Here is a 108,067-nt window from a genome sequence, read left to right as displayed (position 1 = left end):
CATGTGCCTCCTCCTCCTCCTCCTCTCTCCTACCAGGCACCCACGTGGAGTCAGTGCCCTCATCATCCCCTCCCTCTTCATCGCTGTAGCAAACCTGGCAGTATGCTGTAGCTTGTGGAACATGACTGCCAGATTGCTGTCCTTCTTGAGCATCCCCTCTCTTTGCATTCACGCTACTGCCTTCCTCTAGCTGAGTGTCATCATCAGAGGCTACAAAACACTGGGCATCCTCCTGGAGCATGTACCCAACACTGTGCTCAAAGAGTTCAGGAGACTCCTCAGGAGGACGTGGTGGGTCTAGGGAAGGAGTCACTGATGATGACATTGAGAGGAGGGAAGACGATGCGTTGGCAGCTGCTTTGCTAGTACCCTGAGACTGGGTGAGAGAGGATGAGGAGGATGAAGAGGGCTTGGTCATCCACTCTACCAAGTCGTTGGCATGTTGCGGCTCAACATGTCCAGCTGCCGAAAAGAAGGACAAGCGTGTCCCATGGCCACGTGCTGATGACAATGCACCGCGTCCACGACCAGCACTGTTGTCTCTAGACACAGAGCCTGCTTGCCCTCTTTTATCGGCTCGCGCCTGTCTGCCTCTCCTTGCTGGCCTTCCAGACATGGTAATGGCCTGAAGGGAGTTGGGTAAAAAAGCAGTTGGGTAGTGTATATTGTGCTAGAGGCACACAACACCCACTAACTCCTGCAGATGCCTTTATTATAGAACACCAGAGATAAAGGGGTATATACAGATGTATACTGTGCTGTGCTGGAGGCACACACAACTTCCAATAACTCCTGCAGATGGCAAGTGGGCTCAAATAGAGAAGAGCTATGTAGGTGGATATAGCGGTATGTACTGGGTACAGAGCACGCAGACAGCACGCACTAGCTCCTAACTACTGACTGCAAGCTCTATTATAAAAGATAGATCACTAGCTATATAGGTGAGGTGAATATAGCGGTGTATACTGCGGTCAGGGCACGCAGACAACAACCACTACACAACAGCAAGATCGAAAATTGTCCAAAAACGATCGGTGTGTACTGTGTTGAAGGTACACAGAACACCCACTAACTCCTGCAGATGCCTTTATTATAGAACACCAGAGATAAAGGGGTATATACAGATGTATACTGTGCTGTGCTGGAGGCACACACAACTTCCAATAACTCCTGCAGATGGCAAGTGGGCTCAAATAGAGAAGAGCTATGTAGGTGGATATAGCGGTATGTACTGGGTACAGAGCACGCAGACAGCACGCACTAGCTCTTAACACTACTGACTGCAAGCTCTATTATAAAAGATAGATCACAAGCTATATAGGTGAGGTGAATATAGCGGTGTATACTGCGGTCAGGGCACGCAGACAACAACCACTACACAACAGCAAGATCGAAAATTGTCCGAAAACGATCGGTGTGTACTGTGTTGAAGGTACACAGAACACCCACTAACTCCTGCAGATGCCTTTATTATAGAACACCAGAGATAAAGAGGTATATACAGATGTATACTGTGCTGTGCTGGAGGCACACACAACTTCCAATAACTCCTGCAGATGGCAAGTGGGCTCAAATAGAGAAGAGCTATGTAGGTGGATATAGCGGTATGTACTGGGTACAGAGCACGCAGACAGCACGCACTAGCTCCTAACACTACTGACTGCAAGCTCTATTATAAAAGATAGATCACTAGCTATATAGGTGAGGTGAATATAGCGGTGTATACTGCAGTCAGGGCACGCAGACAACAACCACTACACAACAGCAAGATCGAAAATCGTCCGAAAACGATCGGTGTGTACTGTGTTGAAGGTACACAGAACACCCACTAACTCCTGCAGATGCCTTTATTATAGAACACCAGAGATAAAGGGGTATATACAGATGTATACTGTGCTTTGCTGGAGGCACACACAACTTCCAATAACTCCTGCAGATGGCAAGTGGGCTCAAATAGAGAAGAGCTATGTAGGTGGATATAGCGGTATGTACTGGGTACAGAGCCCGCAGACAGCACGCACTAGCTCCTAACACTACTGACTGCAAGCTCTATTATAAAAGATAGATCACTAGCTATATAGGTGAGGTGAATATAGCGGTGTATACTGCGGTCAGGGCACGCAGACAACAACCACTACACAACAGCAAGATCGAAAATCGTCCGAAAACGATCGGTGTGTACTGTGTTGAAGGTACACAGAACACCCACTAACTCCTGCAGATGCCTTTATTATAGAACACCAGAGATAAAGGGGTATATACAGATGTATACTGTGCTGTGCTGGAGGCACACACAACTTCCAATAACTCCTGTAGATGGCAAGTGGGCTCAAATAGAGAAGAGCTATGTAGGTGGATATAGCGGTATGTACTGGGTACAGAGCACGCAGACAGCACGCACTAGCTCCTAACACTACTGACTGCAAGCTCTATTATAAAAGATAGATCACTAGCTATATAGGTGAGGTGAATATAGCGGTGTATACTGCGGTCAGGGCACGCAGACAACAACCACTACACAACAGCAAGATCGAAAATCGTCCAAAAACGATCGGTGTGTACTGTGTTGAAGGTACACAGAACACCCACTGCTTCAGACGCCAACACACTACACAAGGCCGCCGCGCTGGCGGCCTTATATAGTGTGGGGCATGCACTACACAGCCTGAGCTATGATTGGCCACAGGCATCCTGCCTGTGGCCAATCATGGCTCTCCTCGCTGCTGTCGCTGCGATTGGCCAAGCATGCGGGGTCACAGTGCATGCTTGGCCAATCATGAGCCAGCAATGCACTGCGCCATCGCAGTGCATTGTGGGCCGTGAGCGCCACACGAATTTGGCGCGAACGGACCAAAACGTTCGGACCTCGCCGAACGGGCGAACAGCCGATGTTCGAGTCGAACGTATGTTCGTCTCAAACACTAAGCTCATCCCTACTTGTGTATATGCAACTTGTGTTAAAGCGGAGTTCCACCCAAAAATTGAACTTCTGCTTTATGTGCAGGTGACCCCGACATGCCACATTTGCCATGCCATTTTTTTGGGGGTGGGGGGAGCAGATATTCTCTTTTTAGAGGTATCCAGCTCCCACTTCCTCCCGGGGCTCCACGGCACCAGAAGGAAAATGACCTCTCCCCCTTCCCTTGCTGCAATCTTCTGGGACACGTCACAGGTCCCAGAAGATTGTCTGGCCAATCACAGCACGCGGATTGGATCGCGTATGTGCAGTGCGTGCCTGGCTATGAAGCCACAGCCAGATGCCCACCACAGTAAGAATGCCGGGGCCGGGGAGAGGATGGGGAGAAGAGCGGGGCTTCGTACGCCCGCATTGCTGAACCGTGGGACAGGTGATTGTCCAATTATTAAAAGTCAGCAGCTACACTTTTTATGGAGGCTGCCTTAACAACATTAAATTCAGACGTTTCTGGGATCATTTAGAATTAATTGACAGGTTAATTTCCTCTACAGTTGATCAAGTGGTTTGTTGCAGGGGACAGCCCTTCAATTAAGGAGGCTGCCCCTTGCTGAAATGCCTCCCTAATATTAAAAATGAGTCCCCCACTTAGCTCCAGCCTGAATGTTTGTAAACATAAATTGAGGTCAGGGGCTGGTGAGCGGAGGAAGGAGGGTGAGGGCCAAAGCATGGTTGGCTGAGAATGAATCTTGAGGTCTGACCCCTCCATCTACCCCCATCTACCCCCCTCATACCTGACCAATACATTTACCTCCTCATAGACCTGACCCATCCACCTACTTCCTCATGCCTGACCTGTCTACTAGGGTTGTACCAATACCACTTTTTTTTAAGGCTGAATGCAAGTACCGATACTTTTTTTTAAGTACGCGCCGATACCAATACTTTTTTAATGTCATGCGACAGTGGCACTAATATGCAGCACTGGTGGGCACTGATAGGTGGCACTGATGAGGGGTGAACTGTGTCAGTAGTTGTTTTGTTTTTTTTCGCACTGCTTTATTTTGTTTATTTTTTTTGGTGGGGGGGGGGGGCGTTTCCGTTATTCTTGATTAAATTTTTTATTATTTTTACAATTTAACCTTTAAATATTTATTTATTGCAATTCTTTGTTTTTATTTATTTATTGTTTATCAGTCCCATGGGGGGTGGCTTTGGTGAGATATAGACCCCTGACATCTCCCTTTTGAGACAGGGAAAGGGACTGAGCACACCGATTCCCCAGTCCCTTTCTCTGCATCCTCAAATGCCAACGGATCCTGTGCATTCGTAAACTGAAGCATCGTAAATACAGTTTACGATGCTCAGTTATGAATAGACAGTCAGTGATCACTGACTCTGTGCATTCATAAAAGGAGGTAGCCGTAAAGGACATATTTACCGGATTCTTCCTCTGCTCTCCATCATGTCAGATCTGGGACGAGGGTGGGACCGGTGGAGAGCTGGAGGAGCACACAGAGGACCTGGGGAGCTGGAGGAGGACCCAGAGGAGGACACCGGGAGCTAGAGGAGGACACAGGGGACAGTTGGGGATGATTAGTGTGGTAAGGGGGCAGGTACAAGCACCAATCTCCATGTACAGCTTTCAATAAAGCAGCTGACAGCCGCTGGAAGGAGAAGAGGAGAAGCGGCTGTCAGAAAGACGCTACCCATCAGAATATGTAACGGAAGTGATGTTCTGCCACGGAAGGAGATCTCGCATTCATGTTTTCGTAGCCAGAAGCTGCAGTGGCTGGTGGCAAAAAAGTCCCAGGACAAAAGCAAAAAAAAAAAAAAAAAATATATAAATATATATATATATATATATATATATATATATATATATATATATATATATATATATATATATATATATATATATATATATATATATATATATATATATATATATATATATATATATATATATATATAATATCGGGATTTTGATCGGGATGTGCTCATATCAGGACGAGGGTCCAATTTTTGGGATTGTCCTGGGAAAATCAGGACTGTTGGCAAGTATGCATTTTTAACACAACTAAATGCACATTAAGACAACACTAATCTACGGTTTCGTACATATGAACGTTCAACTTGCAAACTTTCAAAGATGTGAACGTGTCCAACCCAGCGGTTTGAGAAAAAAAAAAAAAAAGGATGGATCACCGTACTAGCATAAACAATATTGATTCAGTGATTCGTGCGGTTTTCCCATCAGTTTCCATGCACGTATAGTGTGAACGATCCCTTAGTGTGTGGTAACGAGTGCTAAGGCCTGGTTCACACATATGCATTTGTTTGTGCATTTTCAGTTTTGCAGAAACACGCTACAGTTCATTTAACATGGTTTCCTATGGATGTAGTTCACATCTGCATTTTATGGAAAGGGCAAGGTTTTTTTTCTGTTTTTTGGTTCCATAGAGTTCAATGGTTTGAAGGATAGATTCACGTCTATGCTTATTGCTTTTGAGCATTTCTTCAGTGCGTTTTGCTGTGCTTTCTGCGTTTTTGTAACCGCATTTTGTGTCTTTTTTTTACATTCATATAGCTAGTTACTAAGGAACAGGTTGGAAAGCTGGCCGCCGCGTTCTTAGCAATGTATGAGTCTTCAACTGTCAGTGGGCTTCCCCGATGACAGCTAAAAAAATATTTTTTTTAATTTTGGCTAAATAAATTAACGAAAAAACACCACATGCCAAAATGTTTGAAAAAAAAAATGGCGTAGGCCACCCACCCAAATCCATACCAGATCCTTATCTGAGCATGGAGCCTGGCAAGTTAGGAAAAGGAGGGGGTCGAGCAAGCACCCCCCCCCCCCCCCCGAACCATACCATGCTGCACGCCCTCAACCTTGCCCCCATGTTGATTGGGACAAAGGCCTCTTCTCGACAACTCTGGCCGGTAGTTGTCCGGGTCTGTGGGTGGGAGGGCTTATTATAATCTGAAAGCCCCCTTTAACAAGGGCCCCCACCATGTGAATGGGTATCGGGTGCATTGTACCCCTACCCATTCACCAAAAACGCTGGTTTTTGACAAGTCCTTTTTTTTTTAAATTGCTCCGTTTTCTAAGCCCCCCTCCGCTCACAGACACTGGCAACCACCGGCCATTGTTGTCGGGAAGAAACCCCCCCCCCCCCCCATGTTGAGGGCATGCGGTCTGGTACGGTTCTGGGGGGGGGGGGTGACGCTCACTTGTCCACTACCTTTTCTGACCTTACGGGCTGCTTGCTCGAATAAGGGTCTGGTATGGATATTGGGGGGGGGGCACATCTTTTTTTTTTTTTTGGCATGGGGTGTCCCCTCCAAATCCATACCAGATCGAAGGGCCTGGTATGGACTGGGGGGGACTCACACTTTTTTTTTCGGGAATTTGTTTAGCTGGTAATTTCGTTTTTTTTACACTCAGCTGTCAGCGGGGAAGCCCACTAACAGCTGATTACTCTGCTAAAGACCCACTCCAACCATCTATATACAGTGAATGTAATGTAAAGTTGTGGTAAAATCACAGTACTTGCATTTTGGGTCCTTTGAAGTCTATTACATGCAAAACGCTGCATTTAGCAGGAGAAAAGGTCTCTGACACTTTCAAAAAATGCAGAGGCACAAAAGCGCATTGATGTGAGCGTGTTCCATAGGAACCCATGTTTAAAAAAAATTCCCTGCATTTCTGCAAAATGCATCAAAAAACACATTAGTGCGAATTGAGCCTAAAGATGTGTAGCAAAAAATGCAAAATACACCTGCAATATGCAAACTGCAACCTGCAGAAGTGTGAATGAGCCTTAAGCATTGCATGTGGTGTGAATCCAGCCTAAACCGATGTGAGCTGCACGCTGGGGTACTGTTTCCAGCACTCGTATATAATGTCGTCATTGTCCTGCGACATGTCTGTGGTGGAGGTGGGAGGGCGATGAGACAACCAGGCAGAGCGAGAACAAAATGAAAGCAATTTGAGAAAGGAGAGAAGCACTAAGGAAACGAAACTGAGGTGGGGGCAGGGAACTTGTAATGTATAGGCGTAGCCAAGAGCTTCCAACCCCCAGCTTGTAAACACTTGTCCACACCAAGCTGTGCAGAAGTGCTTGTAATCCTAGAGACTGCAATCTGATTAGAGCCCCTAGTCCAATATTTAGACATATATGCTGCATATAAGAAGCACTAGTACACATCAGGTTGTCACAATTTAGTGTTGTTCTCAGGAAACAGTCAGGATTGACAAGAAGGAATCTCCCTTCCACAGTCTGTTGTCTCCTATGTGACCGGTTATTCCTCATTATCTGGCAGTCTAGTGTCACCGGGGAACATGGCGAAGTGGCCGATGTATGCATGTGGCACCCTGTCTTTAATTCTGCTCCTTCTCAGCATTGTGCTACTGGTGGCCCACACCTTCATGGACATAGTAGAAACTGAGGTCAAGAAGGTGAGTGCTTTTTGTCTATTGTGTGATTGTGTAAAGCTGACATTACAATGTTTGCACAATATCCCCAAAGTTTACCGCACACGTTTAGGGTTGCTATCTCATCTCTTTAAACCCCAACACATATTAAGTACACAGGTTCTGTGGCTATTAAGCTCACCCAGTACCGTATCTGCATTAAATTAGCCTCGGAACCTGTGTAATTCATGTGTTCGGGTTTAAAGGGATGAGGTGGCCACCCTACACACGTTACAATCTGAATGTACAATGTAGGTCTACAAATCGCTATGTAGCACAAGGGTCTGTCTGATTGGAAACATCATATTCCATAGTTTTGATACATTTCTTGTCTGATCAATCTCTTCAAACAACAATAAATGATCTATAGATCAGGGTTTCTCCAGTCCTCAAGGCACCCCAACAGGTCATGTTTTCAGGCTTTCCATTCTCTTGCACAGGTGACTTGATCAGTTTCACTGCCTTTAGTAATTACCACAGCCGTTTCATCTGAAGGGAATCTTGAAAACATGACCCGATGGGGCACCTTGAGGACTGGAGTTGCATAGTTGCTACACTTTTTTTGGCAGTAGGTGGGGTAGTGTTATAGTTAGGGGGTGGGGTATGCGGTTATAGGTGTGGCATAGAAAAAGGTGAAAATGTGGCTCGGTTTACGTAAAATAGTGGGTGTGGCTTACATGGGGTGTGGCTAGAGTCTGAGACGAATGCCGGGGGGGGGGGAGAGGGAAAGGAGGGACAGCAGCCCCCCGATCCTACACCACAATAGCAATATGTGTTTTCCAGAGTTTAACAATCAGCAGATAAAGATGCTTGAATCATCCCAGCACCATGATTGTTATGGTGCCAGCATGATTGAAGCGCATTATTTCTATTATTACATTGTAATATGAAATTAAATCATTCAACTCACCATAATCAGTGGGAGCCATGAGCGCGTCACTAGCCACGTTGCCTGCCACCAGATTCCATCAGGTGTCCCAAGCAGGGTCTGTCCTTACATCAGGTGCCCCATCAGAGCAGCCTTCCTCACATCTGTGTCCATCAGGGGAGCCCCTCCTTACATCTGGTGCCCCTCTGACATCCAGACTGCCGCCCCAACATGATACTGCACGGACTGGCCCCGACATATGATCTCCTGTCCTCCAAGCCGTTGTTGCCGCGCTGACTTTGGCGCCGCAGCATCTGAGCTCCATTGAAGACCAGCTTCTGGTCTTCTTTAAAAAGCGGCGTCGGGGGCCAAAAAATGGAACAAACCGAATTTCCCGGGACAAAAAAACACCGATCTATAGTCAAAAAACATATTCGAGCCATATGCCACACCTGGGGAAGTGGATTTTGATTGATAATTAAGATACAATTGTAATTTCCGATAATAATTTTATTAATCACATCTCTATTTCCACCATACAATCTTGTAATATGATCTGTTGAAATATGATTGTATACAGGAATGGTGTATCTTGGTTTTACTGATCACTGCAAAACAATTTAATAATTTTCCACCCCGCCCGATCGACTCAGTTTTGATCAAATGCAGCCTAAAGCAATCATAAAAGGAAATTATGGCTACTCGCTCAGGTTTTTCATTCAATCACTTTGACTGGATCACACATTGATCAGATAATAAAACCAAGGCAAGTGTGGCCACCACACAGCAGATTGTAACATGCATTATGACCTTTTTAGGTTTACAAGCAACTATATAGTATCGGGGCCTGTCTGATTTGGAAAGAAACTTAAAGAGGAGCTCCAGGCCCGCCCCCCCAAAAAAAAAAGTTAGCAGCTACAAATACTGTAGCTTCTGACTTTTAATATAGGGCACTTACCTGTCCAGGGATCCAGCGTTGTCCTCATCCGAGCCGATTCTTCAATCAGCTTTGGGTGCAGGTGCCAGCAACTTAAGTAAATTAAGCCAGCAGTGAAGCATTGCTGCTTGACATGCAGCCTACTGTGCATGCGCGAGCCACACTGCACTTTGTGAATGGTCCTGCAGTCTTCTGGGATCTGTGATGTATCCCAGGGGACTGGGGGGAGGGGGGGACCGGACAAACTTCTGGCTCAGATCGATGCGGCACATCTGACTGGAAGTGGGATTCGGTACCTGTCAAAACCAGAACCCCCCCCCACAAAAGTATCAAACGGCAGTGGAGGGGGGGTGTATGCAAATAAGCGGAACTTTCTCTTTTGGGTGATGTTGCACTTAAATTTTATTTAGGTAGGCGTTCATATTACATAGCTTTGATAAGCCTTTATTAGCTTGTACAATTAGATTGCCAGCTTAAAGGTGCCCATAGATAATAGGCTCCTGATCTGGTCTCACTTGGCAAGAATGGGCAACAATTCTATGACCATTGGAAATGCATGGTAACACTAAATTATCACAAACTAGAAAAACCTTGCATAATCGCTTTTACTTTGTTCTGCGGCTCCATTCACACCTGAGCTTATTGATTTACTGGCATTTTTCAGGCGTTTTCATTTAACCTTTTTTACAGCATTTTTAGAAGTGTATTACAAGCGTTTTGCAGCTTCAGGCATTTTTGTTTAGCCCTAGAAAGCACTAGAGGGAGGCGAGGGAGAAGAAATTAGGGGCAGAGAGCTGCTATTTGAGTGTTGTTTACAAGCATTTTTCTGCTCAAGTCAGGCATTTCTATTGAATTCTATGGGGCCAAAAAATGCTTGTAATTTGCCATGTACTCTTTTGAGCTTCAGGCGTTTTGCTTCAGGCGGCACAATGCTCATATTTGAACAGGGGCCATTGAAATGAATGGGATTTGGCTTGTTGGGCATTTTGAAGCTTCAGAGCTGAGCATTTTACAAGCTGAAAAACGCTCAGGTGTGAACAGGGCCTGCTTTTGCATGCGCATCCACCCATTTTCTGATGTCTATGAACAGCTTTAAACCACATTCACACTAGCTGCCTGACTTTGGTTTATTTAACCTCTTAAAGACCCCCCACCGCACATATACTGCGTGATCAGAAACAGCATTCTCTGTGTTGACGCAGTTAGAACACACCCAGGAAACACAGTTAACCCTTTGAACGTCCCCTAGTGTTAACCCCTTCCAGTGTCATTTATACATTGATCTGTGTGTGTGTGTGTGTGTATATATATATATAATATATAATTTTATAGATTTTTTTTTTTTTTTTTGCACTGATCACTGTAATATTGTCACTGTTCGCGAAAAAATGTCACTTTGATTCAAATTTGTCTGCCGCAATGTCGCAGTCCTGCTAAAAATCGCAGATCACTGCCATTACCAGTAAAAACAATAAAAATATCCATAAATCTATCCCCTATTTTGTAGACGCTATAACTTTTGCACAAACCAGTCAATATAATCTTATTGAGATTTTTTTTTTTTTTTTTTTTTTTTTTTTTTATATGTAGAAGAATACATATCGACCTAAATTGATGAATACATTTGTTTTTAGCGCAAAAAATAAAAACCGCAGAGGTGATCAAATACCAACAAAAGAAAGCTCTATTCGTGGAAAAAAAGGCCATCGACTTTGTTTGGATATAGCATTACATGACCGCGCAATTGTTAGTTAAAGTGGCGCAGTGCTGTATCGCAAATAAATGGCCTGGTCATAAAGGGCGTAAATCCTTCCGGGGCTGAAGGGGTTGTAAAGTCAGAAGTTTTTTTTTTATCTTAGCAACCCCCCTCCCCCCCAATACTTACCTGAGCCTCATCTTTGTCCAGCGATAATCATGTCCACGAGTGTCTGGACCATCCAAGACTCTCCCTTCTGATTGGTTGAGACACAGCAATGGTGCCATTGGCTCCTGCTGCTGTCAAAGTCAACCAATCAGGAGAGAGGCGGGGCGGGCCAGGCCAAGGCTCCGTGTCTGAATGGACACAGGTAGCTGTGACTTGTCTCAGGTGCCCCCATAGCTAGCTGCTGTCTGTGGGGGCACATGACAGGAGGGAGGGGAAAAAGAGTTCTATTTCCTCTAAATGTAGCTAAATTGAATGCACCTAAACATGGGTATATGTACAATGTAAATTATAACATTTAGAGCTCATGTACACAGGTGCATTGTTTTATGCAGGATGATGCTGGCAGCAAGATCATGCATTTTTTTTTTTTTTTTTAATATATATTTTTGGTAACATTTGCATGTGTACAGGGACCCTTTTGTCTGCCACTGCTGCTTGGGGCCGAAGTGTAAATATCAACAATGTGTAGCCAGTGGTGCCAGCGCACTGATTACACAAAATTGATGTTTATATCTCCCCCTGGCTGGTGACACATGACTGACTCATTCAGGGGAAGAATGAAAATATAAATGGTGTGTAATCAGTAGTTGGCAGACCACTGGCTGCACATTGTTTTAATATTTATATGTGGGCCTGAGAAACAGCAGCCAGTAGGGTGCATGCAAAAATACAGTCCATACGTGGGACCATCGATGCAGATTTTTCTAGCTACGGTTTACACAGTGCGCATAGGCACATAGCATACAATACTGCTACATTCAGATCTTTATAAATTACAAATCTACTCAGCAAATTGTGCGCCCATGTGCATAAGCCCTAAAATCATATATATTTAGAAATGTCCTATGAATGCATATAAACACACGTATGCTTTTGCCAATGTGAATGAGGCCTTAGAGCAGTGATGGCAAACCTTTCTGAGACTAAGTGCCCAAACTGCGACACAAAACCAACTTATTTATTTCAAAGTGCCAACATGGAATTAAACTTACCAGCAGCTCTGCAGAGGATGGGACTGATTATTCCTCTGAGCCCTAAGGGACCAAAAACTTAAGATTCTGCCCAGAAAAAAATCTATTGTGCTTTTTTCGGGTTGTGGGTGTGTTGCAGGGCGGGTTATGTCTGTGTTGCAACCCGCCCTTAGACACAGGCAAAACTTGCTATTCAACACACCAAACCCACGCCTCTGTGCCTGCACCGCCAATGCAAGTAACTGCCTGGCTGTCACCCCCCCCCCCCCCCCCCCCCATCCTGCCGGCATTGGCTCCATAAGCTGTGTGCCCACAGAGAGGGCTCTGCGTGCCATAGGTTCGCCATCCCTGCCTAGAGTGTGGAAAGTTAGGTGTTTCTTTTATTCAACCAGCAGGCGCCGCCAGCTGTTGGCATAGCCAAATGGTTCTTGCTTCAGATTGGATGCAGCTGCCCTTTAGGCAATACTTTTCCAATGGGTTCCTTCAACAAGTCAATTGAGCAACCGACTTTTGTCCAATACAGCAGTGCCGACAGGGCTATGCACTGCTTGAATTTTTGCCAAATCAGTAGAAATCGGCCAAATCCCGAGCAGCATATGGCCAGCTTGAGGTAGCCAAATTCAAACCATTTATTTATTTTCATTTTGGATAAAGTAGGGGATGTTTTTAACCCCTGCCAGCTTTTTTGCCTTCTAAGTCCGTTGCAAAGTGTTTTTTATTTTATTTATTTATTTATTTTTCCCTCCTCTTCCTGTCCTAAGGGATCACTAGTTGTCACCAGTGCTAGTTTCCCCATTGCCAGATTTCACCTTTTATTTCTGTTCTGGTGACAACCCAAAAATTGTAATTTTATTTCTCTCTCAGGTGATGTTGGTAAACGGGACAAATAGAGAGGGTGAATTGGAAACAAAAAGCAATAAAAACCTAACCAGGGTTCTAATCTTTCTACAATCTATCCAACACCTTCACTCCCCACTCACCATTGTCACTTGTAAACACAGAAGCTTTCTGTGTTTACAAGGACAGCTTTCTTCACTGTGGCTCTCAGAGATCCCTACCTGCCCTACCTTGCACTCACGGCAGGGATAAGGGGGACGCAGATGCTGTGTGGGATTGGGCATCACATAGTAAGCTGCACTGTGATCACTCATCTGTGCCAAGGTACAATGATCTCCCTGAGAGAGAGAGAGAGGTGGAGGTACTAGGGAGAGGTAGGTGAGATATGAGGAAGCTGTTAGGGGGGGGGGGGGGGGGGTGAGATGATGGCTGCGGAGGGAGATGTGTGTAGAGGTGGGGGATGGGGGAGAGTGGTGCAGAGATCAAAGCTGAGGAGAGGTGGAAGTGAGATGTGGACAGCCTGTGAAAGAGCTGAACCCTGCACCCTGTATCTAGCACACCCCTGAACCCTGCACTTTGTATATAGAGCATCCCTGAACTCTACACTCTGTACATATCACACTCGTGATATTTATTGCCCCTTCTAAGATCCTCCCACTGTTAGTACAATTTGTCCACACCCACCGTTCAATGCAGTTCGGCAGGGGAAGGGGTGTGGTTGAGTTCCGGCACCTATTCTCTGAGGTGGGGGGGGAGCCTTGGCTAGATAGCTAGCTATCTGTCTAGGCCCTTTGAGGACAACCATAATGCTGATGCGGCCTGCAATGAAATTTGTTTGACACCCCTGTTATAGATGGTTGACACAGTTTGTTCGGTATAGATAAAATGCATAACCATTAGACAGGGCCTTAACTACTTTCACTTAGCAGAGTGGGGAAAGGTTAGAATTTGTGGTTCTTGTGCTGGTGGATTTCAACTCGTGTTTTTTTGTTTTTGTTTTTTTTTTTTTACATCTATTAATGTTATAATTTAATTTAGAACAATTTTAAAGAAGTTCTCATTCTTCCCTGTTTTGCTTATATTTCTGTCTGGGTTCCCTTTTGAAAAGAAAATGTCCAAAATAAAAATAAAAGGAGCTTTGACTGCCTCGAAACATAGTTGCTCCTAAACTGCTCTAAAAGCCTATGTGTGCATTCAGGGGCTTAGGCAAAAAAACAGCAAAAGCCCCAAAATGTCAATTTTTGGAACAGCAGTGTGCATGAGGCTAAAACGTTAGTGTCACGTACCTTGTAACAGAGCCTGACGTGTAGGATTCCTCTCTTATAGCCCTGACTCAGGGGCCACTGGAGTTGACAGTGGCTGCGAGAGCACAGTGAGGTAGATGTGCCTGCCAGATTCTTGTTGACGGTAGAGAAGTGCAGCTGATAAGTCACCAGGCTGGGTGGTGAGCAGCAGGTGCGGATGCACAGGGGATGCAGGACAGCGTCAACAGGTACTGGATGAAGCAAGACTGGAGCAGAGTCAGACAAGCTGGGTCAATCGCAGATAATCAGATATGCCATAAGCGGTAAGCAGAGATTGGTCAGTAGACAGGCACAGGTTGGCAGCAGGATATCAGGCAGAATAGCTGCTATAGCAAGGTTAAGGCAAGCCGGGGTCAGGACTGGCGATAAGCAAGCGTAGTCAAGGAAGCCGGGTCAAACACAGGTAATCAGATGCAGATACAGGATCAGACTCAGGTAAAGCTGCAAATCAGACAGCAGTGCATTCGTGCAGCTGCTGTCTTTATATAGGCCATTTGGTGCCAGCGTTAATGACTAACGTGCGTATGCGTTCGCCTGTTAGCACTAATGTTCCTGTGAATAGGCTTTAGCCTATGACTGCCACCTGCAAATGCATGTCTGTGCATGCCACATCCCTGACATTGCCCCCTCCCGACAGGCAGCCTCCAGACGCCCAGGTGGCTTTCCTTCTCTGGGAGGTCATGGAAGAAAGCGCAAATTGGCCCTTTTGTATGGACATTACATTCCGGTTCCCAAGAATTCTCCTCTGGACCATAAACATTCCATTTAATTAAATACTGCAATTGATTCCTCCTTCTCCTGCAGTCTACAATAGTCTCCACCTCATACTCCTCATCTCCATCAACCAGCAATGGTTCAGGTGGGCCAGCCCCTCCTATCAGGAAAGGGATCTGGTACTACAGGTTTTAGCAGTGATACATGGAATACAGGGTGAATTTTAAACGAGTCAGGTAAAGATAAAGTTTATACGATACCTTGTTTAGTTTTCTTCTCACAGGAAATGGTCCTAAGAACAAGTGCACCGCAAGTCTTTGGGTCCTGACCAGACCCCTTGGAATGGTTATAGGAGGAGTGCTTTTAGTTTTCCTATAAAGAGGAGTGTATTTCACCCATGGTTGAGAAGTGGGATCTTTCATTCTATGAATAGTGTAGGATCCACTGAAAATGAGGTACTTTGCCGCAGTTGTGGGCTTAAGCACTATATGGCCAAATGATGCAAACAAATCTCCATATTTGCCTATTATGTTCAGGTGCTTTAAATGGCCTTGTAGCATATAAATGACATTTTTGTATGTGTGCGCTATAATCTTTTGTTCTGTTTGTATGGTCTTATGGCAGAACCATATTTAATGTGATGCATAGTTGAGGTGTGCCCCCTAAGTCCTTTGTTGGTCCAGGCAAAGATCATGAGCAAGCAGTAGGCAAGAGTGGTCAATACGTGTGGGAAGGAAAAAAATAAATCATACAGTAAGTACAATATAGCTCTTTTGCACAATAGATTAGGGTTATCATTTCAGAAGGACTGGAAGCCCTGGCAAGGATTCTGCAAGCACCATTGGAAAAACTTCAGGCGATACTGTGTGCACCATTGGAAATTCTAGCAAAGATTGTGCCATAAAAAAAGGATTGGCAGGGATATTGAGAGCAGCATTTGAAGCACTGGCAAGTATTCTACGACTAAGAGTTCTGTAGGGCTACTTTTACACTGTAGCTGCTTCACGTTAGCGGTAAAGCGCCGCTAGTGTTAGCGTCGCTTTACCGACGTCCGAAGAAAGGGTTAAAAGCGCCCGTGTTGCGGCACTGCCAAAAGTGCTTTGCAAACGCTTCGGCAGCGCTGCCTATTCATTTCAATGGGCAGGGCTTTTTGGGAGCGGTGTATACACCTCTCCCAAACCACTCCGAAGATGCTGCTTGCTTGCCCCAGTGTGAAAAGTCGCACTGAAATGAATGGGGGGGTGGGCTTTTTTCAGGTGTTAGAGGCTATTTCTAGAGCTAAAATGCCTGAAAACCGCCTCAGTGTGAAAGCAGCCTGAGGCGTGGTAGGGATTCCTAAAGTAGAGGTTTTGCAGGTCCTGGAAGTTGTTCTGGTGAAGTATTGTAACATAGCATTTATAGTCTACCATAACATATTATAATAGTTTTTTTGGGGGGCAGAGCTTTCATTTTGGTTGTAAGTTTGGACAAATCTTTTTATATCCATGGTTTTTATTGGAAATTAAAGAAAATTAGAAAACCATGCAGCATGTCATATATTATTTTTTTATTTTTTTTTCCCCCAGTGCAACCTATATGTAATTTGTGCACCCCCTATATTTACTACAAAATATGATAAGCCAAGTTTTCTGCTTAAAATGATATCACATTAGTGCGACTTTTATATATTGTAGTGAAATGATAAAGGTGAAAATAAAAGTATGCACTTTACTTTAAGAAAGCTGTATTCTCGTACTATACGAATATAACAGTGATTTACTGCTGCAGAGAGGCTGGTACAGCTCTGTCCCAGCCTCCATACAAGAAAGAATTGCTGTGACGTCACTCGTGACATCATTACTCATTCAATGCAAACATAATGTGGAAGCATTGTGTTTCAATAATCTGCTGTAATTATTCCTTTAATGTTGTGTAGCAAGAGCCGATCTCTTCATCCCCTGGGCTTAAAGCATAGTTTTACTGCTGTGTCGAGAATCCATCTTTTCTGGGCTGGAAAAATATCAGCAGGACAGCTGAGGAAGACTTTTATTTTATTTTATATTTTTTTTTAGTTTCCCCAGAGTTGGGCTTTAACCGCTTCAGCCCGGAAGATTTTACCCCCTTCCTGACCAGAGCACTTTTTGCAATTCGGCGCTGGGTCACTTTAACTGACAATTGCATGGTCGTGCGATGTTACACCAAAACAAAATCGCAATAAGCGTATATTGATTGGTTTACAGAAAAGTTAGTGTCTACAAAATAGGGGATACATTTATGGCATTTTTATTTATATATATATATATATATATATATATATATATATATATAATTATAATAGACATTGGCGGGGAAGGGGTTAAATACTAGGGGGCGATCAAGGGGTTAAGTGTGTCATAGGGAGTGATTCTAACTGGGGGGGGGTGGGCTGCCACTGACATGACAGTGATCTCTGCTCCTGATGGCAGGGAGCAGTAGATCCCTGTCATGTCACTAGGCAGAACAGGGAAATGCCGTGTTTACATAGGCATCTCCCCATTCTGCCTCTCTGATGCGATCGTGGGACACTGGTGGTCATCAAGTCCGTGGGTGCAGTCACGATGTACGCAGCGGGCCTGCACCCACTAGCCTTGCCAATTAAAGGAGACTTACAGTTACACCCCTTTGCCCACTGCTGACATTGTGCCGACGTATATCAGCGTGCATCGGTAAGCAAGTGGTTAATGACTTTAACAGAGTCCTGGAAAACAAAAACGGAGGTCCTGATCTTTTTCCACTACCTTCAAAACTAAGAAATAAAGATTTTGTACTACTCATTATTGAATTCAGTGAGTCACGTTTATATTTGAATTTGATTAGCTTAGATCTCAGTGATGTACTGATGACATTCATGCAATTAAATTTTTTTTTTTTCAGCAGACATTGAACAGGAATAGCTGTTATTTTGGTGTATATACAAATCTGCAAGTGAATACACAGATCAAATAAAATGTGAAACAACAACTCAAAAATCTCCCTTTCATTCTCTATCTGTATATTTACTGTACATTCATAATATGTGCTTTATTTTTTTTTTTATTTTTTTTTTTTTTTTTTATTTCGAGAAAACCTTTTGAGGTTGTATTTAAGTCTTTATTCCAACCATTCACTAATCCTCCCTGCTTCTAATTGTCAGATTAGAGTCTTGCTGGGGCCGGATGTGGCCCTTTGCTTGCTTTTATCTGGCTCTTGGGGCATTATTCTCTCCACTGTCAGCAACAGTGGGGCATAGTTCCTGCCACTGACCGACATTGGGCTACTATTCCTCCCGCTGACACCAGTGAAGGGTTACTATTCCTCCCAAAGACATCAATAACAGGGCACTATTCCTCCCATTGATATCAATGATGGGGCATTATTACTCCCCTTAATCCCAATAATGGCTTTATTACTCCCCATTAATCCCAATCATGGGCCATTGTTTTGTTTCTCTGACACCAGGAAATTTTCTACCCTCACTGGCCAAAGTGCGCCCCCCCTAAAGTTTTAAGGACTGTAAACTGGCCCTTTGTTTAGAGTTTGGAGACCCCCACTCTATAGGATTCAGCTCCCTGTCTTCTATTCCCTGCTACCCTCTGACACCTCCTGGTTTTCTTTGAAATTTGGTAAGCGTTAAATGATATTGAGCTAAATTCTTCTTTAACAAAAGATGTCAGTCAAAGGAAATACTGACCGAGTCATCAATAGTGTTTCATTTTTATCCAATCCAAAGTACTACATTCACAATTTTTTTTTACAGTTTTTATGTCAATCTCTTCTTTCAGGCCACAGTACTGAAAAATGGAACAGATGCATATAGTGCGTGGGCTGATCCTCCTCCTCCCATCTACATGAAGTTCTACTTTTTTAATGTTACTAACCCACTGGAGGTCTTGGATGGGGAGAAGCCTGTTGTAGATGAAATTGGACCTTATGTTTACCGGTATGAAATTCAGATATATACACCTATTGTTATTGTCTACAAAAATGGAATGCATTGTGTTTAAGTCAGGGCTCGACAAAACCCGGGCGCCAGGTCGCATTGGCGACTAGAAATAGCGACCTCGCGCCTGGGGCAGCACAGCTGGGGGTATCCTGTCTCTGTGGACCCCCCCCCCCCAGCGTGATCGCGTCGGGCCGTTCCACCGGCGGCCGAAAATTTAGGCCGCGGCTTTGAGGCCTTCTGCGGTCCTATGATTCCTTATGGAATCTGGTGCCCTCTTGTGGTTGCCGTTGGTATGACAAACCAGCAATGCTAATGACTGTTTTATATTACCTGCCTCTTCTTCCCTTTATTTAGAACCCCCTAAACATTATATATATTTTTTATTCTAACACCCTAGAGAATAAAATGGTGGTTGTTGCAATACTGTCTGTCACACCATATTTGTGCAGCGGACTTACAAGCGCACTTTTGTTGGGAAAAATAATTTAGTTAATAAAAAAATAAGACAACAGTAAAGTTAGCCCAATTATTTTTTATATTGTGAAAGATAATGTTACGCCGAGTAAATTGATACCCAACATGTCACGCTTCAAAATTGCACCCGCTCATGGAATGGCGACAAACTTTTACCCTATAAAATCTCCATAGGCGACGTTTAAAAAAATTCTACAGGTTGCACGTTTTGAGTTACAGAGGAGGTCTGGGGCTAGAATTATTGCTCTCGCTCTACCGATCACGGCGCTACCTCCTATGTGTGGTTCGAACACCGATTTTATATGCGGGCAGGACAGGGCGCGTTTAAAAATTATTATTATTATTTTTTCTGCTTATTTTAACTTTTTTTTTTTTTTTTCCACTGTTCTTTTAAAAAAAATGTTGTGTCACTTTTATTCTTATTACAAGGAATGTAAAAATCCCTTGTAATAGAAAAAGCATGACAGGTCCTCTTAAATATGAGATCTGGGGTCAGAGAGACCTCGGATCTCATATTTACACTAAAATGCAATTGAAAAAAAAATAGTCATTTGAAAAAAAAAAAATGTCCCTCTATGGGCAATGACTTGGAGAAGGGGGGGGGGGGGGGTGTCGACGGCGCTGCTATCTTCCTCCTCACTCGTCTCCATGTCAGGCCAGGGACAGGTCCGGATCGCCGTCACGGACCTGGCTCCTAACTTTTTAAGCTGGCTCCTAGATTCTAAGCAAATTTGTCAACCCCTGGTTTAAGCCTATATTATACATAAATACTGTCTTGAAGCAGATTGTTTTTAAGACAACTTTGTCACTAGTGTCGTATCTTGCACACACATTGCTGACCTGAACATGGTTTTTAATGCAAGGTCCTGCAGATGAAGGTGTAAGCATGGTGCAACACAGACACAAAAAACAAATGCAAAATTTTTATTGAATTATTAGAAGTGAGTTTTATTTCTAAAACCGGTAATTAAAAAAATTAACTATTCTCCATATATAAACAAAAGATAAATATGCCCATAAAATAGGTGCGAGACCTGTTGTAGACATAGAAAGGCAGTGGGTCTAAATGCAAAAAATGAAGAATTTTCTAACAACTTACTTATGTTTAGAGTCGAACAACCCCCAGTTCGGTTTGCGGCAGAACATGCGAACAGACCAAAGATTTGTGTGAACCCTCTTAAAGTCTATGGGACTCGAACGTGAAAATCAAAAGTGCGAATTTTAAAGGCGAATATGCAAGTTATTGTCCTAAAAAGTGTTTGGAGACCTGGGTCCTGCCCCAGGGGACATGCATCAATGCAAAAAAAAAGTTTTAAAAATGTCAGTTTTTTTCGGGAGCAGTGATTTTAATAATGCTTAAAGAGAAAAAATAAAAGTAAAATATTCCTTTAAATATCGTACCTGGGGGGTGTCTATAGTATGCCTGTAAAGTGGCACGTTTTTCCCCTGTTTTAGAACAGTCCCTGCACAAAATGACTTTTCTAAAGGGGGGGGGGGGGGAGGGGGGAAGTCATTTTAAAACTGCTTGCGGCTGTAGTGTAATGTTTGCCATGTTGGATTTTGAAAATGTGTTGTTGTAGAAACAAAGATTGGTGATCAAGCATCAGTGGAGACACCTTTTTCCCATATTAACTCTTACAGGAGAGAATTTCCCTTCCTAAGGGTAGATTTCCTCTCACTTCCTGTTGTCTCCCTCCGTTTGTTTGTTGGATGTTTGAAAGTAGGGGACTGCCTGTATTTACTATACGGCCTGCCCTATATATTCTGCAGAAAATTGGGCCTTAGGTGTTTGTGGTATCAGAACACTGTAAGCCCTCACAGTTACTCTTGGTGGGTGCTGGAACGGGCCCTGCTTTGAAGTATATCAAGAATTGTAATTACGTGCCACTGTTAAACAGGGGCAGAAAAATTGGGCCTTTGGTGGTGCCAGAACACTGTAAGCCCTCACAGTTACTCTTGGTGGGCATACGAACAGGCCCTGCTGTGAAATATATCAAGAATTGTAATTACATGCCTTAGGCACTGGCGGTGGTGCCACAACACTGCAACCCCTCACAGATACTCTAGTTGAATGCAAGAACAAGCCCTGCTGCGAAATATTACAGCAAAAATTATAATTATAAGCCCCTGTTAAACAGGGGCAGAAAAAGGCACTGGTGGTGGTGCCCTGAAACAAAAATGTTCTTGGCTATCAACATGAACATTGAGGAGAATTAGGATAGTCACTCAGCATAGGCAGCCTTCAAGAGATCTCACATTCATAGAAAAATTTAATCGGTTACATCAGCATCAGGTGGTTGGTAGCTGGTGATCCAAGACTGATTCATTTTTATGAAGGTGAGCCGATCAACTAAGTCTGGGGACAGGTGCACTCTGTGATCAGTTACAAAGCCTCCAGTAGCACTGAATGTGCGTTCAGAAAGGATGCAGGACAGGCCAGTAGCTTCATTGCATAGTGTGCAAGCTCTGGCCAGTGATTCATGCTCAACACCCAGTAACCCATTGGATTTTCGGTTGGAAAGGTTTTCAAGTCTGATCTTGCTCCTAGGAATTCCTTCACCATGTAAATCGGAGGCTGGCGATGGTTGCTGGAACCGTACAGACCTTGGGGCTGTGGACTAAAGAATTGTCTGAATGCATCGGTCAGACGGCCACCTTCTCCACCGCTCCTTCTTTGACTGACTGAAGCCTCGGAAACATGTTGTCCAGGAGGACCAGGACATTGTAACCTCCCAGGTTCTGGAAACGCATTGCACAAGCCTTTCTGCAAGGCCTCCGGAAGATGTTTCATCCTCTGCTCCCTCTGCAAAGGCTGGATAAGTTCTGCAACCTTACCCTGTAAGGTGGATCAAGAAGGGTTGCCAGCCTGTAACGATCCCTCTCCTTGATACCATGAATCCGAGGGTCCTTTCGCAGGCTTTGCAGGATCAGGGAGGCCATGCAGCGAAGGCTTGCTGAGGCATTCGATCTGGAGTCCTCTGGGTCACTAAGGGTGACATGATCCACAGCCACCTCCTCCCAGCCACTTACAAGTCCATGGGTTTCCGGGGACTGAAAACGATCCCTTGAAGACTGCTGCTGATGCTGAGTGCCAGGCTCCTCCTCTTCCTCCTGAGGTAAGGAAGTCGTTCTGCCTCAAGTGCCCTGTCCATTATTCCACAAAGTGTGCGCTCCAACAGGAAGACAAGAGGGACAGTATCACTGATGCATGCACTGTCACAGCTCACCATCCTCGTGGCCTCCTCAAATGGTGACGGTGCATGCATCCTTGATCAGTAACCACTGGCGTGGCAAAAAAAAAAAAGCCAAGCTCTTCCGATCCTGTCCTGGTGCCAAACTCGCACAGGTACTCATTGTTGGCCCTCTGCTGCATGTGCAGCCGCTACAGCATTGCTAATGTTGAGTTCAACCTGGTGGGCATGTCACAAATGAGGCAGTTCTTGGGCAGGTTGCATTTCTTTTGAAGGTCAGCCAGCCGAGCACTGGCATTATATGACTGGCGGAAATGCTGATAGATTTTCCTGGCCTGCCTCAGGAAATCCTGTAAGCCTGGGTACCTGCACAAGAGCTGCTGCACCATCAAATTAAGGGCGTGAGCCATACAGGGAACGTGGGTCAAGTGTCCCTGTCGGAGGGCGGAGAGGAGGTTAGTGCCATTGTTGCAAACCACCATTACTGGCTGGCGTGGCGTCAACCACCTCTGCCCCAGTGCGGCTCCTGTCCCCTAAGCAGACCAACTCAAGCACCACATGGCATCTTTTTGCCTGAGTGCTTGCATAGCCCCTTGAATGCCTCTAGAACACCGTTGGTTCAGAGGAGAAATCTGCAGCGGAAGAGGAAGAAGAGGGGTGAAGGAGAGAAATTTGGCAGAATCACCACTACTAGCATTTTGGAGCCGTGGTTGGGGAACAAGCTCCAACAATGCTGCACCCTGTCCTGCATCTTTCCCAGCTGCCAGCAGACTTACCCAGTGCGCAGTGAACGAGGTCAAGACATTGCCTTCCACATGCCAGTAGAGAGTCGGAATGGCCTTCCATGAAAAGAAATGGCATTTCGGAACCTGTTACTGAGGTACTGCACATTCCACAAATTCACGAAAGGGGGCAGAGTCTACTAGCTGAAAAGGCAGCAGTTGGAGTGCTAGCAATTTAGCCAAGCTAGCATTCAGCCACTGAGCATTTGGATGGCTGGGACCAAATTTCTTTTGAAGGTTTAGCAACTGGGATAGGGAAATTTGCCTGCTACAATCGGATGTTGGTGTAGCGATAGCAGATTGCCCGCAAGTACTTGGCACACCTAATTCTACACCTTCATTCCTCTCAGTGCAGGTTTCTGAGAGGACTGAAGGTATAGTGGGGTTTGAGATCCCAGCTGATGAGGAGCAAGGGGAGGTCCATCTTGTTCTTTCGTGTGGGTCTTTTAAGTACTGTTGCCAACGGACTGCATGGGAGGTCCTCATATGTCTGCTCAAGCATCTGGTGCCCAAGCGGCTGCTGTTTTGGCCACGCTTGAAACTCTTCAGATATATGTTGCAAACGGCAACGGTGCGATCTGCTGCACATGTATCAAAAAAAAAGCCCACACCAACTAACTTTTTTTCAAAATACGTGGGGCGTCAGCAGCGCCCTGCACATGCAGAGCTCTGCGGTGTGATGCAGTCAGGTGGCTGCCCTTAAGCTGGCCCCTGGAGGGCATCCTGCCTTGTTGGAGATGTGCCTCCTCCTCCTCTCTTCTATAAGGCACCCACGTAGAGTCAGTGACCTCATCATCCCCTCCCTGCTCATCATTGGCGCAAACTTGGCAGTATGCTGCAGCTGGGGGAACATAACTGCCAGTTTCTTGTCCTTCTTGGGCACCCCCCTCTCTCTGGGCTCATGTTACTGCCTTCCCCAACCTGGGTACCATCATCGGAGCCTTCAAAACGCTGCATGTACCCAACACTGTGGTCGAACAGTTTGGGGGACTCCTCTGTGCATGATGGTGGGGCTAAGGAATGACTGATGACATTGAGCCAATGGAATAGGCCACATTGGCAGACAAACTGTTCTGAGCTTGGGTGACTGAGGAGGGCTTGGTTATCCACTCTACCAACTCTTCTGCATGTTGTGGATCAACACGGCCAGCTGCCAACAAAAAAAGACCAGCGTGCCCCACGGCCACATGCTGAGGATGCACCATGTCCACTACCAGCAAGGTTGGCTGTAGACGCAGAGCCTGCTTGCCCTCTTTTAGTGGCCTGTGAATGTCTGCCTCTCCTTGGTGGCCTTCCAGACATGCTGTAAAAATTAGCAAAACACCATCTGAAGTTTACTAGAAAAAGTACACGAGGAACGGCCTGCAGTCAGTTATAGGCTAGGCTAGGCTATATATATATATATATTTTGATCAGAGACCCAGCAGCCTAAGACCATAACCAGGTCCTTGCCTTTACCATAAACTAAACTTTAGGTGAGGAATACCCACCTTAGCTTGCCCTCTTTTAGTGGCCTGTGAATGTCTGCCTCTCCTTGGTGGCCTTCCAGACATGCTGTAAAAATTAGCAAAACACCATCTGAAGTTTACTAGAAAAAGTACACGAGGAACGGCCTGCAGTCAGTTATAGGCTAGGCTAGGCTATATATATATATATATATATTTTGATCAGAGACCCAGCAGCCTAAGACCATAACCAGGTCCTTGCCTTTACCATAAACTAAACTTTAGGTGAGGAATACCCACCTTATCTTGCCTTTTTTATTCATTTAAATTAACCTCTACTAACATTCAGTCTGGAGATTTCAGACACCGATCAGACCTTCCTCTTTTCTCGGTCTCTGAAGTTTCATAAGCCTTCAGCCACAGAACCATAAGTGTGCAGCCAGCTCTGTGGGAGAGAGCTGGTTGCTCTCTCCCACAGAGGGAGAGGAGCATTGGCTTTGCTCGTGCCATTACCAGAACGATTGAAGACTTGTTGTCTCAGCATTGCTAAGACAAATGACAATGCACAGAAGGCAGACTTGGGTTCTCTTAACAAAAACGGCACTGAAATGTTTTTTACAAATGTCCACTTACTTTCCAAAGTTTAGTATGGAAAGTTGAGTAAAAACAAAAGTTATGTTTAAAATGTTTGTGGTGTTTTTTTTTTTTTTTTAAAGGGTTCTATGGTTACAGCATACACTTTCATTTTATAAAATCAGCATTGTAATAGAAATCCAAACAATTCATCTTCTCAGCTTGCAATCTAGCATTAATCACCACTGATTGGATATCTCCTACACATTAAAGCGGACCTCCACCCTAAAGTGGAAGGTCCGCTCATTGGAAACCCCCCCCCCCTTCCGGTGCCACAATTGGCACCTTTCAGGGGGATGGGGGGTGCAGATGCCTGTATAATCCAGGTATCTGCACCCACTTCTGGGACACCCCCCCCCCCCCCGTTATGTTCTGGGAAACACACACTTCCCAGGACACAGCGGGGACCAGTGGAGACGCGGAGCGCGACACGCGCATGCGCAGTAGGGAACCGGGCAGTGAAGCCACAATGCTTCACTTCCCGATTCCCTGACAGAGGATGGCGGTGGGGGCAGCTGAGAGACAAGCGATTACTCGTCATCTGCTACCGACTTCGCTGGACCCTGGGACAGATAAGTGTCCATTTATTAAAAGTCAGCAGCTGCAGTATTTGTAGCTGCTGACTTTATATATATATATATATATATATATATATTATTATTTTCCCCAATCGTCTTTCAGGACAGCCACCTTAGAGAGAGACACCGGCTCCTCCCCTCTGAGGAAACACCGCCTTCATTTTCATGATTTAAGCCTCCTCCTCCCTTCGTTCCTCAGTTATGGTGTTTCCTCCGGCGGGGAGACATCGCCAAGGAACCTGAAGGCTGAATTCGGTTGGTGAATCTGAAAGCTATCCGAGCGGAGCCCCGGCCTCGTTCGGCTATCTGACCATTTATCGGTCGGTCCGGGACAGTACTATCAGCGGGGAGCTGAAGTGTTCGTACTGTCCATATACCCTAAACTTCGCTTGGGGAAGCAGGAAGTTTATGGGGTCGTCTGTTCGTTCACCCGTGGGTGTTTCAACGGAACAAACAGTCCAGTCGGCTGGGGAAGCTGAATGCTCGACTGACCTTTACACGCACTCCAATCTTCGCTTGGGGAAAGCAGGAAGTCTTTGGAGAGGTTCATCCCTGCGTTTCGCCCAGTGGGGTACTGAACGAAGGCGTCCAGGGCCCCCCTGTGTATGCAGCCGGCTGGGAGCTGGAAGCCGGACCGGTAGGCGGGCGACGTCAGTTCCGGTGGGGGCGGACCCCTTCGTTCAATCCGCGTCTTCCGGTTCCGGACGCGGCACGTGAAGGGGAACCTAGCGTTCGGCTGGTGCAGCCTCTCTTTCTACAGTCTGCACAGGTAGCTGTTGGAGGCACGTTCGTACCACGCTTCCTCAACGGGAGAATGTCCGAAGCAGAGGCTTCAAGAACTCCTGGAGATAACAGCACCAGCCACTCAAAGGTAATAGCCCTGGAGAGGGGTTCCCTTACCTTATAACCAGTAGCTCCACTGGTGTGTTTTCCCCCTAGGTGGTCGGGGGGAAGGGCAGTGCATCTGGGATCCAGGTGGAGATTGATCCTAGGAGGGGGCACTCCCGGTGGTTCTCTTAAGTAGTGCTGGTGTTTCTTTTCTTTTCTTTTTAAAGTTTATGCTGCTCTCTCTCTTTTGCTTCAGGTATCTCAGAAAGACTTAAGCAGGTCCCCCCTTGGCTCTTGGAGGAAGTGTCCTTCATGTAGAGCCTCTTTGGGGAATTCCTGGTTCAAGGCACTTTGTAAGGAGTGTTTTAAAGGCCTGGATAGCTCAGTCCGTAGCTCTGTTTGGGTGCCATTAGAGAGCAGGCAGCAGAACAGGGTGCAGATCTGGCGGCTTCTGTAAAGGTTTCAATGCCCTCAGCTCCAGAGCACTCTTTTCACCAGCACAGCAGAGTGTTCCACCTAACCCAATGGTTGTTCCTCCCACAGGATAGGGAGAATCCAGAGGGTTCCAGAGGGAAGTTGAGGAAGAAGTGGACAGTGCCGTCTCAGACTCCCAAAGGGAGACTGAGGGTGAGGACTTGGATGGGGAACCCAAAAGAACCTCACGGTATAAACTTCCCCTGGATGAGATGGAAAGGCTCTTGAGAGCTGTCCAAATCACTTAGGAGGCACTGTCACCCCACGATCAGATGTACTAGGGCCTAGGGGGAGCGGGTGTTCCCGGGTCATGACGTCTTGATTGATGCCATCAAGGATGGCAGGATCCCGAAGGAAAACTTTTCTTTTCTGGTGCATTAAAGCAAAGGTTTCCTTGGGCGGAAGAGGAGGCTCTCATCTGGAATAAAATCCCCCGGGTTAGATGCGGCCTTTTCTCAGATGTCCAGGCATACTGACCTGTCCTTGGGGACATGGGGGCACTTTTAGACCCTATGGTTTGAAGATGCCTGGGTTTTACCATAAGGAAATCTCTAAGCCTACCATAGCAGCCACAGTGGTGGCTCGTAGTACAAAGTATTGGCTTATCCAGATGAAGCAATGACGGCAGAGGAGTCTTTTCTATCCTCCTTTTCCCGTGCTGCTTTAGGCATTGGCATACTCTGCGGATGCTTCGGCTTAATTCATTCGATGGTATGCAAGGTCCTCGGCTCTGACCAACTCAGCCTGGAGGGCCTTAAGGCTGTAGACATGGCAGAGGGACAGGGCGTCCAAATCAAAGCTCGGTGGAATCCCTCTTTAGAGGAGACCTGCTGTTTGGGCCAGGTCTTGAAGCAGTGCTATCGCATGGCTTATAAGAAAGAGGCCTTTCCCCTTAAGAAAAAAATAGGGGGAGCAGTTAAAAAGGGTCCTTCTTCCCCCAGTGGGAGATGATCACCTCCAATCAGTTTGTGTTGGGGATCATCAAAAGAGGTTACCGTGTGGAGTTTTCAGAGCTTCCCCCTTTGAGACTCCTTGTCACTGAGCTGACAAAAGGTGCCTTTCTTTCCTCTGCAGGAGTTAGAGGAATAGGAAGTGGTAATAAAGGTCCCAGCAGATTAAATAGGCAAGGCTTCTAATCTCTCATTTGGGGTTCGCAAGCCTGTGGAAAAGTTCAGGCTCATCCTGAGCCTGAATCGTCTGGGTGTCTTGGTCACCTACAGAAGTTTTTGGTTGGTTTTAATCACGGGGTGAGGGCACCTCTTCCACCAAAACTGTTTCAGGGCATCGATAGTAAAGGATGCATACCTGCATATTTCCAACGCAGAAAGCCACCAGCGTTTCCTCATGCTGGCAGGGATAACCTCGGTAGGGGTGCTACACCTTCAGTTTAAAGCACTCCCCTTTGGGCTATCCCCTTCTCCCTAGTATCTTCACCAAAGGGGGTCACCTTCCTGCGATGGTAGAGGTCCTGTCCTTCCTGCGTCTCAGGGTAGTCTCTGTGATCGTGTATCTTAACGATCTTCTCCTGTTTGTCCCTTCTCTGGCGCAGTTGAACGGGGATCCACAGCTTATAAGGGACCTATTAGGGAGCCTGGGTTGGCCTCTGAACCTACGGAAACTCATCTTAAACTTCTTCCCAAGGGGGTCACCTTCCTGAGTAAAGAGGGTCAGGTTGAGCTTACTGACATCCACGCTCCTAGCTGTTCAGTGGACGGGGTTACGTTACTGTCGTCTGCAAGCTATTCATCTTGAAGGTTTGGGGCCACAGTAGAGGGCCTTAGGACTCTTTGTTTTCGGTTCTAACTCAGGTAAAGAAGCCAGGAGCGGTGGCGTGTGACAATGCGCGCCGTCTCCCAAAGGCGCAGTCTGCGGTTGGATTGCGTATGTCTGAGTTCTAGTCCACCCTGTGTCAAATCACGAGGGTCTCTGTTGCTAGCTTTAGCACGGTAGCTCATGACTGATCACCGAATGGCAAAGGTCACAGCTGACAGTCCCGTGCTGGCAAGGTAGCAGTGAGTAACCGACTTAGAGCATTGAGATAATACTACATAGCCTGTATTTTAAAGTCCCTTTGGTGGGATAGGGGAGCATGTTTGTCACAAGGCCTAGAGTGGATTTGGCCAATATCCAAGAAGGAGGGAGTCAAAGAGACCCTCAAAATTGGAGGGAGTTGAGAGCAGTAGATCTGGTTCTCAGGACCCCGTAGAGAGTGCTCTGGGGACATTAGGTAGCAGTCATGGAGACAATCCCTTGGCAGTGGCTTACGTCAATAAAACGGGGGCTTCTGGAGCAGAGCCTTAAGGGCCTTAGCGAAAAGCCACCCTCAGATGGGCCAAATGTTAAATTCCTGTCCTTCCAGTGATCCGGTGGAAAGGAGAGCAAATTCAGGTATTAGATGCCTCAGCAGGAGAACGCGGGGAGAGAGCAACCAGGTTCTCAAACAGGACGTTTTCGAAATGATCACCCGGGGGAGGGGGATGCCCTCGATAGACTTCTTTTGCCCCAAGGGAAAACGCGAAAGAAGCCATCTCCTGTTCTATGAGCAGGGGAGATGGGATGTCGGAAGCAGACGCACTAAGCACAGACTTAGGATTTCTCTAGGTGCTATGCTTTCCCCCTTCCCGTCCTGATTCCCGTCTTGATTCCTGCAGAGTTGAGGAAGTTCTGGTGACTCTTTCTAATCGCACCTCATTGGCCCAGGAGGCCGTGGGTCTCCATTCTTAAGGGCCTGTCGGTGGAACTCCCCTGGGTTTTTTCCCAGTGTCCAATCTGCTGTCCCCAGGTGGAACCTTGCAGCTTGGCTACTGAGGAAGTTCCGAATGGCAAAGGGGTCTCAGACTGTTAGTAGCCACTCTTTTGAATGGCAGGTAAATGGAAGCTCGGACCATTTTTTTGAGGGTATAGAGGCGGTTCAATAGCTGGTGCTCAGAGAACTCCTTCAAGGAGCACAGCTCGGGGGCCGTTCTAGAGGTCCGGCAGTCAGGGGCAGATAAAAGGTTAGCCCCGAAACATTGGAGAGTCAGGTATCCGTTTCAAGCGTGTTTCTGAATAGACTTCTAATGTCAGACCTTGGGATAGTAAGGTTCTTCAGAGCCTTAAGTAGGTGAAGACCAAGCCTTTGGTCGCCCCCTTCCCAGTCGGGATCTTGCTTTAGTTTTACAGGTTCTCACAAGGGAACCTTTTGAGCCGTTAGAACCTTGCTCGTTAAGATTGATCACTCCCAAAACTGTATTTTTGGTGGCAATCACTACAGCAGGGAGAGTAAGTGACTCGAAACCCTTTCTATTAGGGCACCTTTTTTACCTAAGGTAGCCTCTAGTTTCCATAAGAATACAGGAGATTGTGCTACCTACTTTCTGTTCAAATCCAGTAGGAGAACAGGAACACATGTTTCACAGATTAAGATGCTAAAAGATGTGTTCTTCATTATTTGGATTGCACAAGGTCAGTTCAAGAAATCTGATGCATTTTTTGTGTTGTTTTCTGGGGCTAGGAAGGGTTCCAAAGCCTCTAAACGTACGATAGCTAGATGGTTAAGTTAGCCATTGGACAGGCGTACGTGACAGGGAGGTTAGGTCCTCCAGTTGGGGTTAGAGCACACTCAGCCGGGGCAGTGGCAACTTCTCAGGCAGAGTGGGCTGGGGCATCTCCTGCACAGATCTGTAGTGCTGCAACGTAGTCCAGTGTTTCTACGGTTGTGAAACATTATAGACTGGATCTTCTGTCAGCCAAAGAACAAGCCTTTGGCCGTATAGTACTGCAGGCAGTGGTCCCACCCTAAGGTAATGTACTCGCTTATCCTCTCTAAGGTGGCTGTCCTGAAAGACGATTGGGGAAAAATGGAATTACGTACCGGTAATGTCCTTTTCCAGGAGTCTTTCAGGACAGCACCGGTTCCCACCCAAATTGTTTGCAGATCATCGGGAACTCATTACATGAGGCCGTCAGGTAAGACTTAAAAAGTTTATTTGTTTGACGTGTTCTTGTGTCTCCCCAGTTTGGCCGGAGGTACTCTGGAAGAACTGAGGAACGAAGGGAGGAGGAGGCTTAAATCATGAAAATGAAGGCGGTGTTTCCTCAGAGGGGAGGAGCCGGTGTCTCTCTCTAAGGTGGCTGTCCTGAAAGACTCCTGGAAAAGGACATTACCGGTACGTAATTCCATTTTTTTTTTTTTTAAAGGTGCAGTTCCTCTTTTAAGTATTATAGACTTCCTTATTTTGTTTGGACTCTCTTTATATATCAATTAATTATTGTAGATTCATTGTATTGTTGTTGTTTTTCATTCATTATTAACTATTTGATTGTGTGATACTACATCGATGCTCTGAGCACCAGCATTTGTGGTTCCTAATCCATACCAGGCCCTTTCTGGTCTGGTACAGTTTTAAAGCCCCCCCAAAATCCATACCAGACCCTTATCTGAGCATGCAGCCTTGCAGGCCAGGAAAGATGGGAGGGGCATGAGCATGCTCTGCCCTGAAGCTCAAAGGTCCGCACCCAGCAAAGGCTACCGCCGTTTTGACAGCTCCGCTGCCTCCCACCGTTCTATAAACTAAGGGGGCGAGCCCACCCCTTCGTACCTGCTTCCACTTCCAGGTGACTTTGCCACGGCAAAGTCCCCCTGAAGTTGGCCCCCCCCCCGCCCTTTCCTCGCCACGGGGCCATTCACAAAGTGCAGCATGCTTTACGCATGTGCAGTATGGAGGTGGCTGTGAAGCCGCAAGGCTTCACTGCTGGTATCGCTTACAAGAAATGGCGGTGGCAGCACCAAAATTGGCTGGGGTAAAGACACCACTGGATTTCAGGACAGGTAAGTGTCCTATTATTAAATGTCAGCAGCTACAGTATGTTACTGCTGACTTCTCATGTTTTCTGAAGGAGCCTGAAGCTCAGCTTTAATGTTTTTAGAAACCTTGTTTCTAGGTAAAGTCCTTAAAGTGGTAGTTAAAAAAAAAAGAAAAAAAAAAAAACCTTGCAAGGGAAAGTTGTACTGTGCTAGTATGCATAATATACTGGCACATTATGTGAAATTTGCCTTAAAGCGAAGTCCGCGGCATGCTGTTATTACTGACAGGTCTTCCTTCTGGGTTGGTGGGCTCCAGTCCTTTTTGCTGGGATGACCCGTGATGACGTCGCTATGCTGTTCACAGCACAAGACTCAGCATGGGTATGCCATCACCGGCAACTTCGTAAGTAAATAGCTCCTAAAATGTGCATGTTTGGGAGATATTTATTGTATGTGTGTGTGTGTATGTGTGTGTGTGTGTGTGTGTGTGTGTGTGTGTGTGTGTGTGTGTGTGTGTATATATATATATATATATATATATATATATATATATATATATATATATATATATTTAGGTAAGCCTTATTATAGGCTTATCTATAGGTCAAAATCAACCAAGGGAGTTTACTCCCACTTGTATGTTCATAGAGACATCTTCATTTTCTGCATGCAGACTCTGCTTCCTGTTTGTACCTGCTGGGACTGTTCTTCCATGTCTGATTTCTTGCAGATTCTCCGGTGCCCATGGTAGCCAGAGACCATGTCATACATCCCAACTATGTAGGCAAGGGAAACACTCCCAGTTGCATAGACTATAAAAAGTCTAAAAAATGTGCAAAACAAATGACCCACAAGTGCTTTCTTCACTGCTGCTGGTTTTTTTCTAGCGATAATGTGTTTTGGAAACAAGGATATGCCTTTTTTCAGGATGAATGGGCCAGTTTAACATGTTAGATAAAATTTTGTGCTGGTTAGTTCAATAACAGATTGTTGCCTTAGCATCAGGTATAGCTTGTTAATAATCTTAAACTCAACGCCTAGTACTGAGGTATTGTGTAACTTTACAGTAAGTATAGTACATTAAATTTTAGATGTACAATTGCAGAAGCTTCATCTGGTGAAACGGCATCCCTGGACACCAAATCCCAAAGGTTTCTGAGACCAGCTTGGGGCATATTAAGGCTTTCAATTAATAATTTTTCTTGCGCGTGTTATTTAATCTGGTTATTGAAATTGCTCATGGCGCATATTCTCTTTTAAGCATCCTTTTCTAAAAAAAAAAAAAAAAAAAAAAAAAAATGTAGGGGAGTTTGTAAAATTTAAAAATACAGGTTTTACATGTATAGTTCCTCCTATTTACAAGCTCTTAGCGGGTCTGTATATGTAATGTATACCTAGGTAGATATTAAAATGCTCTAGGTTGCTGGTACAGCAAGTGAGAATTGCCCAGTGGCTTACCTAAAGCTAGCCATACATAAATGTTTCTCTCATTCAGCCCACAGGCTGAACAAGGGAAATAAAATGGATTTCTTCATCCATGTAGTTTTATGAATCTCCCCTTTGAACTATTGTATTCAGATAGCTGGAACCCAAAGCAGGGACTTCATAATAATAATATAGGATGTAGTCTCTGTTTTGCTGAAAACTTCACACCTCGCGTCTTCAAGTTTTTTCATTCAAACTTTGTCCTGCTGGGTGGTGCCGACAGGGCCACCCATGGCTCAAATTGTGGGAGATTCAGCAAAAGATGTAATCAAAATTTGAGTCGTGTAGGCAGGCTTTAGGTCAAGGGACCCATATGCACGCTCTCTAGAGTTGGGATAGAGGATAAATGTGAGTATTTTGTATCCGTAGGGATAGGGGAAAACACTGCGCTAAAATCAAATATACATAAAAAGCACAGCAGCCAACTGCGCTAAGATCAAATATACGTGAAAAAGTACAGCAGCCAACACTCAAACAAACAAAGTTCAACAAACAGAAATAAAAAATAGTGTAGCGCTTCTAAGGTGAAAAATATGTTGAAGGAATGCTCCTATAACAAAGAACATATAGATGTGTAAATAAACAAAATAAAGTCCAAAGAAATGGATGTAGGCTTCCGTGGAAGGACCGGCACAATGGTAGTCAGACCGTATCACAATACGAGGCAAATCTCATTAAACGGACATGTCCATGTACGACAGCTTGTCTGGAAACATTGGGAAAGAATAGATGGGTACTTCTTACCAGATCTGTTGGACTCACACAGTCATATGACGGTTGAGTCAATAAGGCTTGGGGTCACAATCTGGGACCGAGGAGTGGATCAAAGTGGGTTCATCAGCCTGGTGGAGAGACTTCAAAAGACCGTATATCCAAATGATGAATCTCACCGATGGAACTTCGGAATGGTTAAGAAATCCAACTCAGGTATAGCTCACTGCACTCCGATACTCCAAATACCCCAAATGGAAGATATTTAAAGGGTTTAGACCAAAAAAGAAAAAAGAAAGAAAAAGCTCCACATGGTGCGGGTCAGGCGATAAAAAATAGTAATTTATTAAAAGTCAAAAGAGTAACAAATGACTTAGTGATCACAAAGCAATAAGGTAAAATTTAAAGTAAAAGCAATGTGGGGTGCCAACAGCTAGCCCGACGCGTTTCGACACATATGTCTTCGACAGGGGCATGTTGGGACCCACCACATTGCTAACAAATATATAGGGTGTCTAAAACAAATCCGCCTACAAAGGGGCGGGGGCTCCGCCTACAGGGGGGCGGAGGCTGTTGTCTCAGACAACCCATAAACAAATAAAATGAACAGTCTGATCAAATAAGGATAAACATGTTCAAACATAGTGACTACATACGGATATCATCCGAAGTATAACCCTCTTACTAATGAAAACAGTTATTGTTTGATAAATTTGATAAATTTAAATGGTCTTTCTTCACCACTTTCTCTACACAACACACTGAGATAAAGAGAATCATTAACAGGCACTGGAAGGTGTTGTCGGGTGATAAAATCTTAGGTGGAACCATTCCTGAGAAAGCTGGAATTATCTATAGGGGAGCCCGGTCGATACAGAATGATATCTCCCCCAACGTAATAGATATCCCTAAATCCATACAATTTTTCCCTCAGAGTAAGGGATATTTTCCATGCAGAAAATGCAACGTCTGCATACACAACATGTTAGGCAAGGGGAAAAAGCGATTCCTTTACATCTACAGTCACTTCACGTAGGTACATGATGAAACACTTTACCACTTGTACCACCAGGTACATTGTTTATTTGATCACCTGTCCATGCAACCAACAATATGTTGGCCGCACTATTCGCAACTTCTCAATCAGAGTTAACGAACACCTCAGTAAAATCAAAAAAGGCTGTGACAAGCACACAGTCCCGAGACACTATCTCGAAAAACACAATAGGGATCCCAAGGGTACACGTTTTCAAATTATTGACAAATTTGTCCCGAGCTGGAGGGGAGATTCGTGCCTACGGGGGGTGTCGCGCCTCGAGACTTTTTGGATCTATGAATTGAGGTGCTACTCCCCCTTTGGCATGAACACAGATTGGGACATCAATAGTTTTATTAATCAGGCTTAATTTTCACTTCAGATCTTCACAATCACCTTTCACTTTAATCAAGTTCATTATTATCATTCCTGATACATCTTTTTGCCCACATATTAATTATGTACTTTCCATGTTTACGGCATACACCTCATATTGTTTGTGAGTTGCCATTTCTGCACGTTATCTTTTTTCATATTTTTAACATTGTTCACCCTTTTTTTTCCCCAATCTCTGTCCCATGTTCTAATTTCTAATTTAGACATGTGTGACCATATGGTAACTTCTTTGAATTATATGACCTGAGATATATGTTATTTGGTAAATGTACCCATATATATTTTCCAAGCCTTAGGAGTCTCATGGTCCTTTCTGCTAGTAACATGCAATTAGAACGTATAGAATATTCGATTTATTTATTTTATTCATTTATTCTTATTGCTGACATTCCTATTGCACCAGCCTACAGGCTTGTTAAGTTTCCCCTCCCCTTTTCTCTTTTCGGGTTTTTGTTCTTTCCTCCGAACGCTTTGATTTGTACCTAGGGGGACGCGTTGTGGTTGCTTAGGTCGCGTTGCCACCCGTCGTTCGGTACGACGCGACGTGACCACGCCTCCCCCTTTTTTGTTCCGGGTACGACGAGGCTTCTGAGGCGCATGACGTGACGTGACTGCGTTTTGCGTTAACACGCATGCGCAGCATCGCCATGCTTTCGGCAGTTCCGATTGGCCGTGATGCCGCTCACCACGCCCTATGGCGGGTGACGTACACTGTGCGGCAAATTGGCGCCAAATTCGGACGTTCCTCCCCTCTACTACATTCTACGCCTACACGAGCACCTCCTATCCTCTTGACGTATGGCCCTCCTAGCCCCCCCCATGTTTGGCCATGTGATGTATTCATTCGGTGATTGGTGGAGGTTACCCAGCCCCATTACACGTGACCCTGTTCCCCGATCACCTGATTGGACTCTCGTGCTATAGGATATTATGTGTCAACAGTTACCATGACGACACAGATACTTCCTTTAGCTGCACATCGCCAGTAAACGAGTAACATATAGCTAACCAGTATAAGGACGGATCGCCATTAGACATCACCATCCCTGCCTGCTAGGATCTATGGTGACATAACACATATGGGAACAAGTCTTTCCAGGTGATGATTTCCTATACTTTATACAGTAATGACAATGCATGGCTGTTTTTACCACATCAGTGTTGGATGCAGTCATGCATAGACTTTATTTGTCTACTGGCCCCTCTTGGAGATCTTAGGAGGTCTAGATTAACATATGTGATCCATTTATGATTATGACTGTTTACTAAGTGTTTACCGTCATCAAACCTAATGTAACTGTTTTCATTAGTAAGAGGGTTATACTTCGGATGATATCCGTATGTAGTCACTATGTTTGAACATGTTTATCCTTATTTGATCAGACTGTTCATTTTATTTGTTTATGGGTTGTCTGAGACAACAGCCTCCGCCCCCCTGTAGGCGGAGCCCCCGCCCCTTTGTAGGCGGATTTGTTTTAGACACCCTATATATTTGTTAGCAATGTGGTGGGTCCCAACATGCCCCTGTCGAAGACATATGTGTCGAAACGCGTCGGGCTAGCTGTTGGCACCCCACATTGCTTTTACTTTAAATTTTACCTTATTGCTTTGTGATCACTAAGTCATTTGTTACTCTTTTGACTTTTAATAAATTACTATTTTTTATCGCCTGACCCGCACCATGTGGAGCTTTTTCTTTCTTTTTTCTTTTTTGGTCTAAACCCTTTAAATATCTTCCATTTGGGGTATTTGGAGTATCGGAGTGCAGTGAGCTATACCTGAATTGGATTTCTTAACCATTCCGAAGTTCCATCGGTGAGATTCATCATTTGGATATACGGTCTTTTGAAGTCTCTCCACCAGGCTGATGAACCCACTTTGATCCACTCCTCGGTCCCAGATTGTGACCCCAAGCCTTATTGACTCAACCGTCATATGACTGTGTGAGTCCAACAGATCTGGTAAGAAGTACCCATCTATTCTTTCCCAATGTTTCCAGACAAGCTGTCGTACATGGACATGTCCGTTTAATGAGATTTGCCTCGTATTGTGATACGGTCTGACTACCATTGTGCCGGTCCTTCCACGGAAGCCTACATCCATTTCTTTGGACTTTATTTTGTTTATTTACACATCTATATGTTCTTTGTTATAGGAGCATTCCTTCAACATATTTTTCACCTTAGAAGCGCTACACTATTTTTTATTTCAGTATTTTGTATCCTACACTCAATGCCCACCTCTCTAGTGTTTTTTTTTTTTTGTTTTTTTTTTTTTTTTTTTTTTTGTGGTGGTGTTCTAAGAAGATTCCAATGCAAAACCATGGCTTATTTACTGTAATTAAATAGTTACCAAAGCTAAGTAAAAATACAGAGTCAGAAACCCACATCGTACTACCTAAACCAAGCAAAGATCCCTCTTTGTGCAGTAGTTATCACCCCATCTCCCTTACCAACATAGACGTCTGTCTCTATCCCAAATGAATCGCCAACTGCCTTACACCTTTGATTCCAAACCTGATCATTTAGCCCTCATTCACACTGGTAGCAAGAGTGCTGGGACATCTCCTAGCAATGCTCTCCTACCAGAACTGACTCTCCCTGCTGTACTGATCAGCTCCTTTAGGCTTTCTGCCTCCTTTTCTTGCAGCTCTCTACACAGTCCTCTGTCAGCATGCTTCTCTGGGCCTGTCAGCTTCTTCTGTGTGGAAGCTGACAGGCTTAGAGAGGCATGTTGACATTGGAGATATTGTAGGCCAGATGTGGCTCTGGGGCAGCAACTTGCCAATGTCTGCACTGGATTCTGGTACATAGACAGTCTATAGATGTGACCTTTTGCAAAGTGGCCCAGTATTCAGTCAATAGGGCTCCATATATATGGGCTGGCCCTATTTGTTCAGCTCACAGATCCATTCCAACAAGAAAGAGAGACCAACTCCTCAGGGCTCCAGACTATTTAACAGTATTGTAGCTCCATCTGGGTACACTTCCTTAATATTCAGACTGGGCATTTGAATCCGCTTGCCCTAAGCTCTAGCAACTTCTTCTAGAGGCAGAGGGGAGGAAAAACTTTTAGTCTGTGAAGCTCTCAGCAGACCAAACCAAACCATCATTGCTCCTGTGATTACAGCAGAAGCCAAAAGCTAAATTTGCCTAGCTGCATAACTAGGAGGGTGCTACATGTACAACAAAATTAGGCTTGGAGGCAAACGAATGAGCTTGAGGGTACAAGCCCCACAGAATTTGCTGAAAAAATGGCTACTGAACAACATGTGAAGAGACAAAGGGGGTTATTTGCTAAAGGCAAATCCAATTTACACTACAAGTGCACTTGGAAGTGCAGTCGCTGTAGATCCGAGGGGGACATGCAAGGAAAATAAACAGCATTTTAGCTTGCACATGATTGGATAATAAAATCGGCAGAGCTTCCCCTCATTTCAGATCTACCCCTCAGATTTACAGTGACTGCACTTCCAAGTGCACTTTCAGTGCAATTTCAAGTGCACTTTGCATTTGTAGTTTGCACTTTTAGTGCAAAGTGGATTTGCCTTTAGTAAATAACCCCCATAATGTCTTTATTCAAAGCAGAAAGGGACCACATGGTTCCAGCCCCTCTTGTAATACCACCAAACGTTTATTAAAGCGACCACAAAACAGCAGTAAAAGTGCTACATTTTGAAACCACGTAGGATCCCTTCATCAGGTAGGTGATGTCTGATGAATGGATCCTGTGTGGCCTTGAAACTGTCACACAGACACACACCTCTCTGACGTCTATGTGACAGTTGACCCTTATAAATTTGCTGGATTGAAAATGAGCATGGACAATTCTATGCTTTGCTGCTGGCTCTGCTTCTGAACCCTCTGGCAGATATCCTATATTTAAGGTGGTACATCAAATTGTATCTCCACTAATTATAATAAATAACACTTAACATTGTCCCTCTACTATCTCTATATTTAAAGCTAAATGTTCGAATCTAACTATAATGTCACTTGATCTTCCGGTTTCCTCAAATTTTTTCTTCCCAACCCGGTGCACCCTTTCAATCCTGGGAAATTCCTCCTCTCCTTTTCCCCAGTATTGGGCGGAATATGTCTTCTATAATTTCCCTTAGCTCCTCTTTCTTATTTTCTGGGACCGCTCGTATTCTCAGATTTTGTCTTCTGTTTCTATTTTCTTGATCTTCAAGTCGGTAAAGAATGCTTCTCTGATTTCGATAAACTGTTTTAGTTTGTTCCTGCACTTTAATTAAGTCTTGAGTTTGTGTATTAATTCTTTCTTCTGCTGCTTCTACTCGTGTTAGTAGATGTCCTAGGTCACTTCTTAGCAAGCTTATATCTGATTTTATAGCGTTTTCTAATTTTAGAAACATCTCCCTCATCATCCCTTTTGTTGTCGCCTGGTCATCCGCTCTTTGATCCTCGCTTTTACTTAGTTCCAATTCACTCTCAGTAGTCATTTCGTCTCGAGATTGATCCGAAGCTTCCCTCACTTTTTTTCCCGTCCCCCTATCCTTCCCCGGGTTAGGGGGTGGTTTTTCCTTCTCGGACTGGCTCCTTGAGTCATGTATTGTTTTATAGTGCTTTCAGTAGATGTATTTTTAGGGGTCTTAGGGCCGCCTCCCTTGGCGGTTTGTTTTGAGGATCTACTCATACTACTTTTCTTTATCTCACGTGCTCGTTTCCCCAGTTTGTTGGTTGCAGCACTTCCCTGTTCCTCTACTGGGAGTTTTTTTTTTCAGATATTCCGTTTTTGCTTCTCAAAATAGAAAACTACAAAACTCAGTCAGCAGTCCTTTTACTTTCCCGTCCTGATTCTAATTTTCTTGTTCTGACCAGTCGCCGGTATTTGGAGAGTGCTGTGTTTTTTAACCACCTTGCCACCTTAATTATTCCTTCCAGTATTTCTTATATCGCTCTAGGGCCAGCATTTCAGGTGCATAAGATCCCAAGTTGTCCCTTCATGGCCATCCTCATATCTAGCTAGAGATATAATTTGCCGTTTAAACCTAAGCCACCTGTAGCCACCCACTACAGTGATCTGCTTGTTAGCAGCTGAGGTTTTCTAACCTAAGATATCGTACATAATATTTCCTGGCTGTTACTACAGTGTTAATGATCAGTCAAATAGATATAATACAGTTCATCTCTCCAATAAATAGGGGGAAAAAAAAGGGGGGGGGGGAAACAAAATAGAAAAAATAGGAGACTGAGAAGCAGGAGGGAGAAATCCACAGCAGCGATTAAATTTATCGGTTTTAAAACGTTGTTCCTCTGCGTTATGTAGTGCTGTCCAACCTGATGGTCTTTTATACACTTCCAATGTAATAATCTACCAGCTATTACCAGCCTGTTGCTTCAATCGAACCATTCAAAAATAAAAAATAAACACAGGAAAATACAGAGCAGCAGCTGAACTTATCAATCCCATATGTTATTCCTCTGCGTTTCCTGACATTGTCCCACCAGGTAACCTTAGTGAACATCCACAGGTTGAAAATCTACTTATGTTCAATTCAATGATTTCCAGTAAATTTATCCTTTATGGGGTTTCCTGCTTATTACTGTTCACTTAATAGTTATTTCAATATAGGTCATATACAGATGGATAAAAAATACCGGGCTACTGCCCGACTTATCTGTTCCAAGTGTTGTTCCTCAGTATATCCTGATGCTGTCCACCTGGGTAAACGCATATGACGCATATGACCATCCACATTGACCTTGACCATCTGCTTAAGGATAAATAGGGAGTTTTACATACAATTTATATTATACATGCTGTTCCTTACTTCTTGCTGCTAAATTGACCGTCACTCAGTTGATTGAGTTTTTATGCAGCAGATGAAATAATAAAAAAAAGAGGAAAGAAACAATAGAAGACTGCATCTAGGTTATCTGTTCCAGATGCTATTTGCTCAGTATATCTTAGCTCTCTATTTTTTGACCACCGGGGGATTTACCAGACAGTTATAATCTTCATACAGTGCCCCTTCTGCTACCATACTGTTCATCATCATTCCGTGTATATATTATGTGCAGACAGGCTTCTGAGGCAAAAAAAAAACAAGAAAAGAAGGAAAGGAATATCCACAACAATCCACAACAATATCGATCAGCATTACAGCATCAGCATTACAGCATTCTAATCAGCTGAAGGTTTCCAGATGGAATCTGATGTTTCCTGCCATTTACTGCTTATTTTAGCAATTACACACTGACATAGGTTTCCTGTGTACACAAACTGTACAACACAGGGCTACAGCCATCAGACTTATCTGCTGTTCAGGCGTTGCTCATCTCACTTTCCGGTGTTTCTCTCCTTTCTTCCCCTCTTCACAGCCAAAAGTTTTGAATTCCGCGCTGCTCAGCGTTCCTCCAGGGGACCCGTGGGGGGGGAGCGGGGGACGGGAGTCCGTCGCACACTATGCTTATCGTATCCTGGCCGGCGGGTAGGCAGGTGCCGGAGCGGGCTCGTGCGGCGGCGGGCTCATGCTACGATACGTCGAATCTGTCCGGAGTCTCTCACCTTCCGACCCCCTCCTGTCTCTTCCTCCGCACGCCCTCTCTGGCCAGCCTCCTCAAACCCCTCCCTCCGTAGTGAGCGTCCTACGTCATGACGCCCCCCGGATCCCTAACCACCCAGAATCTTTTTGTGCTACAATACCCCAAGGAACAGCATATGTCTTCCTTCAAGATCCCCTTTGTACAGTATGTGTTTCAGGGGACTAATCCATTACTCTCTAGATCAGCCATTCTCAGCCTTTTTAATACAACAATACAATAACTTTCCACTCTCAGAGAACCCCCTGCTAAAATGACTGTCTATTTGATACATTAGTGTGATAGTCAATGGTAAGAATGCTCCTTGCATTTGTGGACATTTGGAAGAATTATCACCCTAAAGATAGCTAAAACGATTAATGGTGCCAGTGGGAACCTATCTGAGAAGTAGATCATTGCTTAAGGAACCCCTAGAAACCTGTGGAGGAACCCTAGGATTCTATGGAACCCTGGTTGAGAAACCCTGCTCTAGATACTGTACTGCCAAATATTTAAAAATGCTCAAAGGTGCCCACTAACATTCTGATGGGGAAAGTGTGAGGAACATTAGCACATATGGGTATCCTAGGCTTTAGTGAGTATAACCCTATATGGTCCATTGGGGGAGTCCTCCATCAACTTCATTTGTGTGCAACAAGGAATATGTTTTGTTTTTTTCAGACTGCTGGCTGATTAAAAAAACAAACAAAAAAAAACGAATGGTCTATGGTTGGATTTGTACCCTGAAATGTTTAAATTACAGGGACTTCTGAGGTGAAAAACTGCTGGTATCCTTACTATCTTCCAGCAAAATACAGAAAAGTATTTTTCAACAGCTGCAGTCAGATTTGAATTTAGACCGGAAACTCTGCTATCAATATTTACCGCTTCATCACGCATTCCTGGCTTGCATAATTTAAACATTGCTGCAACTCCTTTGTTAGTCTTGTCCAAGCAAACCACTCCAAAGGTCTCAATTAGCTGCTTGCTAAATTTCTGCTTACATTTCCATTACGGGAAAATTACTGGATTTATGGATTCTTACAGAAAACTCAAGATTTCTCCAGAACTTTCATTTCAGTGGATTCACAGAAATAATAAATATTAAGGCTGGGTTCGCATACGTGCAATTGCACTGCATTTCTGTGCAAATCACATGCTATGTCTGTGCGGTGCGATTTGAGACATCCATTTGTATTACTCAAAATGCACCGCATCCACACAAAAGGGTGCACCCCTCCTCTTCCCCCCCCCCCCCCCCCGTACTGGAATTGGATCGCATAGGTGTGAACACCTATGCGATCCAATTCTGTCAATCACTCTGCAGTTTGTGAATCGTTTTGGAGTGTCACTAACTTGGCATTGACACCTGCGGCGGTTCCCATGAATGCTGTGCCATTTTAAAGCGTTGCTGGAAATGCACAGGATTTTCGGATTTTCCCACCCCGCATATATGTGAACCGAGCCGAAGTCCACAGTCAAATAGCAAGAGATGTACAACATCAAAATACTTATTTACAGTATATGTGGAATGGCACACTTATTCCAGAGTGCCCTTGGCTGTACATAGGTTTAAATGCCTCCTCAAACAGCCTGCATAATATACATGAATATACCCATTTTTTGCTCAATGCAGTGTTTCATTCATATGCAAGCCAGGGTGGTCTTTCCCAAATAAAGTACATGCTGACTTTGCAGAGCCTAAATCAGGGATATGCAATTAGTGGACCTCCCAGATGTTGCTAAACTAAAAGTCCCATCATGCCTCTGCTTCTGGGTGTGATGCTTGTGGCTGATTTGCTATGCCTCATGGGACTTGTAGTTCTTCAACAGCTGGAGGTCCGCTAAATGCTATGTGCTCACTCCCCTGAAGCAGTTTGAAAAAAAAAAGCCATGACAACTACAGTCATTAACCTGAATTGCACATCCATATACGAAGCGCTGAGTGCAAGTGCAATAGACTCCCCTAGGGATCTTGCCATCTAAAGTCTATAAGTCAACTGACTAGGCATTGAAATCCATCATGGCAGAGAAGGGTTTCCAACTGTAATTAGAACACAAATTTTACTATCTTTTTCAGAAGCATGTGTCTAAAGGAGTTTATAGATGAGGCTGTATGTATTTATATTCAATAGCTGTCCCCTGAAAATATGCATAGAATTGCACAGTTTGCCTTTGTAATAAAGCATTTGTGTTTTCTTCAATCCTTTTTCTTTTTATTTTAGGGAGTATAGACCTAAAGAGGATATTGAGTTTCTTGAAAATGGAACAGAGGTGTCGGCTGTCAGCCCAAAAACATATGTCTTTGATTCTAGTCTGTCTAAGGGAAACCCGAGTACTGACTTAATCCGAACTGTCAATATTCCTGTTGTGGTAAGATCTGAATCTCAATCTCAAATTTAAATAATATATTATCGTATAAATAAGGGGTCTCTCCAAATTTTTGAAACAAAGGGCCAGTTTATTATCCTCTAGAATTTAGAGGCACCGAGCTGTGGCTGGTAGGAGTAGAAAATATCCTGGTGTTGGTAACCATGCCCCATCATTGGTCTCAGTGGGAGGAATAGTACCCTGTCATTGGTGTCGTGCCTCAAGGGTCAGATAAAGGCAAGCCAAGGCCCACATCTGGAGACCACTGGTATAAATGAAGAGCAGAATAATTATAGATCATGTAAGTGTTAAACATACAAACTAAGCACTATACAGGCATACCCCACTTTTAAGTACACAATGGGGTTTATCTACTAAAGCTGGAAAGTGGAAAATCAGTCTCGCTTCTGCATAGAAACCAATGAGCTTCTAACCCCAGATTGGTCAATTAGGCTTTGGTAATAAAACATGGAAGCTCATTGGTTTCTATGCAATAGTGAGCCTGACTTTGCCCTTTCCAGCTTTAGTAAATAAAGATAGACATAAGATAAATCAACAACAACGTAAGCATACCAACTATTTCTGTCAAAAAGCACTTCATGTTTCTAGCTCTTAACAGTCATACGCAGGCCAGCGGATGAGTTAAGAATCAAAGCATCAATTACAGTTTGATGCTTAGATTCTTTATTACAAGTCTAGACAGCGGATGGTCCAGACACAAGTTTATTCCGTTAATAAAACTGGAATGGACTTGTGGTTAGACTTGAATATTACAGTGCAACTCTGCCACTCTTAATTACTCCTTACCAACCCAAGGTAATTTTGAAAGCCCTGTGGTATGTAGATGCTGCCAACCCAAAAGTCACACATCCTGTATCATTCAAAGCATACAAAAGTCTGACTTCAAAAGCTTGAATGTGGCTTAAGCTGGCCCTAGAAGGAGCGAAATATATATATATATATATATATATATATATATATATATATATATATATTTAATTTTTTTTTTTTTTTCATTCCTGCAACCATGGGTTGCAGGAAAGAAAATTGCTGATTCCCCCACCAACAGTCTATGTGGATGCAGAGCCATTTTGTTCTCCCGGCAAGGGAAAACATCCCCCTAGGAGAACACGGGGAGTACTGGTAGAAGCTATAATAGCCACTACTAATAATCAATGTAAAAACTTTTTTTTTTTTTTTGTTTCCAAGGTCTTTCAGGTTGTTTTCAACACTAAAACAAACTGCAATAAAAACCCTTTTGATAGTGTTGGGTCAAAAGGTTTGAACCTGTTAGATTTTATTTATTTAGTTTTTTAGGCCAACTGTGTCCTTGAGTCCAAGTCATGTTAGTAATTCTGTCTCTGGCAGCAATTTTTGGCCATAACAGAATCATTAAAAGAACAAAGGACACTCGCCTGCTCCTATTGCACTGCTTCTTTGCTGGCTGAACCAACGACGTGTTGCTCTGTCACTGCTCTATAGCTAACAAGAGAGATTCTGCAACTTTATAGCCAGTGATGGAACAATACTGGAGGATGAGCAGTCTCTTTAGCAATCTTGTTGCTGTTGATTTGCTACTAAATGACAAGACTGCTTTTTGTTACATAGCAAGGAGATTTTTTTTTTTTTTCATTTGTTCTCACCTCCTAAATGGAAGCAGAGCAATAATACGCAATAGAGGGTCTAACCCAGTGTTTCTCAGACTTTATCTTGCGGCTCACCAAAAAGATCTAAACGTTTTCACGGCACACCTGAAAAGATTTAACAATTTTTGGGGTCAGCAGTAAATATAATATATACGAAAGCATCAGTCTTGTGTCATCCCCAATATTGTTTACCACTGATGAACAATATTGTGTGATCCCCAATATTATATATCACTAAGATATAAAATTGGGAATCAAACAAGACTGGTGCTTTTGTATATATTATATTTTCCTCCTGATATAATGGGGAATAGGGATCACAAAAGACTGCTGCTTATATTTACTGCTGATATAATCACACACTGGCCCACCCGACCTTCCCCTCCCCCCCCCCCCATCTTTTTCTCAGCTCCACGCCATGTGGCACAGCCAGGGACTGCAGGCTCCTCTTCTCTGGTGTGGGTGACACTGGAGGAGAGAATGATGTCACATTGAGGTGCACCGTGCTCAGCACCTCATTGGCTGGAAGTGCCTGGCATGGCACTTGTCCTGGGGACTGCTGGCAGCCAGGCCACAACCTAATCGTATTCGCGATCTGGATTGGCAGGGTCTGGTGACTGCGAACATCAACCAATCCAATTTGTGAACAGGCCAGGCAGCACAGATGACCATGTCCATGTGAGGCCTGCACACTTGCTCAGTGAGTGACAGTCGGTACTATGCTGCAGAGTCTCGCAGTGTGGCCACTGGCATGACCACCGATGTGGCCACCGATGGGCTTGGCAAACAACATGAAAGATCCCATGGCACACCTGCAATTCTCCTGTGGCACACAGTTTGAGAAACACTGGTCTAACCCTTCCCAGCTTTGTTCACATCCTCCTCCTTTGGTGAAATATTTGATTTAGATGTGTGGATATAAGATGATTATCTGTAAATAATCCATTTGTGTTTGATATTTTTGAGGCTGATGGATATTTGATTTATCAAATTACTAGGGTGCAAATGCAGTGGTATTAATGCTGAATTAGAGCATGCAACTTGAACATGGGCTGTTGTTCACTGCAAGCTATGGCATTCTGAATGCCATATCTATCAGATTTGGCCAGCCTCACCTGTGTGTGGGCAGCTATTGAATAGCATGGATAAGAGGGGGATGCTTTAACAGAACAACTTGAGAAAATGTCTAAATAACAGTATATATGAATTCTAGATTAAAACAATATATCTGTTTATCAAAAGGTTTTCCATGTATAAAAAATATAAATGTGCAAATATTTTCTAATTGTATTGATCATTATTACTTCAGACACTGCTGGAGATGATCTTAAAGAACAAATACATTAGATTTTTAACACCTATAATTGAAGGAGCACTGAAGACTTACAAGGAAGGAATATTTACCACTCGATCTGTTCATGAAATGCTATGGGGCTACAAGGACCCACTTCTTTCCTTGGCTCATAAAGCGGTTTCCAACATCAGTGAGACGTTTGGGTTGTTCAACAATGTAAGTTATTTTATCTCTTGAAATAAATGAACAGACTTTCAAATTTTGATGATAAAGTAATGTATTTGACAGTTATGAAAACAATATACAGTCTAGCTTGCATTCTTAGCCTCACCATGCACAAAGATTTTTCAGATTTATGGGACAGCAATCTAAGTGCCAGCAGACACTGGCTCCATTTGCAAAGCCAATAACACACCCTGAGAGTTCCAGCACCTGGAATCCTGCGGCTGGTATTGTCAGATGTGTGCAAATAGCTGTGGCCACCAACAGCCGGTCATTGCATTAAAGATGCTCAGCGGCTACAGCTATTCACATACATCTGGCAATTCCAGCCGCAGGGAGCTGCAGAGGTAGCCATCTTTTCTGGTCCCTGAGCAGGAAATTTACAGAAATGGAACAACCAATGAGAGGGGCCTGAGGAGGGTGCTGAGGGTGAGGTGAAGTGTTTTATGTCAGTTTTTGTAACTGTCAGCATTTCCACATGCTCTTTGTTTTACAGTGAGTCAACCAACATACCGTATTATTGCATAGCATTTCATCATGATAGACATCAAATATAATCTGTATTTGATGTCGATTTTCCTTAGCAGATGGAATGTATATAATCTGCCTCCTCCACCTTTTTAATATAGGGGTGCTTGGTCTTAAAGTGATTGTTTATACATTTGGGTGGATGCTTGTTATTAATATAATTTTATAATATCAGCATTTAATGAATTGTGTATCGATTTTGGTTCTGGCATTGACACAAACCCCATACTGTATATTCCCCTAACTACATGCTAAAATATTTAAAGTGGTTGTAAAGGCTTTAAGTTTTTTACCTTCATGCATTCTATGCATGAAGGTAAAAACCCTTCTGTGTGCAGCAGCCCCCCCAGCCCCTCTAATACTTACCTGAGCCTCATCTCAGTCCAGTGATGTGCACGAGAACAGCGGCTCCCCTGGGTCTCTTCCTCCTCCTTATTGGCTGAGACCGCAGCAGGAGCCATTTTCTCCTGCTACTGTCAATCACAGCCAGTGAGCCACTGAGGCGAGAGCGGGGGGCAGGGCTGAGCTGTACTCTGTGTGAATGGACACACAGAGCAGCGGCTCAGGAACGAGCCTGCTTGGGTGCCCGCATAGCAAGCTGTTTGTTCTGGGGGCAGTAGGGAGGGGCCAGGAGCACTGGTGGGGGACGGGAGAAGAGGAGGATTGGGTAAGTATGACATGGTGTTTTTTATTTTATTTTATTTTTTGTTTAAATCTGCTTTTAATATAACTTTAAAACCCACATTGGGACCTGTTAAGGCTCTATTATGACCCAACAATTTTACAAACTTAAAATATTTTGCTTCAGTGCTCTGGCTTTGCCAGATTTCTGTTATGGGTGGCTGATTTATAGTCATTTGCCATTTATGACAGGGCTTATAAACCATGTACAGACCTGGTAACTGGATTTAGATGGTCCCCTGATCAGGTTCTAGTTATCTCAATGGAATTTATGATACTGCTAGGATTTTTACAATCTTCCGCTATGGAAGATTAATGGGATTTATTATAGCCTGCTTTTGTTCAATATGATGATCATTATAATGTTTATTGTATAAATAGGACAGCGCTGCTCGCTCTCATCAGGGCCGTAGATCATTTTTTGTTCGGGGGGGTGGGGGGGGGTTCAGCAGCAAGTACTAAGTAAAAGCCTTTTTAAATAAAATAAATTGCACCAAAATTATGAAGACTGGAAAAAGGAAAAACAATGTGTTGCCCTAGTAAGCAGTCACATCATTAATTGTATTTTATCAGGTCCTTTAGAAATCCAAACCTGTTTTTCAGTTTTTTTACTTTTTACAGTTTTTATGAATGCTGTTGGCTAGTGTCCAAACTGAATAGGTGTAAGTAAGTATGCTTCCTACCTACAAGGAGATGGTGCCCTTTGTACCTCCTAAGTAAGGTTGGGTTGGCTATTATTGTTCAAAGTGCACCATGTTGTGTCAGACAGAGCACTCACTTTTTTTTTTTTTTTTTACTTTTACAGATTTAAAAAAAAAAAAAAAAAAGGTGGGGGGGGGGGGGGGAAATGCACCACCTACCACAGGATGGTGCCCTGTAATAGCCAATCTTACTGAGCAGGTGCAATGGGCACTATCTTGGGGCATGAAACACACTCACTGTGTTCACATGTGCTTAATTTTCAATTAATCACAGAATTAAAAAACAAAAAACAGCTTACCTGTAAAAGCGTTTTCTTTTGAGGTACATCATGGGACACAGTCTCAGTAATTACTGATGGTATGTCCCAGAGTAATGCTATCTGAGGGGAGGGGGAACCACACAAAGTGGAGTGTAATCAGACCTGAGGACCTTTTACCGCTGCCTGCAGCACACTACGCCCAAAGGAGATATCCTCATCCTCATGTCTTCTCTCATCTACCTGATAAAATTTGGTGAATGTATGGACTGACGACCAGATTGTGGCCTTGCAGATTTGAGCCATGGAGACCTGGCGATGCACTGCCCACGAAGCATTAGTAGCCCTAGTGGAGTGCGCCTTGATCTGAAAAGGCGTAACTTTTTGCTTCAAACCATAAGCTTGAACAATTACTTGCCGAATCCACTTGGCAATGGTAGATTTCGACACTGCATGTCCTCTATTAGGATCTTCTGGCAATACAAACAAAACCATCCCTTTTGCAAACTTGAGTAGTCACTTCCAGATAGGCTTTGACTGCTCTCACTACATCCAAAGAATGTAGTGACCTTTCTTCCTTAGAACAGGGATTTTGGGGGAAAAAAGGAAGGCAGAACAATATCTTGGTTTAGATGAAAACCTAAAACCACCTTCGGTAGAAAAATAGGATGAGGGTGTAACGCCACTCTATCCTTGTGCATTATTAGATATGGCTCTTTACAAGAAAGTGCTGCTAATTCTGGTACTCTTCTGGCAGAAGAAATGGCCACCAGAATGTATTTCCTTGTCAACAGAATGAAGGGAATTTGACGTATCGGTTCAAAAGGCTGCTTCTGTAAAGCTGACCGAACTAAATTCAGGTCCCAGGGGTTTAGGGGCACCTTAACCGGAGGATTAAGGCACGTTACCTCCTGTATAAAGCTTCGGACTAAAGAATGCAAGGCAATCGGATGCTGAAACAATACTGACAAGGCCGAGACCTGGCCCGTGATGGTACTCAAAGCCAGCTTCATTTCTAACCCCATTTGCAGAAAGTCAAGGATTCTACCTATGGCATATTTTCTGGCATGCCAACCCCTGGATTAACACCAGGAGATATAAGCTTTCCAGACTCTATGATAAACCATTCTGGAAGCTGGCTTCCTTGCATTAGTCAAGGTAGCAATCACAGGGCCTGAAAGACTCTTCAGAACGTGGGTTTCAATAGCAAAACTATCAAATTTAGCATTTGTAAGGCATGATGGAACACTGGACCTTGGGATAACAGGTCTGGACGTGACGGTAGGGTCCATGGGGAACCTACTGCCATCTTTACTATTTCTGCATACCACACTGGGGCCACCAGAAGCACCAACTTCTTTTCCTGCCTGATCCTGCAAAGGAGTCATGGCAGTAGCAGAATAGGAGGGAATGCATAAATCAGTGAGAACTGATGCCACGGAGTTACCAACGCATCTGTCCCAAATGCATGAGGATCCCTTGTTCTTGACACAATGTTGTCGATCTTGTTGTTGAACCTGGACACAAAGAGATATACATCCAGAACCCCCCCTCATCTCTGGCATATGGCCAAGAATACGTTGGGGTGAAGAGACCATTCCACTGGGACTAACTGCCGATGAATCAAGTAGTCTGCCTGCCAGTTATCCACTCCCAGAATGAAGATTGCCGATATGCACAACACATGCTTTTCTGCCCAGATTAAAATCTGGTTTACTTCTCCATGAGCTGCACAACTCCGGATGCCTCGGGTATCAACCATCAACTGAGGCTCTGATGCACTGTAGGAGATATACGCATCGGAAAATCTAACGCCTGAACCTTTTGTTCCAGGTAGACAAGATACTGTTTTGCAGCAGTCTCAAATGAAACTGAGCGTAAGGAACTGCTTTGAATGAAGCCACCATCTTCCCCAGCAGCCTCATACAAAGGCAAATAGAAGGACCCTTCTTTTATGGCACTGATCTTTGCTTAGGGTAAAAATACCCTCTTCTGGGCTGTATTTATGACCAGACCCAAATACTCTATTCTTTTTACTGGTTTTAAAGAAGACTTTTCTAAGTTGAGGACCCAACCTAGGTATTCCAGGTACTTGATTGTGGTGACCAAGTTTTGGTCTAAGCGGGCTTTCGACCGATCTTTCATGAGCAGGTTGTCTAGGTATGCTATTACCGTTCTACCTTGGGCCCTTAATCTGGCCAGAGGAAGGGCGAGGGATCCTCGTGTTTTGAGACTGTGATTGTGGGCTGGCCCGTCAGTTCTCTTGGAGCTCCCTGCTGTTTTTCCCGTTGGCATCCCCTGGGCCTCCCTGCTACTGGACACACACAGCCTAAAGAACTTGTATATGCCAGTGACCACTGCATTCATGCCGGACCACCTACATGGATATTAATGATATGCTCTGCCTGTCTACATATCTTGTAAGTGTTTTTAACCCTTTTTGGGGAAATTAAACAGCTTTTAATTCTACACTTAGGGGCGCCTTTTCTTTTTCTGTTTCCTATTCAGAGATTGCTTCTCTCCATAAGTGCAGCCCTAAGTGTGGAAGATACCCTATTCTAGACTTTCTGGTCCATAAAGACATCTGTTTTTGCTTGGTCCTAAAGTTCAGAGCGCCCTTACAAACCATATCTGGATTATTAAGCCTTGAATACATTGACTTTTCTTTAGGCTAGGTTCACATCTAAACGGGTGAGAGAATGTGTGCACACCTTCCTGCGCTGGCAGAGAAAAAACACACTACTGCTTAGGAGATATGTGGAGGTAAACTACAATGTGGGAAACCCTCAATCGACGCACGTTTCTTGCACCTCATTCAAATCGCACCCCCTTTGTAATCTTCAGTGTGTGTCAGTGCTATCTTAACGACACCCCAAGCAAAGGTTGCAAAACACAATGTGTTTGCCTGCACCAGATCAATTTCACAAAATGACCATGTGAACCGGTTGTAGTTCAGTTCCAAAACTGGTGCATGCATGACTTTGGTGCTATTTGAGCCTTTTAAAAATTAATGGGCCTTGATTGCACTGCAATCAACACAGTAAGCCTGGTTTTACACTATAGTTTGCATGTATATCGCACAGGAACTGCACCGCATTCGTGTGCAATTCTGTGTGGTGTGATTTGAGCCCATTTCGAATGGGCTGAATCACACCACATCGCGCCAAAGAAGTGCAGGCACCTTTTTTTTTTTTTTTTTTTTTTAAAAGCAACCATGCGATCTGGTTCAGACATACACTGAGTTTGTGACCTTCTTTTGGGGAGTTGTTAACTTTGAGTTGACATCTGCAGCAGATCAAAACAGTGTGATTGCAATGCGGTGTGGGAAACACACAGGGATCACAGTATTTCCTGTACCACATATGTATGAACCAGGGGTACAACGGGGCCAAGGCATGCCACTGAGGGCAGCAAAAATGTCAGCCTGGCTCTGGCATTGGCAGACATGTTCTGTCAACTGCTGAATCAGTAAGTCGGTGAGCACCACAACAAGCTTGCAAGTGTCAAGCTGGACTGTCAGTAAAACAAGCAATGCAAGATTTAGCCCAGCCAGCCTCAATCACATACTTTGCCAGTTACCACACAGAATCACAGACAGTCTCTCACTGACTCACGATTACTTAGTATGAACACAGAATGCCAGCAGCAGCACAGCAGTCTGAGCAGTGGTAAGTCTGAGGACACTCTCTGAGACTAGGCCCGAAGAGAAAGAGGGACATACCATGTGGGGGGCCGACGGCTACACAGCACTTTACAAGCACTCTGCACTCCAGGGCCCAGGCAAAGCTTCTCTCCCAAGGTGGGAGTGGCAACTGCAAGCCAACGGGAATACATGGTGTGCAGTGGGCAGGGCTACATGCACCACCAGCTCCCTTTTGTGCTGCCTGGTGATAGATCTGTCAGCCTTCAGCCCGATAGACTGGCCTGGCAGTGTACCACAACATGCATGCGGGTATGCCTAATGACCTATTACACTTGCTGCAGTGACATTATTACTTTGTGTGCCACTGACTGCAGTGCTGCCTGTCGCTGGTGCCATGTGCGACTGCAGAGCAGGGACACCTTGCATTTCATTTTGGTCCGGGGGGGGGGGGGGGTTTGAACACCCCTGACCTCCCCCTTATCTACGCCCCTGGCTCTCATTAATCAAATAAACCACAGTGAAAAATATAATCAATAAATGTACAGAAGCTGTTTATATAAACAGCTCACAGACAAGATTTTTCCTTCGGGATATGGTCCGTATTCATGCAAATACAAATGCAGGAAACGTAGTGCTCTCCATTTAAATCATTTATTTGGGTTTCCCCTTTAAAATATTTAAATCAGCTACTGTATGTTTCCTGCATTTGTATTTGCATGAATACGGACCATATCCCGAGGGAAAAAATCTTGTCTGTGAGCTGTTTATATAACAGGCTGGAGCAGAAGAGCTGATATCGGAGTGGAGAAAGAAGGGAGTCTCCATTTAGGTCTCAAACTGGCGGCCCTTCAGCTGTTGTGAAACTACAAGTCCCATCATGCCTCTGACTGTCGGAGTCATGTTTGTAACTGTCAGCCTTGCAATGTCTTATGGGACTTGTAGTTTTGCAACAGCTGGAGGCTAATGCCATGTACACGCGGTCGGAATTTCGGCCTGCAAAAGACAGATGAGAGCTTTTTGTCGCAAAATGCAACCATGTGTAGGCTCCATCGGAATTTTGCTGCTGAATTTCCGCCAGCAAAAGATTGAGAGGAGGTTCCCAATTTTTCAGACGGAAAAAGTTTCTGTCGGTGTGTATCCAATTCCGACACGCAAAAACGCATGCCCAGATTCAACTACGAGACAGAAGCTATTGGCTACTGGCTATTGAACTTCCTTTTTCCAGTCCCGTCATACGTTTTGTACGTCACCGCGTTCTTGACGGTCGGAATTCGGTGTGACCGTGTGTATGCAAGGCAGCTTGAGCGTAATCCCGTCGGAATTACTTGGAAAACCCATCAGAGCTTTTTCCGACCAAAATGCTGATCGTGTGTACACGGCATTAGTGTTGTGGGGAGCAGGCTGCTGGTGGTGTGCACATTTTATAATATTGGAGAAGTGTGATAGATACACAGCGGGGGGATTACTGATGCAATTTTTTTGTTCGCACTAAAGCCAGATCGCATGGATGTTCATACTCATGAGATATGGTTCAGGCAAACACATTGCATTTTGAGTGCTGCTTTTTGGGGTGTGAACTCTTCATCGGCTGTTGCCATTCCTTGTAAGGGAAACCAGCAGTGAAGCCTTGCAGCTTCAGAGCAGGCTCCCGGTGCTGTGCTTTGTGAATGGCTTGGCAGTGGGGGAAGGAGGAGGGGGGGCGGACTGGTACCCGCTCCCCCCCCCCCCCCCCCCCTGAAAGGTGGCAAATGTGGCAGCGGAGGGGGGGGGGCGAAGCAAACAAGCAGAGCTTCCCCTTTTGGGTGGAGCTCTTTAGAGAATTTCACAGGGCCTTGCAATTGAATTGCATTGACTTGCATTGTTATAGGTATTTAATACATTTTAAATTGTAGTCAACATTTAAATTTATTGGAAGTGGGGAATGCGTTTGAGTTAAAAATTGGCATCTTATTTAATAGGGCTTTATGGTTTTGCATTCAGTGAGCTACAAATAGGAAGGAGAACCTGTACCACTTGTTGGGAATTTTAGAGTATTTAATGTAACCCATCGTTTATGCTCTGTGAGATTGCCAGCTGTTTTATTATATATTTGATTTTTTTATTTTTATGTTTCTTTGCAGATGAATGCAACAAACGATGGGACATATGTATTTCTCAGTGGATCAAAGGGATACAAGGACTTTACTCGGATTGTGGAATGGAAAGATAAAGGGTAATAATTGATCATATGGCACCGGCAGCGGGCTGGCACACTAATCTGTTAGCTTGCGCCGCACCATGGCCCATAGGGCACGCATCAGGCTATTTGACAAGATCAGAGTCAAATCGGATTGGTGGCTGGGGACTCTGCTAAAGCATGAAGTTTAGTCAGTCAGGCCAATGAACAAGTGTGTCTGAAGCTGCTTTCCTTACAGGCTTGTTCCTTTGTGATTTTGTAGATTCCATGACAGGGTCAATATATTTACAGTGAGGTGGGATTCCTAGCATCAAAAACAGTGGCGGCTGGTGGTCAAAATTTTAGGGGGGGCGCAAAACAGACCTCGTCTCCTCAGACCTGCCAGGGAGAAGCGCTGATCTCTGCTCTCAGACTGGGAGTAAATGCAGCTGGGGGAGAGGAGAGGACAGCCTGAACAACTAGCCTAACATTACCCACTGTGTGCTTGGCTGCCTCTCCCCCTACCTGCCACACATTTTAAAGTGGTTGTAAACCCTTTACAAACCAGTTTTTGCTACAGGTACGCCTATAATTAGGCTTATCTGTAGCTACACTGGATATCTCCTAAACCTGCGCGGTTTAGGAGATATCCCCTGTATTTGCATGTGCCAACGTCATCGGCACATGCGCACTGAATCAATGGCACGTACATGCTATTGCTTCAGTTAGACTGTACAGTTACCGGCAACTCCTGCGTGCATGCCCGGATGTAAGTCTGGGAGCGATGTCGGTCGCCGGAGCGGTGAACGAGGACCACTGCGGGGGCTTCGATCTCAGGTAAGTAATTCATAATGAACTAGTATGCTATGCATACTAGCTCATTAAGCCTTTGTCTTGCAGGGTTTTTTTTTTTTTTTTTTTAACAATAGCAGCCCCAACCAAATGTACTGTCCCGGAAATGCCCTAAAGGCTTCTCAATCCTTCACTGCATCTGCACTCCCCCCTCCTCCTCCCCAGATCCACTACACAGGCAGCTGCTGCGAGCACACTGCAGGTCTGAGAGAACACAAGTAACCACCACAGGACACATAATGCCAGAGTGGGAGTGCAGAGAGCGCAGAGCTATGCGCTCCATGGGCAGTTTAAACGTCAGCCCATAGATTTCAGAGAGTAGTGGTTAAAGAGCCTTACTCTGAATGGGCTAATGGTATTAGTGGTGTACCCCAAGGTTCAGTGTTGGGACCCTTACTTTCTTAATACCTTTTTATAAATGATATAGGGTTTGGGATTAAAAAGTACCATTTCAGTCTTTGCAGATGACGCCAAACTATGCAGTGGAATAACATCCTTACAGGGTGTCTCCAACTTACAAGTCGACCTCAATGCATTGTTTAACCGCTTGCTGACCAGCCGGCATCATTTATACTGGTCGGCACGTTCCCACGAGCCGTCACAGCTGTACATCGGGCCTTTAAGCAGGGATGGCAGGCATGGTGCACTGTGGGGGAACCGATGAGCGTGGCCGGCAGTCAAGGGCACGAGAGCCAGAACAGGTGTGTGTGACAAAATATTACAGCGCACACACATGCAAAAAATACATTTACCTCCTGCAAGGCTTGTTTAAAACACCTAGACATTTTTAAAAAATATTATCAAAAAATATGGGGATTTGGTCACACCCTATTGCTATATGGTGTTTAAGCCCACTTACTGCGACAAAGTCCCCAATCATTAGTGGGTCCTACACTATCCATAAACTGGGATATCCTGCTTTTCCGACGGAGGCTCTTTACCATGTGATCAGCCGTGTCCAATCACGGCTGATCACAATGTCAACAGGAAAAAAACGTTGATCGGCTTCTCCTCACTCGCGTCTGACAGACTAGACACTAGACCACCAGGAGAGCACCCAGGACCACCAAGGAAGAGGGGAACAGCTGAATGGCTAGGTATGTACCCCATGGCAAGCCACATGTTTAAATATAACATGATGCCCAGCAATGCCACCCATCAGTACCATCCAAAAGTGCCCTTCAGTACCACCTCATCGGTGCCCATTAGTGCCAGTCATTGAAGCCATATCAGTGCCCGTCATTGAGGAAGAAAACAAAGAAAAACTTTTTTTTTTCTTCAAAATTTTCGGTCTTTTTTTATTTGTTGCGCAAAAAATACAAACCGCAGAGGTGATCAAATACCACCAAAAGAAAGCTCTATTTATGGGAACAAAATTAGAAAAAATTTGTTTTGGTACAGTGTTGTATGACCTCGCAATTGTCATTCAAATTGCGACAGCACTGAAAGCTGAAAATTGGCTTGGGCAGGAAGGTGTCTAAGTGCCTGGTATTGAAGTGGTTAAAGAGGAAGTAAACCCTGATGAGTTTACTTCCTCTTTCATTCCCTGCAAAGGCAATGCATAATGGACTACTATGCATCGCATAGTAGCCCATTATGTGTGACTTACCTGACACAGGAGCCAGCGAAGTCACCGCTGTCCCCTGTAGTCCGGCGCATCCATCTTCTCGGTGGGGTCTCGCAGCTCCGCCGCTGTCATTCGGCGAAGCCGCGATGACGTCACTCCCGTGCATGCGCACGGGAGCCGAGACGCGCGGCATCTTCGTCATAGACGATGCCACGCTCAGTGCGCCTGCGCGCCGCTGTCTACGGCACATGCGCCGTAGACAGCGGTGCCTGTCTTCGGGCAAATATCTCCTAAACCGTATAGGTTAAGGAGATATTTCTTGGACCTACAGGTAAGCCTTAATCTAGGCTTACCTGTAGGTCAAAGTGGTTTGTAAGGGTTTACAACCACTTTAAAGATGGTGCAGCCATAAGACCATACAACAAAATATTACAGTGCACACATGCAAAAAAAGACATTTACCCCCTGCAAGGCTTGTTTAAAACGCCTAGACATTTTCAAAAACACATTATCAAAAAATATGGTGATTTGGTCACACCATATTGCTATATAGTGCTTAAGCTCACATACTGCCACAAAGTACCCCATGATTAGTGGGTCTTACACTATCCATAGACTGAGAGATCCTGCTTCTCAGAACCATGGGAGCTATACTCCTCTATATGGAAGATCTTGAGGTCATGACACAGGTGAACACTAATGAGAGGCACTGATGAGGGAGTGGGGTGCTCCTCACCCAAAAAGGATTTGGTCAGAATCCATATAACAGTTCTGTTGTATGGTCTTATGGCTGCACCATCTTTAATGCATCTTTTAGAGTGTGCCCCCCAAATATCTTTGTGTGTGTGTGTGTGTGTGTGTGTGTGTGTAAACTCACAAATCTCTTTTCTGTGAGGAGAGAGACAGATAGATCGTGTGTCCCTACTAGCTAGGAACAATGATCTGTTTTCTCCTGTAGTCAGTTTCTTCCCCCTACAGTTAGAACACACACTGATGGAACATGGTTAAACCCTTGAACGCCCCTTAACCCCTTCCCTTCCTTTTGCGCAAACCAATGTAGAAGAATGTATACCGTATATACTCGAGTATAGGTCGATCCGAATATAAGCCGAGGCCCCTAATTTACCACAAAAAAACTGGGAAAACTTATTGACTCGTGTATAAGCCGAGGGTGAGACATGCAGCAGCTACTGTTACAGCTTAAGAGTGGAAAAGAGGGTCAACAATGCCCATCTGCAGCTGCATACCTCCCTGTGTCCATCCCTGTGTCCCGTCCCTCCCTGTGTCCATCCCTGTGTCCCGTCCCTCCCTGTGTCCATCCCTGTGTCCCGTCCCTCCCTGTGTCCATCCCTGTGTCCCGTCCCTCCCTGTGTCCATCCCTGTGTCCCGTCCCTCCCTGTGTCCCGTCCCTCCCTGTGTCCCGTCCCTCCCTGTGTCCCGTCCCTCCCTGTGTCCCATCCCTCCCTGTGTCCCATCCCTCCCTGTGTCCATCGCAGCCTACCTGTGCCAATCTGCAGCCTCTTTGCCTTCTGCAGCCTCTGTGTGCCATGCCGCACCTCTCCTCCTCGTCTGACAGACGGCGGCCATTCCACTGTTCAAAAGCCGCGCCTCTCTGTCTGTGATAGGCGGAACACTCAATTTCCCAGCAGTCAGTGTTCCGCCTATCACGAACATCCTCTCATCCTCGTCCGTAGTATGAGAATGAGCGGATGTCCGTGATAGGCGGAACACTGACTGCTGGGAAATTGAGTGTTCCGCCTATCACAGACAGGGAGGCGCGGCTTTTGAATAGTGGAATGGCCGCCGTCTGCCTACCTGATCTGCATGACTCGAGTATAAGCCGGGGGGGGCACTTTCAGCCTAAAAAAAGGGGCTGAAAATCTCGGCTTATACTCGAGTATATACGGTATATTGACCAAAACTGATGAAGAAATTAGATTTTTTTTTTTTTTAAACATTTTTGGGAATACGGTATTTTATTAAATTATTTTTTTTGTTTATAGCGCAAAAAAAACGCAGAGTTGATCAAATACCACCAAAAAAAAGTTCTATTTGTGGGAAAAAAAGGACGTAAATTTTGGGTACAGCGGCGCACGACCACGCAATTGTTAGTTAAAGTGAGTGTCGTATTGCAAAAAATTGCCTGGTCAGGAAGGGGGTAAATTCTTCCAGGGCTGAAGTGGTTAATTGGGCGACTATGTGGCAGATGAGGTTTAATGTAGATAAATGTAAAGTTATCCACTTGAGGGCTAAGAATATGCATGCATCATACATGCTAGGGGGAGTACAACTGGGGCGATCCATAGTGGAGAAATCCGATTTGCCTTTTGGGGGATCAGGAAGGAATGTTTTTTTCCCCCTGTTGTAGCAAACTGGAGCATGCTTTGCTGGGGTTTGTCGCCTTCCTCTGAATCAACTTTGTGTATATGGGATTGTATTATTATTATTATTATTATTATTATTATTATTAGATTGTGTATATGGGAAATTATTATTATTATTTATTTATTTTTAGGGTTAAACTAGATGGACTTTTTTTTTTTTTTTTCCAACATGACTAACTGTAAAACTTCCACGCCATGCTTGGTTAGGAGAGAGGGCACCGCGTTTGGGAACAGAAGGCGGGTTTTTCTAAAAATCTGAATCCCCAGCAAGTGGCTGGGGATTTGAATTTTACTGCTCCCCCTACTCTGGTAACCTAAGCCTTATGCTGGTACCAGCCATGATACCACGCATTGATTTGACAATCTTTACTTACAAAACACTAGAACAATGTAATTGAACAGCTATTTTTTTTCTCTCAGAAATCTATCGTGGTGGTCTTCAGATACGTGCAATATGATTAATGGAACAGATGGGACATCTTTTCACCCATTAATAGATAAAAATGACATTCTTTACATGTTTTCATCAGACCTGTGCAGGTAAGGAGGAAACCTTTGTTAAAATCTTGCAAGATGCTGTAATCTATTATTTAACCTGTTGTGTTCCCTGTTGTCCTATGTGCTACTTTACCACAACACTTCTTCTGGCTATGCCTTGAAGAAACTAATATAACAGTTGAGAGGATGTAATGAACTGAAAGTACAAAGGTGTCGATTACGCCTTAAAGCCGTAGTAAATAAATAAATAAATAAACCCCTGCAAGACAATGGTATAATGTGCTATTATGCCTTGCATAATAGCACATGAAATACCTTAGAACAGTAATGGCAAACCATGATGCTCAACTACACTACAGAGTGCATGAGCATCATGGGAAATGTAGTTCTAAAACATCTGGGGTGCCAAAGCCCGCCATTACTGCCTTAGAACGAAGCCCTCCAGTGCCCTGCTGCCACCGCTAGTAGGGCTTTCATTTTAACCTGGTCTTTCCTCGGGATTTGCGTGCTCTGGCCATGCCATAATGACGTCACTCCCACCCATAAGTGCGTGAGTTGCGTACCATGGCACAGAGCTCTGAAGGGACGGCATGGGTATTCCTCTGGGAGAGCAGAGGAATCCAGAGCATGCAGCTCCACCTGTACTGTTCTGTGCTGTATCTGTGACTGAAGAGAACAGGGTACAGAATGCTACTAACTAACAAAAGGGCTTGCCTTTTTTGTTAGGAGCAGCGTCAGCTCTATTTCCTATTTAGGAGAGTGATGTAAGCATCATGCTTGCACCACTCTTTAATTCCCCCCCCCCCCCCCCCCATTGGCTCTAGTGCAAAATAAATAGTGTGATACTTGAAACAGAACTAAACTTATCGATTTACCTGTTTCCCAAAACTGATCACCTGTGCAGCACCAAGGCAACTACAGATCAAAGAGACTAAGGTGGCAGCTTCTTTGGCTAAAGTTTAGGTGGGTGTAGTTTTGCTTTAAGTCATAGATCATTGTGCAACTAGTTGATCACAAAGCCCAACAAAAGCAGCCAATATAACCACAAAGAGTTAAGCCGAACATAAACAATTTGAAACTCGACCAGTTCAGCAGGGACTGAGATTCAAACCATGTATGGGCAGGTTGATTGTACCCAAGTTGATCAAATCAGCCTGTCGGATTTTACATACGATTAATGCTAGCGGCTATTATAGCTGCTAGCAGTAATCACTGAATTATGGGTGCATCTGTAATGTCTGTTTTTTTTTTTTCTTAGTTCACCATGCATGGTTCACAAATACCTGTTAATCCTGCCAGGGAAATCCACCTAATGCAGTTTAATGTAATGGTGTGGCAATGATGCTGCACTGCTCCTGAATTTAGATTATAGTTGCCACTCATGTAGGCTGTGCTTGCTTGTACTACAATGGTATAAATGTTGTGAGGGCTTGACTAGTATCATTGTCACTGTTGATTCACAAGCCTGTAACTTGTCAATTGGGCACATTGCCACACCTATTCCTTCCCACAGCTTCTGTTGCTGAAACCCTCCCACTGTGATCTGCAGTGTCTGGGAGTGAAAGTGTATGAGACATAAATATAGGAGGATTTGGTGTGGTCAGGGAAGGTAAAGGAAGTTTTTTTTTTTTGTTTAGTATGAGGCTTGTGCATCGCATCATGTAGTATCTGGATTTGATAATTAGACTATCATACAGACGCCTTTATGACAGTAGTACTTCAAAATGGACCTAGACTCAAAAAGTGAAGACATGCTGTGTTTTTGGGAATGGCCACATGGCATTTTAGGTCATTGACATTAACCCTCATACTACCAGCCCTCTGTCAGATTCCATTTACTTTTTATTAGTGGAATTAAAGTCATTTTATGTCATTTTAATAAATGCATAGATTTGATTAGAATTTGTTTCTGATATCTATGTGAAGTACAGCTTTAAACAGACTGTTCTTTAGCTCTGTTTGATATTCTATGATGATTTTTTATTTTTTTTCCCCCCTAGATCTTTGTACGCACTTTATGACTCTACAAAAAGTGTAAACCATATGTTGGCCTTCCGTTTTGTCCCACCTGCAAAAGTTTTTGCTAATGTAACGATCAATCCTGACAATGCTGGTTTCTGTGTTCCTGCTGGAAACTGCCTGCCTTCTGGACTGCTCAATGTCAGTGAATGCAAACAAGGTATGTAGTTCTACTTCATGCTATGTTAAGAGAAGATCATGTTCCGACAAATAGCCACCTGCCACAAAAGATCTGGAAGTTGCACATTCATACTAGGGTTAGAAAATTTACATTCAAATTAATATGGGTGTGACTTTGTGACCAGATCATTTAAATGTTTCACAGGATGTTGGAATATTCCATCTATAAATACTTCCTATTATCTCAGTTTTCTCTCTCTGGGGATGAAGTAAACTGCTACCGCTTCCAAATCTTCACTGCCTCCTATTCAGATGAGTGGATGGATGAATCTCGGCTAAGAGCAGTATACATGCAGGGAAACAAAGCACACAACCCTAGTGTTCTCCATTTTGAAACTCTCATTTAACGTATAGGATGAAATATTGCACTTACAAGAAATAGCACTATAAGCAGTGCTACTTATAGTGCTGACCATTTATCCCTCCTCTTTAATAACCACTAGCAAGACCACTTGGTGCAGAGATAGCCATGGGATGACGTCATGTACAGGATTCCTCGTTCTATACATACGTTAGGTCCAATAGTCAGGACTTCCTCAGTACTTCTACATCCACTCATCTGAGTAGGAGGCAGTGAAGATTTGGAAGTGGTAGTTTACTCCATTCTCAAAGAGGGTAAACTGTGAGGTGTGACCTACTGATAATGCGGGGGTCATGTCAGTGATGTGAGAGGCCATTCTGCATGTTCAGTTCAGTTTTGGCACCATGGTGATTTTCGTTGATTAAAGTTTGAATATATTCATCAACTTATCAAAATTTTGGCTGCACATTTGGACATTTGATGGACTGTATTATAATTTTGGAAGCTTTGTGTATGATACACAGAGGAGAAATACCATATTATACCATACCATTCTTGTTGTTTTTTGTTATGCACATATATGATGTGATCTATGCATACCGTCAATTGCCATTTTATGTTAGCAATTCTATTTTTTTTTTTTTTTTGTAGAGTTGCGCTACATCATTTTGGATATTAGTTTATATAATACTTTTTGAATCAGTTAGTTGTTGGCTTGCAGTTCACTGAGTACCAATTTTTGATTTACCAAAGAGGATTGCGCTGATTGATTATTCACAAACTAACTGTCGCCTTTTCCAAATGTCTGTTAGTACTTGTTCATATCTTACTGAATGCTGTCCCTTTATTTCCCTTGGCGGATTCCAGTCTGATGTTGGTGCGGTGTTCCTCAGGGCTCATGCGTGGGACCCTTACTTTTTTTTTTTTTTTTTTTTTTTTTTATCATTTACATGTTTCCACTTTTACCAACTGTTTAGATCACATGGGCTTAATTATCCCTTCTATGTCGCTGGCACTCAGATATACATCAACACTAAACTAAACTAAACTGTCAGATGAAAACAGATGGATTGTATGTAATCCTCAACTGATCATGATACTAGAGCCTCTCTTGGTCCCTATGGCATGGCTTGGGTAAAGACCAACTCCAGTCAAAACTTTTTGTCTCCTAGTTGTGGATAAAAATAGGAAAAATTAGAACCTTTTGTAAAGTCTTAAATGCCCTTTGTGTCTCGCTGAGATTTTTAGTCAGGCTTCATTCAGCTTGTAAAAAAGCAGCAATAACAGCAAGCTTTGACAAAGCATTTTCAGAGCTTTCAGCAAGTTTGTTGATGTACCATTCAACTCTAGTTTGTAAATGTTGAACACCGATCCTAATGAGAGTGTTGTTTGCCCCTTCAACAAGCTTCTAGAAGTGCTGAAGCCTGCTAGCAGCTTGTTTCAAGTGGCAATCTGCACTGCATTTTAGGATCTGTGTTCAACATTTACAAACTGGAGCTGGAGCTTCAACAAAACTTACTAAAAAAACTCTGCAAATGCTTTGTAAAAACTTGCTGTTCACACTTCTCTAAGACCCCTTTCACACTGGGGCACTTTGCAGGCCCTACAGCGCTAAAAATAGCACCTGCAAAGTGCCCAGAGGGCTTTCACACTGGAGCGGTGCGCTGGCAGGATGGTAAAAAAAAGTCCTGCTAGCTGCATCTTTTGGAGTGGTGAAGGAGCGGTGCGTATACCGCTCCTGCCCATTGAAATGAATGGGTCAGAGCGGCTATACCGCTGGCAAAGCGCTTTGCGGATGGTTTTAACCCTTTTTTTGGCTACTAGTAGAGGTTAAAAATGCCCTGCTAGCGGCCGAATATCCCTGCAAATATGACTGTAAAGCACTGCTAAAAATGGTGGCGCTTTTCCGCCAACGGACCCACCGCCCCAGTGTGAAAGGAGCCTTATACAAGCTAAAGCCTGTGTGAAACAGGCCTTGCATGCAACATGTAACCCTGTTGGGGGTGTTTCACCCTCAGTTCTAATTTTGGCGGCAGCAATCCTGACAGGGGTTCTAAATGTTTGTATGTGTCTTCATTGCTGTCTGTTTCCTCAGCTGGAAGGATTCCCCCACATCTGTGTGTGTGGTGTGTGTGTTTTTTTTTTTTTTTTTTTTTTTTGTAAATCTCAAGGGCTGGTCCTGGTTTCTGACAGTCAGTGTCTCCTTCCTTCTCTCTGTTCCAGCCCTGCAACCTCCAAAAAGCTCTTGGGAAAAAATTGTTGGATGCCTATGACCCCTGCTGCATGCTGTGGCTCTGTCACTACAAGACTTAACAGTTGCAGAGAGGAACCATGGTGTGCAGCAGGGGACACCATGAAAATATCAAATTCTGAATAGGATTACTGAGACTTTAGTGCAGGAAGAGGGGAGGTAGAAGACGCAGGCTGCTGGAGAGGTAAGTAGGATAGCTTTGCTAATGCAAGGACTTGCCGTCGGAACATTTTGACAAGTTCACTTTAAAAAATAAAAAGCACCTATGAGTTTTTGCACTCTTGCATATTGATGCATAATGTTTTTTATTATTATTTATTTTTTATCCTATTTGACAGGTGCTCCCATCATTCTCTCATCTCCCCATTTTTACCAAGCGGATAAATCCATAATTAATAGCATAGAGGGAATGAATCCTAACAAAGATGACCATGAAACCTTCCTGGATATCAATCCGGTAAGAGAAATGTGTATCAAATCAGTATGAAAAAGGCCCGTGTGTGTGTGTGTTTGTGTTGTTTTTTTTTTTATTCCTTTATTTCTTTAAGAAATTCTAATGCACAAAACTGACAAAAACATTACCAGTAAATAGAGTATTGGTAATAGAAAGGTGTAGCAAATCAGTATGGGGAAAAAAGCCCATTATATTGTAATTTTTATTTATTTATTTTTTTTAAGCAATTATAATGCACAAAACTGACACACATTAGCAGTATATACAGAGTACTGGATATTAGTATAAGAGAATGCAATGTCATACATACAATATGAGAAAAATCAACATAACCTAGCCAATAATGGGTTGTATGAAGACAAAAACTAGAGATTGTCAAAAACATTGGTATGTTAGGAACATTCTGGACAAAATTGCTGGGAAACTCTACAAGAGGTAACCCAGAGGTAAGAAAGGGGGGATTGAAGCAGAAGCTGAGGTAGACTGACTTTCCGAGATATCATGGCCTGAAATATAACAAAACCAGGGACTAATAATGGGCATAAGGGAAATACTAAGATACAATACCTGAGAATAAAAGCCTGATTTACAGTGCCTTGCGAAAGTATTCGGCCCCCTTGAACTTTTCAACCTTTTGCCACATTTCAGGCTTCAAACATAAACATATAAAATTGAAATTTTTTGTGAAGAATCACCAACAAGTGGGACACAATTGTGAAGTGGAACAAAATCTATTGGATTTTTGAAACTTTTTTAACTAATAAAAAAATGAAAAGTGGGGCGTGCAAAATTATTCGGCCCCCTTGCGTTAATACTTTGTAGAGCCACATTTTGCTGCGATTACAGCTGCAAGTCGCTTGGGGTATGTCTCTATCAGTTTTGCACATCGAGAGACTGAAATTCTTGCCCATTCTTCCTTGCAAAACAGCTCGAGCTCAGTGAGGTTGGATGGAGAGCGTTTGTGAACAGCAGTTTTCAGCTCTTTCCACAGATTCTCGATTGGATTCAGGTCTGGACTTTGACTTGGCCATTCTAACACCTGGATACGTTTATTTGTGAACCATTCCTTTGTAGATTTTGCTATATGTTTGGGATCATTGTCTTGTTGGAAGATACATCTCCATCCCAGTTTCAGGTCTTTTGCAGACCCCAACAGGTTTTCATCCAGAATGGTCCTGTATTTGGCTGCATCCAACTTTCCCTCAATTTTAACCATCTTCCCTGTCCCTGCTGAAGAAAAGCAGGCCCAAACCATGATGCTGCCACCACCATGTTTGACAGTGGGGATGGTGTGTTGAGGGTGATGAGCTGTGTTGCTTTTACGCCAAACATATCGTTTTGCATTGTGGGCAAAAAGTTTGATTTTGGTTTCATCTGGCCAGCGCACCTTCTTCCACATGTTTGGTGTGTCTCCCAGGTGGCTTGTGGCAAACTTTAGACAAGACTTTTTATGGATCTCTTTGAGAAATGGCTTTCTTCTTGCCACTCTTCCATAAAGGCCAGATTTGTGCAGTGTACGACTGATTGTTGTCCTATGGACAGACTCTCCCACCTCCGCTGTAGTTCTCTGCAGTTCATCCAGAGTGATCATGGGCCTCTTGGCTGCATCTCTGATCACTCTTATCCTTGTCTGAGCTGAAAGTTTAGAGGGACGGCCAGGTCTTGGTAGATTTGCAGTGGTCTGATACTCCTTCCATTTCAAAATGATCGCTTGCACAGTGCTCCTTTGGGATGTTTAAAGCTTGGGAAATCTTTTTGTATCCAAATCCGGCTTTAAACTTCTCCACAACAGTATTACGGACCTGCCTGGTGTGTTCCTTGGTCTTCTGCGCTTTCAACAGAACCCTGAGACTATCACAGAGCAGGTGCATTTATACAGAGACTTGATTACACACAGGTGGATTCTATTTATCACCATCAGTCATTTAGGACAACATTGGATCATTCAGAGATCCTCGCTGAACTTCTGGAGTGAGTTTGCTGCACTGAAAGTAAAGGGGCCGAATAATTTTACACGCACCACTTTTCAGTTTTTTATTTGCTAAAAAAGTTTAAATTATCCAATAAATTTCGTTCCACTTCACAATTTTGTCCCACTTGTTGGTGATTCTAAACAAAAAATTAAGATTTTATATCTTTATGTTTGAAGCCTGAAATGTGGCAAAAGGTTGAAAAGTTCAAGGGGGCCAAATACTTTTGCAAGGCACTGTAGCTCAACCTTCTTGTATAAATCTAATTACTTCAACTTACTGTATTCCACTAGAAAAATCTTTATTCGGAAAGAAACAATTGGCTATAAAATTGGTACCACATCAAACGCACACTCATGCTGATAAAAAAGCCACATGTCCACCTCATTTACATGCATCTGACCACAAATGGCAGATTGTATAAGCCTGCTACTTGGCTAATACTGATAAATGTGGGGGAAGGGGGTTATGCTGGGAAGATGGTCCTGCAAAAAGTAGAGCGGTATAGTTCCTTGGATGGACATCTGAATGCCAATGCAGCAAAGAGTGTATATTATTGATCAGTCTAAAAGGATCATATGATTCATGAGATGCAACTAACTGTGTTGCTGAGGTAAATCCAAATGACATACAGATGGTACAGTGGGCTAGAGGAGGCTCATTAATTAAGGTTCGATGGGTGCAGTATTCAAAAATATCTGCTACGCCTGAGCTAATCTCCATGTCTTGAAATCCTCCCTCGCACTGTGTAGTTGGCCACATTGGTAGGGCAAAACACGAGTCTATGACCATCAATCACAGTTCAATAAATTTAAAGATTGTATGCCATAGAAATCATATTATGAGCAAGTTGAAAGTCCCATATCCAAGAAAGGTATAAGTGATAAAGTATACTTATCAAATCCTGTATTGACAGATCTTATGGCCAGTGGAAAAGTCATCCGTTACAAGATATTGTCATCTTGTAGTGATTTTGAGGTCATAGTAAGGTGGATAGTGGCATAGGCCTGACCAGTTTTGCCAGTCTCAGCCAGCTGCTTCAGAGAAAGGGAATCTCAGGCTTTTATTCTCATGTCACTTACTTATAGCTCCCATCTCATTTATGTTTACCCTGAGCAGTTTTCAAAGGGACGTGTATGTATGTATGTGTATATATATGTATGTGTATATATATGCCCATTGTTAATGAATGCATATACTAGAAGAAACTCGCAGCTCCCAGTCCCAGTAAGTTTCTGTAATAAATAGCAAAGCATGCTGGTTATAAGGATTAAACTGGGATTAAAATAGGATGCCTAAAGTGTAGAGTGCAGTAACCCACAACTGCCAATCAGTAATAATCATTCATGTGATATACTCTAGTAAACTAAAATCTTATAGGCTGCTATGATGTATTGTACGTGTAATCATTGTATTTTCTTGCTTGTACAGCCTGATTTCTATAGTTATTGTGAAAAACAAATACCAGAAGTAATATGAAGTTTAAGTTTTTTTTTTCCCCTCTATATCGGCTTAATATACAGATATAAAATAATTCTGTGTACCTTTGGATAGTTTAGTCTAATAGGTTTTAAGCTTTGGATTTGCCAAACTTATTTTTGTCAGTTGGACTTAAAAAAAAAAATGGAAGCTACCATCAACCACGTGAAATCTAGTGGCACTTGGGAATGAAATGTTGATTGTTTTATCAAGTACATAGTGAATGCCGTGTCTGTGTTTTTATTTTTTTTTATTTTATGTGTGTACCATAACAGATCTGGTTATTCATTTACCAGATTTGGCCAGGTACAGCTGAAATCTGAAGGTTACAGGTAACAATAACAGAGCAGACCTTGAGGTAGAAGCAGTTCTACTTTGACCACATAAGACCCCAAAGCCCTTGTACACACAGTCGGAGAAACCGTCGGAATGTGTCCTATTGGACCGTGTTGTCGGATAATCCGACTGTGTGTGGAATGCATCGGACTGTTTCCGTCGGACCAAATTTTCAAACTTGCTGGAAATATTTTCTGACAAACTGGTCCGATAGGACATACTCCGATCCTGTGTAGAGAATTTCGATCGGACAAAGTGCCACGCATGCACAATCAAATTCCTACATCAAAGCTATTGGTTACTAGCCTGAACGTAGTCCCATCGTAACAAAATTACGTCATCACGTTCTGAAAAATCAGATTTTTCGACAACTTTGTTGGACCGTGTGTATGCAACAGTTTCGGACAAGACCTGACGGACAAAATCCGACGGATTTGGTTGTCGAAATGTCCGACCATGTGTACAAGGGCTAAGATTTGGTCACCATGTGACTGATTGTTGCAATCAAGCAAATTGATATCAAAACTTACAGGTGGCTGATGTGGTGACCATGCACACATTTTGTACACACACACACACACACACACACACACACACACTGTGCAACTGGCTTTCTGCATGGTACTTCATGTAGGCATTACCTCGACAACCATGAGGTTGTACTTTGACATAGTTTGAGCAATAAGGCTAACCACAAGGCAGATAAGTCACCTTTCTTGTGTTATCACATGCTCATCTTCCTTAAACTTTGACTTTTTCTTTTTCTACCAAGCAGAGGAAATGGAAGCTATATAATGTGACAAGTGTGGATGTTCATGTGGGTGGACAAATTAACTGCAAATAAAAAAAAATTCAGTTTCTTTCATTTCCCCATACATATGACTTGATATTCAGTTGAACACAATTTAACCGTATTGGTTAGATTAGGTGAGCTTTTACTACTCTGTAGTAGTAAACTGCACCTACTAATTGCACTAATCTACTAAGCGCTTTCTGTAGTTGCTAATCTGCAATTCTCTATAGTTAATTAAATGACAAGAACATGGAAGAGCAAGCTTGTAAAAAAAAAAATATGAAAGATCATAAAAAATCACTTCAAAGTAGTTGTAAATCCTTACATATAACCAGTGAAGAGACTGACATCAGGTAACAAAATCCTCGTACATAGTCTTCTCTTTACATCCATTTAAAGTCCAGAATGTATAAAGCTTGTCTGAGCTGTCAGAAAGCAGGGGGCATAGAGCTTAAGTTGCACTCTGCAGAGCTCCGTGAGGAGCGTTCACTTGAATGGGTCATGTTTTGCAGCGTTACTACCCACCAAACATGTAAACAAAACAAACCTCATCCTGCGCATGAGTGTGATAGTCTGGTAACAGTTCTTCAACAGTAACTGCTTCCCAACACGGGACAACTCCTTCAAGCCTTGCTGCACTCTGAGGACTGGGGCTGTCCTGAAACGAACTATAAAATACAAACAAAAGCGGGCGCACCAGCCTAGTGCACTATCCCATGTGATGTTTGTTATTAAGCCACATTAAAATGTACACACAAACCATGTGAATAAAACAGCACAGCAAGCTATACATCTGTAGCACCATTTATACATAAGACTCTGCGCACTCCATGGCTCAGGAAAACTTCACTGGAATCCTAGGTGGCTTAAGTGTTTTGAGGGCTATACTCGATTGCAAATGAATTTTTGCTATTTTCACCCTAACATTCCTGCCCGCCAATCAGAAGGCAGGGTGTCAGACCTGTCTCCTGATTGGCCAAAGCGCCAGGCATTTCCAGTTGGATGCCTGGCACTTAGGAAGAGGAGCAGAGGAGATGCGCGCTGGTCTGGAGGAAGGATACCTCCGCTGCTGCTGCTCTGGTAGAGACACAGGAGCACTTGGAGAGGATACCGAAAGCACGGCGTTTAGTGCCTGACCATCCGTTGGGGGGGGGGGGGGGGTCTGTCAGAGCCACAAGGTGGGGTGGTGCTGTCATCAGAACCCAGTGCTGTGAGGAGAGTGCTGTCATCAGATCCACAAACAGGGGGGGGGGGGTTATGTGCTGACAGAGCTGCGAGTGGGGGGGGTGGGGTTCTGTCTGAGCCGGGGGCACTGTGCTGATCTGTATACCCTGATCTGTGAGGCTGAGCTGTATACCCTGATCTGTGAGGCTGAGCTGTATACCCTGATCTGTGAGGCTGAGCTGTATACTCCTAACACTATGGGTGGAATACAGGGGATGGAGTGGGTGGATTCTATAAGTGATGGGGTTTATGAAACATGTGAGGGGTCAAAAAGGAAGGGCGGGGTCTGGCGAGCCCCCATCCTAAAACTTCACCAGCCGCCACTGCATTTTTGACATTGCTGTCAAGCATAGCATCCTGGCGAGCTTGCTTCTGCTTGCTGGGGAGGTACTCCTTCCCTTTCTATGGGTCCAACACCTTAAATCCCTTACATAGCAAAACACGACAGAAGACATTTCATGCACCCAGTACAAGAAACAGAAAAAAAATCTCAGTCTCTGTGTGTAAAGGGCATATAGTGGATTGCTTTATTTTACATTGTGTCCTGTGACAGTGTGTAGTAATGTGCATGAATCACTTTGGGGTGACTTTAGTAATAACCACTTCCTTCTCTCTAGCTTTTGTCCAGTAATTGCCATCTTGCTCTAATCCTAAAGAGAGCACACTGGGACAAAGGAAACTTAAACTGTGCTCTTCAGCTTATGTCAGGACTTCCTTTTATTCTCTCCATACAGTTGCTGTAAGGGTTAATCAAAATCTGCAAGGCAAGTGTTTCCACATCTGTGACCTCTTTCCTAGATTACAGTAATCCTTTTTCCCTTTCACAATCATGAATCAGTTTATTGTTATCACATATCACTGATGATCACATGAAGTTTGTGATTCAGAAGAATTAAAATTGTTCTCCGTTTTTTTACTTATACTTTTATATAAAAAAAAAGAAAAAAAAACAGCCTTCCTCCCCACAATTTATTATTTTTTTTCAATTTATCTAATTATTGCAAGGACCGTAAAGTTAAAGCTAATTCTTCTAATATGGGCACAAAGTACACTATTGCTATATTTCATTAAAGTATAACTAAAGGCAAAACTTTTTTAGTTTTTGATGGCGTGCAGAGGGATTAAAACACCTGTCCGTGTGTATTGCTGTCTGTGCCCCTGTTAGGGAGATTCAACCTCTATTTGTCCTGTTTACCATTATTGAAAGTAAAACTAAAGGAAAATCACAAATTTTTGTCCCCAGAAAAGTAATACCAAAAAGGGACACTAGTTCTGGTAATCTGGGGGTCACCAAAGAATTCCCTTAATTTGCAGGATCTCCTCTCACTTCCTGTTTGTGATGGGATGTGAAGGGAAATCTCTGCAAGGGGAACACGGATGGTGGGAAAAAAAATTGGCGGGTTAGAACTCTCTTTTGTTCTATCCAAAATAAAAATAAAAAGTTTTGCCCATAACTCTAGTAGTGGATGTAAACCTTGACATTTACCCCGTGAAGTGCACAACCTCAGATGACACAGAGATGAAACCAATCTCCCTACATAAGTTTTACATGTATATCTGCTGTCCTCAGCTTTTTATACTGTTTATAAAGTGCACGTCCTATTAGAAGTGTATCTTGCTGTTCCAGCAGGGGGAGTCTTGCAATACACTATAAGACAGCTGATTGGAGGAAAGGCACATACCCCCCCTCCCTCCACATAGGCAGAGACTTGCAGAGCTGTGCTGTGAATTGACCAGCTGTCTGCCAATCTATTTATAGCACCCGCCCTGACACAAATTTCAGGGTGATTTTATCACAAGTGTCAGAACTAAGGATGAGCTCAGGCGTGTTCGCATGGTCCACGTGCAGAGCCTGCCAGGAAGTCGGCGCAGCACTGCGCTAATCACAGGGAGTGAGACATTGCCCCAATGCACGGCTGCAGAGATCGAGCAATGCCTCACTGCTTGTGATTAGCGCAGCGCTGCACAGACTTCCTGGCGGGCTCTGCACGTGGACCATGCAAACACACCTGAGCTTATCCCTAGTCAGAACTTGTCAGAAGTTATCAGGCTGATTTTATCATAGGTGTATCTAAAATGATAGACAGAATAGCAACCAAAAATCCAGAAAAAAATACAATACAAATGTTATAAATTTAATTGCAGTTAAGGGAGTAAAATAAGTATTTGATCACCAAGCAAAACATGACTTAGTACATGGTGGAGAAACCCTTGTCAGCAAGCACAGAGGTAAGATGTTTGCACCCGTCTCGGAGGGGATTTTGGTCAACCCTTCTTTACAGATCCTCTCTAAATCCTTAAAAGAGAAATTAAGAATTTTTTATTTTGCCCCAATCATACTTGCCTAGGTGGATGCTGCATCTGTCCCCCATCACCTCTATATTGAGAACCGAGCGATCGAACACCGCTGATCACTCGGTTTTCATAGCTCCCTGACAGCTCTATGCTCTTCTTCCCCCTTGCTCACTAGAGTGCTGAGCTGTGGAGGGGGCGGAACGGGCATCTCAGCCTCTCAGCGATTTGCTGAGACAGGTGGCAGTCCAGACAACTGGCAGATCCAGACTCCATGGTCGGGATGACGTGGTGCCTGGACTGACATTGGTGATGTCAGCAGAGAGCAGACATCAGTCTGCTCTCTGCTGAAAATGGGTCACAGGAGTGCAAAACAAGTTGCACTCCTGTAATCCATAGGAGAGGTCCGGCCAAATGAGCTTTGGTTGGGCTTCTCCTTTTTAAGGTTACTTGGCAACTCCAAAGTTTTAGCTCTCTCAATAAATTTTCTATAGGATTAAGGTCTGGGGACTGGCTAGGCCCATTACAGCTTTCTGCAGGTCTACAATCTAGTCTCTGACGTATATTGGCAGCTCTTTGGTTAGGATTAAGGTCTGGGGACTGGCTAGGCCCATTACAGCTTTCTGCAGGTCTACAATCTTGTCTCTGACGTATTTTGGCAGCTCTTTGGTCTTGCCCATGATGGCGAGGTTTGAATGGAAGAAAGAAATTCTGTGGACAAGTGTATCGTTGAACTGCCGATCAATTTATACCATTGGTATCATGTGTTTTTGCTGGATTTTTGGTTGATATTCTGTGTCTCTCATTTAAAAATTATAGACCCTACATTTCTATGTATATACACAATTTATTTTTATAAGTGTACAGAAAGCTTATGCCGCGTACACACGATCAAACTATCCGGCAGACAAAGTGCCGGACTTTGCAGCAGAGGTCTGGCGGACTTTCTGAACAAGTGGACCTGCCCACGCACGACCGTACTTTTCCGGCGGACAATCCGCCGGACTTTTGAAATGAATGGACTTGCCCACACACAGAGTAAAGTCCGTTAGTTTTGAACATGACTCCAGGTAGATGGAACTAGCGAAGGAAGTCAATGTCGCCTCCCACATCGGCGAGATTGACACCTCGCGAGCCCCGTCACCTGGTATGGATTTAAAGGGGAACCCCCTACGCCAAAAAAAGTGGGGGTCCCCCCAAGGTCCATAGCAGACCCTTATCTGAGCACGCAGCCCGGCCGGTCAGGAAAGGGGGTGGGGACGAGCGAGCGTCCCCCCCCCCCCTCCTGAGCTGTACCAGGCCGCATGCCCCCAAAGCACCTTGTCCCCATGTTGATGAGGACAAGGGCCTCTTCCTGACAACCCTGGCTGTTGGTTGTCGGGGTCTGCGGGCGGGGGGCTTATCAGAATCTGGGAGCTCACTTTAATAATGGGGCCCCCAGATTCCGGCCCCCTACCCTATGTGAATGAGTATGGGGTACGTTGTACCCCTACCCATTCACCTAGGGAAAAAAAGTGTACATAAAAAAAAAAAACGCAACACAGGTTTTAAAATACTTTATTAGACAGCTCCGGGGGTATTCTCTTCTTCCGTCTTTGGGGGGGGGTCTTCTCGTCGGACTCCTCCGCTATCTTCTCCTCCGCTATCTTCTGCTAGCTCTTTTACTAGCGGAGGAGACCAGCTTTCTCCTTCGTCGCCGCCGCTGTCCAGGGGTCTTCTTCCGAATTCGGGGTCTTGTCCCACTCTTCGGTTCTTCTTGCTGGGCCTCCGCTTTCTTCTTCCAGCTCTTTTACATGGGCCCCCTGAACCCCAGCCAGGGCCCTTTCCTCCGAGTCCGGCGGTGGAACTCCAGGGCGTGGTCACAGGTATGACCTTTGTGAGCCCTGTAGTTCCACCACTGGCATCAGTAGTTTTTTTTTTTTTTATCATTTTATTTTTAGGTGCCCCATTGGGGGACTGACCCTAGGCAGGATGGGGTCCCCGTCCCCAGAAGAGATGAGGTCCTTTTCTCCAGGGCAGATGAAGTTACTGCCCCCAGGTGAGACGGGGTCCCTGTCCCCACGTGAGAAGGGGCCCCTATCCCCAGGGGGAGATGGAGGGGGTAAGTAATGGTGTGTGGGGGATGGAGTGTCCTCCGGGGAGCCGGCTCTCATAGGGCTGCACTGCATCTGTGTGCTTAAAGTTTGTTTACCCGGGAGAAGTATGCAGTGCAGTGTGGGCTGGCGGGGGGGGGGGGGGCGGGTCTCTGGCTTGAAGAACAGACATTGGACTGAGCGGCAATGCATGGAGCAGGAGAGGGGTACTCTGAGGAGCCAGCCGAGGACACAGGTCATGCGGGGAATGCACATCTAAAGAGCAGCCAGTGCGATAGTTGAGCTCTGCTAGTCACCCTCCACCCACCCATGTGCATGGTGCACTGGTACCCCTAGTTGCCTATGCTGCTGCCGGCCATATGTAGAGGGGGCTGCATGGGCCCCCTTCAGCACAGGGCCCAGTTGCGGTCGCGATTGCTGCACCCCCTATAGTTATGCCCCTGACTAGGTGTTTTTTCTTTGTCTGCCCCACATTGGGGGGTTCTGTCCTCCTATTGTTTTCCTATTATGAGAGAGAACAGGAAGTGAGAAGGAATCTGATCACAAGGGACACAGGGAACAAAATGATTTATATAAATGGCTTACTCTACAAAAAAGTGAGTAATTTGCCGGATACATTTTTTTTTTTCTACTGGTCAACGTGCAAAAGCATTTTTCTTCTTGCTGTTACTAGTTTTACCACTTGGTGTACTTTACACATTTACTGGTGGCATATCTGTGCTGGGAGACGTGACACTGAGTAATAAGACACCCATTGTCTATCCCGAGGACATGTGTGCTTGGTAAGGCTAAAGAAGCCCATAGATAAATTTTTCTTTCCTTTTACCATGGGTGAAAGGGAAATAAAATTGCTTGTTTATTTATTTATTTTCTCCCATCAAAACCGTCAGTGTTGATGGGGGAATACCGCCCATGGCGCTATTTCATTCTGCCAGCAGGTGGGCGCAGAGCCTTCCTGGCTGGCAGACCACAACGGTTACTGCTAGTGGCTATAGCCACCTGCAGTAATTACATGTAAAAAAGTCCAACAGGCTGGTTGTAGCCAACTTGAGTACAACCAGCCTGCCCATAGATACATCGGTCTCTGCTAAACCTGCCAAATTTCAATCCATGAATGTGGTACAATAGCCATGAACTATGCGCACAGCAAGCAACATTTTAAAGTGTATGTGAAACCTAACAATGGACTTCTTTTATCTAATCTATTTTGGTCATGTAAATATACCATTGAAAGTATTTTGCTTTATCTGTTCAAAAAGTGCAAAAAATGGCTGTTGGTTCTGTTAAGAATCTTATGAACTGATTAACTTTTTGTGCTCTGCCTGGGCACATGGAGAGGTTTTAGAGATGGAGAGGTCTGTGTTCCTTGTAATGCATCAGCAATGGAGTAGGAGCAGCTGACATGTGCTTTGAAATATGGAGCTAAAATATGCTTTTTTTCGTGTCCCAAGAGGGATTTTGCATTACAAGACCCTGCCACAGGTTGGCACGCAGTCAAAGCACTTCAATGGGAGCTTTTGGCAAGCTTTCCCAGCTGCCAAACATGACACGCTGAGTTAATTTGTTGCACAGTGAAGCATCATGGCTGCGGCAATGTGAACAGACCTCAGTGGTCGCCAAGTTATTTTGTAGGTGGGCAATGGAATGACGATAAAAATGTTGATCAACTGACTTTTTACTGCTGCTTTGTGTGTGTGGAAACCGTTATTTGTTCTGTGTGCAGCATGTTTAAGGGGAAATGTTCATGTATTGCAGAGATGGGTTTTAAACATCGCACCTAATGATGTTGTCCCCCCCCCCCCCCCCCTTCCTTTCAGCTTACTGGAATATTACTGAGAGCTGCCAAGAGAATGCAAGTCAACATCTACATAAGACAAAATCCTAAATTTAGGTAAGTTTGTGAAGATGGTGACATGGACACAGTCACAAAAATTTTACAAGAGTGCCAAAGCAGGTTAGTGGCCCCAAATGCAGATACCGCCACCATTCATAAAATGCCTTGTCATTTTCTCAATGAAGACTCTCTAACTGGATAAGGCGGTGATCGTGACATTTCCGCTCTACCTCATCCAATGAAAGAACACTTTGTGAATGGCGGCAGTGCCGAGAGAACTTACCCCCTCCTGTGGTTATTGGTACTGGACTTGGAAAGCTGCTGCAATCACAGTAGTATGGGCAACTACTACAGTGACTTGCAGTTGACACCGGGTTCGGCCCAGTATGAGATTCATACTTACATTGCCAAGCTGGACCAATGTAACTATGCAAAATAACTCATACCGAAACTCCAGCTTTAAATTATAACTTAAAGCGGACCTTCGGTCATATTTTCAACTTTCCATCTATTAAATCTTCTGCCCTTGTTGTTTTAGATACCTATAGAACTGTTTACTCAATAGATTATATTGTTTTCATAGGATAATATATGTTTTTATCATACATCTGACCAATGGTTGTTACCTTTTATTTTGTTTCCAAAATTTACTATCCTCAAATGTTTCCAAATGTTGGGTTATTCCACAGGGCAATATAAAGGGGTTCAGTGGAACCCCCGTTCAGTAATACTCCCACTTAGCAGATCCCCCACTCGGTGGCAGCCCCAGCTCTGCTGATGCCCCACTCGGTGGCAGCCCCAGCTCTGCTGATGCCCCACTCGGTGGCAGCCCCAGCTCTGCTGATGCCCCACTCGGTGGCAGCCCCAGCTCTGCTGATGCCCCACTCGGTGGCAGCCCCAGCTCTGCTGATGCCCCACTCTGTGGCAGCCCCAGCTCTGCTGATGCCCCACTCTGTGGCAGCCCCAGCTCTGCTGATGCCCCACTCTGTGGCAGCCCCAGCTCTGCTGATGCCCCACTCTGTGGCAGCCCCAGCTCTGCTGATGCCCCACTCTGTGGCAGCCCCAGCTCTGCTGATGCCCCACTCTGTGGCAGCCCCAGCTCTGCTGATGCCCCACTCGGTAGTAACTGATGTCTTTCCGGTTTGCTTGTTGGATCTTTCATACCTGCAATATCTCCAAAACAAAGCAAAGCTAATGCTGAATAAAAGCCCCACAAATCTTCAGGGGCTGTAAGCAAGCTCTGAATTAAACTTTTATGGAGGCATTGTAGATGCTTTGAAGAACCAAGAAAGCGACATATGGTATAATTTAAGTGAAGCAAAGCAAACACAACATGTGAACAGGGCGGTAAGGTAACTATTTTATTTAGTGACAGGTGCTTTGATTGTCATTCAGAGTGCTTTAAAAATGTGTCCAGTGCCACAAGTAAACAAGCCCTTTTGTGTAGTATGGTTTGATTTCCTTGCACAAGATGTTTAAAATCCAGCCTTTGTGACAACCATGGCTCCTTCCAAGGATACACTGGAGAAGTTAGTGTAGCAATACCGGTAGAAGGATAGTGCAGCTCAAAGTGAGATTTTGAAATAAGGCTTCCCTGCAAGTATTTCTGATTTTATACCTGTTCTAGCACTGAACCATAATCCCTATATAAGCTATCTATTAAGGTGAACTTAGATCTTTTATAGCTTTAGTTATAGACAGATCTTTAGATGGTTAATAAAGAGTGTAATGTAGATGGGTCTTTTCTTAACAATAAGACCAGGGAAGAGCTAGAGCCCGCATGGTTTATTTCAGAGCAAAGTACAACTTGAGAAAAAGGCAAAATAGAGTAGAAAATGTGTATAGATTGTAAACTTGAAAAGGATGGAAATATAGCCAAAACATACGCACAAGTAATTTGGAGTTGCCGCCTATGACTCAGGTTCTAATTGATACTTTTTGTGAGAAATATCTTCTGTCCTATACATTAAATGTTAGTATTCATTATATGGATTCCTTTTTATTTTTTTTATTTTACATATCTCAATTTATCGATTTACATTTTACAATAGACTGGGCTGCTCAGCAAATGTGACAGGAATGGGGACAAATAACAGTTCAAATTTGTTGTTGTATCTGGTCAAGTGGGTCCATTTCTAAATCCATTTGTTGGATCAATGTGATGAGCATTCATGAAGGCTGCACATATTTTGGCTGTAATTTCATTTACAAGTCCCATGAGACATTGCAAGTCTCTGACAAGCACAGGCATGATTCCTAGAGGCAGAGGCATGATAGGATTTATAGTTTCACCACAGCTGGAGTGCCGAGGTTGCCTACGCCCTGCTGTAACAGATTCATTCTTATGATTGTCGGCTCCATCTAGTGGCCAAAATACGGTATAGTTTTCGAAAACACCCCAGTCCTAGTGAAAGAATATACCGCATTGCTAAAAAAAAAATTATTGTACTGAATACTATCACATAATGTTTTCAGAATGCAGTACATGTCTCAGTAGTGTTTTTAAACACTTACATACCACAGTATGTCATATGACATCCTGGGATTTCAGTGGGGATATCTGAATTGCAGCTACAGGCATCATTCAGATATCATCTTTTTCAGCCAGTGATTCCCTCATTAAAACAATCATAGCAGCAGTTCAGTCCCTTGATTGTTTTTAAAGGCAGTGGGAGGGAATGAAGCCCCCCCCCAAGGTGCTTCTAGTGGCTTGCCTGTGCAATCGGCGAGCTGGAGAAGGAATCCACTGGTGGCAGAAGTTTAGCATAGCGCTGACTGAGGACTAGATGGTCCCCGGTCATCTCTATGACTTTCAAAGGCCGCGGGTGCAACGTTATGATGTCAGGTATGGCCCTGGCAGCTGTAAACACTGCTGTGTATTCAGCTGGAAAGCCTGAGATGGGTTTTTTTTTGTTTTTGTTTTTTGTATCTCAGGCTTTCCAGCCTGATGGAGACCCCACATTTCTCCATAAAGTGGACCTGTCATGCACTATTTCTATTACAATGGATGTGTACATTCATTGTAATGGCAATGACAGTGATCACAAAAAAAGCATGAAATGTTTGGTGTCTATTTACTTGGCGTAACGTCATTTTTCACATTATACAAAAAATTGGGCTAACTTTGCTGTTTTTGGTTACATAAATTGCAAAGTTCCACTGTTAATGTATAATTCCTCATATGTTTCCAATTACCTTTCCATTCACATCCACCTAGGACCCTATTCACACCGCGGAGCCTATAGCATCTGCGCCATCTTATTCCTTAGGGTCTCTGCTAAAAAAAAAATATATATATGTTTGAAGGTTCTGAGTAATTTTCTAGCAGGAAAAAAAAAATATTTTTACATGTAGGAGAGTAATGCTGGAACTTCGGTGCGGTGTGTGTTTTTTTTTTTTTTTTTTTTTTTTTTTTTTTACATCTGAGTGTATTGTGGATTAAAACTCCAAAACATTCAAATGACAAAATCCTATATATTTAAATGGTGGCCATTCAATATGAGCACTCCGAAAGCTATGAACTACTTTTGAGGCATTTTTAGCCATATAGACTTCAATAGGAATGCATTTAATTGCTTGAATCAAGCATTTTTAGCCTGTATGAACTACCCAACCCCAGTGCTTTCAATATGCCTAAAACAAAAAAGCCAAATGATTGAAATACTATTCTAAACTGTTGCATACACATTTAGAAATGTTCAAATAAAACACCTGGCTGTAATCCATGTTTTATTTGAAATATGCATGTTAAAATGAATGAGCTTTCCCATTCCTCAGTTATGTGAACATTGAAAGTACCTTCACAATCCGCTCACTTAACGCACTACACTGTTTACATTTTTTTTTACTTTATTGGATGTGTACACTAAATTCAGTTCTAGTTATCTAGAGCAGTGTTTCTCAACTCCAGTCCTCAAGGCGCCCCAACAGGTCATGTTTTGAGGATTTCCCTCAGGTGACACGGCTGTGGTAATTAATAAGGCAGTGAAACTGATCAAATCATCTGTGCAAAATAATGGTAAGCCTGAAAACGTGACCTGTTGGGGCGCCTTGAGGACTGGAGTTGAGAAACACTGATCTAGTGCACTGCAGTGTGATGACCTTCAGTGTCGTCCAGCGTGCTGTGGAAAAATGCAGCAATTAGGGCTAGCTTACACTTGCTTCAAAACATGCTTTGTCCAATCTCTCTGAATGCCAGTCAGAGCCCCTGTCACAAAATAAAATGGTTAGCTTACAATCCTGTTTACCCCTTGCTTTTGCTTGGTGCTTTGATGAGGCTTCAGTGGAGCTTTGATGGGGCTTCGAGTGAGCTTTGCCATAGACTTCTATGGAGGCTTTGAAGATGCTTTGAAGCACCACTAAAGCTACATTGGGTACAATTTCTGAAGCAAAGCCAAAGCAAGGTGTAAACAGGACTGTAAGCTAACCATTTTATTTAGTAATCGGAGCTTTGACTGGCTTTCAGAGAGCTTTACCAAAGCCTGTCCGAAGCCAAGTTATGAAGCAAGTGTAAACTAGCCGTTAATGTGTGTTGAAGCTGAAGCAAGTGTAAATGAGCCCTTAGTTTTCCTTTTCAGATGCAGCCTTCTATTGAAATACACAGTTTCACTAGGTAGAGTACACAACGTAAAGCCCACAAATGTTAGCTACATCATAGGCATGAACTGAACTAATAGAATTTTTTTTTTTTTTTTTTTAGCATCACAAAAAATATACAGACTCTCTACTTCCCAGTGATGCACCTAAGTGAGGTAAGAATTATTGGTGTTAGTTCTGGCAACATTGATAATGATAATCAATACTCCCAACTTAATTATGAAGCAGGCAGAGAGAAATGTTTATCAGCAGGGGATGATGTATCTGGATAGGGATATCCATACAGGGGATAAGGTGGCTTGGCTTGGGTTTTGTGATGCTGTTATTTTTTAGTTGTTTATAATAAACTTCGGAGGTTGCTCTTGGGTGTTTGCACACTTTTTGTGATTATTTTTTAATTTTTGGTGTAATGGTTTCCTGTGATTACACCCACCCTATATGACAGGGTAGCGCCACCTTTATACTAATATCACTGCAGGGCTCCCAAGACCAACAATTTTTTGGCATACAGTAGATCAGATAATGAAGTACAGTGTTTCAAGCACAGAAGGCCGTACACTGAACTCCAGCAGGCTGTACCACTAACTAAAAGTGTATGTTCTCCCAATATATGCACAGTTTACCATGTCACATTAAACTGCAAGTACTGAAAAATACACATTGACCCTACCAAAAATGTAGTCCACATCTAACTTCCCATTTGTGTTAACACTGTGCTGTACTGAAATGGCAGGAGGGTGAGAATTAGCAGGTAGATGGTACAAAAAGGGAGCAAATGTTGGGTATCGTGGAGAGGAGGAATGTGATGATGTAGTCAAACAGACAATGCTGATTGGAATTTCAGTGCAGCATGGACAGAGCTGTCAGCCCACTGCAGAAAGTTAGAAACTGACTGCAATTCTGGACAGATCAACAGGTATTTTCACTTTACATTAATAATGATTAGTTGCGATCAGCAGCCATCATAAATGGAACAGATTGCAGTCAATGGTGTAAGCTTCACGAGTATTCTACAATGGCACACACAATTGATGCACACTGTGGTCAAATTATGTTTTTCACCAATATTTTCTTAACTAGTTGGCAAAAGTAACAAGTTATGCTGCTCTTAGAAATTACATGCTATAAATTTTAGTGGTATGTTTGAAAATCTCCCATGTAGCTGTAACCAAGATGCCTTTTCCAACAGGCTGTTCGCTAAGAATAACAAAGGCCATGTAGACTTGCACCATTTTGTTTTATTCATTTACATGAACCCCCATTGGTATACATATTACATATATTTCTATAGTTCCCGTCTTTTGCAATTCTGTGTTTGGCCTTCAAAAATGACATTTATTTTATTTTTGCTGTAATTACATCTGTGTGTAATTTTATTACAGACGGTTCTCATTGATGACGACTCTTCTGCAAAACTTAGGACCATTCTGTGGAAGGCCAGAGTGGTAGCCAATGTTCCCTTCATCATTATGGGACTAGGCATTTTGTTTGGTATAATATTTGTTATTCTGGTATGCCGTCCACATAGAACAAGGGAACAGGTATGTAAAAATATAAAGTGGGATTTTTTTTTCATTCATTTCATTTCGTTCTTATAAATTACATTTTATTACCCATTTATTACTAATTTTATGGAATTAAAAATGGTGAAGATGTAATACTTAAAGTGATTGTAAATATAAATGATCACCTTGTACAACAACCCATTTAGTTTAAAATAGAAATGAAAGGCAAAACATTTGTGTATAGAAAACATATATTTATTTTTTTCCCCCTTTTTATAAGTGATCACCTTCTCTCTGTTTCCTCTGTTTATAGCTGCATAGGAGCTGGGGGGAGGAGAAGCAACAGTACACTGAGCTTCCCAGTGAAAGGCTGTGCAGCAGGGGTGGGTCAGGACAAGTCTCATCATTGAAGGAGAGCAGACAGATCGAGAACTGACCATGGATGTGCTCTTTTGGCTAGTGTGGTCACTTTTTAATAGGAAAGCAGAGGGACTGACAGGAAAACCCAGGGATTTCACACAAGGGAAGCAATACATTACATACACAATACATTTTCATACAAGTAGTAACTAACACTTTAATTACAGTGCATTTAGAGCTCTTTCACACTGAGCCGCCTGCTGCTTTACCGTTGTTTTAGCAGCGCTTTTCACCCCCGTTAGCGGCCGAAGAAGGTATTAGTAGCGCCGCTGCTGAAATACTATGGCAGCGTCGCCCATTCATTTCAATGCACTCTGGCTTTCACACTAAGGAGGGTTAAGAGACGTTTTTTCAGGCGCTATTTGTAGCGCTAAAACGCCTCCAGTGTGAAAGGGGTCTTAAAGTGCACGTCCAGCCAAAACTTTTTTGTTTTGCTTTGGAAGGAGTGAAAAGGAATTAGAGCTCCTGTCAGGTTTTTAATGCTATCTGGGGCTCTGTTAGAAAGATTTCCCTTCATTACTGTCACAGTGACAGTGATAACAGATTTACCAGATAGGAAATCAATGAAAATCTGAAACGGAGCCAGAAACAAAAATGTGAATTAACTGTTTTGTACTTCACTACAAAAAAAAAAAAAAAAAAAGATTGTTTGCCATCCTGGCTTGGCCTATTGAATTATAAATGTACTGTTTGTTATATCCAACACTTTCCTACATAACGCTGATTGTAATTTTCCTGTTGCAGTTGTTTATATTTAAAAATGTTAAAAATATTTGACAAAAACAAGGTTGTGAAAAATAGAAAAGGTTTGATATAAATATATTCCTTTAAGTGTTATTAAACCCAGGAAATTAAATTATTTTAGTAAAATATAAAGTATTATTTAGTAAATATAAACAGCTAAATATGCTTTCCCTTCAGCAGTATATAGCAGTCTTGTATCAGTTCCTAGTAAAGCTTGTAGGAGAAGTTTTTTTAATTTTCCTCTGACCCTCTGTCTGGACAGTGCTCATCGGCCCTGTGCTGATCACATGAACTTTCCCAAGAGAAAACAAAAACTCTCTATCAATACTCTCCAAACTGAGCATGTGCAGCCCGTCCCTGAGTTTCGATATTATCAGGAAATAATTAGGGGACAGTGGAATAAGGGGAGGATCAGAGAAGACAGGACCACACAGCATTTATACACAATGCAAAGGATTAACCCCTTAGGTTCCACTGAGTATAATGAGCATGCTTTACTGCATATACAGACTGATTTTACTGTTATGTGTTTAGTAACATTTTAATAGCCAAAAAGGTAAATTCACTTTGTTTGCGTTGCAGGGGAGGGGCACATCAGGTCCACCAACTATAAGCTGCTTTTAGAAAACTCCTGGAGGGTGGATACAAGACTAGTGATCCTTCTTAGGCTGTGTACACATGGTCGGAATTTCTGACAGAAAAAGTCAGATGGGAGCTTTTAATCGTATTTTCTGACCATGTGTATGCCCCATAGGGCTTTTTCTGTAGAAAATTCAGATGGATTTAGATAGAGAACATGTTTATTTTTCCATCTGAAAAACCTTTTAGCGTTTATTCTGACGTGAAAACATGTCGTGTCGGTTGTGTGTACAGGGCATTAAGGAGAGAGCAGCTATAACTTAAAAGAGAAGTGCAGGGATTAAAAAAATAAATAAAATTAAATTTAAAAAAAACCTACGTCCTCCCCTATATGGCTACAGCATTGATCTGATGCTGTAGCTGTCCCCCACCAGCTCTAATTCCAAGAACTGAGTGATCATATGTCCCCTGATTGCTCAGTTCTTGGTCATCACTGAGCAGAGATCACTGGACTGTGGAGAGAATGGAAGAGGCTGGATCAGGCTCTCGGTGGCGTGTTGAGAGGCTGAGCCAGATGCCAGTCAGGTATCTGGGTGAATCCTGACAATATGGTCAGTGCGGCTCTGTGAAATCAGCCGACAGCAAGCTATTGGTAAATCTGGGTCACAGGATTCCAGAAATACATTTTTACAGGACCTATCCTTTAATATGGTTGAAAGCTCCTGCACAGAGGTAAAGTTTCACGCTGTATTAGTGCACAGATCTAGAAGAAACACTTGAATCTTGGTGTGGTTTATGTAAGAATACACATGCCTTTTTGTATTTAGACGAGGCTTGCTTATATTGGAGTTCAGCTTTAAAGCAGAACTTCGCCCAACAGGGGAAGTTCTGCTTGTTTGGATCCTCCCCACCCCCATTCACAAAGCGCAGCGCAGCGGAGCTTGAGAAGTAGGAAATCGTCTGTGAAGCTGGAAGGTTTCACTGTCAGTTTCCCTTGTCTAAGATGCCAGAACCTGCATCCAAGCCGAGTTGAAGAATTGGCTCAATTGAGGACATTGCTGGATCCCTGTACAGATAAGTGTTCTTATAGTAAAAGGCAGCACCTACAGTATTTGTAGCTGCTAACTTTGATTTTTTTTTTTTTTTTTTTGGGGGGGGGGTCTCTTTTTTTTTTTTTTTTTTTTATTCTTTATAATGGCATTCTCCCTATCTATCTTTTCTGTAAAGCTAACATCTGATTATCAACATTTTCTAATGCGAATACATTTGAACAAGTATATCATAAAACATCAGTCTGTATGTCATATGATTGGCCCCATATATCCCCAAATTGCTGTAATGTAATGGGTTTGTTTTAACATCTCTGCATTTTTTGTTTGCTTAGGGGACAGAAGAGGATACAGCAAATCTTATCAGAACCTAATTCAAGAAAGTTTTAAAATTCAGAAAATAAACTATGCAAAATGCTTAAGGACTGCTCAGATTGTGAATTGGAGACATTTTGAAAGAAGCAGATCAAAGACAAGCCAGAATATGCTGTGCGGTAGACATGAACCAGCACAGTTACTATAATGTTTTACCATTAAGGTGAAATAACAAGCACATGTTACTTAATTCAGCTCTGTGGTTTGCCATTATGGACTATTTAATTTGCTAATGTTTACTAATATTAACTGCATCAGTAATGTCGCTGCACTAATTATACATAAAGGACCCCACCCTTGCTGATCACGTGCCATATATTTTCAGAAGGATGGATTTACACTTTGTTTTAACTTTTTTTTAACAGCCTTGTTTCCAATATGGGCATACTGCATGTAACAAGGAGCCTCATGTCAAAAGCATTTAGTGTGGTTTCCAAGAGACTAATACTTGTGCATATGAGTGGATCTAAAATAATTCATGATGTCCAATCAAAAATAATTTTTCCAATTAGGATTACTGTTAAATTAAATCTTGTGTTTTTGTAGGTTAGTGTCATTTATACAACATCACTGCACTTTGCATTACCTTATCAAAATAGTTTTGTTGTGTTATATTAATCTTTTCTGTTAAATTGTGAAATTATATTGGTCTTCAGGTGTATAAGGCAAGACATTTTAACACTTGTCAGGTAGCACTCGCTATTCCCATAAGCACATTGTTTTTGGTCAACCAGGTAGTTTGCAGGGTACATAATGTATATGTACATTATATATGTAAGCAGGTGATGCATCTTTTCACTTGAGCTGATGCTGCTCCCCTTGACGCGTTTCAATTGTCAGCTTTGTGCTCTGGACAGATGACCATATTAACTTGTTTTTATTTGAAGGTGACAATAATGAGCTCTTGAAGGGTTGCAGCATTGTAGCAGTTCCTTACATAAAAGGCCATCTGTAGGTTGAAATGTTAGGAGTACCGCCATTTTAAATGGGGTTCTCAGATCTTAACACAATCGCTAACCACTTGTTTAAAGTAATGTAAGTTAAAATATTTTTTCAATTGTGACTAAATTGACAATAGTGTTCATTAAAACCATACTCTGTAAGCCTACTAACGAAGGGCCGTGTCAAGGCATATGAAAGTGAGTGACAACAGTATATCACTTATGTTTATGCATTGTTATATTGTCACATTCTATCCTCCCAAAGATTACAAGCAGCCCTGGCAACACACATTATACAGGCGTGATCTACTGTTGTCACATAGTAAACCATTCCATAGGAGAGACCTGCAACAGATGCTGATCCAAGATAATGTTTAATGAAAAAAGTTAAATAGCAGTTGTTTGACACAAAGCATGTTGATATATTAAAGGTTATCCAAAATGGGTTCAGATCCACCTTACATGTATTTTTCCAACTTCTTCAGGTCCTTGTCTGTACCATAACAATACTAAGGGGGTTATCATTCCCCCAACCCACCATTATGCAACACCGGTACAACTATTTTACCATTACTTTTATTGCTGTTTAGACTGGTTTTAGCATTTAGATGAGGCTCATATTGGCATCTCCTTTGCACGGTTGCTTTGCAATATCTGATTTCTACAACAGGAGCCACTGTGGGTAAAGGCTGTAATCGAATTGCCAGGTAAAAATTCAGGGGATCAGACACCAGACTACAGCCACATGGAGGATTTCCATTGATAATGCTTACCTTGTGACTGTTATTACAAGAAAGTCAGAGATTACCCCACATACTGTATAGAATGGATGGACTGGTGTCTTTATTCAACCTTACTAACTATGTAACGGCTAAATAGCCAATGCCTGCATAAAGACTCACAAAATCAAGATTACAGCGGAGGTGTCATGCTTAGCAGCCAATCATATCTTGACTGTCATTTTTATATTGCATTAGAAAATAAAAATACATAACTGGGTGTAGAACGTTTAGTTTACTTTGCACTTTATTTTCCTTTTTTATAAATGAGTTTGGTAGTACATATGTTAATACAATGGAGTAGGAAATTCTCTGTAACTGTATAATAACTGTTGGTTCACCTATTTGGTACACATAGGTGTGTAATTTGACGCTTCCAGTTTCAGTGAATGACTCCCAAATAGTTACTTTCAGAGTGAATCAAAATGCTACATTAACCACTTGCCGCCGCAGTTAATACTGCAGCAGGTTGACTCGGCTGCGCAAATCACCATAGGGATACGTTGGGCTTGTACATGGCAATCTATGGGGGCACGTGTATATTGGCCAGCGGGGGAGCCAGTCGGCGGGTCTGGCGGACTTGATGTCCGGGGATCTGCCAAAGTAAACAAGGCAGATCTCCGTTCTGTCAGGGGTTGACAAACAGATCCTGTATTTCTACTATGCACCTCTTCCCCCTTACAGTTAGAACACACAGTGAGGGAAGACATTTTACCCCTGATGTTAACCCCTTCCTGGCCAGTGTCCTTAGTACAGTAACAGTGCATATTTTTTAGCACTGATCACTGTAATAATGTCACTGGTTCCCAAAAAAGTGTTAAATGTCAGTTAGGTGTCTGATCTGTCCACTGCAATGTCGCAGTCCCACTAAAAATGGCAAATAACTGCAAAAGTTATAGCGTCTACGAAATAGGGGATAGATTTATGGCATTTCTATTTATTTATTTATTTTTACTAGAAATGGCGGTCCATTACTAGTAAAAATAAATAAATAGGGGATAGATTTATGGCATTTCTAGTTTCTAGATGCTATAACTTTTGCACAAAGCAATCAATCTATGCTTATTGGGTTTTTGTTTTGTTTTTTTACCAAAAATATGTAGCAGAATACAAATTGGCCTAAATTGATGAAGACATTCAATCCTTATTTTATATTTTTGGCTATAAAAAAAAATAAAATTTGGGTTTTTTATTTCAAAATTGTTGGATTTTTTTGTTTATAGTGCAAAAAATGAAAACCACAGAGCAAAAAGGACATCTATTTTGTTTTGGGTACAATGTTGCACGCCTGTGCAATTGCCAGTTAAAGAGAAGCAGTGCTGTATCGCCAAAAAATGGCCTGGTTGTGAAGTGGGTAACTCCTTCTGGGGCTGAAGTGGTTAAATAACCACTTGTACATAATATGATGACCCTTTTTCATCTGCAACTACCCAAGAGGACTGAAAATCTGTCATATTGTTCAATAGCTTAATAAAAAATAGGTAGTGGTGTTCCTGATTAGCTAGAACTAACAAACTAAAAGGCCTTACATTTAAGGGAAACTTGTCAGTAGCAGAATCCTGAGTTTGCAAGAGCTGAGCTCCTAAAAACGATAATTGTCTGACTGACATATTGAAGACCCCCCCCCCCCCCCCCCCCCACTTGTTTAAATATTTCAAGACCTCTGACACTTTGTTCTGGATCAGTGACTTTAACAGTTTGACAGCGACACTGAAAGTGTTGCCGCCGGTGGAGCTGAGAGACAGATGATTAGCATGTCGGGTGGCTCCAGGAATTGTAGCTCCTGTAGATCTCTTATGACAGGTGTACTTTTAAATTGGATTTCTAGTTAAAAATGGTAATGTATTTTCTTGCTTGTGGCTCATCTATTTTACAACCAACATGAGTCAGCAGCAGTTTGGCTTTACCAGGTACAGATTCTTTGATTTAGAAATTTCACCCGAAGCATCAGAGAAAGTTGACCGCAACTATAGACGTTTTTATTGATAAGAGTCATTTTAAAGCAATGTTGACATCTTTGTGCACTAAGCAAAGCAAACAGGGTCTTTGTATTGCTATTATGCAGCAGGGATGAGTGTTCTAGGTTAGCATAGCCTAGTAAGGGTGGACATTTTTTTTTGCCCACAACACATTTTTTATTAGGTTTTGCAAATACACAGGTCAGCAACAAAAATATATATTGTATACATACAAAGAACATGGGAGTGAGGGGAATTTTACATGGAAAACTGCCATTGCATATTAATATAGGAAGGAAGCAAAACAGAGGGGAAGGAGGTTGGGTTTTTTTTTTTTTTTTAACTAAAAGTGTATTTGTTTTAAGGCTTGGGCTTGTAACAATGGGGCTGCCGCAATAACCCCTTCAAAACCACAATACTAATTTTTAAGTCCAATGTAAAATAACCTATGGCATGAGAACGTTAAACAACCCTGCAACAGAGAACTAGGAATGTGCAGCTGTGTGTGTGCCTGCCTAGTTCTCAGTTCTACTGTCAAACAATTTATTCTTAGGACCCTTGGCAAACTTCAAAGCTTACCCTGATTTTGACGCAATTTCAGGGAATGCCTGCTTTGAGGTCTTTGGACCTCAACTCGCTTGAAAGTCGGACCAAAGTAGTACAGGAACTACTTTGAAGTCGGCACAACTTGAAGTTGCACATATATAAATGGTTATCATTGTAAATCATGGGGAATGTCTTTTCATGTGATTTTGCAGCCCCAACTCGCACAAGTGTGAAAGGTGCCATAAGCCCCATTTACACTGATTTTCTGCTGATTTTTGTCTTCAGATTTACCATAACCATGTAGTACAAATATGGCACCAGAGGGGGGGAAAGCAGATCAGCAGACCTTCCACTTTTGGGTGAAACTCCGCTTTAAGAAAAAGCACCAATTCAAATCGGTAACTTGTAAATGAGGTCTTAGTGAATAGCATAACCACCATCCCCAAAGTTGGATGCATGCTTGGCGCTTCTCTTATGATAGCATTATTTTATGGACTTAAGTCTCTCTGAGGTGTAGAATCCCTTTCAGGTTCAGGGTTTTGTTGAAGCCCTAGGGTTTCTCCAGAGGTTGCTAGGGGTTCCCTGAGCAATTTCTACCTTTCAGATAATTTCCCATTGACACCACTAAGAGGGATTCTTCCCAATGACCACAAGGGTATTGGGCAGTCTTCCGAGTGAACATCACAATAATTTACAATGAACTGTAATTATTAGCAGGGGGCCCTTGAGACCGCAAAGTTACTGCAAGGCTTCCTTCGTGTTAGGCACAGCCTTTCTCATCCGTTTTTAATTCATGCAGGTTTACTTTTGTTCCTATGTATGGTACTGTATTTGTCTGTCAAGCACATTAATAGGTCCAAATTACATTGCTGCTACATGTTTTAATACTACAAATCAATGTTCATATTATACAGTGTGAGGGACATTTATTAAAACTTTTTTCATTTTTTTTTTTTTTTACAAAAATGACACTGTACAGTTGTGAATAATAAACTCACATTTCAGGAGGTTTCATTGTGTACACAGATTATACTTTTTTTTTTTTTTGAAGGGAAAACTGCTCTCAGCATAAGCACATTTTTAAAATATCCCCTTTGTTTTCATGTGTATGACACTCAGCATGACAGCTTTAACATTGCTAAATTTACTGTATTGCTTGATAATGTTAATACCAAATCATAACAAAAAGAAATGTGAATAAGCCATGTTTAATTTGAATAAAGGATTTGTGGTTTATGGTTCATTTTTTTTTTTTTTTTTTCCTGCATTCAGATAATAAAATAATTATAGTAAAACCTTGGATTGCGACCATAATTCGTTCCATAAATGTTTGTAATCCAAAGCACTTGTAAATCAAAGCGAATTTCCCCATAAGAAATAATGGAAACTCAAATGATTTGTTCCACAACCATTTATTCATAAATCCTTCAGTTTATAGTCCATATAAAAAGATTATAGAAATGTGACCAGGTTGTGTAACCATAAAATGTCCATCCCCAAATGGAAGCCTCCACAAGGGGATTAGAAGCAAAAGTGTAGCAATATGTTCCACATTCATTAAATGTAACCATATTGCTACACTTGGAGGCGCCTCTCTTCTCTTTTATACTCTGTTGTGACTCTACTTGTATATCAAGTCACAATTGATCAAAAAAAAAAAAACTTTGTCTTGCCAAACACTCTCAAAGGTTTTACTGTATATTGTTGACTGAAAAATGAAACCAGAGAAATGAGCAACTAATGATAACGAAACCTACAGGGGTTGGACAAAATTATGGAAACACTAAATGATTTGCGGGTGTTAAAGTGACATGTTTCGCATTGAAACAGAAGTGATGTAATATTCTTTTGCTTCCACTGTGTGGTGACACAACTAGCTAACAGGTAGGAAGCCTCACTTTTTTCATTCGCTGCATGTGCTGCTATTAATACAGTCATGTCAGAGCTAACAGTGTTTCATCGAGGGCAAATTGTTGGTGCTGGTGCCTCTGTGACTGAAATTGCCAATTTATTTGAGGTGTTGAAAGCTACAGTATCAAAGGTTATGATGGCATATACAGTTTACAGAAAAATTTTGTCTGATGATCATAAGCACGGTCAACTGCCTGAAAGAGACAAAAGGACATTGCGCAGGATTGCGACTCAGATTTTTGCATGAAGAGTGGTATCAGATTCCATTATCCACATCCATGACTAATATATGTCAAATACCAGGAGAATTCAGGCCATCTTCGATGCCAAAGGCGGTCCAAAACCATATTAGGTAATGATGTCATTGTTTTACCATACGTTGTTTCATAAATTTGTCCAACCCCTGTATTTGACCTAGCATAAACATAAATGTGCTTGGATACATTTTTTGGCCGGGAGTTTTCTGTGGTGACTCCATCTGAAGGCCAGTTCACTTAAGATTGACATATTATAGTTTTTGATTTACAATTACTGCTGAACTCTAGAAAAACCTACTCTTGCAGTGATCTTGCCCACACTTCAAGGATTAAAATCTAGGAGGGTTATTTACTAAAGGAAAATCCACTTTGGACTGCAAGTGTACTTGGACTTAAAGTCGCTGTAGATCCGAGGGGGACATGCAAGGAAAATAAAAAAAAATGCATGATTGGATTCTAAAATGAGTGGAATCACTGCTGATTTTATATCTACCCCTTAGATTTAGAGCGACTGCACTTCTAAGTGCACTTGCGGTGCAAAGTGGATTTGCCTTTTGTAAATAACCCCCTAGGAGTCCAGGAATTAGGAGTAATACCTTTCCCCCCACTCTGGTGGGCTCCTTAGAGCTGTGCTACCAGTCCAGCACTGGCTTTTCTCTAAGGTTTTCTGGGCAGAGTTTCATTCCAGCCTCCTTTAATTGCTTTACAATAAAAAAAACTTTTGTGTGTCGCAGCCTCCCCAGCACCCCCTAATTACTTACCTGAGCCCCATTTCTCTCCAGCAATGTCCACGAAAGTCTAAATAGTCTGAGACACTCCTCCTGATTGGCTGAGACACAGTAGCAGGGCCATTGGCTCCAGCAGCTGCCAATCAGGGGAGAGAGGGGGCCGGGTCAGGGCTCTGTGTCTGAATGGACACAGAGCTGTGACTTGGCTCCAGTGCCCCATAGGAAGCTGCTGACTCTGGGGGCACTGGATAGGAGGGAGGGACCAGGAACAGCAAAGAGGGGCCCAAGAAGAGCAGGATCCAGGCTGCTCTGTGCAAAACCAACTGCATAGAGGAGGTAAGTATAACATGTTTGTAAAAGCTTGTTTAAAAAAACAATCATAAATCATTTGACAACTTCTTACATCTCTTGAAGACCCTTTTGATGAGACCTCAGCTGTTGACTTCCTGGTCCAGCACACTTGCTGCAAGGAGTAACAGGGGGCGTGCTCTATTTGTTGGATTAGAATTAATTTCAACTGACAAAATTGTGCAGGTTTGTTGAATAAGCTAAATATGGATGGACATGTCACTGTAGTCACCAAAATAAAAACGGCCCCTTTAAGACATAAAAAAGGCATTTAACAGTGCACTGTGGCGCCACATGGCGCTTCATTTGCGGGCCTTTAACCCACCTTGCAGCGCAATGCAGAACGCCAAGTAGCTTCCGCCCATAAAATCACTGTGATCTTACGGGCAGGAGCATTGTTGTTTAAACCCCAAGGTCACTTCCGGGTTTCGTGAAGCAGCCAGAAGTGACGTCGGCAGCTCCGTTCCTCAGCCAGAGCGGAGCTGCAGTAAGGTGAGGGCGTCCATAAAGGTTCTCTGCGAAATATGTGGAGCTAATCCTATTTTTAAGCAATTGAAAATTACTAAAATGCACCCTTTTACTCATACATTGATTTGAGCAATATCACCCAAGTTTTATTTAGAATATATCCAGCAGCCAGGTTTTTTAAATGAATAATGTGCTCAATGCTTGCAGCAGTTGTGAGCAGATGTAATTTCTGCTGCAACTTGGTGGTGACACAGGCTGCATGTAAGGAGGGACTCCGCTGGGGACACCCGTTGGGGCTAGTGACACGCTCAGGGCTCCCACTGATTCTGCATTATGGTGAGTTGAATGATTTCATTTTATATTACAATGTTATAATAGAAATAATGCGCTTCAATCATCCTGACACCATAAAAACCATGTACTGGGATGATTGAAGTGCTAACACCAGGTGTTTGAAATATCTTTATCTGCTGATTGTTAAACTTTGTAGAATACACATATTTATAATGTTGTGTAGGATCTGTCCCTCCATCCCTCTCTCGTTCATCTCAGACACTAACCACACCACCTTAGAGCTACGCCCACTATTTTGCTGTAACCATGCCCATTTTCACCAAGTGGGAAGGGTCAAAAAGGAAGGGCAGGGTCTGGCGCGTGCCCCCCCATACTAAAACTTCACCAGCCGCCACTGATTGGTACAGTGCTGTCAAGTGCAGATGTAGGCCACCAGTGCAGTGGCGAGTAAAGTAGGGATGGATGGCGATAAGGTTGAATGGTAATTGAGATCAAATTGTAATAAATGTACCGACTGGAGGAAGCGCTCATCTGATTGTTGATTAGTATGGTTGTTGTGGATGACACTGGACTACATTTAAAGGTCGATGCTAACATGCATGTGCAGCAGTGTTTTGGGGATAAGTGAAGAAGGTGGCATGTGTGTGGTAGCAACAAAATAGTTAAAAATGCTACCCTATTCCTAAAGTTGACTTGACATTTAGTAACAGTGCTGTTGACCTCTTTAAACCTGAAGCAATCCCTGAATATATCAGTAATCAGCTCCAGGCACAGGAAGTCTCCAATCACAATCCTATTCAAAGCTTCTGCATGCCGCTAAATCTACTGAAGAGAACTGAAAGTTTTGCTTTAACCACCGGAAGGCTTCTGAAAGGACCTTAACAACTGGGTGTCTCCTAAGTTTGTGGTGTAAAATATCAGCTATACATTTGGCATCTATGCTATATTGTCATGCAGTCAGTCCTCCAGCCTCTGGAGAGCTGTGCACATTGTGTGTTCCAATGTGCACACTTCTGGGCTGAGAGGAAGGGGAAGCCCAACACTGAGATATTATAAACTGAATCATTACTACTGAAGCCTTCCAATGCAGCAGCCATCTTAAGTCCAAAATCTAAATGTATTTTTAATGTCTTTCGCTTTCAATGTAAGCACCTTTAACATACCACACTCTCCTCCCTCCTAACTATTGAACCTTCTATATTCACAGTAGTCAATTTGAAAATGATAGAGGGCCTCAACATATCAAGAGTGCCATGCAATAGCATGGTGGATTGCATCGGGTTGGCAGCACATTAAAACTGAAAGATCTGTCCCATGAGGCTGAGCCGCACTGTGTGTATAGATGCACACAGTCTGGCTTGGGAGCACAGCTGCATTAATGAGCCAACAACATACAGCTAGCCAGTCTTATGCCAGATAAACTACTGTACAATGAAAGAAACCATCATCCGTCAGGCCTGGCAAAGACAAGAGATAGACTGTTGGGTTCTCCCTAACCTAATTACAAGTTATTCCAATCCCTCCTATCCCCAAACTCTATATCAGTCTTTATCTCACGCCAATAACTATCCTGCACCCAAAGGCTCTTGCAGCACATATCTTGGTTATCCCTAAAGCGGGGAAGGACCCACAACATTGCCCCAACTACAGACTAGTCTCACACTTCAACGTAGATTTAAACCTGTTCACTAAAACCCACCCACCTGCCAAGCAAGGGCTGGAACTCTCTGGGCGATCAATAAAGTCCACTCAGACCAGTTGAAAGCAGAACAGTCTAATCAGAACAGTTTTTACAGATGCAGAAATGGTCTTTTAAAGGTGAGGCAGAGGAAGGTCCAGTCAATCTTGTAAGAGTTTAGTGGACTCACTTTATTTTTCCAATTCAGCACAAGTCAGGGTCAAGGGGTTCCTTTCATATCTCTTCTCCATCAGGAACAGAACTCACCAGGAGTGCCCACTTTTCTTTGATTTTCATTTCATGTACCAGATCTGAGAGAATCCAAATACATCCAGGGTAGTCACAGTCAGGAAATGCACTCATAAAACGTCCACCTATGGAGAAGTACTTCCAGAGAAACCTGTAAATAACACTCCCTAACACAGCTGCCACAGTATGGCGAGTTATCCAAATTTTCACATCAGAAAGAAGAAGCAGGGCATGGCCTGGAGAGCGATGGAGTAAGACGTGGATAGCAGGAGCTCCTATTGCAGTTTCTCCTGTCTAACAGCCTGATCACATGATCTGGAATATTTTCACCCTGTAAGCTGCCTACAGACTCCAGGAGCAAGGTGCAGAATGTTGCCACCGAACAAAGCGACAGAAACGGCTGAAAAACTAGCAAAATACCAGCGCCAGGATAAAGACATGCAGGCCAAAGATGGCACCGACGAGAGTCTAGGGCAGTGATGGCTAACCTTGGCACCCCAGATGTTTTGGAACTACATTTCCCATGATGCTCATCTACACTGCAGAGTGCATGAGCATCATGGGAAATGTAGTTCTAAAACATCTGGGGTGCCAAGGTTCGCCATCACTGATCTAGGGTAAGACCGTCGCGCTGCAGACACGACTAAAGTGCTACATGCTATTGCCACACTTCAAGGCACCCTTACAGCCAAAATAGATGAAGTGAAAATAGACATCTCACTCCTGAGACAAGACCTCTCTAAACTATAGGACAGAGTCAAAGAAACCCAAATTAGAACAGAGGAGGATATCCCCTGCAGCATGCTACCGAAGACATGCAAAGGCAGATCCATTCACACCAGGATGATACAGAGGACAGAATACGACGCTGCAATCTCCGCTTCATAGGATTGCCGGAACGTGTGGAAGCTAAAGACCCGACTGAGTACCTAGAGAGCCTCCTTATAACATACGGAAGAGAGGCGTTCTCGTCAATGTTTGCAGTGGAAAGGGCACACCACATACCGGCAAAACCCCCACCAGCAGGAGCACCCCCCCCCCCCCAACCTTTCATTGCTAAATTCCTACATTTCTACGATTAAATTCCTGATGTGGAACATTAGGGGGTGCATGATAAAATTAAGTGCACTGCGGCCCTCAGATATCTGGCGCAGAGGGCGAACGTTATAGCGCTAACAGAAACCCATGTCACAGGGCATTTGCAATCTGCTTTAAAACGTCCCTGGATTGGATGGGCATATCACAATAGCTATACAAACCTGTTCAGGGGGTATCTATTTTAGTGACTAAAACAACCCCATTTGAATTAGTACCGACAGGGCACTTGTCTTTACACACAGGATACTTGTCTTTACACACAGCCATAGGAGGATCTCCCACATTAATTATTGCATGTTATATCCCCCCGTATAGTTCAGAAGTTGTCATGGAGGGTCTATTATTCATGGCCCAGCATCCAACGGTACCTGCTATATGGATGGGGGATTTCAATATGACTATGAATCCATTTCTGGATCGCCCAATGCTGGCTGAAAACCAAATCAGTGAGTCAAGACAAACTAGATTAAGTCATATACTAACAGTTTGCATTAATAGACGTATGGCAGCATAGGCACCCTATGACTAGAGCTTACACCTGTCACTCTACCAGCCATGCTACCATTTCCAGAATAGATTACACACTAGTCTCTGAAACACTACCCCCCCCCCCCCAAAGTTACTGGGGTGGGGTTTGCACCCAGGGCCCTGTAAGACCACTCCCCATGTTGGATGCTGATCTTACTCTGAAACACAGCCCCTAAACACGTATGGAGACTCAACCTATACTGGCTTTCCATATTAACAGAGCATGAAAATATAGAAAGAGAACTACAGTTCTACCTTACTGATGGTCAGAATTCCCGTTCATTCAACTCTAACTGGGACTTGTTTATGCTACATGCACGTAGAATATTAGACACGGAAATAAACAGACTCAAACAGTCCTCTAAGGTGGTAGTACAACTGTCATCAACCAAACTGCAGCAATTGGAGGAGGCATACAACACTCTCAATTCCCCTGAAAACTTGAATAGAGTCAAACCGCAGGCCCAGACTGTTTCCCAGTTATACCTGGAAAAAGCCAGACGTCGTCTATTTTTTTGTAAAACACGAATATATGAGCATGGGGAAAAAAGCGAGGAAACTGTTAGCATATCTAGCCCACCTAGATGAAAAACTGCAAGTAGTGTTCTCACTAGCAGAACCGGACGGGACATGTATCACTGACCCCCCCAAGGTAGCAGAGAAGTTTTTGAATTTTTATGGGGATCTATACAGATCACAAAGTAATCATATGCCACAAGAAATTCAAACATACCTACACACCATACAATTTCCCCAGTTGAACCCTGAGTAAATAAAAATGCTAGATGCCCCCATAACCACTCAAGATATCACAGCAGCACTTTCTCATTTAGCCAAATCTAAGGCCCCAGGGCTAGATGGCCTACCCTTGGAGTTTTATACCACATTCAGAAACACTTATTCCTAAACTTAAAACCTTATACCATTCTATATTTGAATTAGGCATACTTCCCTCAATGCAGGAAGCGCAGAATATAGTTCTCCCCAAACTTGGTAAAAATCCACACTACCCAGAATCGTATCACCCCATATCCCTGCTACCAGTGGATATCAAAATTTTAGCCAAAATCTTAGGTTAGCAATGAATATTAGGAGATCATTTATAAATATCCAAGCGCAGAATAACAACGCAGGAACCAGGGTAGTGGTGGCCCTTGATATGGCCAAAGCATTCGACTCAGTCGAATGGGAATGCCTGCGCCGTTACAGATTTGGACCTAATTTTATTAAATGCGTCCAGCTCCTATAATGGACTCCTAAAGCACGGGTTTTCGTAAATGGGTGGTTGTCAGACCAGATCTCTCTAGAAAGAGGCACTAGGGCAAGGGTGCCCCCTGTCTCCGCTACTTTATGCCCTTGCAGCAGAACCTTTGGCTATAGCGATTAGGGCAAACCCGAATATATAATAATATAGTTGGACTAAGACGAGGGGACTCCTGGGAGAAAATAGGTCTATACGCGGATGATACCATTTTCCATAATCGTCTTTCAGGACAGCCACTATGAGAGATAGACTCCTCCTCTTCCTCTGGAAACACTGCGCCAGCCCATAAATTCTTACTTCCCCTGCCGGACCTCAGTTATTAGTGTTTCCTCCGGCGGGGAGACACTGTGCAAGGAACCAGGCCGATCAGTCGGGGAGGCTGTGGCCGTTTTATCGTTAAAGAACCCGGTTGAAAGAAGCAGGGGCTTCGTTTGGAGAAAGCTGGGTTCAAACCGTTCGAAACCAACGTCCGCGTGTCGGGCAGGTCGGGCTTACTTACCTCACCAGGTACTGCCACCCCCTTCCGAGTCGAGCGCGGCTTCAGGTCGTGGGGGACTCCTATCGCGTCTACAGGGACGCAGCTGGCAAGCCGTTCGGAAGATTTTACCCTTTGTACCCTTTTTTTCTTTGAACTGAGCGGGCCGAACGACGGGCGACGTCGTATCCGGCGGAAACGAAGGCTTGACCTCGAAAACGATCGACTTCCGGTTCCGGGTCGTGGAGCTGATAGGAGGGCCGGGCACAAGCTGGAGATGAGTTCGGAACGCGCACAGGCAGCGTGGAACTCTGTAGTAAGCAGCCACCTGCAGTCATGTCGGAAGCTGAGGCTCAAACAACAGACTCTATCTCCAGCATTCCTAAGGTAAGAGCACCCTGGGGAGGGGCACTCTCTATCTAGGATCCCCCCACCCCAATGTATGGTTCTATCATGGGAGGGGCAGACCCCCTGGGTGGCCAGGGGGGAGGGGAGGCTCAGATTCCTTCTTTTAAAAAAGGGTCTAGTGCACTCCCAGGGTTGTATCCCGAGCTTTGGATTGACTTTGTCTTTTTCTGTTTTTTCTTTTTTCCTTTTTTTTAGAAAGCTACAGAAAAAAACTAGGTCTACGCATAGCTCTAAAAAGAAGTGTGCCTCCTGTAGGGACATTTTAGGGGAATCTTGGACCAAAGTGTTGTGCAAAGGCTGTATTGACTCCCTCGTTAGGGAAAGGGAATCTGAACAGGAGTCAGGACTAGCAGCTTCAGTCAAAGAGCTCTCATCCACCTTCTCTTCTTTTAGGTCCCTTTTTGAAAAATTTCAGCTTCCCACGGGTCCATCTCCCCAGGATACAACCCCACCTCTAGCACAGAGTTCTGCTCCGGTCCAACCTGCTAGTACAGGGGGGACAGAGGTTGCAGGCCCTTCAGGGACAGGTAGGGAACTTCCAGACAGTTCCTCTTTCGATTCCCAGGAGGGTTCCGAGGGGGAGGACCAGGACGGGTCCAGGAAAGCCTCCAGATATAAATTATCCCTTGATGAGGTAGAGGACCTCTTAAAGGCAATTTATGCAACCCTCGGTAGCCAGACGGATAAAAAGCCCCTAACCCTGCATGACCAAATGTATTCAGGTTTGGGGGAGCCAAAAAGAAGGGTGTTTCCAGTGCACGAAGTTCTAATGGAAACAGTTAAAAAGGAGTGGCAGGATCCGGAGAGAAACCCCTTTTTATCCAGATCCCTCAAAAGAAGGTTCCCATTTTCAGAGGACCCGGCATGCCTTTGGAATAAAAATCCCAAATTGGATGCCGCTTTCTCCCAGGTCTCCAGACACACAGATTTGGCGTTTGAAGACATGGGGGCCTTGGCAGATGTCATGGACAAAAGGATTGACTCTCTGCTTAAAAAAACGTGGGACCCGGCTATCGGCAATCTAAAGCCTGAAATGGCAGCTACAGTTGTGGCTCGCAATTTAGAGCACTGGCTCTCACAGATCCAACAACATATTGAGGCAGGCACAGATAAGGAAACCATTCTGTCATCCTTCCCTACTATGCTGCGAGGGATCACTTACATAGCAGATGCCTCTGCTGAGTCCGTCCGCATGTCGGGTAGAACAGCGGCTCTAGCCAATTCGGCCAGAAGGGCCCTCTGGTTAAAAACATGGCCAGGGGATAATGCCTCCAAGATAAAGCTATGTGGGATACCCCTGACGGGGGACCTCCTTTTTGGCCCAGGGCTAGAGACTGTTCTAGACCGGACAGCGGACAGGAAAAAATCCTTTCCTCTTAAACGGAAAACCCCCGTACAAACTAAAAAGAGGTTTCGTCCGCAAGGGCGTAGGGAAACCTCTAAACCAGAGGGGAAAAATAAAACCTGGCCCCAAAAAGGCAGGGGCAGAGGAGGGGTGATTTTTCGCCCTCCTGTCCAGCCCCGTAAAACCCAGTGACATTCCAGCTACAGTGGGAGGAAGGCTGGGGGCCTTTCTACCACAGTGGGAGACAATATCCCCCAATCAATTTATTTTAGGGGTAATAAGAAGGGGGTACCTCTTGGAATTCTTAAGACCACCCCCTCAAAGGCTCCTTGTCACGCATCTACCCAGGTGCATGGTAAAGGCCGAGGCCTTGCTAGAAGCTCTGAGGGAATTGGAGAATCAGGATGTTATTCTCAGGGTCCCAAAAGCAGAAGAGGGAAGGGGGTTTTATTCTCACATCTTCGTAGTGAAAAAACCCTCAGGGAAGTTCAGGTTGATTCTGAACTTAAAGCCCCTGAATGCTTCAGTGACATACAAAAGATTCCGCATGGAATCGATCTTTTCAGTAAAAGCTCTTCTGCCCCGCAACTGTTTCATGGTATCTCTGGACCTAAGGGACGCGTATTTACACATCCCTATAGCGGAAGCCTCGCAGAGTTTTCTACGCCTTGCCATAGATTTAGGGGGAGAAACAGTACACTTTCAGTTTCAGGCCCTGCCATTCGGGCTATCCTCTGCACCCCGCATTTTTACCAAGGTCCTGGCAGAAGCCATGGCCTTTCTTCGGCTCCAGGGGATATGTATAATAGCCTACCTGGACGACCTGCTTTTATTTGCAGCATCCCCAACACAGTTGGTCAAGGATCTCGATCTAACCAAAGGGGTCCTTACAGACCTGGGGTGGCTTCTGAACTTGGAAAGGTCCAGCCTGATCCCCTCACAACAGATCTCCTATCTAGGTTTCCTGTTGGACTCAACACTGTTGAGAGTTTTTCTACCAAGAGAAAAGGTACAAAAGCTGGACAGAGCGGTGGCCTCTCTTCAGAGCAACCAGCTGGTTTCCATAAGGGTTCTGATGTCAGTATTGGGTCTCCTTACATCTACCCTCCCAGCAGTGCAGTGGGCAGGGCTACATTTTCGTCCCCTACAGACCTTCATCCTAGGGGTGTGGGACCACAGTCAGGAGGCTCTAGACACCCTAGTACATATTCCTCACCAGGTAAAGAGATCCCTCTGGTGGTGGAGGAAAATGACGAATCTGTCGCAGGGGCGTCTGTGGCTCATCCCGGTTTCTCGGGTAGTGACCACAGATGCAAGTGGAAAAGGTTGGGGGGCACATTTGGGTTCCCTTCTAGCCCAGGGCACTTGGGAGGACGGCGAGTTGACTCGATCGTCCAACTGGAAAGAATTAAGGGCAGTGGGACTAGCCCTCAGATTCTTCAAAAAAGAGCTCCGGGGTCACCACATTCAGGTGAAGTTGGACAACTCTTCCGTAGTGGCCTATTTAAACAAGCAGGGTGGCACGAGAAGCGAAACCCTGTTGTCTTTAGCGACAGAGATCCTGTCCTGGGCTGAAACCTACACCCTTTCGCTCTCAGCAGTTTTCCTGAGGGGAGAGAAAAACGTGGTAGCAGACTTTCTCAGCCGAAAGAGGCTGAGGGAGGGCGATTGGGTTCTCAACCAGGAGGTCTTCAATCTCATAATAAAGAGATGGGGGTCTCCAGAGGTGGACCTGTTCGCGTCCAAAAACAATGCAAAAACCCCGTTTTTTCTCCCTAAAAAGGGGAGAGGGAGCCTTAGGTGTGGACGCCTTGAACCAGAATTGGCACTTCAGAACTTGCTATGCCTTCCCACCTCCAGCGTTGTTGCCAGCAGTTCTGAGAAAGTTTCAGATGGAAAGCACATCTCTGATTCTGGTGGCTCCACATTGGCCCAAGAGAGCATGGTTCTCAATGCTAAAGCAGTTGGCGGTAGAACCTCCCCTACTCTTGCCCCCGATCTCCTCTCTCAGGGGCCAGTCCTCTGCCCACAGGTACGCCAGTGGAAGTTAGCGGCCTGGCTACTGAGGAGGTTTATTAAAATCTAAAGGATTTTCAGAGAGACTAGTTTCTACCCTCCTGGACAGTAGGAAGAAGGAAACTCGCCAGATCTATAAAAAGGTCTGGTTGCGTTTCAACAAGTGGTGCACAGAGAGCTCTTTCCCAGTACGGAGCTCCTCCGCAGTTTTGGAATTTTTACAATGTGGGGCAGATAAGGGCTTATCCATTAGTACCCTTAGGGGTCAAGTGTCAGCCCTCAGTGTTTATTTAGAAGATCATTTGGCTGCCAACCCATGGGTAGTCAGGTTCTTTAGGGCCCTGTCCAGACAGAGACCGGTCCAGGGTCTGTCCTTTCCCAGATGGGATTTATCTTTAGTTTTACAGAGCTTAACTGGACCCCCCTTTGAGCCTTTAAAGGAGTGTTTTCTGAGAGAGCTTACTCTGAAGACAGTGTTTCTGGTAGCAGTAACAACTGCCAGGAGGGTCAGTGAGATGGAGGCCTTATCAGTCAGGGCTCCCTTTTGCGTTATTTTTCCGGATCGGATAGTTTTAAAGACCGATCCAGCCTTTTTGCCGAAAGTGGCATCCAGCTTTCATAGAAGCCAGGAAATTGTTTTGCCCTCTTTTTGTCCCAATCCCTCCGGTGAGAAGGAACTAAGATTTCATTATTTGGATGTTAGGAGATGTATCCTACACTATCTGGAACTGACCAAGACATTCAGAAGGTCAGATTCCTTATTTGTTTTCCGGGGCCAGAAAAGGTTGTAAAGCGTCCCGGCGCACTATTGCTAGGTGGCTCAGAGTAGCCATCGAGCAGGCTTATTCAGTTGCAGGGAAAGAAATCCCAGTGGGTATTAAAGCACACTCCACTAGAGCTATGGCAGCCTCCCAGGCAGAAAGAGCGGGAGCAACGCCAGAGCAGATTTGCAGAGCAGCAACATGGTCCAGCTATTCCACTTTCGTAAAACACTACAGAGTGGATCTGGTGTCGGCAGGTGAGCAGACCTTTGGGCGAAAGGTTTTGCAAGCTGTAGTCCCACCCTAACTGGTAAGTGCTCGCTTATCCTCTCATAGTGGCTGTCCTGAAAGACGATTAGGGAAAATTAGGGAATTTTTATCTGGCGGATCAGGGACCCTCACTAAGGGCAGCATTAAATATAATAGAGACGATGGGTGGATACTCAGAGCTTAAAATTAACTGGGACAAATCTCAAATTCTGCTATTGGAGCTGCTATTGGAGCACGTCCAGTTGAAGCTATGTGATGCCACGTTGCGAAACGCGTTGACGTTTGTGTGGATAGTAGGCGCCCTTCTGGGCATGAATCAAAGTATTAGCAGTTTGGATCGGAAATATGGAATATCTGAATGAATGACCATCTGAACAGACACCTGGTTGAAAGGCCTTTGGTGCAGCTGATTGCAAAAGACCCTGGAGTGGATTCAGCATAACAGAGGTGGTGAGACTTGGATGTTATAAAACAAGTGGTGAAAGATCCTACACATATTTATTGGACTTTTGATCGACTAAAATCGTTTGTGGAGAAAGATTGCATCCAAGTATTCAGCTTGTTTGATGAACTGCCTGAGAATCTCATATATATATATACTGACACAGCAAATCAGAGTGAAATCCCCAGGGTATGGTAAGCCAGTGTGTCTGAGAACCATTCATTTTTGGTGCAAGGCATTTTTTATGGAATTGCTGGATATATGGAACTTTAAAACAGTCACAGTATTATAGGAAAGTCTGACATGTGTGACAAATAGTGCACTTTAAATACGACTGAGTTTGAATATAATCAATTCACTGCCACTGATTGTTACATTTTCAGTATTGACTGTCATTTATGCCGCTGCTTGCAAAAGGCTAAAAGTGAAGATGAAGGCTTCAACACGACAGTTTTAGGTTTGCTAAACTCAGCTGCAAGTGATTACAAAAGGAGACTCAGAGCTATAATAATTGACTGAACTAACTGAGAGATCTTCATGAGACTTTTATAATCACAAGCCAGTGATTTTCCTATTTCTATTAAAGAGAATTGCAATGTAGATTTAATGGAGGTACTAGTGAGAGATCAGGACTGGTGATTGCTCATAATTATTTCCATCTCCAATTACTGCTACCTTGATGACCATACATGTGCAGATCTCTGAGAGATTTTTATCTCATGCTTCCTAATAGAAGCGTAATATTGTAACCGCTGAATATATGGAACTTTCAGTCACAGTATCATAGGAAAGCCGGACATGTGTGATAAATAGTGCACTTTATATACAACAGGAGTTTCAATTCACTGCCATTGATTGTTACATTTTCAGTACTGCCTGTCATTTATGCCACTGCTTACAAAAGGATGAAAGTGAAGACTTCAGGTTTGCTACACTTTTGCTATAAGTGATGAAGTAGAAGGAGACTCAGAGTCATAATAAATTGATTGCACTAACTGAGAAATCTTCATGAGACTGTTATAATCACGAACCTGAGATATCCCTATTTTCAACCAAAGAGAATTGTTATGTAGGTTAAATGGAGGTACTAATGAGAAATTAGGACCGTTGTCTGGTCATAATTATCCCCATTTCCAAACACTGCTACTTTGATGACCATACATGTGCAGATTTCCGAGAGATTTTTATCTCATGCTTCTAAATAGAAGGACATTATTGGTACAATTTGATCATACTCGGTATATCTCCACATGTATGGCCATAGGAGGCGCCTCTATCTGTTTTATTGTTGTATGTATGAGTATGTTTGTCTGGTTTTGATTGTTGAAAGTCAGGGTGTATGAACTGTGCGGATAAGGATGATCTTTGGGTCATCTTTGGTTAATGTTGTGTAAACATCTAGGATCGATTGATGCAATTCAATCAAGGTTTATTGTTTTATGTATAGAAAGAAATAAAAAATATTTTTGATATTAAATCAAATGTCCTATGTGTTCACCGAAACCTAAGGTAGCTACTTTTCTTTTCTCCTGGTGTTGGTACGCAAGTTAAAAGCGGGACACAACAGCAGGGGAAAAGTTTCTTTTCTTTCTTTTTTTCTGACTATATGTTAGCTACGGCTTCGGCCTTGTAGACTCTGAGGAGTGACATAAGGACTTATTTCTTTAAGAGGGACCCACTGCCACTATTTGGATTTATTCGGTAGTGACAGTGGATATGGTCATGTAATGGTATAAATATTGGAGCATGTCCCTCCACCAT

At 43.6% G+C, this 108,067-nt stretch overlaps 1 protein-coding gene across 1 annotated transcript; it reads left to right on the top strand.

Annotated features, from left to right (window-relative positions):
* Positions 1 to 6,866: 6,866 nt before the first annotated feature.
* On the top strand, positions 6,867 to 93,007 carry SCARB2 (scavenger receptor class B member 2). Its single transcript, XM_077476549.1, has 12 exons — positions 6,867 to 7,376; positions 18,726 to 18,883; positions 44,476 to 44,623; positions 47,576 to 47,776; positions 55,713 to 55,804; positions 60,971 to 61,090; positions 63,049 to 63,227; positions 66,138 to 66,256; positions 78,258 to 78,331; positions 82,974 to 83,025; positions 84,253 to 84,411; positions 87,503 to 93,007. Exons 1-12 carry the CDS (start codon positions 7,260 to 7,262, stop codon positions 87,539 to 87,541), a joined length of 1,458 nt encoding a protein of 485 aa, XP_077332675.1. The 5' UTR covers positions 6,867 to 7,259; the 3' UTR covers positions 87,542 to 93,007.
* The last annotated feature ends 15,060 nt before the right edge of the window (positions 93,008 to 108,067 follow it).

The sequence above is a fragment of the Lithobates pipiens genome, unplaced genomic scaffold, assembly GCF_037356315.1.
Source record: "Lithobates pipiens isolate NorthernLeopardFrog02 unplaced genomic scaffold, aLitPip1_a1.2 Scaffold_13, whole genome shotgun sequence".
In the NCBI taxonomy this organism is placed as follows: Eukaryota; Metazoa; Chordata; class Amphibia; order Anura; family Ranidae; genus Lithobates; species Lithobates pipiens.
The sequence above is the reverse complement of the archived record's forward strand: the minus strand, read 5'-3'. Positions and strand labels throughout refer to the sequence as shown.

Bases quoted from the DNA above. Each gene is read 5' to 3' on its own strand.
- SCARB2 (XM_077476549.1), top strand. From the start codon at position 7,260: ATGGCGAAGTGGCCGATGTATGCATGTGGCACCCTGTCTTTAATTCTG. The intron at 44,624-47,575 runs GTAAGATCTGAA...TTATTACTTCAG, and splicing joins CTGTCAATATTCCTGTTGTG to ACACTGCTGGAGATGATCTT. The intron at 55,805-60,970 runs GTAATAATTGAT...TTTTTCTCTCAG, and splicing joins GTGGAATGGAAAGATAAAGG to AAATCTATCGTGGTGGTCTT.